The sequence below is a fragment of the Misgurnus anguillicaudatus genome, chromosome 11, assembly GCF_027580225.2.
Source record: "Misgurnus anguillicaudatus chromosome 11, ASM2758022v2, whole genome shotgun sequence".
Lineage (NCBI taxonomy): Eukaryota > Metazoa > Chordata > Actinopteri > Cypriniformes > Cobitidae > Misgurnus > Misgurnus anguillicaudatus.
In genome coordinates, this window is record NC_073347.2 from 1,160,410 (window position 1) to 1,294,679 (window position 134,270).

Sequence of the window (134,270 nt, forward strand, 5' to 3'; positions counted from 1 at the left end):
CGTACAAGTTTCACAAAGTTTTTTTGATTACAGGTCCAGCTGACGTTTCAGGGGTTTCTATACGTATCACTTCTTTTTATGGGCACTTCTATTTTCCCCAGGAAAACCCCGCCACCCGTCAATCAGCGAGAGACGCTAGAACTTGCAAACATCATATCATGCGACACAGCTTTGTTTAATTTCAAAACTCAACAATGGCACGAAAGAAGAAGTGTGTTTTTGGATGTAAGGAGAAGAAAGTCAGCCTTATGGAAACAATGGATATAGTTTATTATCCAGGGTAGCAGCGGAGTTTTGTGTGTGTGTTTGATATGCTGGATTTTCCCAACGAGGTCATGAGTTGCATGCGGTAAGTAAGACTTCTGTGTTATGTTGGAAAAAGGTGCGTGCATATTATATAAATGACACAAACATGTAGTGAATCATAAGTTAAAGTTGTTGTACATTGTTGCATGACTCATACTCGCTCCACCCGTGTGTGAGGCTCTGAGGGACAGATGAACCTAAACGCAAACAATGTCGTGAGAAAACAGAAAACACTTTATTTTGACAAAAAACTAAAACCCACAAGGGGGTACAAAACATGAAAACATATAACACTAAACTTAGACTGGATAACAAGACTTGATCGTAACACGAACACGAGAACAATACAAAATGATCCTGCACAGAACTAAGGACACAATAACATTAAATAGAAAAAAACCAAAGAGCTTCTCTGTGTGGACTCTCGGATCTTCAAGGGAAGATTGAGTGACGCTGAATGACGAGTGACGCTGAGTCGCAAACCCGGAGCTCCGTTGAGCTTATCAGCTAAATCCTGTTTTTTTCTTATTCCTATCTATATAATATAACTTATAAGTTTATCTTAGGAATACTTTACCTTGACGATTACTGAATTGTATTACTAAGCGAAACAATTTTATCACTAGTAACACCCAGTGTTAGCATATAGCCTGCTAGCATCACCATTCGGTGCCGGCAGAACTAGAAGCGTACATCTGAACGCTAGTTGAGGACAGTAAGACCGCTAATGTTAATGTTACAAACACTGTTTCCGGTGCACCTTGTGTTAAGCGTAATACACATGGTTCGGTTCCGACTTCAGAGTCAAGGCGGCTGACTAACTGGGTGACTGTCAGGCGGCCTAGTCACATTCGGCACCCAAATCACGCTCCTGTTTTAATATCAAACAGATTTTCTCCACTCAGAAATACACCGGCTGAGACGTCTGTTAAAAGTGCCCTGGTTATTGGAGATTGTATACTTAGGAATGTTAACATTGAGGCACCAGCCACCAGTCGATTTATACCGGGAGCCAGAGCGTCTGACATTAGATCCAAACTTAAAGTGCTGGCTAATGCTAAACGTAAGTTTTCTAAGATTGTTATTCACGCCGGCACGAATGACACCAGACTCCGCCAGTCGGAGATCACCAAAGATACTATTAAAGAGGTGTGTGAAATTGCAAAAACAATGTCAGACAATGTAATTTGCTCTGGTCCTCTCCCCGCCTACCGGGGGGATAAAACTTACAGTAGATTAGTGTCTCTTCATGGCTGGATGTCAAAGTGGTGCCCTCAGCATAACGTAGGGTTTATAGACAATTGGAAGCATTTATGGGGAAGACCTGACCTGCTAAAGAGAGATGGCCTCCATCCGTCTCCGGTAGGAAGTGCTATTCTCTTTAGAAATCTGACCAATAGTCTTACTTTTGATATTGTCTGACTATCCAGGGCCCAGGTCAGGAAACAGACAGATCAGCTTTCCCATCCGTCTGTTAGCTGCCTTGACATGTCAAGATCACATATATCCCAGCACATAGAGCCTTTTTTACCAGAGTACCAACACATCTCTACTGTGTCTGTTCCTCGAACAAATAAATACAGAGCACCATTTACCTCATCTCGTACAAATCTTATTAACATAAAATTAGAACACAATACATTAACAGATGAAACTCAACTGTTAAAATTCAGCCGCCTTCACATTAGATCGCTTACCAATAAAGAACATATTATCAATGAAATAATTACAGACCAAAACTTAGATGCACTCTGTTTAACAGAGACCTGGCCTAAAGCAGACGATTACATCTGTTTGAATGAACCCACCCCACAAGACTATTATTTTAAACACGTTCCTCGTCTAAAAGGGAGAGGGGGTGGTGTAGCTACAATATACAACAAAATATTTAAAGTAAACCATAAATCCGAACTAAAATTGAATTAGTTTGAAATAATACTGTTAAATATGGAAATAACTGATCGTAACAACAAACAGCTTTCGTTCGGTTTAGCTACCATCTACAGGCCTCCGGGCCACCACACGTATTTTCTTAAAGAAATAGCAGATTTCCTATCTGAGCTTACAGTCACAGCAGATAAAGCTCTTATCGTTGGTGATTTTAATATCCATGTGGATAACCCAAAAGATGCATTAGGACGTGCGTTTATGGATGCTCTAAATTCTCTCGGCATTAAACAAAACGTGTCAGGGCCCATGCATACTCGCAAACACACATTAGACTTAATTCTGTTACTCTGACTCAATATTAATGACAGAGCGATGCAGTGTCAGACCTTTGCCTTGTGTCATACACTGTACTTCTAGATAGGATCCCTCAGTCTACTCTACAACATGCTACAGATTAGCCAGAACAATAATTTCCACCACTAAAGATAGCTTTATTAGCACTCTTCCAGACCTGTCTCAAATGAAACATGTAGCAGATAACCGTGAAGATCTGGATATTATAATAGAAAACCTTAGCAACGTTTGTTCTAGCACATTGGATGCCGTTGCTCCCATTCGAAAAAGAGAATCAAAGAAAAAATTCCAGCTCCATGGAATGACCATCATACTGCAACCCCCTAAAAAAGAAGCTAGAAAAATGGAAGAAACTACCGAAGCACAAAGTTAGAGGTACGGCGTTCAGCATGGAAAGAGAGTGTTCAACACTACAGACAGGCTATAAAAACTGCCAGATCTACCTATCTCAGTACGCTTATTAAAGAAAATCATAACAACCCTCGTTTCCTCTTTAGCACAGTTGCAAAACTGACTAGAAACAATAGTACACGACTTCATGAACTTCTTTACTAACAAAATTATGGTTATTAGGGAAAACATAGAAACTACGCAAGCAGCCACCACTCTACCCAATAGTACATTTAATACTAGATTAGCATGCGAACATCTTAAGTCATTTAAACCAACTACAATAGAAGAGCTCTCTAAATTAGTAACGTCATTCAAATCGTCTTCCTGTATATTAGACTCTGTTCCCATAAAACTACTTAAAGAGGTATTTCATGTACTGCCTGACACGGTACTTAATATCTTTAACTCATCTCTAGAAGATACGTTCCAACAGCTTTCAAACTAGCAGTTATTAGACCGCTTATTTACAAACCAAACCTTGACCAGGGAGATCTTAATAACTTTAGACCAATCTCAAATCTACCTTTTCTTTCTAAAATATTAGAAAAAGTAGTGGCAAGTTAGCTTCGCACATTCATAGCGAATAATAATACATATGAAAAGTTCCAATCAGGATTCAGGCCCCACCATAGCACAGAGACAGCGCTGCTTAGAGTTACAAATGACCTTCTTTTAACAAACTATGTTGGCATCAGTGGTCAGGCATTAGCCTGGTTTAGATCGTATCTAACCAATCGATATCACTTTGTTCATGTAAATGAGGAAGAATCATATCACTCCCCCGTTAAATACGGCGTACCACAGGGATCAGTTTTAGGCCCTATCCTATTCTCGTTATATATGTTACCTCAAGTAGACATTATCAGGAAACATAACATAAGTTTTTACTGCTATGCGGATGATACCCAGCTTTACATCTTGTCACATCCTAGCGAAACCCACCAGTTTGCTAAGCTAACAGACTGCATTAGTGATATTAGGGACTGGATGGCACATAACTTTCTTATGCAATACTCCAATAAGACAGAGATACTTATTATTGAACCAAATCAGTCCAAACATAATATGTCAGATTACAAGTTTCCCATAGATGGCTGCACGGTGGTGCCATCTTCCACAGTTAAGAATTTAGGCGTAATGTTCGACAGCAATCTATCTTTCGCTAGTCATATCTCCAACGTCTGCCGCACAGCATTCTTCCATCTTAGAAATATCTCAAAACCCCAAATGCTGTCTGCATCAGATGCAGAAAAACTTATCCATGCTTTTATGACCTCTAGAATAGACTATTGTAACTCGTTACTCGGGGGATGTCACGCAAATCAGATAAATGAGCTACAGCTGGTTCAAAACGCCGCCGCAAGAGTGCTTACTCGATCTAAAAAGTATGACCACATTAGTCCAATTCTGGCATCTTTACACTGGCTACCAGTTAAATATCGCATACAATTTAAAATACTACTAATCACCTACAAAGCCTACAAATGGCCTAGCGCCCTCATATATTCAAGAATTACTATCAGAATACAATCCACCACGTAAACTGTGATCACAAAATTCTGGTAACTTAATTATCCCTAGAATATCAAAAGTGTCTAAAGGTGGTAGATCCTTTTCCTACTTAGCCCCCAATCTTGAATGATTTACCAAATAATGTTCGAGTATCTGACACAGTCGATCAATTTCAATCTAAACTTAAGACATTCTTCTTTAACAAAGCATTCACATAAAATATGTCCAGTAAATGTAATTATCCCGCAATAGTTATTTTGACTTGAACAAAGCACTCACATACCTCATATGGGTAATATGCTATTGCCGCAATAGGTAGCCTGTCTGGAACCGAGCGAATATTAAACCAGAATACTGTATGACACTTGCATTACATGCGAACGGCCCCTACGCTAATAGAATTCTGTTTTTCTCTCCCTGTCTTGTCCTCGACCCCGAGGACAATGAGACAAACAGACCCAGTTCCTCTTGCTGTGAAGGTCATCACACCCCTGATCTACTGATGCCCAGCCGATGCACGTCCAACGACCACCGGCTGAACCAGTTTAATCCGCTTACCCGCTTCCTATCCCTAATTTGTCCCAAGGTTTTTTTCCTTCTAGGAGTTTTTCCCACTGAGTTTTCTCCTAGGGGGGTTTTCGTCCCCGGAAGGGTCAGCCAACTTTGGCTTAACTTCGTACTTTACTGTATACGTTACATTATTACTACGCTCGCTTGTTTATCCTTAGCCGCAATATTCTATTTCTTATATTATCTATTGATTTTCTGTGTTCTCTGCTACATTTACTTGTGTAAAGCTGCTTTGCAACAATTAACAATTGTGAAAAGCGCTATATAAATAAAATTAAATTGAAATGATAACGAGCGGGAACAGGTGATGGGAGAAAACAAGACAAAAGACAAGACACTGGAGGCTCATGCCACAATAAACAAGGCATGAGCCTCCACATAAAGCCTGGGACTGCCAGAACCCTGCCACCATGACAAAATACAAATACAACATAAGACTTCAAGGCAGAGTCCTGACACCGTGGTAGTAATTCCTCCTTCTTAATTTTTTCATACGTCAATGACGTCATACGTTTTATTTATTTCGATTGTCCCCTTTGACATTTGGTTGACTATAAGGAATCTTGAACCTAGATGTTGAACTATCATTACTAACACTCATCTTCAAACACATTATTGTGATGTTCTCCCAAAAGACCCTCTACTGACTGTAAGTAACTTATTCTACTAACCCAAACTCTTTCTTATCCCTAACAGTCTGCTAATATTCCAATGAGAGTATGCTGGCATGTAGGTATAGCTTTACTCCACAGTAGTCAACAGATTGTGAAATGGGAAACATCAAAATAAAATGATACCAAAATCTGTAACAATTCCAGAAGATAATCTTTTAGTCATCACAGATGATTCTGGATTGGTTGTTGTTGCTGCTATGGGCGCTCACCGGGCTGCCGGCTGTCTGAAGTCTATTTGTGTCTCTTTGGCTCTATTAATAGACATCTACAGCACTTCAAAGTTATCCCAGCTCTAAACGCTTTCACTCGTGTGAAGACGTCTAAAGCAGCAGGTGGGAGAATGGCAGCATAGGAGCCTCTACACAAACGTACAAAACAAACACAAACATGGCCTTGGAACAGCCACATGGGATCTTTGGAAAGGTAAAAGCTATGTATGCTTATAGGGTGAAATGGATTTGTGCTTAAGTGTCTTTTTAGATTGATGTGTTTATCTTGCTTTTTTAAAGAGTGTGGTTAGTTTGAATTTGGGATTTTAATTGTGCAAGGTTTGAGGGAGTGAAAGGTTTTTGTCATCAGAAAAGCTCATTTTAAAGCAGTTACAGAATGATGGTTGCACACTGGTCTGTTATTGTGAAGACAAAAACATGCAAAACATGAATGGTTGCTTTACATCTCAATCATATGGACTCTTGGGCCATTCCAAGCGGCCATGGTTCCCAGACCTAAAATAAAAAACTAATTTTAAAATAGTTTTCTGTTAGAAAGTTCAGCTACTGTATAAAATATTTTTCAATTGAGTCTTATTGTGAGTGGTGTATAATTTATATCTTGTGTTGGCTGGGTTTTATTAGCGGACTTTAGACTACAGGTATCTAGGAAGTGTTGGGAAAGGCGTGCTGCTTTTATATACACACACATCTTATCTAACTGTCAGCTTGAGCTTTGCACACACAGCTTGCACTGCAAGTGTTTCCTATAGCATTAACGCAGTCTTTTATCTAATGGGAAAATCCCACAGGGCCCTTACAGCCGTTGGACACTTTGAGGTCTGGGTTGAGGCGAACGGGCGACTTACTTCTGAAATGCGGGGACACACCCACATGGGCAGTTTCAAACTTATGCCGACATGCATGCCAAATGTACTCCCTCGAATTTGTTGCTTCAAAGTGGGTCTGGAAGAATTTTGTGTGTCCACAGTCAGACTTTAGCAAACGGCCTGCTCCTTATTTTAGTTATTCTGAGTAAGAATTTAGGTGGGTTAGTATTATTTATAGTGCAAACTGATATGAGTTATTAGCTTCGAAAGGTCAACACAGTAGTACATAACAACAACAACAACAAATACAGACTGTAAGTAAGAAGAACAGACTCATCAGTACAGCTAAGACTGGCAGCCGCAGTACTGAATGTTTTGCTACCCTGTTCTTTAAAAAAAGCTGTGTGCTGTGTACCATACAAAGAGACCACCTCAAGTTTTTGAACCTCTTCCTGGGCAACAAAGCAGATGTAATGTGCTCTGTGTATAGCTCAGTGCTACAGCATTAGCAGCGCAAAAAGTCATGGCTGGGTTCGAACCGAGGAAACACACATAATGTGAAGAAACATAATGTTGACTGCTTTCTGCAGGAAAATGAATATTTCCCAACCCCTCATGCTTATATCAGAACAAACATGTTTACTGTTAAATGCTATACATTTCATTTCTGAATCATTGTAAATTTGCATTTTTAAAATAGATATACTTTATTAAAATAAAAACAGGATTAGAAAGTTTTTGACAGCTTAATGTAATACGGTAAACAAGTGTTTATATTTGTATCTCTTGTAATACATTGGGGATTTTAGCAGCGCTGGAAAGCTGCATTGACAAATCAGTATCCAGCAACAAAACGACGTGTTTCATTTACATTATTATTTACAGGCCCATTTAATGCTTTATTTCAGCCTTTAGGTGTTCTGGATAATTGTTTCAGGTTATTGTGTTTTCTGCAGAGAGGCGATAGTGAAGTAGATCAAAACAAACAGACAAGCTACATCTGTCTCGCAGTTTCTTGCCGTCAGCTGCCAAATAAATCTGGTTTGGGAAATTAAATTTGGTTGATTGGCCCAGTATGAAAATAAACCTGAAGGCAAAGGCAGAGTTATTGTTGATGCGGTCAAATCTTAGCTTTACAACATAAACCAGTACAGCAGAACTGTAGCTTCAAAAGCTTTTCAATATGTAACAGCCCGTGAGCACACAGCATGTTTTCTTCCTTTTCTCCTGCAATTATAAGCATAGGAATAAGATTTTTAAGGTGAACACCTCCCAGCGTTTGGATCATGACGTTTCGTGGTTAATTTTTTTCATTGAGGAGATGTTGGATCTGACTTTGGTGTTCTGGATGTAATGCTATGCTGGGACAAATGCATTCCCTGCTTGGCTATAGAACTGGAAATTTGAGCTATAAGGAACGGTATGATCCACATAACATTGCAGGTTGGACAGTTTTTATTGGCAGATAGGAAATGCCTGCTGTGACCTTTGACTGCTTCTGTTTGTTTGTGGCTTACTGTGGTTACACTACAGGGGTGCATTAAACTCTTGTGAGGGGTGTATGCAAGATTCGGTCCCCATCTGAGCTTTGTCATCAAAGGCATGCTTTATACGCAAAGGCAAAAGGCATTATTTAACATTCTCTCTCCATACATATTTCAATCGAGACTGTACGGCTCGTGATTGAGTAAATCTAAAAGACACTCCATTTATAATTAATAAAGCTCTCTACACAAAAACTTTACATTCTGGTGGATGGGTAAAGAGAAATTATCATCTGAGAATTGCATATTAATAAAAAAGAAATGTATTAAAGGGCACTTATGGTCTGATTCACAATTTTACATTTCCCCTGTTGTGTACTGTAAGTGTGTATTAGTACATGTTAATGATATGCAAAAGGTAAAAAAATCCCAAAGTAATCGATGACGCAAGTTATCGTTTCCAATGTAAATCTCTTTTCTTGGACTACAACAAACACGGATTGTAGGCAACAGTTTACTTCCTGGGATTGGTGATGTAGACAAGACAGATTTCATCATAAATCCTCCTGTTTCAGACTCACAGCGAAGTTAACTCCTGTCAGCATTGCATTTTGACCAAATCTTCTAAACATGGTAAGGAGCGTCACATTTCCGGCTAACGTCCGAGGAATTTAGGCTAATCACAACATACAGATTAACTGGCCAATCAGGGACACAGTGCTTTTCAAATTAATGAGTTTTGTACAAAATCTGTGCGTTTCAGGAGGAAAGTGAAATCTGGAGTTACAAAAATGTACAGTATGTGGCAAATAATGTGTTTTTTGAAACATAAACCACGCAAACACATTGTATTATACCAAATACACAAAATAACGTTGTTTTTTGCAATGAAAAAGGTGCCCTTTAAACTTGAGGATCTATCAATAACATTTTTAATAAGCCAGAATTTTCACCACAGGAATGCAGTTGTAAAACTCTATCAGTGGAAGAGAACAGATGTCAGTGGAAAACTAGGTTTATACTTTTATGTTATTTTATACTATAGGGGTTATTCGATCTACGTCATCAATGTTCGCGGCGGCCATATTGTTGACATAGAACTGTCAGTCTGTCAATTGACAAGCGAGGCAGCGTGGGTATTATCCATGGTATTATTGATGTATTTTTTTTAAAACCACGCGATGGTGTGTGGTGTAATACACGGCTGTTCTAACAACAGCAAAAAGAACCCCGGAATTAGTTTGTATGCGACACCGACTGTCAGAAAACATGAAAGGAAGGAGGAGTTGAACCAGCGAAGGAGAGACTCCCAACAGCAAAGTCTGTCCCCATCATTTTACCACAGGTTACGTTAGGGATATATGCCTCACAGCAAAGTCTGTCCCCATAATTTGATCACATATGGTTAGCTGGAAGCAGTGGCTGAAACTGCTCTTTCAAATAAGCTGCCATAAATTGAGACAGTTATTAAATGAGTATTAATAACTATATGAACATAATAGGTCTGGCATTGATACTAGGTAGGGAATTAAGGACCGTTCACATTATAACGATAACTATAAAAAATATAGTTTTGAGAATCGTTTTATATTAAAGAAAATACCAGATCTCACACCAAAACTATAACGATACAGATACAATGAACGACATCATTGGGATCACTTTCTGAGCGATTTTTCCCACCTGATGGATAAACCATTGATAGCCAATCAAATCTATTTGAACTTCAAGTGCACTTAAAATGACAGTGAAGCTCATTGCTGAGGTCTACAACATAAGATTACCTGCAGTTGCTGTGAAAATTGACTATGTAATGCTTTTGATTCTATTACATTAACTAACTGTTATGGCAAAAGGTAAGAGATTCACTGTTTAGAGTTACGCGAAACGCAGCGTGTTGAGGACATCTGCAAAACTGTTTATTACAAGCAATATTAAAGGCAAGTGATTTGCGCGAGTGCCGTGAGCGAATTAGCATAATTGTTTGGTGATGTGGACGATAATATAGTTATCATTATAATGTTGATATTGTATGAACGATATAGTTATAAATATCCAGATAAGTTACGGCTGGCAATAAGGACGGATCTTTACTTAAGGCTATTGGGTCTATTTGATATTGTTCCACACCAATCAAGCTCATCTTCTCTTAATACAGACGAGATGAAGCCATTAGGCTACTGCTCCCCTCAACTCCAATCTACGTGCGGCTAGGGGCAGGACAGATGTCATGTCAACAATATGGCTGCGGTTAGCTACTTCCGGTGTTTGCGAATAAGCCCTATAGTATGGTATTGACTTTTAAATGTGTGGCATGGACTTCCTGACCATCACTAAATGTTTATATCTAGTTGTCTATAAGTATCTTGGTTGTTCTTAATGTAAAAAGATGAATGTCAACATCATACAGTCACTGGTGAACAGGGTTTAAATATGCAGAAGAAAAACCAAAGATTCTGCAGGATTTTTCTGAAGATCAGTGAACAGTTTAATGCAGGACAAACAAGAAACCAAAAACACAAAATCAGTCATTAATTGTCAAGATAACATTGAATGTTTCCTATAGCTTTGATGCAGTCTTTTATCTAATGGGAAAAACCCACAGCCATTCGACACTTTGAAGTCTGGTTTGAGGTGAGGTGAGGGGAAGCTGAACTGGTGACTTCCAAAGGCCCATAATTACTTCTGAAATGCGGGGACACACCCACATGTGTAGTTTTAAGCCTATGCCAACATGCTGGCATGTATGCGAAATGTTTTTTTTTTTTGCCTGTCCACAGTCAGACTTTAGGGAACAGCCTGCTACTTATTTTAAGAGTTTAGGTGGGTTAGTGTTATTTATAGTGCAAATGCAAACGGAGACGAGTTATTAGCTTCAAAAGGTCAGCACAGTAGTATATGACAACAACAAATACGGAAGAAGACTGCAGTACACGCTAAGAATAGATTTTTTTTACAATTTTGTTTGTGTTATGCTATTTAACACATTGTGTGTCATTTTGTGTTGATTTTGTGTTACTGAATGACAGTACGGAATGACTGACAGTTGTTTTGGTGCCATGTTCTGTAAAAAAAAGCTGTGTACTTTTGTGTAAAGTATTAAAGGTGCCAAAGAATGCCTTGAGAAATATGTTAAATTGTTCTTTGATATTTACATAGAATGGTATGAAACTTTATTAAGTGCAAAAATGATCCAGAAACGTTTTTACATGTCCATTTACAACCCTATGATTTGTCATTTGAATTAAATGGCCTATTTGGAGGGGTCATGCATGATAATGTTGAGCTCTGCTCTGAGGCTCATAGCTCACATTAGTAAACAGATCTTATGTTTGAGCCTGTATCAGATGAAAATACAGATTTAGAGGAACAATGAATTGCTTGGAGATAGGGATGCATATCAATTAATCGCGATTAATCTATAGCAGAATAAAAGTTTTTGTTTACATCATATATGTGTTTGAACTGTGTATAATAATTATGTATATATAAATATGCACACATGCATGTATAATTTTAAGAAAAAAATATATTTATATATTAAGTATTTATATTTATATATAATATAAATTATACATAAATATACAAATGTATATACACATGTAAACATTGCTTAAATATATACATGCATGTGTGTGCATTTAACTATACAAAGTTATTATACACAGTACACACACATATATGATGTAAACAAAAACTTTTATTCTGCTATAGATTAATCGCGATTAATTGATATGCATCCCTACTTGGAGATTGTTAATAGAGGTAATTTTTTTGTTTTGTTTTTTCAGTATGGACCTTCAAAACGTAACTGTAACGTCAATAGTAGAACTTCATCCTAAACGCTAGCATATAGCATTACCCACACTGTAAAAAATTAGCTGTAATTATGCAGCTGGTTGCCAATAACTTACTGTAGACAATAAAGACGGAAAATTTGTAATGTTTATTTAACTTTAAACAAACTGTTGCCAGTAAATAACATAAATGTAAAATCTACAGTAAGTTACTGGCAGCTAGTTGCCAGTCATACCCAGTAATACTGTAATTTCTACAGAAATTTTTTACAGTGTAGCATATAGCAGTCAGCAGTCACAACATTGTTTTTAGCATTTCAACAACTTTGTAATTAATTTATTGTGTAATTTAATGTTGGGGTGTACATCTTGACTGTGACATCACTGTCAGTGTTATGTTGAGATTTCTTTTTTCCATTTTGCGTGCACAAGGTTTACATAAGAATGAGAAAACAAGCGCGTTTGAGACTCACAATAGTCTATGTCATTACCCTGTACAGAGCTCTTATTATTCATCTATGCCTAGATAAATACAGTTTATATCTATGGTACCTTAAATAATCAGGTGTATGTAAACTTTTAAATTAGGTTATTTATTGTGTGTTTTGAACTTTCTATAAACATTTCTCATGTGAAATACATTTTCCAGATTAGGACTAAATAAAAAACCTTGATTTTTTTCTTAAGATTTACTCTATTTGCCTCACTCAAACAGAAAATATATAATTCATATTCAGTGTCTTATTAATGTCGACAAACACAGAGGGAAATAAAGGCTATAAAAGACTTTTCCTGAAAATATTTTGCAGAAATCCAGTTGCGCTTGGCCAAATGATAAAAGTTTTTAATGTCAACATTGTATAGATGTGATAATGTGGCGATGTGACGTCAACTCACCTAATCTTACTACCTTGAGGTGACAGTCCCATATTAATACCGGACCCTATCATACATGCAGCTGCAGCAACCATGCTCAAATATCACAACAAAGAACCACGATTTAAATAATCTATTGATGAGAACATCATTGAAGCAATTAAAAAAATTGACAAGCATGACAAATTCGTCAAAAGGTTATCCTGTTTGCCAAGAGAAACCAGACAAGACAAAAGCCCTAAAATATTGAAAGTTTAAGAGTCCAAAGATGAATCACACTGCTTTGTTCATAACACATATATCTTAAAGATGTTTGTTTTACTTTTTGATTCACTTCTAAATATTCTGTTGATTGTATTTTGTTCTAATATTAATTAATATTTTGTTCAGTGTTAAAAAACTAAAACAGGAGATGCTTCTGGACCAGTGGTCTATATGATGTAACATTATAAAACACCAAGTTTACCTTATGATGACCTTACGGAGTAAAAGCTCCTTTAAAATCTGTGGATTTTGCGTGTGAAGTTTTTCCAAAACGTGAGCTGCATGAGCTGACAATAATGAGAAAACTGCCAAAATTTGATTTTAAAATTGCATGCAATATGCAGCTGCTACAACACTGTGTATGTACTGTATAACCATCTTATATCATTTATATCTACTATATATATATCATGCTACAACCAAGCTGCATATTCTAAATTTAATAAACAGAACTACATCTACAGTAAATCAAACATATTGAAAGCTGCTGGAGACTTGCCATTGACTGTTTTATTTGAATAAATAATTAGGTGAGTCTAAGAAAGGATTAGGGGCTATTTTGAAGATGTTTTACTATTAATATATTAATTTCCTATTAATATGTTTTGTGTTATTAGGCTACATTTATTTATTAATGAATTGCATTTTTTATGATACATATTTTAAAGATGCTTTTCTTTAAAGGGATAGCTCACCCAAAAAATGAAAATTGTTTTATCTTTTACTCCCATGTTGTTACCAACCTGTATACATTTATTTTTTCTAATGAACAAGAAGGAAGATATTTTGAGGAATGTTTGTAATCAAACCGTCCACGAGCCCCCTTTACTTCTATAGTAATCTTTTTTCCTAAATTCAAACCCAGCCATGCCAGCTGATTAAAATCATGCACCCCAATTAGCAAACAGGTGCACCATTAAAAGAGCACCTATTTCATTGCTAAAAACAATGCTCTTTTGTGTATTTGGTATAAAATACAATGTGTTCACGTGGTTTATGGTTAAAACACATTATTTTCCACATCCCATACATTCTTGTTGCTCCAGATTTCACTCTCTTCCTGAAACACACAGATTTGAAAAGCTCTGTGTCCCTGATTGGCCAGCTAATCTGTACGTTGTGATTGGAAATTGAAAAAAAAATGAATTTGGTTGCTAACAAGAGTTAACTTACAGGCTGTGAGTCCTAAGCGGGAGGAATTATGATAATGTTGGTCTGTACTACATCACCAATCCCAGGAAGTAAACTGTTGCCTACAATCCGTGTGTTTGTTGTAGTCCAGAAAAAGAGATTTACATTGGTAAATGATAGCCAGGGCCGGTTAGATATTTGGAGGCCCTAGGCAAAATTTATGTTGGAGGCCCCTCAAACCCCTCTAATTTTCAGAATAATCTGAGAAAGTGTTTTTCTACCCTGTAAGAAATCAAAACAACTGTAAACCTCCATCACCACAACGAAGGCCCGCCTCTCCCCATATTCGATTGGACAATGGAAAGACGTTATTGACGTTGGGTGCTTTTCCGCCAGTGCTCCTTTAAAAGCGCGTGCTGCGGCCGGTGGCAAAAACCACAAGGCATTCGGCACGCAAAAACAGCGCGCAAACGCACCCTGCCCATAGAATATCATTCAAAAAAGGCGCCTATAACATAAACGCGTGTGGTGTGATCGCCCCCTTACTGAACCAATATACAGTCTAAAGTTATCTATTAGACTATGGATATATTCATATGTTTTTCAATACTTTTTTATACTTTAAATATCCATAATAATGCCAGTTTTGTTTGACTTTAAATACAAACTTTTTTAACTTGACTATTTAGTCAGCTCCCCACGTGATGCTATCGTGCACACACATTCAAAGTGTCTAAACAGAGTCGGCAGCGCTCAAGTTTGATCTGAAATGACGTTGATAAACAGAACAAAGCTAAGATTATTTTTTTTAAATAGATTATTTTAAAATACCTGCATCATGTGCTGAACTGTCTTTGCATGCCGCTTTTGCTAAGCAGGAAAAGGACGTGAAAGCCGCTTTTAGCCTCACTCAAAGTGGGTCAGCTGCAGAGATTTGAATGCTGTTCATGTAGACTTCTTTAACTTCATGAGGCGCTGCAAGAACCGACAGGTAGATGACATCAAAGCCCCGCGAGAGCGAATCGAGAAATCATACAGAGGAGTTTGCTTATCAATCGTTCTCACGTTACTTTGATGTCAAACGCCTGCGGTTCTTACGGCGGCGGTGCCGCATAAAGTCGGACTCACCTTAAAACTGTATTTATTGCTGTCGGACTAGCGCACATGGATTTAGCAGTTATGGAGGCCCCCCTCCAAGCTTGAGGGCCTAGGCATTTGCCTACTCTGCCTATAGCTAGCGCCGGCCCTGACGATAGCTCGCATCATTGTTTACTTATATGGTAGGCTATGTACCTTTGCATAATGTTAACATGTACTAATACACACTTGCACAACAAAGGAAATTTAAAAACATGAATCGGACAATAGGTGCTCTTTAAATACAGCGTTAGAATAGTCTACCTTGCTGCTGCCACTGCATGCTGCTTGGCAACCCACATCCTCTACAACACCTCCTTTAACTTAATCAAGTCATTCTGTCATTATTGACCGTTTCTTAAAAGGAAGGCTTGCGTCCTTCAAAGATCGCATTTGTAGGGTGCATACGTCATAAAGACTTATTTCTCATTTTGTAATATTAACAATAAAGGTGACTCTAATCGTAAATTGTTGTAATATGCTAATGACTTGTCAATATGCTCAGTTAACTGAAATAAACCAGGCTTGATGACATGTATACAGTCTGCATATTCGACATCTGGAGGAAGCAGCCTTCCATTTGAGAAATGGCCATTGTTGCATGCAGGCTCTGTTCTCAAGGGGGATGTATCTTCTGCTGCTCTTCCAGTCTTAAAGGCAGGGTATCTGATTTTGAAAAATGCTAACTTTAGCCTCCTTGCACTGAAATTACTGTCCACCCTCCATTCAAATCGTCATCCAAAGCCACGTCTCCTCCAAAATACATGAACGTGCACAGACCAGAAGCCCATTCATGTCTCATTTAACAGTGAGAAAACTTAAAAAGTACAAAGTGAATAACATTCCCAAAATAACCAACATAAACTAGGGTGACCATATGTGCCATTTTTCCCGGACGCGTCCTGGCCAGGATTTCAGTGCGTCTTCCGGAAGTCATATTTGTTGACTGCGGAATTCAGTTAAAAACATAAGACATACAATCGTAGTTTCATTCTTACCTTAAATGTACTGGTTGCTTTAATAATAATAATAATCCTCTTACGTTTTCCGGAAGACGCACCCGAAATCCTGGACAGGACGCGTCGGGGAAGAATGGCGCGCATGGTCACCCTAACATAAACAATTGTTTTACATCGGAATTAGATACAGCACGTTTTTAATTGTGTGGCGTTCGATGTGGTAGTTTGCTTGTAGTTTTGAAAACATAAATACTGTTACACTGATAAACAATTAACAATTGTGAAAAGCGCTATATAAATAAAATTGAATTGAATTAATAAGGTTACAGAAACTAGATAAGCAACACAATGTTTCATTAAAATAGAGTATCTGAATCCATCTAAATAAAATCATACCACATGCCTACCTTTCCAAAATAAACACTGCAACGACCCTTTTATACCCGTTGCCTAACACACAGCTGTTTCCATCTTGTGGAAAAACAGTAAATGTTCATTTAGGTTTTTTGCTCTTTGCTGATCCAGATGGCTTTTGTCTTTCATTTTGAGGCTCCTGTGCAGGTTGACAATTCCGCAGGAAAGTTTGTTTGCCTCTTTTATGTGACGCTCCTTAGCATCAGGGATGGACTGGGGCTAAAAAACAGCCCTGGACTTTCTCCCAAATAGGCCCATCATCCACTAGCAGTGCGCAACAGACACAAGGATGTCCTGATACTATGCCACAATACTGTCAGACTATCAGACAATGTTATTTAATATTTTGTCAATGTCATATTACACTTTGATGTATAATAATGCTGTGATATTATGCAAATGGCTAGGCCCTATATTAATTTGGTCTGTAAAGCTTTCACAAACCACCACCAGGTCTTTGTCAATTCCACAATACTAAACACAAAATGAATTTTTATTTTATTTTTGAGTGATCTATCCCTTTACTTTAATTGAATGTTATTTTTTGTTAACAGACAACACAGTTTCACCTATAGGCCTAGCTATTGGTGTTTGTAAATACTTGTTTACATTTTTATTTCAGTTAACGGAAATTGTTTTTTCACACATTGTTTTCGACACACCTAGACATCCTGCTTTCACATCCATACTTTTGCGCTCAATCAGCTGTTTTTGTCCAACTCACTGTATGCTTACATCTAACACAATAACAGTCTGGTAATTCAGCAGATAGTAAAGAGACAGCTGTACAGAAAGACACAATCTGATTTTACAGTCTGTGTGAATAAAGCTGCTACTTCTAACCCACAGTCATTATCTATGGCTATGTTTTCTCTTCTAAGTCCCTATAGGAGTTATTTGATCTACGTCATCAATGTTCGCGGCGGCCATGTTGTTGACATAAAAACCACGACAACTGGCAGTCTGTCACTTGACAAACGAGGCAGCGTCGGTATTATCTGTGATATTATCGATGTCATTTTTTAAACAGCGCAATGGTGTGTGTATGGTGCAATACACGTCTGTTTTAACAACAGCAAAAAGAACCTCGGATTTAGTTTTTATGCGATACCAACTGTCAGAAAACATGAAAGGAAGGAGACAGAGGAGTTGAGCGCATGAGAGACTTGTGGCTAGCTAGGATAAATAGGCTAAACTTTCAGCCAACTCCCCACAGCAAAGTCTGTCCCCATCATTTTACCACAGGTAACGTAAGGAATATATGCCTCACAGCAAAGTCTGTTCCCATCATTTGATCACATATGTTAGCTGTAAGCAGTGGCTGAAACTGCTCTTTCAAATAAGCTGCCATAAATTGAGACAGTTATTAAATTAGTATATTAATAACTATATGAACATAATAGGTCTGGCATTGATACTAGGTAGGGAATTAAGGGCCCTTCACATTATAACGATAACTATAAAAAATATAGTTTTGAAAATCGTTTTATATTAAAGAGAATAGCGGAGCTCACACCAAAACTATAACAATACAGATACAATGAACGACATCGTTGGGATCACTTTCTGAGCGATTTTTCCCACCTGATGAAAGATAAACCATTGATAGCCAATCAAATCTATTTGAACTTTAAGTGCACGAGCACTTAAAATGACAGTGAAGCTCATTTCTGAGGTCTGTAACATAAACCTGCAGTTGCTCTGAAAATTGACTACGTAATGCTTTTGATTCTATTACAGTAACTAACTGTTATGGCCGCGGTTACACTGTAAAAAATAAAAAGTTGACTTAACTTACATTTTCAAGGCAACTTGCTGCACAGCTTTTTTGAGTTTACTCAACTTTTGGATGATGAAGTTAACCTAACTCAATTCACTGAGCAATGACAACTTACACCAAAAGTTGAACCAACTTAAACTGATTAGGCTATTAGCAAATTTCTAAGTTTACTCAACTAGTGACTTAAGTCCTCTCAACTATTACAACTGTATTCCAGCATCTATCCATAAAGTTAATACACATACAAGTTGGGTAAAGGACAGTTCTTGTGTTCCTGTTTAGCTCAGTGGTAGAACATTGTGTTTGCAGCGCAAAAGGTCATGGGTTCAAACCCAGGGAACACAAGTACTGATAAAAATGTCTAGCTTTTAATTCAGTGAAAGTCGCTTTGGATAAAAGCATCTGCGTGTTTTGGACTGTGGGAGTGAACCCACAATGTCACAGAGAGAACATGCATACTCCACAAAGAAAGGTCTCCTTAACAAAGTCTTGGTCTGACTTAGTCCTTTTTTGAAACAGAGACCTTTTTTTGCTGTGAGGCAACAATGATGCGCGCTAACTCATTGTGCTGCCCTCTACACTGAACACACACTTCTCAATCATGGTAACAATGAACAAACATAATTCTTTAAAAATTACTCTAAATACAACATATAACTAACATTAACAACATAAATAAATCCAGCAAACATTAAAACAGTCATCTTTTTTAGTAAATATTAACCAAAGAAGTGAACCATTCCGACCATTGTTTTTTTTTAAATTGCTTGTTCAGATTACTCAGGTTGGCAAGTTGGGTGAACGAATTGGACAAAAACTTTTTCATCTAAGTCCAGTCAACAAAATAATATTTGTTAGCTGAATGATTATGCTCTTTTCATTCAGTGAACACAAAATAATCAACTGACGCCCTTCATCAAAGAAATCTTTGTTCAAGTTACTTAATGTTCTTTGTTACTTAACTAGTTCCTGTGTTTGCGAATAAGCCCTATCATTCTTGTTTCTGTTTCTGTATTGTGACATCATAAATAAACCACATGTCTTACTGTAGCCTACCATCTATCAAAACAACCAATTTCTTTCTAAATTACAGATATCAATCATCGCTATCAAACTTGTTTGTCAATGTTCAGACACTGTTTGGATGATGTTTATGTTTTATTGCTATGCCAAACATGTCCTTTCAGATGGAGACTCAGAGAACTTCAACCTCAGTTTTTGAACAAACAAGACAAACTGAGCACTACAGTCAATCTATGTACATTTGGTGCCACAAATACAAAATTTCTTGTTTTTTTGTTTGAGCCATGAAACCCTTTAATGAGAAGGTTACGGGTCATCTTTAAAATTATTTTTATCCACATCCTGTGGCAAAGTGAATGTTTGTTTTTAAGCAGAAAAACACACATTACTTGACGCTAAACATTTATAGATATTTAATAGCATTTATGATGTAAATCCACAAATATTGTGTAAATATAAACATATAATATTATGCATCAGCCAGAAGCTTTTTTTACGTTTGTGCAAATGTATTTTCACTAAAACTGAATATGTACAGTAATTGAATTAAACTGATCATAAATACTGGCATTGCTAGCACCACACACTACTTTTTTGAGCTATATACACATATGATTGTAATATAAAAAACAGCTTTGAAACCTGATGTCGTCATCAGCACTGCCACAAGCGTAACTATTTTTATCAGTAAATAAAAACAGCAGCATCACAAGGCATGCTAAAAGTTGTATTATCAGTAAAGCACAGAACTGTCCGCTGTTTTAATTGTATTAAAGATGATTGATCAAGGATTTGAGATTTAAAGTTTTCTAACCTGCTTTATTGGATCATGTTTATTTCTGTATTTTATCCACTATGACTAATTCAGGGCTAGAGGCTTGAAAATCTCCCACTAAGCTTTATTAATGAACCCTCATCATGGCCCTTATGAAAAAGAAGTATACTTCAAGTTCAATTTATTAAGTGTACTTAAGTAATGTTGGAGTATAGTTTTAAGTATACTTTATGTAGTCCTAAGTGTCCTAACATCTATGTTCTAGTAGTATACTTGTTAGTGTACTACTTGAATACCACTTGGGACTAAATTGGCACTTTTTAGTAAAAATATACTTCTAAGTGTACTATAAGTGTTAGAGTAGTTAACTTTAAGGGGTGGTTTCCCGGATCAGGATTAGCTTAATCCAGGACTACGCCTTAGTTTAATTAGGAAATATAACTAGTTTTAACAAACATGCCTTACTAAAAACATTACCTGTGTGCATTTTGAGGTAAAACAAAGGGCACTGATATATTTTAAGATATGTAAGTGCAAGTTGTTTTCAGTTTGGAGAGCTCTAAAAAGTGTTTAAGTCTAGGACTAGTCTAATCCCTGTCCGGGAAACCGCCCCTAAGTGTACTAACTAGTAAGTTACTATTTGTGTGTTGCAGGTATACTTGCCAGTATTCTTTTCCTATACTTTCAGTTACCAAGTAGTTCATTACTAAACTTTACTTTTAGTGATCTTAACATCATGCTATATATATATGGTGATGTACTATTGCAAAGTTAAATATACTTGAAACACAATAAAGTATATTTATTTTTCACCAGGGCTGTTCATATGGCTTTTTTTGCAGCTTTCTTGATGTAGCTTTCGGTGTTGCTTTTTTACTTTATACTTTTAAGTATATGTCAGTAAACAAGTATAGGACAAATATACTTAGACATTTCTCTCAGCATAGGTCAAGTATACTTTAGTACAATTTAAGTATATTTCTGAGAATTACCTAGAGTACATTTTAGAGAAGTACTTAAAATGTAAACTGAAAGTATACTTTCTTATATTTTAGTTTAAAAGAAGTATAATTATAGCACACTTGAATAAACATATTTTTTGTAAGGGAAGTAGTAAGTTTGTGTAGGACAATATGGGATGGTACATTGAAAAACTGCTGTAAAACTGGGATATAATGTATAATCATATATAGGGCCCAGTGGCGGCTGGTGACTTCTTTTTTTGAAGCTCACGATGCGAAGTTCGTCACAACATGTATGTAGCTTGTCATGTATGTGGTTCGTCATTTCAAAATATGTGTTCGTGTGTGCATCACGTGTCATGCCAAAATAAGTGCCTGCTGCCTTGAACTTGAACTTGAAAGGAGACTCTCGCGTGTGGCAGATATTCGCACAATCTCATGCGTAATCAGAGTTTACTGTTAAGGAAGTGTGTTGCGTGTATTTAGGGAACGCGAGCGTCTCTTTTATCATTGACACGTCTCCAGCAGGCACTTATTTTGACAAAACACGTGATGCACACAGGATCTCTCCACACGCATGACACATATTTTGGAAGTGCAGTCACGAGCCACCACTGATAGGGCCCTAGATGATTACCACAATGCGGTAAACGCAGACGGAAATCATGGAATTCAAGCATAAAACGGATTTTACTGTATAAAACGGGATTGTTATTGAATGTGGGAAATTTTGGATTCAGTCATTTTTAAAACCCATAATATTGCATTTTTTCCTGGTTTAATTAATCGTCAAATAAAATGACAGAAATGCATGGAAACATATTTACTTTGTGTAATGTTGGATATTAAGAAAGGTATGTCCGTTTTTCGTCATGCATTGCAAAAAATGACAAGCATTTCCACATCAGAGCACAAGCAGGTTTTTTCTTACTTATTCATTTAGCTGACGCTTTTATCCGAAGCGACCTACAATTGCTATATATGTCAGAGGTTGCACGCCTCTGGAGCAACTATGGGTTAAGTGTCTTGCTCAGGGACACAATGGTGTGTCACAGTGGATTCGAACCCAGGTCTGCGTTCAGCCACGACAAAATGTTGCACAAAGTTTATTAAACAGAAACGGTGATGTGTTGAACACCCTGTTGTGATGACGCAAGAGTTGCAACTACGGTAGCTGAGAGGCCATTCTTTGTGTTCTTTTTTAAATGTTTCTGAAGCCTGATGAAATCGTTATGTGTGTGTTTAATACTGTAAAACAGTGGTTCTCAAACTTTTTCAGTGTGCGGCCCCCCTTGTGTATGGCACATTCCTTTGCCCCCCCCAAAGAAAATTTATGACACATTTTTTTTCTAAAACTCAACTTTTAATTAAGCAAAACATATTAAATGATACAAAGTAGTTCTGTTGGTTAGTAGCCTTATGTTTTTAGGTTTAATTGCACAGAATTCTTGATAAATTGTTTTTACTTTATAAAATGTCAAAAAAAAACTGGGGCCCCCCGTTTGAGAACCACTGCTGTAAAAATACCCTTGATGTTACAGACACTGACCTTGCCGTCCAGAATGAAAGACAACATTCCAACTTGTACCCATTGAGCGAGCTGTCTTTTAGTACAACGTGGTTTATATATACGTCTTGCTGCTGATTGGGCCGACATTTCTGACATAACCACCAAACAAGAGCAAACGCATCTAAAACCTGTTCCACACCGTATCCAGGAAACATGTCGTTCAACCCGGAAAACGTTGCAAAAGGTCGTCAGGTCACAGCAGACTAAGTATATTATACTTTTTTTCTGCATTCGCCTTGCACACACACATCTGCACAATGCAATGGTCTTCACATCTATTTACCAGCGTGTATAGCTTGTATATGTTCCTCAGAAATAAGGGCTTACATCCAAAGCGCACACACAAGAGTATCGCCATTGGCAGTCAACACACTTTTGATCTAAGTTTTCTGTTGTTTAAGTAAACATAAACAGCTAGATTTTTATCAGTATATTGAAACTGTGAAGTCCTAAAGCTGCTTTTGATCATTACAAACAGTAGCCACCCGAGCCATGTACTTAATTTCCAAACATATTAATTTCACTTCATGACTTAAAATAGTCTAGAAACACCATGTCATGGTTCTGCCAGCTTATCTTGTGTTTAATCTAGTCTTGTGGCAGAATCATGACATGCCCATGTTTTGTGTGAAAGCACTGGCTTGCCATGTGCTTTCTGTCTTGTCTCCTGACCCCGCCCCCTTGTTTCCTCATTAATTATCCCATTATTGTTTGATTAATGTCACCTGTTCCCCTCTTGATTTGCTCCCCTATTTAATGCCCGTGTGTTTGTTGTCATGTGCTCGATCGTCTGTTTATGTGGAGTTTGTATTTCTCCAGTTAAAAAGTCTAGTCAAGTGTTAAGTCAAGTCTTGTTCATTGTAGAGATTCTTTTACGTTTGTTGTCTTGTTCTCTGTTGGTTTTCAGTCCAGTCAAGTTTATTATCTAGTTTGGTGTTTAGTCTGTCATTAGTCGTATCTTGTTTTTGCCCCCTCGTGGGTTTTGTTTTCAGTTTTATTTAATAAAGTGTTCATTGTTCCCCCATTCTGTCTGCGCTTGGGTTCTGTCTTCTGCCACTCTTGACACACCAACAATATTTGTTGAAAAATATTAGACAAATTTACGAGTTAACAGTTTAGATTTAATAAAATGTATATAGTTTAATATTTTCAGATGGGCTGTGCCTGTTAGAGCAGTTAAAACCTGCGTCCTGTGTGGCAGTGTCAACATCAAATGCTTCAAGAAGCCCCTGAGTGAAGTCACATTTAAAAACCACCTCACATCTTTCAATGAACTTGAATGTAACAGATACTGAAGAATCTGACCAAAAATGGTTTGTATTGGAAGATTATATGCATGTGCTCAATTACCAAGGGTTTATAGTAGTTTTAGGGCATTCAAGTTCGAGGACAGTTTTACAGTTCATAAACAAGAAAGACAACACATGCTATCTTTGATAAAAAGAGGTGCAGACAATGAAACGGCTGAACAGGGAAAGAAAGAAAGAAAGAAGTATCTTTCATATCTATTTTGTTGAATCATGGCATTAGGGGCAGAGCCACTGTATTAAAATTACAAAAGATAATATCTTACTTAGATTACATGTTGCCCATATGACAATTGTGGCCTGCTGGTCACTTCTTCTTTTGTTGGAAGACGCTTTGAGTACAGTGGGGTAGCGTAGAATGGGAAGGAAATTGATTAGAGCTCAACAGGAAATGCATAATGAGTGGTGATTACTAAAGCAAGAATCACTATTATTGCTTAAACTTAAAGGCCAGGGATTTCATCATGTAGTGTGCTGCATAAATATACAAAATAACCTAAAATTAATATTGTTAAGGAAATGTGTTCTATTATTATCTGATCAAGCCTATAATTCACACAAAAATCCATTAAATTTACTTTAAATACAGGATTTAAGCCATGTCTAGGGATTATCGCTGGAATTGGATATGCCATCCTTTAACCACCCAGTTAGTCTACATCTATGTAAAGATGAGCACTCATCCGTTTTCTAAAAAAAAGGAATCTATTCTTTTGGTCCCAGTTCAATTTAGGTGTCTTTAACTACTGTGTAAAAAAGTATTTAATACATTATACTTACTGGGTATATGTGTTGTTCAGAGTAGGTTTGGGGCAGTGCTTTAAGTGGGCCGGAACGCGCCGGTACTCAGTACCGCCACTTCTAAATATAGCTCTTGAGCGTACCACCACCTCTCCCTGAGCCCAGAACGTGCTTTTAGCGTACCGGAACGCTCATTTGCACCTCTGTTTAAATCAGAGGTTTTAATCCTTTGGCTGCGCTTCCGCTTTTCAGAGCGATCTTCACAATGTACACTTCCTAATTCGTCCCACCGAGAGCAGAGACTACATTACCCATACACCCTTGAGTTTACAAGTTAAAAGCGCATGCATCGCCTTTGCTGTCAGTCAGCCTCAACGTGGTGTGGAGAGGTGTGACTCACCATACCCGTCAAGTATCCCGTTTTGGCGGGGAAAGTCCCGTATTTTACCCTTCTTTCCCGCCGTCCTCCCGTATTAGTATTTTCCCTTAAATGTCCCGTATTTTATCCTCCGTAATTTCGCACGCAAAGGTTGGGATCTATAAAAAGATCCTAAAGATCGCTAAAGATCCACTGATTCCGCTACTCCACTTCGTGTTTTCCTGCCCGCTCCGCAGCATCTCTGTGTGCACTCTCTGCCTGGACGACAGTTTCTGAAGTTCGTTGCATTAACAGGTAGATTTATTACATTATATCAGCTGTTAAACCGCAGAATAACTCATTTGGAAGTTTGTTTATGTATTTGTAAAATGTAAAAGTGCTAACAACTTAGCAAACAACAACAAAATATCCACATTCTTACTATTATCGCTTGTCTAATGGATTTAATGTTCCCTATCAGATCTAAGTAAATATAAACACTACATTTGCTGTTGTTGGCACACTTTGTAGGCAAAAAAGACAAATGCCTTCACAAAATAAAGACAGAGAACGGAAAGGGAGGCTGCTTCTAAAGGCAGTTCAACATTGCAAACATGGATTCAAAGATCCATCAAGCCAGCAGGTAAATCATATTGAATATTTTTTGTCACACTTTAATTCTTGTTATTATATTTCCCATTATAATCACTTGTCTAAGTTGATGCTAGTAATATAACACATCATATTTATAATAGTTATTAAAACCATACTAATAGTACCATCCCCCTTAGTGCCCTTTTTGGTTTGGGACACTGCCCAACGAAATTTCAATGAATTTGAACGAAGCGCACAGTAGTTTTACCACCCGCAAAATGGAAAACAATGGGAAAAAATAAAGTGACGACTTTCTAGTTTTAAATTGCCAGTATTTTGTTATTCTTGAACCCATAGACATGGTCTTGGTGTCATTTTAAAGTTTTTGTTTTTAAGCTCTTTCAATCTGAACAACTAGTTTTAGCATTTGGCCATGCTGAAAATTGTACTTATATATCTACCTTTTGCACACTTTATGTATGTTCAATAGCTATTTCTAGCTCAAGCAAATCCACAAACTTATATAAGGATTTAATATTTTTTACAAGGTCGTCTGTTGACTGCTGAATATAAAACCCCTTCAATATAGAAGCAAAAAAAAAAAAAAGAAAAAAAGAGAAAAAAATAGTACCGGCACTTTTTTTGGGCCACTTAAAGCACTGGTTTGGGGAATGCAAATGTTTTAAATGCTAGTATAATGAATGTATTAATGTAAAAAGTTACATTGTATGCATTTAGTTATATACAATAGTTATATTGTATTCATTTACATGCCACACAGAAGTGGCTTAAATGAAAAAAAAAAGAATATTCTCTGTCAAGAACAATCTATTATGAGACAGTTCACTGAAAACTGAACATTCTGTCATTGTTTATTTCCCCTTAACTTCTTTAACTCTGGGACCCTGTACCGGGTCCAGAATTATCTTATTTTGACTTAGTATAAAATATTCCTGTAATTTGTAATGGTCTGTCATGGACCCAGTACCACAAATGAGATACTGTTTGAAAGCTTAGACTCTCTACTTTCTGCAGATGTGCATCACTTTGAGATATGTTTAACTGTAAGAAAGTTATTTACACTTAATTTACACTATCAACCCCCTCCACAATTTTTTATATGATTTAATATTCACATATTTCATATTTTTCAAGTATTTTATATTTCATAAGAATTATATATATTTTTAATTTAAAGGAAGCGGTTGTTGCATGCTGGGAAGACATCGGCTGGGTATCACGATAATGGGAGGCCTCGGGTTTGAGGACGAGAGCATAGGGGCCACTCATAATAATTCAAGTGTCAGGGATTGTGTCAGGATCATGGGACCTATGCAAAGATATGGTGCGGGGGCCCCACAGTACACCACTTCTTTAAATGATAATATAAAATGAATAGTAATTAGTATATTACATTTTTACATATGTATTGAATAGAATAACAAAGTGTTATTTTACTTCATGTCAGTGCAGTAGCACTGCAAACCAATAATATTAAATGGATGCGTGTCAAAGGAGCGGAGAACAAATTGCACAGATATAAATTAATAATATTAACAATAATTATAAAATGATCGTCGAGGGCCCATCACATGCCAGGGACCTATGTACTCAGTTGTAGCCTAGTGGTTGGGAAATTGAGCTTGTGACCCGAAAGTTGCTGGTTTGAGGCTGGCGGGTTGCAACTGTGGTGCCGTTGAGAAAGGCAACTTACCCTAATTGCTCCCCACATGCTGGGATAGCTGCCCACTACTCTGGGTGTGTGTGTTCACCACTCACTGGGATGGGTTAAATGCAGAGGTCACATTTCGAGTATGTGACTTTCACTACTCAGTAACCCTTTTTTCACCCCTGGCAGGTGTCATACAGTAGAATGGATAAATGTCTGCTCGATTCCAGACAAGCTAACTATTGCAGCATACGTATATTTACTAGACGAATTATGTGAATGCTTTGTTAAAGAGATATGTCTTTAGTTTAGACTTAAATTGATCAACTGTGTCTGATCTTGAACATTGTTGGGTAAATCATTCCAGAGCTTGGGAGCTAAGTAGGATCTACCACCTTTAGACACTTTTGATATTCTAGGGATAATTAAGTGACTAGAATTTCGCGACCGTAATGTATGCAATGGATTATATTTTGATATTAATTCCTAAAGATACAAAGGCGCTAGGCCATTTAAGGCTTTATAGGTGATTACCGTTTTTTTTTTCGGTCTATAAGCCAAATTTTTTTCATAACTTGACTGGTGCTGCGTCTTACAGTCAGGTGCGCCTTGTAAGTCAGTATGAATTAATTTGGACATTTATGAGGCAAGAGACAACATTACCGTCCACAGCCGCGAGAGTCCGCCAAATGCTGCTTCTGTAATTATGTAATTCAGTGGATTCTGTAATGTGGAATGACGAGTATGCGAACTTCACGCTAGTTGTCTTGTTTGGTTAATTTAGACTATTCAACCTTGCAGGTAAGTTCTGGTTTAAATAACTGATAATATTTCTTTCAACGTACAGACATCTATTCAGCCATCTGTTCTGTCTGCTATTGTTTAGTTAAAAGACTTTCCAGATTAAATGTCTGTTTTTCGGCTTGGATTTTGTGAAATAATTTTCTAAATAAACGTGATGTGTGACTTATATATGTTATTTTGTCTTAATGAGACATTTTTGAATGATGCGGCTTATACTCCGGTGCGGTTTATAGTCTGAAAAGTACAGTAGCAATTTTAAAATAAATGTGATACTTAACTAGTAGCCAGTGTAAAAATGCCAGAATTGGGCTTGTTTACCTGACTTGCATGACACTCCCCTAGTAACGAGTTACAATAGTAAATTCTTGAGGTCATAAAATCTTGGATAAGCTTCTCTGCATCTGAGGCAGACAGCATATGACATATGACTATTGATAGATAGACTGCTGTAGAACATCACACCTAGGCTCTTGACTGTAAAAGATGACACAAGAGTGAAACGTCTATGGAAAAATTATAATCTTACATATTTTGTTTGGAGCTATTTGGTTCAATAATAAACATCTCTGTCTTATTGGAGTATAGCTGTCACGATCCGCACACACACAAAGAATAAGATCCAATTGCAGTTTTATTAGGGTAATCTGTAATCATAATCCTTCCATGCAAAAGGTCATACAAGACAAGAACTCCAAAACACGCACAGAACTCCAAAAGGCAGTGTGACATTAAACAAGGACTCCGTGACAAGAACTGACAGGGTATATATACACAAACACTAACAAGGTGATTGGGAACAGCTGAGTGCAATGATACATAATGACACAGACAGGATTATGGGAATTGCAGTTCTAGAAGACTGTGACCATGTGGGGAAAAACATCTGGTGGCCACCCAGGGAACAACACTAAACACCAAACACACATACACAAAACACAGTTTAACCACTGTGACAGTAGCCCCTGAAGGAGTGGCTTCCAGACACTCCAAGAAACCAAAGTTCAGGTGGTGGTGCAGGTGGTCTCAGAAACCCAGGAGAAACCAGAAACCGGAGATTTTTTAGGAGGCAGACATGCTTGAAAGGAATTCCAATACCTAAGGCTGGTGACACACTGGATGCATGGCCTTTCTGTTGAGTGTCAGTTGTGTGGCATACAATGTATTTGTGTACAGAATGCCATATAAACATATTTTCCTATTCTATTTTGCCTGGAAACGCTTCCAACACACTTGCGTGTCGTGTGAAAAATAGGCGTAGGTTCTATTTCTAGCATGCATGCGTTTTCCGCACGTCTCACCCAGGCAGTCTGCAAACTCTAACCTGTTAACATGGGAGCCAAATTAAAAACGAAAACGCCACGCAACTGAGACGCTTACACCATGCATCCAGTGTGTCACCAGCAACTGTCCAGTTCCTGATGTTGTCCTAGGGACTGGGAGACACACAGCAAGAGCTCAGAGGTTGGCTATTGGAATTGAGTGCTGTGAAGGCGGCTGGCGGATAGAACTATGGAGCCTGTTTCTGTGTCTATTGTGAGCATGGCAATCTCAGTGCGTTGAGTTCGAGGGGGGCTGAGAACAAGTCGGAGATGAGTTAACTAGCTAACTAGCATTTGTGCAAAGAATCACTATTGTCATTCGTCATTCTTCTTTTTATGTTGAACAAAACTTTGGCACATAACTTGTGAATAAGACGATAAAATCGACCGGTGTATTGAGGAGATGCATTGTTTTGTAGTTACTACATTTGAAGAGGTTGTTGCTTTAAGGTTCTATAACAACATATCTTAAAACGGGACATAAGTTAGTAACCCAGATGAATTTATTTGCATTACAGTGTCATAGAGGCAAGGGGGCTCATTTTACTCGTGCATCTACTCAATCTCTCAGGATCGTCACAGAGCTATTAAGCCATACCCTAGCAACCATTATTAAGCCACCAAAACCCAAACACTTATATTTTTTAAATCTAAATGTCACAAAGACATGGGGGTTTATATAATTCATACTGGCAAGCAGCCCATACACAGTATAATCACTGGCAGCTCCCTAGCACTCCCTAACAACCAAAGTATGTACACTAGCCACGGCTTAACAAAACCTATATCTCTGCATCAGAATATCGTAGAGATGTGGGCTTTGGTTTATATCACAAGCAACCTTTGGGGTATGATCACCTTAGCAGTATCATGCTAACATCATGCTAGCTTCATATTAAATCATGGCCAAAACCTAAGGCAGCTGCCTCTGGGAAAATGCATTCGGACAGCCTTCATAGTCAGTGTAATAGAATAATTTTTAATTATACTAATTTCTCTCTAGAAATGTAATCAAAAGTTATACAAAGTAAAACTTTATTTACACTAAATTTGATATCCAGACGCTTTCTGGAGGCTCAACAAATCACATTCCTCGTGCACCCCTTACGAAAAAGAAGTTTATTCAAGTGTGCTATAAGTATACTTCTTTTAAACTTAAAATAAGAAAGTATACTTTCAGTTTACTTTTTATGTACTTCTCTAAAATGTACTTTAGGTACTTTTTACTTGACCTATACTGACAGAAATGTCTAAGTATATTTGCCTGCCCTACATTGTTAAATATGTTTGCTCTTGTTTAACCTTGCCTGTTGGAATATGAGTGTGTTTAATAAAAGCCTGCAAATGTATCCCCAGTGTCAAAGTGCTTCGTTACACAAGCAGTACACAATTAGTAACCTACTAGTTTACTGAGAGTACACTAACAGAACATTTGCATGTACACTTTCGATATGACTAGTAAACTACCAGTTAACTAAAAGTATAGTAAAAGAATACTTGCAAGTACACCTGCAGCACACAATTAATAGCCTACTAGTTTACTAAGAGTACACTAAAAAACATTTGCATGTACACTTGAAGTATAAGTCTAGCAAACTACTAGTATTCTCATGAGTTCACTTGCAGTACAAATGAAGAACGTACTTGTGCACTAGTTGTGCACTTAAAGTTGACTACTCTTACACGTATAGTACACTTAGAAGTATACTTTTATATACTAAAAAGTGGGACAATTTAGTCCCAAGCGGTATTCAATTAGTACACTTACAAGTATACTACTAGAACATAGATGTTAGTACACTTACTACTAAAAGTATACTTAAAACTATACTCCAACATTACTTAAGTATACTTAATAAAATGAACTTGAAGTATACTTATTTTTTGTACGGACACCCATGCGTAGAATTGTGGGACAAGACGATGATGGTAAGGAGTCAGGAAGTAAAGCAAACATTGGATTCAGAGGTGCATTGATGCCTACCTGCCGTGGAATGCTGCCTGCGAAGGCAGCATTTTATTGATTTCGGATGGAAACCATGTTAGCAACATGGTAAATTACGTTAGCATCATGGTAATCATGCTAGCTTCATGCTAAGGTGTGCTTACATCAAGCTAAATTATGTTAGCTTCATGCTAAATCATGCTAGCATCATGTTTAATCATGCTAGGTTTTTGTTAAATCCTGCTAGCTTCATCCTAAATGATACTAGCCCTTACGAAAAAGAAGTATACTTCAAGTTCATTTTATTAAGTATACTTAAGTAATGTTGGCGTATAGTTTTAAGTATACTTTATGTAGTAAGTGTACTAACATTTATGTTCTAGTAGTATACTTGTAAGTGTACTGCTTGAATACCGCTTGGGACTAAATTGGCCCACTTTTAGTATATAAAAGTATACTTCTAAGTGTTCTATAAGTGTAAGAGTAGTCAACTTTAAGTGTACAACTAGTGCACAATTAGTTCTTCATTTGTACTGCAAGTGAACTCATGAGTATACTAGTAGTTTTCTAGACTTATACTTCAAGTGTACATGCAAATGTTCTAGTGTACTCTTAGTAAACTAGTAGGTTACTAATTTTGTGCTGCAGGTATACTTCCAAGTGTTCTTTTAATTTATTTTTAGTTAACTAGTAGTTTACTAGTCATATACTTCAAGTGTACATGCAAGTGTTCTGTTAGTGTACTCTTAGTAAACTAGTAGGTTACTAATTTTGTGCTGCAGGTATACTTCCAAGTGTTCTTTTAATATACTTTGTTATCTAGTAGTTTAGTAGTCATATACTGAAAGTGTACATGCAAGTGTTCTGTTAGTGTACTCTTAGTAAATTAGTAGGTTACTAATTTTGTGCTGCAGGTATACTTCCAAGTGTTCTTTTAATATACTTTGTTATCTAGTAGTTTAGTAGTCATATACTGAAAGTGTACATGCAAGTGTTCTGTTAGTGTACTCTTAGTAAACTAGTAGGTTACTTATTGTATACTGCTTGTGTAACAAAGCACTTTGACACTGAGGATCCATCTGCAGGTTTTTATTAAACACACTCATATTTCAACAGGCAAAGTCAAACAACAACAAACACACCAATGTAGGCCAGGCAAATCTCGTAGTCATGAAACAGCCAAAATGTCAGAGCAGTCAACAAACATACTCATAAAACCAGGTAAAACAGATAAAGATCAATAAATACAGATCGGTATGCAGGCATGCAAACCGCTCAGCAATGACAGCCGGTACAAATCAAGATTTGCACTGACTGAATGTTTCCAGAGAGTTTATATAGGTTGTCCAATGAGCTTCAGGTGGCAGAGTAATCAGTCCAGGTATGAGGGATTATGGGAAATGGAGTCCAGAACGAAAGTTAATTTTCAGGGGATTCAGCCATATATATAGATACATATACAACCTCAAATCAGAAAAAGTTGGGACACTGTAGAAATTTTGAATAAAAAAGGAATGGAATAATTTATAAATCTCATAAACTTATATTTTATTCACAATAGAATATAGATAACATATCAAATGTTGAAAGTGAGACATTTTGAAATGTCATGCCAAATATTGGCTCAATTTGGATTTTATGAGAGCTACACATTCCAAAAAAGTTGGGACAGGTAGCAATAAGAGGCCGGAAAAGTTAAATGTACATATAAGGAACAGCTGGAGGAGGACCAATGTTTAGGAATAGGAATGTTGTCCCATTCTTGCCTAATACAGGCTTCTAGTTGCTCCACTGTCTTAGGTCTTCTTTGTCGCATCTTCCTCTTTATGATGCACCAAATATTTTCTATGGGTGAAAGATCTGGACTGCAGGCTGGCCATTTCAGTACTCAGATCCTTCTTCTACGCAGTCTTGATGTTGTAATTGATGCAGTATGTGGTCTGGCATTGTCATGTTGGAAAATGCAAGGTCTTCCCTGAAAGAGACGACGTCTGAATGGGAGCATATGCGGTTATAGAACTTGGATAAACCTTTCAGCACTGAAGGTGCCTTTCCAGATGTGTAAGCTGCCCATGACACACGCATTCATACAGCCCCAAACCATCAGAGATGCAGGTTTCTGAAAAGAGCGCTAATAACAACTTGGGTTGTCATTGTCCTCTTTAGTCCGGATGAAATGGCATCCCAGTTTTTCAAAAAGAACTTCGAATTTTGATTCGTCTGACCACAGAACAGTTTTTCACTTTGCCAAAGTCCATTTTAAATTAGCCTTGCCCAGGGAAAATGCCTGTGCTTCTGTATCATGTATAGATATGGTTTCTTTTTTGACCTATAGCGTTTTAGCTGGCAACGGTGAATGGCACAGTGGATTGTGTCCACTGACAATGTTTTCTGGAGCCCATGTTATGATTTCCATTACAGTAGCATTCCTGTATGTGATGCAGTGCCGTCCCGAAGATCCAAAATGATCCAATATTTGGCATTTTTTTATTTATTAATTTTGTTTGATTAGCTCACTGATAGCATACGAAAGACTTAGCTTCAAATTGAAAGTACAATTAAAAGGTATATGTCAAGTATAAAAATTAATACACAGGAACATTGTATTGTACTTTAAGTGCAATGTATATATATTTATAGTATGTTAAGTTCACTTAAAGTAGTGGACTACTGGTTAACTAAAAGTATAGTAGGGGAATACTTGCAAGTGTACCTGCGGCGCACAATTAGTAACTTGCTAGTTTGGTAGGAGTACACTGACAGAGCACTTGCATGTACACTTTCAGTGTGACTGGTACACTGCTAGTTAACTAAAAGTATAGTAAAAGAATACTTGCAAGTATACCTGCAGCACACAATTAGTAACTTACTAGTTTAATAAGAGTACACTAACAGAACAATTGCATGTACACTTTCAGTATGACTAGTACACTACTAGTTAACTAAAAGTATAGTAAAAGAATACTTGCAAGTATACCTGCAGCACACAATTAGTAACTTACTAGTTTAAAAAGAGTACACTAACAGAACAATTGCATGTTCACTTTCAGTATGAGTACTAGTTAACTAAAAGTATAGTAAAAGAATACTTGCAAGTATACCTGCAGCACTAAATTAATAACCTACTAGTTTACTAACACTTAAGATTCTCCATAAAGATAATATACATTTGTACACTACATATACTTTCAAAATGTACTTAAAATATACTGTTTCTAAAGGATGCTAAATAATGTATTTTATAAATATGCTGTTAGTGCATTATTATAATGATAACTTTAACAGATAAAGTATACCTAAAGTAAACTTTAAAATAAGTTCAAATTATTATACTTTAAAAATTGCACAGAACTTTATCTCCAAGTATATTTTTTTAAGTATACTTTTAGAAAATATACTAAATAATAATTATTTTGAAATATGTTAAAAGTTTAATTGTAAGCAAATATGTTGTAAGCATAGTACTTTCAATATATTCAAATATGATACATTTCTTTCTAAGTATATTTGTAACGTACTATTGCAAAGTTAAATATACTTGAAATACAATAAAGTATATGTATTTTTCACCAGGGCTATTCATATGGCTTTTTGCAGCTTTCTTGATGTACTTTCGTTGTTGCATTTTTACTTTATAATTTTAAGTATATGTCAGTAAACAAGTATAGGCCAAATATAATTAGACATTTCAGTCAGTATAGGTCAAGTATACTTTAGTACAATTTAAGTGTATTTCTGAGAAGTACCTAAAGAACATTTTAGAGAAGTACATAAAAAGTAAACTGAAAGTATACTTTCTTATTTTAAGTTTAAAAGAAGAATACTTATAGCACACTTCAATAAACTTCTTTTTCGTAAGGGAGCTTCATGCTTAATAAGGTTAAAATATGTTAGCTTGCTATTTATCCTTTATTAACCTTCAAACTTCAAACTTTAAAAATCACAGCAAATTAAATAAAGGGCGCCTATTATGCAAAATCAAATTTTACAAGGTGTTTGGACATAATGTGTGTTGGCAGTGTGTAAACACAACCACCCTTCGATGAAAAAAATCCACCCGCTCTTTGTTTTTTTAATCCTCATTAAACCAAAGCAGTCTCATTAGACATGCCATTTTGATTCTCTTATCAATGTGAGATCACATTGATAAAGCCCCACCCACTAACAGTCCTGCATTACCATAGTTTCCACACTCATTTAGATTCAGGACTTCTTTCGATTCTCATTTGTTGCAGCTGAGAGATGACTCTTTGTTCCCTGCTGAAAAAACAATAAAATCATTAAAGAAAATTCTAATGGTTTCCATTAACATACCAATAGGAACCATTAGCTTTTACCAATAAAACCACTACACTGTAGTGTGTTTTGTGCCATATTCCATTAGAACCAATACATAGAACCAATACATACGATTAGAGACCACCAAAGACCAATACAGTGTAGTGTGTTTTTGGCCATATTCCATTAGAGACAATATAATTCCCAATAAAACCAATAGAATTTCTGTGATGGTGTCTATTGTTTTTTTAGCAGGGTTGTTTATTTTCCATGTGCTTTGTTGCTTTGTGTGTAATAATACTTTATTTGTCTATTTCACAGGTCACTACTGTATTTGCAACAAAGCTTAAGTCTTTTTCCTTTGTGCCGCTTCTGAAAAGATTGCCTGTTGAGAACCGAGTAATACCAACCTGGACGAAGGAACCAAAGGTGTGGACTTCAGAAGCATTCAGCTCCTGTTATTTATTTAATTTTGGCACCCAGTTAGATGGAAATGAAAATGCCATCAGATCTAAAAGAAAATGATTTATGAATCACTTCACTATTCACTCAAAATTACCAGCAAGCCGTCATTTCACCATATAGGTTAAAAATAAAGCCAATATAGTCTGGCTAAGCAACCCACTTTTAGCCAATGTAAATGTTAATTTGGTTACGTGTCGTTTTTTCCAAAATAATGTATTACATTTCTTATGTAAACAAAGTCTGGTTTGGTTCAATCTATGCATTTATGTTTTTTTATTTAATTTTGAGCTATGGTTAGACGTCTATTTTAATTTTCACTGACAGACCACATTTGGCCTTGTTTTAGCCTAGGCAATGTTTGGACGGCTATTAGACTTTTTTTAAAAGCTTAACATCTTAACATCAAAATAGCTTTGAATAAAGTAATTAACAGGAAAATGTAATCATAAAATTTGCATTGGCTTCTTAAATGGCACAACATCAGGCGCAATATCATTACTGGCAAAACACCATTGGTTACACCATGTGTAATACCCACAGTGCCGTCTGTTGCTCAAAAAAAGCTCCTAAGCTTCAGAAGACAGAATGACAGATTTTTCATTTTTTGTGTGTGTCAGTCCACTTGCACAAACCTAAAAGGCGAGAAAATTACCCATGTGACTGCGTACTACTCACATGCGAAAGGCATACTGAAGGGCATAAACAGTCTGCATGAGCCATGTGTACTTCTGTGTGAGTGATAGATCCCTCATGTGAATGGTCTTCTGGTTAAAAGACATGCAGGATGAAACATTCTGTGCACATCCACATACTGTATAAATGCAGTCACCAGTTCTGTCATAGTCGGGATGCTTAGGATCTGGCAATAGCCATTGTTGAGGCATGCTGTGGGACAGCTGGGGCCTCATGTATAAAACTGTGCGTAGGATTCTTACTAAAAGTCTACGTACGCACAAAAGTCAAAAATGGCATACACCAAAAATTATGAAGACTTATAAAACAAAGCAATGTTCCCTTTATAAATCACAGATCACCTGCAAGTGTCTGTACATGAATCATCCTAATATCCCACCCTGCAAGCCCATTCTCCCATCAAGTTTGTTTTTTTTATAAATCACAACCTTTGCGTGGGAACTGGCGTACGCGCGTTTCCAGCTCTGTTTTGTGCGTACGCATGCTTTATACATGAGGCCCCAGATGTTTTAGATTTGTTGTAGCTTAGTAACATTTCTTGTTTCATTGTCAGATCTCACAAGAGCCAGGGGATTCTGAATTAAGCAAGACTGATACAGGCATCTACAAAACTGAAGTTTACAACCAAGACCATGAGGAGGAGGAGGAGCTTGGAGAAACGTTTACGATGACGATTCAAAGTGAGGTGAATATTTTTGGTTTATACTGTCAGTGCAAGAACTGGTCAACTATTGTCTGTGAATTCACTGCTTAAGTTTTTCAAGAGTGTCACAATTGCAATGAGGGAGGAAGGACTGTTTGTAAAGAGCTAGCTTAAAAACCCATGGCTCATTCCTAATTTAATTAGTATGTTGGTTGTGCTGCAATGACTACTTAATAACTTTTAAATTGCTTTAATGGGATTCATCATGGTAATGGGTCTCCTTTGTTCATCAAAAGAGTTTGTGGTCCCCGTTAGTAAAACAAAAACATTAGGGCCATCACACTAGAAAACAGCTTTGAAAGAGCTTTGGATGGGAATGTTTATTGCATGTCATTTCTGTGCCGCCAGTGACACCACACAACATGTTTTCTTCTGTGGCACAGATATAACACATTAAACTTTTAACATCCATTTCATGGTGTAAGGCTTGAATCCATTTAAAATCAAGCTGAAAAACAGTGAATTTGATATTGTATCTACTTTGTATGAGCTACTTTCCCATTAACACTGCATGATGAACAGTGTTGGTCAAGTTACTTGGAAATAGTAATTAGTTACTGATTACTTCCCTAAGAAAGTAATCCCGTTACTTTACTGATTACTTATTTTCAAAAGTAATTGGTTACTTTACTAATTACTTTTCAAAAACATGATGCACGACCTGAATATGCTACAGTATAAAGCAACAGGGCCCGGTTGCATAAAGCACCTTAAGTGTAATTTTCTCTTAAGTTCACCCTTATGTTTAATTTAAACTTAAGGGTGTTGCAAAAAAACTTAAGTTTTTTCTGTTGCATCTCCACGGCAACAATAGTATTTTATAACAACAAACCTGGGTCGCTGTCGTGAAACATTTAACGACTACCAGGGTTCTAAATTAACTTTTTTGACCACCAGCCAAAGTGGCTGGTAACTTTCTAAAGTTACTAGCCAATCAGCATTTCCACCAGCCAAATTTTTTCAGGTGAAAATAAGAGAAATTATGAGTGCCACTGAATGCAACAATGATTCGTATTTTCTTTCGCGTGCATGCGACAATCCTGACAAAACATGACAACATTTTTGTAATGAAACATAAGCTTTCTTTATTTCTCTGTTGATAGACATAAAGCCTAACTGGGGCACAGGCCCCCCATTTTTTGCTGACTTTTTTGAAAGCCTGCTGTGTTCTATACAATGTCCTTTGCTTAACCCACTATTCTACAGTGCAACAGGTACTGCAAAAGATAAATATGTATTTAAAAATATTTAAGTATAATCTTCATCATACCTTACATTATTAACATGTTTGGAGGCATTAATGGCATAAAATGTTTGGTAATGTCTACATTATACAATGATAGCAATGATTAATAACTTATTTTTACAAGAATATTTTAAGAAACCAGACTTTTTATGACTGCTATACTAAATAATCTCAGTCACAGTTACTGCTAACTGTTTATGTAGTGTCCTAGAGTTAAATATTAGTAAACAAAATATTAATTTCATATCTGTAAATACAGTATAGTATAACACATACATCTGTTGATTTTCTCAGCAACAATGCAGTCCTAAAGACTTGACAAGAGGTTTTCCTGAGATTTTTCGTCTAATACTTGAGAACTGACTGAGTGAGGATGTAGTTTGTCTTACCTCCCTTAAACCCATCTCTCCTTTCTGCTTCCCTTTCCCTGCTTTGCACAAAACATTTCTGATGTCCATCTACAGAAGCCAATAATGATCGAGTCAAAATAAGATTATCATTTAGAAACATACTTCTCGTCATGTTTTCATAATTACTCATTCGCGTGGCGTCCCCTTTTGGATGCAGTTGCGCGCGCGGATAAACGCAAAGACGCGCGTGGACATGGATACATGCGTGCACGCGTCAGTGCGACTGCTTTGTCGCTTTACAGGCGTACATTGGGTAAATACATTGCATATAGATCTGAATATACTAGTTAACTGCTAAAATTTAAACTTGAGATTTACACCTGGGCACAAAAGATTTACACTGGGGCACGTGCCTCAGTAAAGGGGTGTGGCGACACCGCTGTCTTTTAGTCTATCCTCCCTGCTCTGCCCGTTCATTCTCCTTCTTCCTTTTGTTTTCTGGTAGACGCTCCATTCGTTTCCATAGTTTCTCGCGCTGGTTTCGCTGCAAACTGCGCGCAGCCAATTGCCGTATGAAACATTATCACGTAGCATTACGGCACAGTGTTTATGGGAAATGTAGGAAGTACTGCCAGAGGGATAAATGACCGAGAACGAAGTTTTATGTATCATGCTTGCAATGCCTCATGCCTCACCGGCCAAACTGGCTAGTAAGTTTTTATTAATACCCGCCAAAATGAATTTTAACCCGCATTTGGCGGGTTGGCGGGTGTTAATTTAGAACCCTGACTACCCTTAACTAAGAGAACCATTTAAGGGATTATATTGTATGCAACACCCTTAAATTATTATCTTACAGTAGAGGGGAATTTACCTCTTAAGTGTCATACTTAAGGGAAAACTTAAGGTGCTTTATACAACCGGGCTAAGACCTTTCAGCCTAATTCTATTCTTTCTGCATATTCCATCATCTAAAATTGAATCAAATGAAACATTCTCTGTTTTAACATCTGGACGCGCACTAATTCGTGGGCGTGATAACGTCGTTTTTTACGCTGCTAACAATATCTAACGTATAGCCTACTGTCTACAAACATTATATAATATTAATAATAACATTGTACATCGTTTAAAAGGTCTACGGGTTTAGCATCAGTGTATGGTCTCTATTTTGAGATACAGATGCTCTAGCATGATAAATGTAGTATTTTGTTACAGAAGTCCAGATGACAACATGCAGAATATGAACGGGACTTCTTACCTTGGTGTTAATATAAAGATCGCGAGTCGAATCCAGTCTGTTTCAGATGTGTGAATAACCCATGAAATCAATCTAATAGAATTCATCAAATTACCATTTTTGTCCACAAATGCGTATAATCCATGAAATACAGATTTATAGTCTGTTGTTTACATCAGATTTCGCGTGAACGTGTATGAGATGGAGCCGCAGCGGTCATGTCAACTTGTCCACAAATGCGTATAATCCATGAAATATAGATATATTGTCTGTTGTTTTACATCAGATTTCACGTGAACGTGTATGAGATGGAGCCGCAGCGGTCATGTCAACTTGTCCACAAATGCGTATAATCCATGAAATATAGATATATTGTCTGTTGTTTTACATCAGATTTCACGTGAACGTGTATGAGATGGAACCGCAGCGGTCATGTCAGCTGGGGGTTCAGAGATTTTTTCAGTAAGTTTCACATTCCTGTGCCGGGCTTGCCAGGTGTTTGCTCAGATTTGAGGTGAAAGTTTTCGCTGTAGATAAAAGTTTTATCTTCACGCAGAGTGTACAGCGGACGCTGATGTTTTTGTCACCTTTAACTGGGTTAAACTCAAAGTAATGTCGGTTCTTCCAAGCATTAAACGCTGCATAGTCTTGTTCTCTTACGCGCTCCATGTTGTCTTTTCACGTTCAACACTACACTGACTGACGGCGCGCTGCGCTCATACGTCACTGTCAATCGACTCGCGTCACGACACGAGACAGTCTCACGAAACAAAATCAAGGTTAAAAAATAATGCAGTAACGCAGCCTGCTTACGGGGAAGTAACAGTAATCTAATTACTGTTTTTGTAATAGTAATCCCTTACTTTACTTGTTACTTGAAAAAAGTAGTCGGATTACATGATGACATGATGATGAATCAATGATGAGACATAGTGGAATTGTTACTCCAGTAATGTTAATTCTTCTTTCATTGTTTTCTTTTTTCTCAGATACAGTCAACTGACTATTTACAACCTAACTCACCCACCAAGCTAGCTGGGCCTTATGTTGAATCTGATAGCATAACTCCCAAGCCTAGCCCTGTCCCCATGGAAACCATTGATAACAAACACCATGGTATTTCTCATCTAGGCTTTCACAACACTTCAGTGGGTGCTGAGTTCAGGCCTGGTCTGGTTTTAAATAGCCCATCCCAAAGAGAGGAGGTCCTTAGCCCTGTCAGCTCTATTGACTTCTTCACATCCCCTACTTCCTCTAAGGAGTCCATTCTCTCTGAGGGCTGGGACAAGGAGAGGAGTTGGTCAGCACTTCACATGTTGTCACGCGATGCTTCTCCTGCCCTTCTTAGTCGAACCCTCTCCCCATGTTCTTCTATAAGATCTGGGGCCTTCACACCCTCAGTGGTGAGAATTAAGCGGCATGCCTTGGCTCCGGGTTCCAGCCTGCTGCAGATGTCACCCACTTGCGGAACACCTTCTTGTGACAGTCGAACAACCTCACCTTGTCCATTGTCGCCCCGTGCCAGACACAGGCCCCCACCGTCCCAGCTCTCCCTGCTGACGGCCATCCTCCGGAAAGGTCGACTGCCTGTCCTGTCCTCTGCTTTTGAGAGACCCTACACTCCATGCTGGCCTATTACTTCAGTTAGCATGTCATCCTGTTTAGCGTGTTCAGCTGCTTCTGCTGTCGCACCCATAAACGTGTCCAAAGCAAAGACTTGTTCCTCTGTAGATAGACCCTGTAGAGAGTCTCGCCAGAATCTGCCTGACCACAGTTCTCTGACAATAACGTCATTAGCCAGTGCACCTGACAAAGGGCCACCGAAATTACCAGAAAGACTTATCTCTTGCCAACATGTTGCCGGGAGTAGTAGCATCGCCTTACCCACAGAATGCAGTCATTTGACTTCAAGAAAACCAGGTCACAAGGACAATTGTTTACCTACAGCTCCTGGCCCTCTCTCTTGTACCTCCTTTTCCCACATAAGGTCCTTGTCTCCTAAATCAAACACTTTATACTGTTGCAGCTCTGACAAGCCTCCATCAACTTCATGGGATCGCATTGCTTCTGTGGATCCTAATAAGTCTTTTGCCTCGTTCATTTTAAGCGATGACCTAAAATCACACACTTTGTCTGAAAAAGATTTGTTAACACTAAACCAGGGACAGCAGTCATCTGATCTGTCTGCTGAGCTATCTCTAAAAGACAAAGGAAGTTCATCTGACCATTTTGTTACCTATTCATCAAAACCTGCTCGTAGCTTATGTGAAACTTCCTTCTTTCCAACTCCGAAATCACGTGAATCACATGATAACTCTTCACCCATGGATTTAAGCCACACAATGAACAAACCAGATACCCTCCACCAAAATGGCCACAAAAGTGATGTTGAAAGAGTATGCCTGTCATCCCCAGCATTTAGGCAGTCTCCCTCTTCCAGACCTGTAGGTCTCACCTGTCTGTCCTATACCCCTCCAACTTCTCCTGCTTATCCCTCTGCCCAACTGTACTCCTCCACCCCTGAGCGCTGCACCCGTTCCCCAGGAGTCCCAAGCCGTCCGTTTTCCACTTCACCCTCATACTCTCTCTGTTCATCACCCTCTCCTTCCTTATGGAGTAGCTCATCAGACTGCACAGACGGTAAAAATAGAAAGGTACAGTGCATGCCCTTTTGGAAATACCTGCACGCTACTTGCATCCCCACCACTCTGAGTGCAATGGCATTCGCTGTTTTGCTTCAGTTTAAATGACATGTATTCCCAATGCCCTTGCACACCACTGTAAAAAATTATATGCATCTTACTCACGCAAGAGCAGTAGATTTTTTTGAAAAGGGCAAGTTTGTCATGTTGCATGTTGGTTTGTAATTTGATTTGGACAATATGTGCATGTTTGGACAGTGTAACAAAGTCTTTTTTAGACATTTTGCTAGGTTGTTTAGACAGATCTTGTCATTGAGAAGTGTTGACAAGCATAACAGAAAGCAAGTTAAATTGTTAATGGTTGGAGAACTGCAATAGTTGAACACATTTCCATTCAATTCACAACATCTTTAAATGTGGCTCATCTAAATGCATATAATTAAGTTGTTTTAGCTGCTTTTGTTTTAATATAAAGTGCTAAAGCAGATAAGACTGAATGTGAAATAAAATAATCAACTTAAATAAAGCCATGCTCATTTGTACATGATCCAAAACTATGCATGTTAGTGCATTGTGCAGCTGTTGTGTTATTCAGTTCCACTTTTGACTCCAATGAAACTAACTTATCAAGCACTCTTTCCCGTTATAGACATACAAGATCAAATCCACTTATAAGGCACTCGCCGCTATTCCTACAAATACGCTACTTCAGGAACAGCAGGTAATTATTCTTAACAATGGCTCTTATTTAGGGTACAAAATGAATCCTGTTCACTCAATTTCAGCCATTATATAGCCATTACATTACAATTCTTTAGATTCAATTTACTTTTATTGTCGCTAAAAAGGGTCATGTGGTTCTAATGAAAGAGGGTTAAATTGAACCATTGATTTCTTCCTTGACGGACAGCAGAATGGAATTGCTTGTAAGTGGTCGCTTTTTAGTAGGCGAATGAATGACCTTTAGATAGGCATTAGAAGAGTTTACAATATAGTGGACAAAGACGAAATAATGTGAAAAAACTGAGGTCTAAATTGAACTGATTCAAGAGGATTCAAAATTTGGTTGACCTGTCCAGCCACCTCACATGTTAAGGTTGTGACTTTGTAGAGTATGTCAAGAAAATATTCATCTGTCATTTTTCTTCTGAAGGCCATAGATGATGATGTCAACAAAAATGAGGCTTCCTTCAGTGTAGCGAACAGCTATGCGTGGGAGGACCCGCATTCAGAGGTAATTGAGACCACAGTATATAGCAACAGGGTTGTCACCAAAACATACAGAAGGGGGGCTTTTTGTTTTCATGCGGGGGCACACTTCATAAAGTGAGAAACAGACTGAACAAACTCATTTGAAATAGTCCAATACAAGTCTACAATGACAACAAAACACAAAAGTTATCTCACGCCTGTACACAATGTAACAAGAGTCTAGACTGCTTACAATAGCCAGATGCGCTGAAGGAATAACAAGTGATATAACCACAGTTGCCAACTCTCGCGAGACAAATAAGAAACTGCAGCTTCAAAAACAAGCCCAATATTATAATATTATTTAGTTTCAGCATTATAATGTATTATTTATTACCAATAAATGAGCCTGCAACATATTAGAACCCCAAAGTCGCGTATTATAAGTGGACTTGGCAACTCTGGATATAACCTACAATACTATATGCTTACTGTATACCCATCTTATATCATTTATATCTACTACTATGTACCATAAGTTACTACAACCAAACTCTTTCATTAACTGAACGTTTAAAACAAAATGTTAATGTATTGAAAGCGTTTGTATTTAAGTGTGTTGAATGGCTGTTGTATTTAGATAAATAATGAGGCTACACAGTCTCACGTAGATGTGTATAAATAGCACGAAGTGTAAAACTCGTGCAATACATACGCCAAATTCCACTTCGGCGTGCATATGATACACTAGTCCTTCCCATTCACTTAAACGGTGCATCTTTTTTTGACGTTTTATTTATTGGTTTCGCAATTTTTTTCTGTTTTTTAAACCATTTTCGCTTGGGTTTAGGGTTAGATTTTAGATTTGCTTAATGACGTTATTTAATATACAGGTTTCTCCATGTTTTTGTCCATATTTAAGCCATGGATGCTTGGAGTTGGGGTTAGGATGTCATTTTTATACAACATATAACAAAAAGTTGTTCTAACCCTAACCCCAAGCGAAAATGGTAAAAAATAGTAAATAAATTGAGCAACCAATAAATAAAACGACAAAAAAGATGCACCGTTTAAGTGAATGGGAAGGACTGGCGTATCTTGGCGTATGTATTGCATGATTTTTATACTTTTATATACTTTTATACGCAACTCCGTGAGACTGGGCTGAATGAGGTGAGTCTAAGAAAGGTTTATCGGGGCTATTTTGGGGATGTTTTACTATAAAAAAATATTTTCTTTTATATTATTACATTTAATGTAATAATATGTTAATTATTTGACTAAAGATTTAAAGATACTTTTTCCAAGTTACCGTTGTAGAGATCAATAGTTCCTTTTCTGTGGTTAAATAATGTTGAAGAGAGCATCTGATGAAATTAAAATGCTCAAGTTCACATAGTTTAAAAAAAATAATAATACGTTTGATCATACGATTAGGAAAGCACTGCCCCCTAATGCCCCCCTTGGTGATGGGCCTGTATAACAATATCATTCATATACATTGTACGAGTAAACATGTGTCAACCAAGGGAATTTGCTACATAACTTATACAGTAGGGCATATGTGCTTTGTACAATGACAGTGACTATGAAATGTCATAGGAAATGTGAAAATACAGAGTAGAATGTGTCCCAAATACCTGCTTAAATCCAATCACAATGAAAAATGCCCTTTCGACATATTAATCCTTTAAAATATTAATAATGTTATGTTATATAAAATGACCACCAACATATGAACTGGCCATCTCTCTATGCAGATGTGTTCCCCAGCACAACTGCGTCAGCAGTCTGCAGAACTGTATGCCACCATTGACCAAGTTCTAGAAGACCCAATTCAAGAAGTAAGCTGCCACCGTAACACGCTATGCTTAGAGTCATTATTTTCCATGATTGCAAAAAAATGTCATCCTTTAATCAAATCTCTTCCAGCATCAATCACACCATGTGAAAAAAGCCACTGAGTGGTCTACGGCAGCAGAGGCACCATGGGTACGTAATTACTAAGCCTGAGCGGAAGCTGTGGTTTCTCTCAGCGTTAGTGTGATTTTCTACAACTGCATCGTTTTCAATCAAGACATCATTTATATCGTTTGTCTAGAAAATAATATTCCTTTTTTTGTATGTATTATCTAATCAGTGTTATCATCTTCAAATGGATTGCACATAACAGTTGTTCATAGATGATAGATCGCAACAAATGGTTATCTCTTTTGCCACAAACTTAAGGACTTTGAGAAGCAAACAAAACTTTATTCATATTCCTACAATACTGTTATTACAAACGGTGCACAATAGCAGTTAAATGAATTCACCTGCCTATCTAGTCTTGACAGATATCATTAAAAATGAAGTTGGCTCGCTTGGCATAAGCTCTGAGGTTACATAGGTAGCACAAAAGTGACATGATTTCAGTCATTTACTCTGGCTAATAGAGATGAACTTTAGCCAAGTCCCACTGCGAATTAAGCCCCTGCTGTTCAAATCCGGCCCGCAATTGCGTCATCTTAGAATTGTTTGATTACATTCACTGCTGCTTTGAAATTGGGCAGGTTTCTCATTCTTGCCTCACTTATTCTTACTCTTTTATTCTGAATTTCTAAAGCCACAGACATCATCGCCATCTCCAAAACCGTTGGGAAGGGAAACAAAATATGTGAGTGTTCTGCTGATTATTTGTCTTTGTTCATATTTTATGCTCACAGAAGTGAAGTGTCCCTGAAGATAAGTAGAACATAACATCTTAATAACTTCCTGCAGGCACCCTAACACTGCACATTTTAGTCGTTTCCTTGACTGGATAACTTCTATTCTCCAAACCGCTTATCCTCTGCAATGTCACGAAAGGGTTGATGCCGATCCAAGCATTTCAGACAGCAGGCAGGATACTCAAGTGCCCAGTCAATCACAGAAGAGCTCTACATTTTGAATCAAATCAGATTTCTTAGATTAGTGAAACATCCAAAATGTGTATGGTTGCAGTGTCTCCAGGAACAAATACTGGTCCAGTTAATCATTAGATTTACTGAAGTTTAACTTGCATAATATTACAACCAATGACATTTTTGTTTTTTGATTTTGAAAACTATATCTACTGCTATTTGGTCAATAACAAAGACTTGTTACATCCTTCTGCTTTGCATTGTGTTTATGCCATGACTATATTCACAATTTCTCATATCTTTTCATAGCTTTTCTGACCTCTTCTGAAGAATTTACTTATTTTAATGATAGTTCAGACATTGTTTACATTCTGAGATCCGAGCTGAAATGGATTTTTACGCTTGGACAATTGTAGCAAATTTTCTTGTCACACAAATCACAGATGTGGAAAAGGCACTTGTTTTTAGATTTTCCATTTAATTCAGAAAAAGTAATTTAACAGAATATCAGCACTGACGTATGCAATGTTAATTGTGCAAATGAAAGGTCTGATGAATTATTTTTATAAGTAAGAGACAAATAAATAAACAATATTTGCTGATACTTATTCTTACCTATAGGCAAACCTATACACTTTAGTCATTTAAAGCTGCCGTCGGCAACTCTGGAGGATTGAGCAGTTTCCAAATGTTTACAATTTCATGTCCCTCCCCCACTACCTCCGAGCAACCTCCCACGAGCACGTTCTCGTCACACGTGTGCACCAGTATTATTGTGAACGCATACTTAGCAAGAGCACTTAGATTACTTACATAACACTCAATGGAAATACAATCAATGGTTGATAAAGCACAATTACCTGTTGAGAAGAAATGTGGCAAGCTCTGCATCCAGCTTGAACCCTTTAAAATCTCGTAGATCTCTCCACCTTTCAAATGCCGGTCCGATGTTGATCCTAGTTTTATTACGGGCACGGTCACCTTCTTTCTTTGTGTTCTTGTTTTCCTTGGTTATTCTCCTAGCTCTGGTTGTTAACCGAGGAATCGGAAGTTTGTTAGTGAATGTTCTCTCCGCCATCACGCTGCATTCAAAGCAAAACACCTATGAACTTCAGGCGGATGCACGTGATATTGTAACGCGCGCGAGTGGGAGGGGGATCTGTGGCGCGTGCAGGTACTGTGATTGACAGGCAGATTTTAAACAGCCCTGCGCTGATTGGACCTAATGAACCGGCCTGCGCTGATTGGACCAAATGAACCGGGAGCGGTGGATTTTTGCAAAACAAATAACAGGCTCTAGGTGGAGCTAGAAGCGCGGGTTTTTTCTTAAACAGTCTAATTTATGTTGTTCTATCGGAGAATAGTGTTGGTTTCAGTGAATATAATCAAAAATATGATCAAATAAGTTGCCGACCGCAGCTTTAATCTAATGCTGCAGAAAGTATTCAGTTTTATATATTTATATGCATTTAATTTTTGATGACTTATTAATATGTTGCCTAAAGCAACCTATTTGTTCTCCTAGGCAAAGCCTCACCTTCAAAACTCTGCATTGACTGCTAAAACTCTGGTAGGTAGTTTGTTTTTTACTTAATATGCAAACATTCAAAAATGTTGATTTGGCAATGTATTTATGTTTGCCATCTTATAAATAATACACAGCAAAATCCCCAGTGTTAATCTAACACCGCCTCTGTGTTTATATGGGTACGACCAGCAGGGTGTTAAAAGTAACACTGAAGCAGTGTTAGAGTTAAATAGAAAATTAAGTGATCATTTGAGGGATCCACCCTGTTGATGGTACCCATATAAACACAAGGGATTTTGCTGTGTAGCTTTGGTGTGAGGTTCATACAGTAGGCAGCACTTTCTGAAGATGTAGGTGGGGTTCTGATGTGCAGGGTTTCCTGTAAAAACTGCCAGCTGTGGTTGCCAGAAAACATCCATAAAAACACAGCAAACATTTCTACAGTTTAAAACAGTGAGAAATCCTCTAACACAATATAGCCTATTTTATGTTTTTTAACTGTATATCTTACAGCAAAGTATAGGTATATTGTTTGGTTTACATTTGTAACCCGTTCACGGGCAGGGTCACATAATAATAATAATAATTTCAATAAAATATCACCAAATGTAATGAGTCACACAGGAAATATTGGAACATCTGTTTACCATTTATCACCATAAATTTAACTGTGACTTGTGATTTTAACAATATTTTACTGTATAAGTATAATCTTATTTTCATAATGAGATGTATCTTTAAAACCGTAAATTTTTTGTGGATGCCAAATGCATAAATATGTATGTGTGTTAAATGTGTATATATGTGTTTTACCATAGTTATTACATTTAACTGCTAGTCATTAATGAAGGTATTAGCATTAGCAAATGACAGTTTGACAGAATCAGAAATATGCAATGTGTGAAGGAGATTCTGTGAAATGCACAACCCTCATCATAAGTGCATTTTCTGTTTTTCAGACAAAGCCTGGAGTTATTAAACCTGTCACTGTAATATGCAGATTAACGGACAATAAGGATGTTGAAGAATTACACCCAAAACCCTTCATAAGCTCTCAAGAGAGCTCTCCCTCTCAGTATCAATACAGGGTAGGTGTTTCTGAAAGGTTGTAACCTATAAACAACACAGTATCTCAAAGACAATTTAAAAGGACAGTGTTGGGATTACTCCAGGGCTGGGTTTACCAATAATGATTGAACATAGAACTTAAGAGTGCTTTCTACGAGCTACTTAACGAACATTCGTTGATCATTTACATGCGTTTCCCAAAGATGCACGTAAAACGATCATTCGCAGCTGGGTTTTAAGTGCTACTTACGAGTCGCTATCCATTTGTCAAGTGCTGAAATGTCGCCAATAGAATGACTCGAATTTGTAGCAGAAGCTTGTTTAGGCTAATGATCTTCAGCCGATGTGCACTAATATTTTTAATAATATATTTTCATTATTGTTCAATGACTTTTTAAATGTTTTAATAATTTATTAAATATTATTTTCCGTATTTAGTTAGGACTCGTCCCACTACGAAATGCCTTCTGTGTTTCTATTGTAGTTTAGATTATTATTATTATTTGTTGTTTATTATCTATGTTTATTTATTATTATGGATTATTGCATTGTACCGTAAATATTTTTTTGGTTTCTTTAATTAGATGCAATTTCCTTTCAAAACAATGTTTAGATGAATTATAGCAGCAATCGGTATGAACCATTTATCAATTTGCTATACCAACTTTTACCAAAATACAAAAAAACTTTTACCAACTTGTACAAAATACGTTTTCCTTCTTTATTAATTTATGTTTAGTCATTTAAATTTCTCATTTTAATTTTAAATATTTTATATTAAAGTAATTTAAACAAATAAACAAAGAAGAACCCAATAAATAAATATACATTTAAAGCATTACATTATCGTCATTCCAGGAGTGCAATTTGCTGGTTGTCCTGCAGGTGACCTTGTAACTGTTGTCTTACGATGCACTTATGAATGAACGATTACTCCAGACCACTCGTAGATCTACGATGATTTTCAAGTGCAACTTAAGTTACGAAGCTTTTGGGAAACGGCCCGTAATTTTAAGATGATTCGTACGATCGTTTTTACGATCAACTTAGCCTTACGATGCTTTTGGGAAACCCGGCCCAGGACTAGGACTTAGTTTAGTTTTTACAAACATATCTTTTAAAAACAATCATGTGCATCTTGAGACAAAACAATTACACTGATATATGTTAAGATATGTTCGTGCAAAATGTTTTTAAATTAAGGCAGCTCCAGCATGCAAAGTCTGGGACTAGGACAAGCCCTGTCCAAGGAAACTGTCCTATAATGATATACAGATCCAGTGTTGGTTATTTTCCTCTTATTTTAACGGAGGAATAAATCTGACCGCTGAAAGAGAAAGGACTTAATTTGAACTATAAACAATTATAATACAAGTTAAACTTTATTAAATTGAACATATGTGGAGTCGGTTTCTTTAGTGGAGCACTAGGGCTGTGTCGCAAAACCTGATCTGAAAAGTGAAATCTGTAAAACAGATTTTGCCGATAGCATGTTGCTTTGCTAATGACACATATGTTTAATTATGCTGCCTACCTTTGTAAACAGACTGTGGGCAGCTCACTACACTGTAAAAAGTCATTCTGCAGGCTTTCTGTCACTTAAAATGAGTTACAGCTGGACCACCAATCACAGGCTGTTTCTGAGTCCGAAGGGTGCAGACTGTGGAGGTCACATATGCAGACTGCATACGCCATTAAGCCTGGTTTGTTTAAGTTAACTAAGTATTACATTCGCAAGTCATACGCATATTACAACAATTTACGATTAACTAAGAATAAGTGTCAACTTGTTAATATGCTGAAATAAGTCTTGATGACGAATGCATCCTAGATATGCGACCTCCTAAGGTCCTAAAGCTGAAGTTACGTCCAAACCCAGTTCGTATTAATCCTTATTGTAATTAATATTTACGAATTACAAACAAATTATACAAAGAAACACTGCTTATATACTTATAAGACCAAAGATTGCCCGTTAAATTTACCCAAAATGAATTTTATCCACAGTTTAAACACTACATTGACGTCACAGCCAGTGGTGATTTTCAGCAAGACTGGCCGTGGTGAGGCGCCGTTGTCCGGTATATGTAAGTGCGGAGCGCCCGCTGATTATCTGGAGCTCCCATCGCCAAAAACTCGAAGGAAATGTTTAAATAGGCGATATCTTTATGAACCTACTGCAGATTCTTGTTTAAAAAACATACATTCTCCACTGAAATACTTTCAAAACTTTGAATTTTGGCACAATAACAGAAATATTTCCTACATCCGTCTGCTCAGCGCGCTCTCGACCTGCATATCAACCTGAACTGGTTTTTAATTTAAAACGGCTGATTCGTATTACGTTGGATCTATTCAGTATTCGCTACATTCGCAGATACACAATAAGAATAGCTAAATCCTTCACAAAAACAATAAGTTGTTTTTATTCCAGTCCTTTTTAAAGAATTTTAACACAAAAAAAATTGCCAAACTACATGAAATTAATTTTATTAAATAAAGTTTACATATTCAATTTCATCAAATCCACAAGCCCGCAGAATGACTTTTTACAGTGTAGTTGTTGCTTGGACAACCGACTCATTTTGTTATCTATCTGCAGTGCCATGAACAAAGGACATTTGTCCCTTCATAATGTTTTTCGTTATTGCCTATTTAATACACGATTGATTATTTTCATAATGAAAATGCAATATTGCACAAAAAATTTAGCTGTATTCATCTATTACGTTTAATATTTTGCCTTTCTTCATCATTTTAGTATTACTTTCTCCAGAAAAAAGAATCATCAAAATCAAAAATTAGAAACAGGTGTGGAGGAGGGGAATTGCGATCAAATGCGCATGCTCAATAGAATGCCGTCTTGGATATTTTGTGTCATTTTACTTAAATTGCTTCAGTTGTGTGAACTTTATATTTTAACATATTATTTTATATTTTTATATTTATATTTAAAAAACAATTAGCAATTTTAAGTAAACTCAACATTTTAGTTAAAAATAAGTAAACATACTAGCATTTTCATAGAAAAAATTTGATTTTACAGTGTGCAAAAAATCTTCTTCATGTCATGATTGTGAAGGTGTCATGTCGGTATGCACACCCCTTCAACTAAAGTGTTACCAAATTGAAAAGGTAGCAAAACAAAAATTAAGCTCTATTCGGACGGTACATTTTTCTTGTGGGGTTTTAAGGTATTTTCATAATTTACAGGAAGTAGACAGGGATTTTATTGCCGTCCCAATCCAGAGTTTCTGTGTTTCGGCTGAGTTTATAAAAGGGGATCAATACAAAAGTAATTCTCCACATCCTTTTAGACCACTGAAAAACACTGTATGGTCACACGCTTTGTGTTTATTCTGCATGAGTGAAGCGCCTTATATGTGCATTTTAAACACTGACACCCTCAGAAGTTTATGGGATCAAAGTTTTATCATCACTCCACTAAAGTGGGAGTGGGATCTGATATAAATACAAAAAAATCACGAAACTGTATAAATGTCTAATAGCAGCATCAAGTGCTAAATACAATTTTAAAATGTATCCATTTAAACAAATACCATATACATATTAACCAAGTATCAAGGTCATGTGAATGATCATGTAAATAACCACATAAGCAGTGCATTTCCAGGTGTTTTGCACTGCAAATTTATTTTCATCCTTACGCATGAGTTTTATCGTGGAGGAGGCATTCAAATATACTTTTTACAGACATCCTCATGAGAAACATTTACTGTACGAAGAAGGTTACATTTTAGACTCAAATTTTAAATAGACTTAAATCTTAAATAATTTCTGTCAAAATGTAGATGTTAAGGTTTGAGTTAACAGGATATCTGATTAAAACACTAGCAAAAATCACAACTAAATATCACTCTTGAAGTACATCAGACTGGCTCATCTTTGTGGAAAGATTTTGGCATACTCGTTTTGTCGAAGCACAGAAATCTCTGTGAAACTAATGGGTTCAGATATGAACTGCTTTAAGGTTCTGCTCGATCTTCCCTCAGAATTTTTCTTTTTATTTCAGCTATATTCAGATGTGGAATTGCTATTATTCAGTAATTGTCTTGTATTTGGCAGAATTGATGTTTTCTTCAATGATAGCTAAACATCACCAATCTCCAGGCTACCATTCTGTTTCACTGTAGATTAAGTAAATTGCTTTTACAGTATCATATATATCATATATAGGAGCTTGCTCATCCAAAATTGATATTGATTTCTTGTTCTTCATGGTCAGCAGTTGTTTCTGCCTTGCAATTTATCCACTGTCTCAGGGTCATCAACCGTGTCCATGAGCTTAGCTAAAGCTAGAGATACCTGCAGGTTCTTCTGATATCTTTTAAAATTACCCAGACGTGATGTTACTGTATCAGTTTTGGCACAGTTGACCACATATTGGAATAAAGTACCACCACAAAAGCAAACAGGGTTTTTTTCAGTTACTTAACTGGGAAATGTGGGTAACGTTGACCTATTTCTTTTAAATAATGAGACGGATTTTAAAAGAATGATTTATATTTTCTCAGACTCATCTATTACATTTTATGTGGAAACCAGTCAATAAAAGAGATTTAGAGGTAATTAAATAGGAAGGTGGCAAGTGCATTTTTAAGTCTGTTTATGTCTAAATGGAGATTTTGCAGAATTGCTTAGTGAAAAATCAATGTCTTCCTTGCATAAACTGTTGGGGGTTTTGGCACATAATGCCGAGGGTCAATCAAACGGTATAAGGGAACTTGAAATGTCACTAGATCTGATTTCCCACAAGAGCTGTAATATGTCCTGCTGGGTTGTAGGAATTCTCAGCTGGATCAGGAAGTGCACGCATCACTAGAATTTGATGTGCCTATATCATTATAGCTCAAAGGAGCATGGGATCATGCTGACAGATCTCACTATCCCTATGGAACCTGCCGAAATCCTTTCTAATTTTCCTCCCAATCCTAAGAGAAACCCTGTAGGTTAGTCACAGAGAAAATAGTGAGTAGTACACTGTTGCCTAGAGATTGATATGACTTGTGTATGGTACAAGGCCATGCCATTGATCGTGTGAGTGGAATTATTGATTGAAATGACTCTTGGGTGTTGTACCTGTAATAAGCAATGCTTTCTAACAGCTTCCAGTGTTCAAATAATCATCATATTTAAAGCTTATATTTAACTATAATATCATAACTCGATTATTTTTCAGAGTTTTAACTTGCACTGTCATTGTAAGATTTGGAGAGCAAATGTTGGTCACAGCCAGGCTTTCTAAACATTGCCTCAGTTGACAGCGCTGTGAAAGATCTCTATACCCTGATGCGGGCAGTGCATCACTTTTATGCCATGGATTTGCCACTCAGAACCACCAAAAAAATAGGCTGCTGTTCAGGCTTTTAAAAGTTAATGGGGGCTGGTACAGAGGCATCTCTAGCTGAAGTTGTCTGATATATGTTATAGGGACAAGGTGTTTTTTTTTTATTCCAATTAGCCAAAATAAACTGTTCTTTGCAAACAAGTACAACTGGCTTTTGTTAGCCCCGTTAAGATCTGTGTGTACACGTTGTGTTATCTGATGTTAGCACATCTACTGTATTGGTGCTTAGAGTTATCTACATGAAAAGTGTTCTGGTGCCCAGTCAGCTTTGTGGAAATAGAAGTTGATTGAGTTGCTAATGACAACTTGTGTGTCAGATACTTGTATTCAATTCACCAAAGTCTGCCTTGTTTCATCCTGGATCTCCTTACTGCTAAAGGTTCAGTTAATGTTGAAAAGCAGCCAACTGAGGCCTCTTAAGTGCTAAGTCGAATCAAGTGTAACAGAAGCAGTTGTCATAGAAAGCCAGAGCTGTTCTGGTGATTTGGAAAAGTCTCTTCAATCAGAAAACATTTGCCATGGGTAAAGTGTGATGGGTGCCTTGTTTGGCACCTCTGTCTCTGTTTTAACAACCTCAGGAAGACCACACTAGTTGATGATTGAAGGTAGCTGGAGGCTGTTTTTTTATTTTATTTAAGAATGATGTGGGTTTACCAGGATGCAACACATCTCTGTAAAGTAACAAACCAGTAACAAAGTACAGGGTTACTACAAAGTCGAAGCCTAGTGGTCAGAGAGCTGGGCTTGTAACCCGACGACTCAAGTCTCAGTGTAGGCAGATTGCGACTGTGCTGCTTTTAAGGAAGGCACCTTAACCCCAATTTCTGGAATGGTGCATCCTGCAGGGATATCTGCCCACTGCTCCATGTGTGTGTGGTGATGTCTTGCACTGCAGGGGTTCACTACTCACTCACAGCAAAATCCCCAGAGTTAAATCAACTCTGCTGGGTGTACATATGTGACCCGCTCTGGCGAAATGAGTCGGAAGTCGCAACGTTCCATTTGAAAATATTAGCCGATAATGTGGAAAAACAATGAAATTATCAAAAAAAATATTTTTAGCTAATTTCAATAGAAACACACACACACGCGCGAACACTCACGCGCACGCACACACACACACACACACACACACACACACACACATTCTGGTTTCCATGTTTTGTGGGGACATTCCATAGACGTAATGTTCTATTCCCTTCCCCTAACTCAAACCCCAACCATCACAGAACCTTTCAGTTACTTCACATTTTCAATAAACATCATTCTGTTTGATTTATAAGCTTGTTTCCTGGTTTACTGTAATAGCATTTATATTAATGTCTTTGTTCAAATAAGTTAAGTTTTATAGTGGTGGCTAATACATGAAGTCTAAAGGGGTCGCACACTGGGCGAAAAGCGCTGACAACTCGCAGGAATCACACACCACACGTGCACGTTAAAAAGCGTGAACTTAGTCAGAGTCTATTTCAAGATCCAGAATATGCGTTAGCAGCTTATGTTAATCTTTAACGATAAAAGACAAATATGATGTTATATAATGTTAAACTATGTGAGTGGCGCGCTGTGGCACGGCAGGGATTTCAGTAGCGTCCAGAGTCAGTGTGTCACCTCCATGCTGCCTTTTGTTTTAATGACACATGCAGCCGTGAAACACTGGTGGCTGGTGTTGCCAGATTGTTTTTTTTCTCTGCTACACATTAAGGCCTGTTTACAGTGTGTTTTAGCCGAGTTTAGCCTGGAAGACTATATAGAAATATGGCACTCTATTGAACGACGTTAAAATGATCGTCAGTCACAAACACCAGAATGAACGAGTTCACAGTAACGTTCATCAGCCAGTAATACAGTACGTTCAGTTCACGTTCACCCACTTTCGTTCAATGAACTCGTCCAGGCACAACCCTGGTAGGCTGCATACGCTAGAAGTGGCAACACTCAGCCTGAACAAGACGCGATGTGCATGATTATGAAGGCAGGCTACCGATAAGTAAGTGAAGAAGAAAGCATTCATATATTTACAGTTTTATTCACAAAATATGGGACACGTTGTTACACATTATGATTCAGGGACAGTGTTTTCCATAGCAATCCCAAAGAGAAAGCCGTAGTACTGTGCATAATATCTGGGTGTGATGGCTACAGCGTCACACAGGAATTTTTTAAATACCTTGTTTATTTTCGCACCAGGAATACTCTTAAATTTAAAAAGAAAACAAACCTAAACGAATGGTTTGACAAGTTTAAAGGGATAGTTCGGCCAAAAATGATATTAAACCCATAATTTACTCGCCCCCAAGCTGTCCGAGTTGCATATGTCCATAGTTTTTCAGACAAACACATTTTTGGATATTTTAGAAAATGTTTTAGATCTTTCAGTTAATTAAATGTAAAGTTATGAGGTCCACGACCTTCAAGTAAAAAAAAGTGCATCCATCCTTCACAAAATAAATCCAAACGGCTCCACGATGATAAACAAAGGTCTTCTGAGGGTAATACGCGCCGCGTATTAAATATATCCATATTTAAAACGTTATAAACAAAAATAAATACCTTCCGGTAGCGCTGCCATCTTAGTCGCGTCCGCATTCAAGATCAGAGCTTCACGCAACTTACGGAGGTTACACTGCTGCTGCTCTGTGCCCCCGCCCTTCGAATTTGTCATACGTCACTAAGAAAAGTGCGTACACTACGTTAATACTCTCTCCTGAATACAGAGGAGTGATGGCAGCGCTACCGGAAGGTAGTTATTTTCATTTATAAAGTTTTAAATATGGATATTTCTACAACACCACTACGCGGATTACCCTCAGAAGACCTTTGTTTATCATTCTTGAGCCGTTTGGATTTTTTTTGTGAAAGATGGACGCACATTTTTTGGACTTGAAGGTTGTGGACCCCTTAACTTCACATTTAATTAACTGAAAGATCTAATACATTTTCTAAAATATCCGAAAATGTGTTTGTCTGAAAAACAATGGACATATGCAACTCGGACAGTGTGGGGGTGAGTAAATCATGGGTTTAATATCGTTTGTGGCTGAACTATCCCTTTAATATGCATTTTTAAAGAGCAAATGCACACATTTAATTAATCACATAGAAATAAATTCACTTGCAATGTAAAATGTACACGGGTCCGGATCAAATTCCCTTCGGATCCGTATACTGACCGGAGTCCAAATTTGAGAACCCCTGCACTATAGGCTTCATGAAATTAATAATAGGACCAGAGAGATGTATGGAATTATAATTGTGTCATCAAGACATCAAAATATGCAACAAACACAAAACTAAACACCATTCATAAGCTGCAAGCTCACATCATGCATTTATCCCCCCCCCCTCTCTCTCTCTTTTACTTTTGATTAATTTGTCTGTCTTTTGTCAGACTTATCAATTTTTAATTGCTTGGAAAAACGGTGGCACCGAATGGTCCCATAACAGATGTAATCTAACTCCAAACTTTTGGTAAAATTTGAGAGCCCTGAATGCTTTGGATAAAAGCATCTCCCAAATGAGTGAATATGAAGTACTCAAGAGCAGGAAGTGAGCTCTTCTTCTTTTTAGTTTAATTAACATTAATGCCATTATAGGCATGTGTATATGGACATTCACACTGCTCAAGTTAGTCTAACATTTTGACTAGGGCTGTGAATCGATTAAAATTTTTAATCTAATTAATTACATACTCTGTGATTAATTAATCTAAATTAATCGCCTACATAATTTTGCTGTGAAAGTATTAAATATTTATGTAATATGCTAAGGAAATAAAGTGCCTCAGGAAGATTATTTAACAAAAGTTTAACAGTGCAATATCAATTGCAGGGCTTTTTTGTGCAATTGAACATAAACCTTAAATAAAGAACCCGACAGGTGGATGACATCAAAGTACCGCGAGAGCATTTAGGAAGCAGTCTTCTGTTATGATTTCTCGAACTGCTCTCACGGGATTTGGATGTCATCTGCTTCTTGGTTCTTGTGGCACCAGATAAAGTGTACTCACTCGTTTAAAAAACCCGTTTTATCAGCCACTGGTTAGATCAACGTAGCAGTCAAAAACGGGACGCGAGTAATCACGTACTAGAGAAATCATTTACCCACAAAGTACAGGACACCTATACTGTGCAAAGACACACGTTAATTGGCTGTTTGGTTTTCTGATCCCAATCTTCATCATTCCGCTAAGCCAAGTCAATCTCCATTGGTCCATACACCTTTATCGATCTCCAAAACATCGGAGCCTTCCTGCATTATAAGTATGTCCTTGCTAGCTGAAATAAAGTTTTACCTCATCTTACGCGCTACAGCCAGAAAACCCGGAGTGGATCCGGTGCGTAGTGATTACAGAAAGCTTACAGTGGAGAGAGGAACGTGAGTTTGCTCCACTCCAGGCTTTGATCACATCCCACTTAAAAAGATGAATACACGTCGTCTTTATGAAAAGTGAATTTAATAATTTTGCAATTCCGTGTAACGACGGGGAACTTTACTCCATGTGCTTTGTATGATGTGGTACTTCAGAGTGGACGAACTCTATGATATGCTAATTATTTGCTGCAGACGTTGCATACTTTATTTTTATCATCACTTCCATCAGGCCGTTTTTTTTTTATAAGTAAATGTTCCAGTCAATGATCCAGTCACCGCCAGCGCGTTCTCGTCTACCTCCTTTATTTTACAATCAAATGGTGGCTAGAATGTATCCAGGTTCAAAGGTCAATACGGAATGGATTAATCTGCGTTATTTTTTTTAACACGTTATTTTTTCTCAGATTAATTAATCGAATTAATGCGTTATTTTCACAGCCCTAATTTTGACAAATATCTGATGTACTGTTTACATTTTATTAAATGATAACACTTCAGACATAGCCAGCTGGGGAAAAAAGGAGTCCCTAAGGCATTTTGAAGGCGCATTCAACGGTTTAGACGTATACCAGGTTTACTTTGAGCATGTGTGAACAGTAATCACACCGCCTGTCCTTCAGATGTTTAGTGTGGTAGTTTATACATTGAAATATTTAAATATGCTTTCAGTGCAGTACATCAGCCATCAGAGTGGCCGTCAAGAATGAAAGAGTTAGACAGCACTTCTGCTTTTTACCTGCATTTAACACAAATTACATTTAAAAGATTATTCAATTGCTGTGTCCGAAAACTTAGGCAGCTGATTTGTTGCAGCACCCCCCCTTTTGTACTATTGCCTCCTTGTGACACATCGCGGTAACACTTTAGAATACGGATCCATTGTTAATGAATAACTACACAGGAACAAATCAGTAATGCAGTATTAACAATCTAGTAACTACTGTTAACTAACAAGAAACTCTGATTAACAAACTGGTAAGTAATAGCACACAGATGAATGTGGTAGTTCACTATTAACTAATCAATAGCTACAATTTTTTCATACTTCCCAAAGAACTACTGAGAAGTTTTATAATTCATGCAAACTAAACGACAACTAATGGAGGACCAATGACTATACGTTAACACGTTTAATACTGTAAACAAATACATAAGACTGTTTACATAATCAATAGGTAATAGCAGACTTGTTCTCATTTAAAGACTACTGGAACTTATAGATTTGTCAACCATCTAAATGCCATACATACAGTGTGTGCAAAAGACTACCCAGTCTCACAAAGTTTCGTGATATAGTCACATATTTTTTTATTCTGTTTTTGTGATATTATCACGAATTTCCGTGTTTTTTCGTAATCCTATAACGAATTCCTGTTTTTGTGTGATTCCTATTTTTAATCCATTGTCGCTTCGGTATTGGTTGCGCATAGTAGGCGTGGTTATGCGGAAGTATCGAGACTCGCGCGTTCGGAAAGAAATAACGCGAGATCCGCTGTGGCAATGGAGGAAGGTACATGTGCTGTCTTTCTAAAGTTTGTAATATCACAGATTGATGGCATAACCGGTGAATAAATAACAGAGTGATACGCGAAGAGAAGTTTTCGCGTTGGATTGACTACAGGTGGTGTATGATTGCATCGGAGTTCGCAGATATATGACGAGTCTCAATGATGTGCCTCAATAAAGATTGTAAGTCACTCTTGCTTATTATTCGGTCTTATCTTATTATCTGAAGTATTGTCGGGTATATTGTTGTAAGTATTTATACAGATTGGATAACATAGCTACAATGTTTTATATATTTATACATCAGATGCGTGTCTCACATGTTTAACCTTTTAAGAGCAATATTATAAAGTAACGATTTTCTTACAAATGGCGCTTTATTTGTTTTATTCTAGAACAGAGGTTTTCAATAGGTGAGGCGCGCCTCCCCAGGGGGGCGCCAAAGAGCCACAAGGGAGGCGCGACACGCGAAGAAAAAATAATGGCACACATCTGTATGCAGCTCTATTGATATCTGTAATTGTGCGTGCGTGTATTATATTTAAAATGCATCATTTCCTTGTCCCAATTCAACAGAAGTCAGCATTAAGGGAGGAGACAGGACCCAGCAAAAAACGTAGGAAATATGATCCTGAATACTTAAAGTTAGGTTTTACCTGGTTGGGGTCTGAGGCTGCACCGCTGCCGCAGTGTGTGGTCTGCAAGGAGGTGCTAGCGAATGATAGCATGAGACCATGCAAACTTAGGCGTCACATTGAAACTAAGCACACAAATCTAGTGAACAAGCCAGTTGAGTTTTTTGAGAGGAAGCAGTTCCGTATTTTATGAAAATTAATTTAGTGCAAATACATGACAGACACATAGCTTCTAATATGTCAGCCACGAACGAAGACCGCGTCATTTGTATAAGAAAACCCTGACGGTGCGTTAATTTCTCCCTCTGTTTGTCTATGATCAGCGTAGCGTTTTTTACATCTTGAAGCGCCATCAGGGAATGCCCTTTTAATTGGTTGTTTCAGTCATTGTGATGTCACGTATCATAGCAACGATGACGACAAGTGACAACAGCGGGAAATGTAAAAATGACTGCATCCGAGCAGCCGGCGAAAAAGAAACGAGCACAAAAACATAGAATTGATTGGGAAAATGACTATCCGTGGCTGGAATGCGTGAGGGACAATGAATACAAGGCCAATTGTATCATATGCCGTCGCGTTTTTTTCTGTTTGTCACGCCGGAGTGTGTGATATTAAGCAGCACTCATGAGGAGATAACCACAAGAGGAGCGAGAGGCTGCGGGCACAGGATGGAGCAATGTCAAGGTTCATTGTCCGTCAGTCGTCTCCAGAGGCTCATATGGTATGTAATTATGTGGATTTTTAAAACTCAAATATAGTTGATAAGAAAGTGATTATATTAAAAGAGATAGTACAGGTTTAGACTAACAATCCACATCTCTCCAGTGCTCCCTCCCGTCTCATAATGTGTTAATCATTTCTGATGGGTTTCTTATTAAATAATTATGGATTTAGATAGCTCAAGCGTTAAAAAGGGGTGGGGTCTTTGAAGAGGGCGTATTATAAACTTAACAAAACCATGGTTCATTGCTGGCAAAATGATCATGATAGCCTTTATATTTCACATCTATGTGGTTCAGTCTTGTATACTTATTAGGCATACTTTGCTATTCATTAAATATTTAGGCCTAAGAAGTTGTATGAAATATATTTATATTTTCACCAGAAGTCTTCATTTCAGGGGTTATTTTTTTTTTCAAAATTCTCTTCTGTGGGATCATGTCACCGGACCAAGGCATTGAATGCATAAATTGGTTGGGCCATGGGGTTGATGCCGCTCGTAGCACACATTATGTGAATGGCATTTTGTTTGTTTTTTAAGGTGTTATGTGGCTGAAATCGTTAAAAAAATGTGATGAAAATATGTTAATCTGTTCGATCTGATATACCTGCAATGCAGTTAACTGTTAGATGTTATGTGTTCCGTGAACAAACAGCGTTGTTTTTTATTGATCAGAGAGCTGTCCATTGTGCTGATTTTGTTTGAGACGATCTACTTCAAATATGCGCAGAAACACGCACCGACTGCAGCCGTGGAGTGTCGTTAGTTGTATTTTTGGCGCTTGTTGTATTGTTGTATTTTTAAGCATGTTTTGTTGACTTGTCAACTGATTGTCAAGTGATTTTAAGCCTCAATTAGGCCTGCATGAAGTTGGAAATTATTTGCTGTTGCAAAGAATCATTTATGAATGCACTTTTGAAAAAGTTGTGGAAATAAAATGTTTTCAATCAGATATTTAAAGTCATCATATCCTGGAACACACAAAAGATGGCATTACTGCAGAGGCGTGTGCACTCAAAAAAATAACTCATTGGATGAGTTATGTCAAAGAGTTACCCATTTATGTCAGTATTATGCGCTGCAATTGTGTTTGAACAAAAAACTAAAACAAACGTGTAGCATTAAACTAAACTGCTTACACAAAACAACCAACATTTAAAAATCTTTTTTTTTAATGTGTGGGTTAGGGCAGGCGGACGGTATTTTGGGGAGGGGGGGCTTGGCTGTCCTTACCTACTCTAAGGGGAGGCTCACATTCACCCAATTTGAAAACCCCTGCTTTAGGATACTGATCCCAAAAAATAGTAATTAATTTAGAATGATGTAGTAACAATTGAGTCATTACTAGCGGGTTACCATGATCTTCACTTTAGAATACTGATCCCAAAAAATAGTAATTAATTTAGAATGATGTAGTAACAATTGAGTCATTACTAGCGGGTTACCATGATCTTCACTTTAGAATACTGATCCCAAAAAATAGTAATTAATTTAGAATGATGTAGTAACAATTGAGTCATTACTAGCGGGTTACCATGATCTTCACTTTAGAATACTGATCCCAAAAAATAGTAATTAATTTAGAATGATGTAGTAACAATTGAGTCATTACTAGCGGGTTACCATGATCTTCACTTTAGAATACTGATCCCAAAAAATAGTAATTAATTTAGAATGATGTAGTAACAATTGAGTCATTACTAGCGGGTTACCATGATCTTCACTTTAGAATACTGATCCCAAAAAATAGTAATTAATTTAGAATGATGTAGTAACAATTGAGTCATTACTAGCGGGTTACCATGATCTTCACTTTAGAATACTGATCCCAAAAAATAGTAATTAATTTAGAATGATGTAGTAACAATTGAGTCATTACTAGCGGGTTACCATGATCTTCACTTTAGAATACTGATCCCAAAAAATAGTAATTAATTTAGAATGATGTAGTAACAATTGAGTCATTACTAGCGGGTTACCATGATCTTCACTTTAGAATACTGATTCCAAAAAATAGTAATTAATTTAGAATGATGTAGTAACAATTGAGTCATTACTAGCGGGTTACCATGATCTTCACTTTAGAATACTGATCCCAAAAAATAGTAATTAATTTAGAATGATGTAGTAACACTTGAGTCATTACTAGCGGGTTACCATGATCTTCACTTTAGAATACTGATCCCAAAAAATAGTAATTAATTTAGAATGATGTAGTAACAATTGAGTCATTACTAGCGGGTTACCATGATCTTCACTTTAGAATACTGATCCCAAAAAATAGTAATTAATTTAGAATGATGTAGTAACAATTGAGTCATTACTAGCGGGTTACCATGATCTTCACTTTAGAATACTGATCCCAAAAAATAGTAATTAATTTAGAATGATGTAGTAACAATTGAGTCATTACTAGCGGGTTACCATGATCTTCACTTTAGAATACTGATTCCAAAAAATAGTAATTAATTTAGAATGATGTAGTAACAATTGAGTCATTACTAGCGGGTTACCATGATCTTCACTTTAGAATACTGATCCCAAAAAATAGTAATTAATTTAGAATGATGTAGTAACAATTGAGTCATTACTAGCGGGTTACCATGATCTTCACTTTAGAATACTGATCCCAAAAAATAGTAATTAATTTAGAATGATGTAGTAACAATTGAGTCATTACTAGCGGGTTACCATGATCTTCACTTTAGAATACTGATCCCAAAAAATAGTAATTAATTTAGAATGATGTAGTAACAATTGAGTCATTACTAGCGGGTTACCATGATCTTCACTTTAGAATACTGATCCCAAAAAATAGTAATTAATTTAGAATGATGTAGTAACAATTGAGTCATTACTAGCGGGTTACCATGATCTTCACTTTAGAATACTGATCCCAAAAAATAGTAATTAATTTAGAATGATGTAGTAACAATTGAGTCATTACTAGCGGGTTACCATGATCTTCACTTTAGAATACTGATTCCAAAAAATAGTAATTAATTTAGAATGATGTAGTAACAATTGAGTCATTACTAGCGGGTTACCATGATCTTCACTTTAGAATACTGATCCCAAAAAATAGTAATTAATTTAGAATGATGTAGTAACAATTGAGTCATTACTAGCGGGTTACCATGATCTTCACTTTAGAATACTGATCCCAAAAAATAGTAATTAATTTAGAATGATGTAGTAACAATTGAGTCATTACTAGCGGGTTACCATGATCTTCACTTTAGAATACTGATCCCAAAAAATAGTAATTAATTTAGAATGATGTAGTAACAATTGAGTCATTACTAGCGGGTTACCATGATCTTCACTTTAGAATACTGATCCCAAAAAATAGTAATTAATTTAGAATGATGTAGTAACACTTAAGTCATTACTAGCGGGTTACCGTTATTCATATAGTAGTTAATGGAAAGCTAATCTTAAAGGGGATAATCTTAACCATTTACAGACTATTCACATATGAGCTTAAAGCCATACATAAAAACATATTTTTTGACAGGTAAGAAAAAAATCACTGTACAGGCATTTGGATGGTTGAGGAATCTATAAGTTCCATATTAGTTTACAGTAGTAAATGTGTTAATGTAGTGTTAGTCATTTGTCCTATATTAGTTATCGTTTAGTTTTGCATGAATTATGAAACTTCTCAGTAGTTCTTTTGGGAAGTATGAAAAAAATAGTAGTTACTGATACGTTAATAGTGAACTACCACATTCATCTGTGTGCTATTACTTACGAGTTTGTTAATCAGAGTTTTGTGCTAGTTAACAGTAGTTACTAGATTAATATTGTTTAATTACTCATTTGTTCCTGTGTAGTTATTTATTTATAATGGATCCGTATTCTAAAGTGTTACCCACATCGCTTTTATTGTTTCCTAATCTAAGTCGCTTTAGATAAAAGTGTCTGATAAATGTAAATGTTGCTTTGCTGCCTTTTGAGGCAATGACTTCAGAGGCAGCATTTGTACGCATTCGAAAAGCCTTCAGAAGCAGCGTAGCAGAATTTTGTTTGAAATATAAACAGAGAGCACCTTTGTGATACAGTTGTGGACACAATCATCCTTGGTAAAAATGAGCAAAGAACGCTGTGAGAATAAATCTACTATGTTTCTCATTTTGAGCTTTAATTAAAATATGATGTTTCGTTGAAGCAAAACTATTAAACGTGTCTGTTTACACTATATGTAAACAAATGTTTTTCTCTAATACACACTGGACGCAATTATTGCCCCCCCCTAGAATTTTTATGAGTAATATTCCCATTGATATTAACATTTTCTAAGAACACCAAGGTGACTAGAAACATGATGTTGTCAAGTCATGACTTCTAGTTTCACTGTAGAATAAATATGAAGTGACACAAAGCCCAAATCCCCTTATTCTCATCACAATGGGGTAAAACTAAAGACTATAGTTCTGATCTGCAGCAAAAGATTGTTGAGCTACACAAAGAAAGTGGCTTTAAAGAAATAGTTAAACCATAAAAACATCTCTGTCCACAATCAAGGAAATAATGAACATGTTTTAACTGACTGGAGATGTTGCAAATCTGCCTGAAAGAGGAGGTGCGTCTATATCATCTTAATGCTCAGCAAGGAGAATAATTTGAGTGGACAAAGACTCCAGGATCACATATGATCAGTCACAAATCAGTTAAATCTTGGGGTCAGAAAGCTTAAAAAAAACTATAATAAAGGAAAATGTCTTGGTTACGTATGTAACCCACGTTCCCTGAAGGAAGGGAACGAAGACGTCACGTCGTGACCGACAAATTGGGAACTCGCTGAGAGAGACCAATCTGCTCCGTATACTACTAAAACGGCAATGAACTTGGCATTGAGATATTTGCATAATGCTGGCGCCGCCCCGCCAGGTGCGTATATAAGCCACAGGTGCAAATATGGAAATTAGCTTCGTTTCGCTGAGAAAGCCGGAAAGTGTGACCGGCCAATAAACAGCAGGGAGCAGCCCTGTGGCGACGGGACGTGACGTCTCCGTTCCCTTCCTTCAGGGAACGTGGGTTACATACGTAACCGAGACGTTCCCTTTCAGTCGGTCACTACGACGTCACGTCGTGACCGACGAATTGGGAATCCCTACCAAAACGCCACTGAGGGCTGACCTCTTCCAGTGTCTGCGTAAAGCCCTCCGGTTCAATTTAAGGAGAAGAAGAATTAGGTTTTAAGGCAGAAGGCAGGGCACTAGATGTTCCTTTAACCCCACAGTAGTGCCACCTGAGCGGGATAGGAACGCTGCGGAAGCCACCGCCCCGTTAAGGGCTGATGGTGGGCGAAAGTCAACCGTAGTTGAGGTAAAAAGACAGCCATGGCTGTGTAAGCAAAGCGGTGCTCTGCTGAGGGAAACGGGGGCTAGTAGGATTAACCCCACAGAAAAATACTCACAAAGGAACCCGGTGGGACGCAATGTGGATGCCCGAGCCAAACACATAGGTTCGGGAGGATGCAGGTAGTGAGAGGCTGGCAGCGGATGCTCCGCAACATCAGGCTGCCAAGGCAGCGGAGGAAAGACAAATCAAACCATTACGCATTTTTGTCTTAATGGCCTTCCATACTGACACTTATTTTGGAGCACCTGTCGGTGGCTGCAAGCCGGCATTCAATTCAATTCAATTTTATTTATATAGCGCTTTGCACGATAATTAATTGTTTCAAAGCAGCTTTACATTAATAGAAGCAGTAAAAGCACAGAAAAACGACAGATAGCACAACATAATACACAATAGCATAAGCAGTCAAATTTGCTGCGGCTATGACTCGACATTATAAGCGAGCGTATTACTAATGTAACGTCTAGAAGAGGAAGCTAAGTTAAGCCCAAGAAGTCTGCCTCCCCCGGGTAAAAAAACCCCTAGGACTCCGGGCTGTTTAGCAGAGGAAATAAAAAAGTCCTAGGAGGGAAAAATCCTTGGGAGATATATATGTATACACACATATAAACGGATAAGGAGATTAAGCGGAGATTAAGCTGGTTCTGTCGGTGATCGTTGGTCAGGCATCAGCTGGGCATCACGTTGAAGGACAACCAGTAGATCAGAGGTGTTCCGACTTTCACATCTACCGGAACTGGGTCTGTTTGTCCCATTGTCCTCGAGGACGAGATAGGGAGAGAAAAACAAAATTCTGTGCTCCGTGCTTCTCCTGATGAGGAAAGAACACGAGAGGTGACAGACTCGATACGAACACTGTAAAATCTAATGAATGTATTAGGTGCCTCCCAACCAGCAGCTCTGCAGATGTCTGTTAGTGAGGAACCACGAGCGAGTGCCCAAGATGAGGCAACACTTCTAGTAGAGTGAGCTCTCAATTTAAATGGACAAGGAATGCCCTGCAGATTATAAGCAAGGGCGATAGTATCAACTATCCAATGAGACATCCTCTGCTTAGTGACAGCTTTCCCTCTCTTCTGACCACCGTAACAAACAAAGAGCTGATCTGAGGTCCTGAGGCTTTGTGTGCGATCCATGTAGAGTGCGTACGGGACATAATAAAGCCATGGTTGGGTCTGCCTCCTCCGGGGAGCAGCGCTTGCAAGCTCACCACCTGATCTCTGAAGGGAGTGGTGGGAACTTTGGGCACGGTTCAGGCTGAGGGGGGTTAACCCACTCTAACCCTACGGTCTCCGCCTACGGCCACCGTCTCCGGACAAAAAGCCATCCTGAAAAGGACGCTGATCTCCGGATATATGAGAGAGTGGCTGTCTTTAACAAGACACAGAGCTCTCTCGTATCACTCTTTTAGGGAAATTCACTCTAGATGATCAGTTGATGATGCGCACAGGGATCAGCAATGCACTCACTTAAACTCAAAACAAAAAAGATGCAGAGTAGTGGAGAAACTGCGGCGTCCGCTGTGGTACTGCTTGTCCAACCAACTTCAGCAATCGTTTCCCACCAGAGCAGAAAGTAGCTTCTCAGTAGCAGATACTGCCGGCTTTCGAAGCGAAAAAGCTAATTTCCATATTTGCACCTGTGGCTTATATACGCACCTGGCGGGGCGGCGGCAGCATTATGCAAATATCTCAATGCCAAGTTTATTGGTGTTTTAGTAGTATACGAAGCAGATTGGTCTCTCTAAGCGAGTTCCCAATTCGTCGGTCACAACGTGACGTGGTAGTGACCGACTGAAAGGGAACAGCATCTCCATAAACAAAATAAAGTTGTTTGGGACAAAGTTTGATCCTCTGCTCTCATGCAAAATCAAACTTCAGTATATTCATTTGCCATACTGAAACTTCAAACAGGACTGAGTTCTGCGGCCATATGAAACATGAAAGAGGTTTTTGGCAGCAGGAACACAAGAAGGCTTTGGTGCACACAGGGATTTAAAAGTGCTCTATGTTTACAGTTAAATATATCACCGGAACTGCCATTATATTTATACAGAACTGTGTGAAGGTATCTCAGGAAACAGGAAGTAAAACAACCATTGGATTTAGACATGCTTTAATGCCTTCCTGCCTTGGAATGTTGCCACTGAAGGCAGCATTTTAGACTTTCGGACGCAGCCGATATATTTTGTCTTTTTGACTGACTCTTCATTATGGGAGAATGTGGGGCTCATTCAACCAGGAGCATAGCATTGATTTGCTGGTTTACAGACTAAACGCATCTCTGAGATTGAAATTCATAAACATAATGGCTGAGGCTAGTATATGTGCACTTTGATGCATACCGGAGGGGGAGAGAGCCCTAAAGCTCTGTCTGCCAATATATGTTTAAGATTCTGTACACCTCTGGGAAAAGTGCCCAATAGCATCAACCACTGACACAGTATCTTAAAAAAATCAGGGTTGTGTACATAACTGAGAGGCTAAACCTGACATTTCATTACTCCACACATCATTGAATGTCTTGTACTGTAACATTTTCTCTATTGGCTTGGTGTTTGTTACTGTGTGCATGATCGATTATGAAAGTATGAAAATTATGAACATTTAAATAGTGCATGCCTTCTTTATTTGCACAAGCTTTTAAAACAGGTTTTTAATAACTAGGTTATGCAAAACATGTGGCATTTACAAGTACTTGTACACACAAACTGCATGCCTTCAACTGTACATGGTCTACCTCAGCTCCAGGAACAACGCACATGAGCAAAAATGGAAACTTGTGGAAACTCTCTCATATAGACTTTTGCTATCTGCTTGAACAGGCCAATCTATTCAACATTTGATAAATAACAATTCTATATGCTTTCTTTCACAAGTCAGGTTCAACCAACTGCAACTGCAATGTTTTGTTTTTATCTCAGTATGTTAGATTTTCAGGGATAGAAATCCAGAGTGCTACAGTACTGTCAGAGCTTCCTGTGCAGCGTAATACATTCAACTCCTCTCTATCTAAAAGTCTGCTTACATTTTACAATCTGCTCTTAGCCTGTTGTTACCATCCAGTGTCTTCCTTCTGCACTGCTTTTATTTAAACCCTCAATTTTTACAGCTTCCTCCATTCAATAGGGCTGACGTGGTCTGGAGAATAGAGTTTAGGGCTGGAAAGCACATAGTTGCAGATTCAGTAGCTGAGAAGTGGTTCCTTTAGAAACATGTTTTTGAGGTTCCGTTTAAAACGTTAGTAAACACAATACTGTACAAGTGGTAAAACAAGTAAACAGCACATTACTAAGACAATAAATAATAAAACAAATATTAAAGGGGAAATGTCATGAATTTCCATGCTTAAGTGCTATAATTGGATCCCTAGTGCATTTATCAACCTAGAAAATGTAAAAAAAAGAACAACCCAGTACATTTTTATCACACCTAAGAAGTGGCAATTTTAGCATGCTAAGAAATTACATGATACATGGTATTTCGATCTATAACTTCACATACGTACTCTGGGGACACCAAATATTTATTTTACATCTTAAAAAGTCTTGTGAAATGTCCCCTATAATATTATTACAATTGAACAATATGGGGGTGCCTACGAAAGCAAAACGTGTCCTAAGTTGTTTGCTGTCAGAGCATTTCTAGAACAAGAAAGAACTTATTTGGTCCTTGAAGCTTACAGTGTTCCAGACACATAATAATATTAAAGAATAAAATGATAATTTTAGACATATGAGAAAGTTGTAGAGAACAAATGTACATTAACAGATACTATGTGTACACCTGTGCAAGGGGTGAATTAAACAGGGATGATTTTACATTGGACATAACATTATTATATTAAGAGTAGGGATAGCTTTCAACAGTATTGCACTAGGACAAGCCTTGTGAGGCAGTTTACTGTTCATGAGAGAGATATTTCTTAAGGTGCACTCAGTGGTTTTTAACATATCATTGTGTGGTTGCTAGGGAATTCTGAGTGGTTGCCAGGGCACTGCTAAAGTGCAGTTACTTAAGTGTTCTTATAGGTTTTATACTGGAACAAAAGAACACAACCCTAAGTTTCTTCCTTAGATACTGTATGGCTCAGGTACATTGATCAGTATAAGCCAGGGTTTTCTCGTACCGCTCTCCCAGAATGTTTTAGTTTAGTCTCAATATATATAAACACCAAATTCAGCTAAACAGACCTCTTTCATAAAAGGCTTGAAGGATCAGCATGTGACAACACAGAATGAAAATTAACCATGGTTTTACTACAGGTAAAAAAAACATGGTTACTGTATTAAAACCATGGTTACCACAAAATAACCATGGTTTTGACAACCATGGTTTTCAAAAACCATAGTTACACAATGGTTACTGTAGTAAAGCCATGGGTTTGCTGATAGTAATCAATACACCAAAAAACCATACACTCTAAAAAAATCCGTAAAAAAACAGACAAAGTACTGTGTAAATATGAAGGAATTTTCCGTATTTATGTTTTACAGGCATTTATCTGTTTTTTTTATAACATGTTGCATTATGGGTGCAATAACCCCTGCTGCAATCTTTCACTTTTGGCTCTCTATCACCATCTCTGTTTGAAACCTAAAATTACAACTTGCTTGCAGAGTTATTTTCTAACATGGATGATGTTTAAAGGGGACATATTATGAGGTTTTTTTTAAGATGTAAACTAAGTCTAATATAGGTCTGAGCAAAAGTGTGCCATTTTGGGTGTGTCATTTAAAATGCAAATGAGCGGATGAAGTGCAACCACTGATCACAATGATGGTGGTTTGTTGCAATTGAAACTCTATTGTGCTGTGAAATATTTTATCTCTCTCTTTCTCTCCATACTAAATGGTTGTGCTGTGGTTGGATAGTGCAGATTAAGAGGGCGGTATTACCTTATTCTGACATCACAATAAGGGCCAAATTACAATGACCTATTTTTTCACATGCTTGCAGAAAATGGTTTACCAAAACTAAGTTATTGGGTTGATCTTTTTAACGTTTTCTAGGTTGATAGAAGCACTGGGGACACAATTATAGCACTTAAACATGGAAAAAGTCAGATTTTCATAATATGTCCCCTTTAACTTCTAAACAAATGCTGTCAGAACAAGATACAAGTGTTAAACTATTCCAGCATCGACACATGTGATTTAGTAGACAAATCTTCTTTCTGACGTGACGTGTATTTACCAAAATATTTTTCATATTAAATCTCCAGTTTGTGTTTCTTTTAGATTCCTTTGAAGTCACCACTATGGAAATTAGTGTTCCCTTTAGTTAGGCTTTTGTCCCTTGACCTTGCAGAACTGACTCTGCTCTTTTAGCATTGCAACAGTGTTTTTGCTTGTAGCAATTACAACTTGTTTGTTGCTTGAGGAAAGAGATTTGTTTCTGTTGTCATATAAGCTTAGTTGTTATGTTATGCTCTCTAACATTTAAATATGAAACGATAAAATAAGAATAATGGACTGAGATGTATAAGAGTGACACTCTATGCTGATCTAAAAACACACTGTATTGAATGAGATGGCTGAAAATGTGTCAGCTGTGGTTTTTGCTTCAGAGACATCAACACTTTGGATACAAATCTCAACAATGGTGAGAGTAAATGTTAAGAAAGAGTTTTCTACAATCCTGGTACCCAGCATGCATTGTGGCATGAAGCTTTTTTGTTGATTGTCACCATTGTTGCGTTTCATAGGCAGATTGAAGTGTCCCTAAAGGTTACGAAAAATGTTCTGTAAATCTACGGACAGTGTTCTATAAATCTACAGAATGTTCAGTTTTTGAATAAACGGAAATTCTGTAAACATAAAGGAAAAAGTGCCGGTAATTTTCTGCCAGTACATTATCCGTTTTTTTACGGATTTTTTTAGAGTGTATGTTTTGTTTATTCTTGTAATTGTATGAGTCTCTCAGCTGTTCTTAGTGTGATGAGTTGTTCTCAGATGAATCTAAACACTGACCATGTTTACATGCACCCTTATAATGTGATTATAATGGGATTTCTGCAATATTGGGATTATACTTTACCTCATGTAAACACAATACTTCAATAAAAAGTGATTAAGCTTTAATCTTGACATTAGGAAGTTTTCCCTGAACTCTGTCAACATGACTCGCTGTCAGCAGTCTGTCTTCATTGAGAAACAGCACAAATAATGTGACAACAGCATATAAAACCACTGTCATTACAGGCACTGTCATAATAATTATCATCACGCCACTAACACTAGCAATTTTGGGCCCTCTTCCCATTTCGCACCAAACATACAATCCAACCTAGCTATTTAAAATTTTTAATAATTTAATTTAATAGCAATTTAATAATACAGACTTTTTGGCTATTGTTTGGACTATTATTTTCAGTATTTAGTATTTTGAGACCTACAATGTCTGCAGCTATAAGACCATTTATTGTGCAAATGTAAATTTTATAGTAAAATACAGTACAGTAATTAAATATTCCGAGTAAATGCAACATTCTTAAACAAAGATTAAACATACATTATACTGCTGACTAAGACTAAGACTTTTATTATGTAACAGAAACACCCTCGAGGGGGTAAACCAGACAAGAATATAAATGATGACATAAAACAAGACAGTGTAAAACAAGACAGGACCCATGACGGTGTCAAACAAGACACATACAATGATCCGACACAAGACATCAAACACAATGGCTTTAAATAGGGAAGAAAGAGGACACACAGGTGAAGGGTGTAAACTAATAATGAATAATTAACAGGATACAAGACTGGGGACAGGAGAGCATGAGGTACACAACAATACAAGCCACTTGACTCTCCACACGAAAACAAGACTGAGGGCTGCCATGACCCTGTCACACAAAACAAGTAAAAATACATACAAAGCTGACAGGATCATGACAATCACACAATAAGATTTGAGACTTAAGTCTAGTTATCACAGACAGAATCTCAGTGACATACTGTATACTTGAGCTGTTAAAATTCTAATAATAAAATTCTAACATTTAAACAACAACAATAGGCCTACATCTTTTCTAGAAATGGACCTTCTGCCTTAAATAAGACTGCGTCAAAAATGCTTGATCAAAGCTTGTATAGCTTTTACTATTATTATTAGCATCATGTACAAGGTGAATAACAGGTTTCACACAGCAGTAGCAAAAATAACAACAGATCATTGAAACCATGAACTCGAGAAAACAGCTATATCTTCTTCAGACTGTTTTTTTTAACGGGATTCTAAAATGAAATGAAAAGGACAACTATAGCAGATTTCAGCATACATTTCCATTGATTCCGTAAAGCTGATGCAAGGTGAGAAGCTTTAATATACATTACTGGGCTAGTTTAGCCTTCGGTGGATTTCTGTGTCATCACAATCAACGATTCTTGAATGGATAAAAATACTTCCTTGGCATATTTTGTTACAAAACATCGGGTTGTGTAACAGATTTTCTAGTTTAGGTTAATTAGCTTATACGGGCTATGTTAATTAAAATAATTATAAGGGCTGACATCAGAATCAAAACACAAAATAGGGAACTTAAATCACTTTTTAAAATAAACTGGGATGAATAGAGCGAAGACTTTACAGTGGAAAGAAAACTGCATTGAATTGCTCCAGAGTCACATTATGTAAACTGTATTTATTAGGCAAGTGCAAATATGCAGATGTTATAGCAAATAGCAGTAAATACACACACCGCACTGTTAGCCGTGGATTGAAGAAGGCGCTAAAAACGCAAAGACGGGGAAGAGCTAAGAGTGCCCAGCTAAGGGGGTTGCGCATGCAACACAGTCCTTAGCTGGGGACCCCACAAGTTCATGGACCCTTAAGGCTGCGGTATACTTTTTTCCGCGTCCGTGTCCGGCTAGCGCGTGCACGTGTCAGCGCGGCTTTAAAGTGTGGTCATCGCGGCTACGCACAGATGACCATGTTCGACATGTATGCAATACAAATGATTCTTTACTCAAAATATTACTCTACCAGGCCTTCAGGGCAGAACTGATTTTGTGACATTTACAGTACATTAAAACATTTAGGATAGGTGAAGAAATGTAGCCTATCCACCATTGCACACACAGTTTAGAACAAACAAGAAGAAAAAAAAGAACAGGAATCAAACATTATGTTGACGAAAATGCTCTACAGTTTCTGTTCTTGGAAAAAGTAAGAATTAGTGAAGAGGGAATTGTGGTTTGTGTGCAGGTGATGACAATTTCCTTTGTGTGGTTGTTTGTGGTGGAGTGTCTTGTCTCGGTATTTTCGTGCGCGTGCGCTGTTGTATGCAGACTGTACGCACGCTGTCAGCGCGGTCTCAAATTTTGGGCAGCACGCGGACAGACGCGCACCCTCCTGATGACAACGGACATGCATACGGGGACGTCCCTAGTGTACCCTTACGACACCCCTCCCAGGATGTTTTAGATTTCTCCTTATATGAAACACCCGACTAAACCCCCCGAATTAACATGCTAACAAGTTGATGAGTTAAATCAGATGTTTTATATAGGGAGACATGATCGTGTTTTATTACAAACAAAATCCTAGATTGGTTTGTTATTACCTTAAATCTATTTGAAGCTGTTAATGTATCCAAGGAATTAACTGCATAAAAGCTGAAAGTGAACCTTTGTGCCAAAGACAATGTGAAATTCTCAGAATAGCAGTGAGTCACCAATCCCCATTGACAAAAAAACAAGACAATATTGTCAAAGTCAGAATAATAGAGGTCTTAGAAGAAGATCATGCATACTTTACTTCTACTAAACGCAAGCTTTTAAACTCTATCCACGGTTGAGCAGCACCCATGTTTTGACATCTTAACCACGGTATTTAGCTCTTAACAGGCTTTTTATACAATCCCCCAGCAAAGTCATTTCTCACTAAATCTGAGACACATAGACTGAGACATTACATTTATTCGATTCTGTGATGTGTAAACATGTTCAGGCTCTCCTTTATGATGTTTAACGTCATCCGAGATGTTTGACATTTGTGCTTCATTTCATTCCCATTGAACAGGTGTATTCATGCCTCACACAGCCTTGCCTGCTGTGAGGTTTATTCAGGTGCAATTCTTTGGTGAATTCCAAACAACTTGTAAACAATTCCCTGGAGGTAAACTTTAGCCACCTAATTACTTAGAATTGGTTTTAAGGCTTTCAGGAGTTGGTCTTAGTTAAATTAGGAAACTTAAGTAGCCTTTATATAGTGCAAGTTACTTGAACATGCATTTTAGGAGTATAAATTATATAATTCATTTTATTGACTATTGCTTTTCACAGGCTGAAAAATGCCTTAAATGGTGTCATTTATATATGTTAATAAAGCTCCCTATATACAGTAAGAGACCAATTTGACATATAGTGGAGCTGAACCCCCTGTGAGGATCTCATCATAACTAATTGATGGCTTGGATGACATGAGGCATGTGGGAGATTAATAAACAGGAAGTAAATTGCTAGCTGTGATAAGTGATAAGATGGACAGCTCAGAGGAAAAGTGATTTATGGCCTACCTGATTGCTGAAAGCCCCATTTCAATCTAGACAATACAATGACTTGAGACAAGAATAGCTACAACAATTAAACATTTCATCTTTCTAGCTTGATTTATGGTTTCCATGTACTTTTTTAAACCAATATATATTTGATTTTATTCGGGCTATAAATAAATCTACAGTATGAGACAGCATCTTATCATTTCAGATCTCGACATATGTAATCCATTATCTAATTTACTAAGATTATATATAGGTTATAAATAATTTTGATAATTTTAGAAAATAAATCTGACTTGCCTTCCAAGCGAAATTAAAACTTAAACATTTAAATAAAATTATAATAATTATTTAAAAATCTGCTTCTTAGGAAATTTATTTATACCCCTTATTTATATATAAATCTGAAAATAAAATCACAGTATAGAAGTGTTGACACTGGTGACACAGAAATTACTCAGCATCTTTTACAGTGTTTCTTAAAGCAAGTGTTATAAACCTTAAAAAATTGTCAAAATATACCCCAGCTGTCACTGGGGCTGTACCCTTTCAACATGTGCGGCTCTGCAACTAAAGAGTTTATATCAGAAGTACTGTACATATTAGTATCTCAAATGTACATATCAGTATCAAATGTTTAACATATCTGTACTTAATGGTACACATTATAGGACCTTTTTAAAGGGGACATATTTTAACAATTTTTGTGGAGAATAATATTTTTTATTTAGAATAGGTTTATCATATTATTTTAAACTTCTATTCTGACTCATCATCATATAGACTCATGCCATATAATTACGATGAATAGATATTATCATTAAGATTAACAAATTTTATAGAAGTTTTGCAAATTTTTCATGCTCAATTGATGCTGTTTTAATGTTAACATATTATTGTACTAACTTACTGTGCATTCACACCAGACGAGGTAGAGGCAAAAACGTGTTATTCGCACGTAGTTGAACGCTTGAGACATTTGAGACATTCACGTGGAAATTCGCGTCATGGGAGGGGCTTCTGCAACTCTGCTCACTTCCTGTAATCACGTCACTACTAGAGCAAGCTCCTGATTGGTTAATGCAGAGCAAATATCCGCCTATATATTAAACTCGTGTGTTTCACGCGGCAACGCTCAATTCACGCGGAGTGCCTCTTTCGCGTCTGGTGTGAACGCAGAGTTATTTTAAAGCAAAGCTTCTCAACTCTGGCCCTCGAGAGTCACTTTCTTGCAGAGTTTGGCTTCAACCCTGATCAAGCAATTTTTGGGTATTCCTGAAGACCTTGATTACCTTGCTTAGGTGTGCTTGGTCGGGGCTGGAGCTGGGCTCTGCACGGGGGTGGATCTCGAGGGCCAGAGTTGAGAACCTCTGCTATTAACTATTGCCCACTTAATTGTATGTCATGTATTGTGCAGTGTCAAATAGAGTGATGCACTATTGTACTGATGTTCTCAGAGCTCTTTCAGCAGACACAAATCTCACTCAGATTGTATTGTAAACTGATTAAGTGTTTTTGGATTGGCTTATGTGACTGATTGAAAGATGGCCTCAGTGCCACCATCCACTGATTAAGGTATCTTTCTTTTATTGACTTCCTCCCTCAAACCAGTTAATTTAAAATGTTATTTTAATGTTTACTAAAATTTTTGAATTCTTCTTCTTTACTATAACGTAGGCCGAGGACAAAAATGATAGGAGAATGCAGTCAGAAAAAAAGCTCAGCGTAGGGGACTATAGGCTAGAGACTATTTAATAAAAAAATGAATATGTCTCAAATCTCTGCATTGTAACATTTTTTATGACAAATGAGCATCACACCTCCCAATTATCTTAATAGAAATGCCAAGGTGTAAAGAGCTGTAATGCATGCAGGCATTTTCCTGTTTTTGTTTTTCCGACAATGGTGTTTCTCGGTTGATTTTATTAGTTGTGAACTTACAGTGATCTTTTTATGTTTTTATTTCAATCTGCATGAATGCAATACAACAGAACACTACCATAAACTATTCTTACAAGTTAATGTAATTTTTTGTTTGAAATACAAAAAGAAAGAAATTTTAATGCATTCAATAAAATATATTAAAAGGGGCTTAATTCCCATCAAAATGCAAGACAAAACATACCTATAGATTAAAATAGAATTTTTTTGGACACACAGTTACATAGACAATGTAATATTCTCCACAGTTGCCTAAATACATAATTGACATAATACACAATGGGCCAATTTCCCAGACAGGGTTTAGATTAATCAAAGACTAGGCTGTAGTTATATTAGGACATTTAAATACAAAATTAGGTATATTTAACTAAGTTCTGGAAGAGCATGGTTATGTAATTCAACCATTCAGCGGGAAGAGGTGCATAGCCATCCCTCACCCAGTGGCATAGCGCACATCTGTGAGGCCCCCTGCAAAGCACAAGTTAGGCCCCTCCCACCAAAAGTGATGTCATGTCCAGCACCTGCTGCAATAACAGAGTCCATCTGTCTATTTACATCAATCTTTTAACGGTCTAAATAGCTAGTAAATTAAAGCAGAGACAATGAGTAACTATGATGTGTGTTAGAGGGAATGAATGAGTCTAATGAATTACCATGGCAACAAACAAGTGGGCAGAGCAAACAATCACAAACACAGGGCAAACACAGACAGACTCATTACAGCCCCCCCCCCCCCAAAGAGCGGCTTCCAGACGCTCCCAGGACCGCAGCGAAATAGTCCAGGAGGGTGGAGTAAAGGCATAACCAGGGTGGAAGGGGGGATTAACTTCATGTTGTGGTGAAGAACGGAGTGAGGCCGGCAGAGCAGACGGCCAGGGTGCAGCCGAGGGCGAGACCAGAGACCAAAGTAGAGCTGGAAGGAATAACAATATATAAAATGTGCATAGAGTATGGTTATAGCCCTAGCCATTAACACTGATCCTCGCATAGTTAATCAAAATGTGTCTTAATGCACCTTGCACGCTTTGGAGTAAATGAAGAGCAAATGCCTAATGCCTTAAAAAGTCATAAAAAACTAATTTGATTGGACAGCAGCACACATGGGTACGTGCATAGGGGGAGTAAAATCGGTTTATATATTAATTAACTGAGAATTTCCCTCACTGCCAAAATACAAAATTTGAGTTCAGTTAAAATCCAAATAAATATTATTTTAATGTAAGTCGGGGCACATCAATTGGGCTCCTACGCACTGTGGGGATTTCCCATATGCCAGTGCCCTCACCTCTGTCCTGTGACAGTTTTTTGAAGCAGCATCCCTTCTCCACCCCATCACCTCATGCTTAGCAAGTACATCTATCCCAGTTAAATAGGGGGGAGTACTCTGGGTTCGGGCTAAAATTGTGAACTCGGAGCCCTTCCTTCGGACAGCATGCCAAATATGCTTTATCTTATTCCCTATTGATTACATGTTAATGTGAACTCGTGAACATACCTTAAGAAAAACAACACTGGTGTGCGTTGTGAGACAAAACAATATCACAGATATATTTTAAGATATTTGAGATGTTTTTGAACTAAGGCAGCTCAACCATTAATTTTAATTTGAGACTAGGATAAGCCTTGGGTATGTACTGGTTGGATGAACTACAGGTTAATACCAGTTTGTGTGTTTTCAGTTTGTCAGAAACACAGTCTTTGGTGCAGAAAGCAGAAGTTCATCAGACCAGCAGTCAGATGGCAGAGCGGGACCCTCTCCCGAAAGACAAGAAGACTCAAAGACAATCCTTGCTCCTCTGATCACGCAGAGAAAGAGCTCCCCGAACAATGTTCAGACCTCCATCAACACCCTTGAGAGACATTTGAAGCTTTATAAGAACACCTGATCTGAAAGTAACTGTGACTACACCTCAAATCATTAACTCACAACTTACAGTACATTTAATCTATACATTTTCTGTTGTTTAGTGGTGTGTGTATGTGTGTTCACCATGAAACAACCATTGACCTCTGCACTGCTAGCACAATGTTCTACCAACCAAGCTACAGGAACTTTAATGGCAAATGCCTAAATCTCGAAAGACTTGTACAGAAGTCTTCTGAACCTGTGCGATAGCTTTGTGTGGAATTGTATTATGCAGATTTAGGGGCGGTTCACATTTTGCATCTAAAACTGTGCGGAAATCGGTTGGTTCTTGTCACATGACCTGCGCGGTGCGCCTGCGGCATTCTGAAAACTTGGAATGTTTTTAACTCGATGCATTGCGGACGCACCTGTAAAAAACACACCTAGCGACCGCGTCGCTTCCATTATGAGCGTGCATACAGCGCGCCTACATTTGAAATAACACACTTGAGCGCGCAAAAGACGTGAAATGTGAATAGCCCCTTAGGCATTATAATATGTTATGAGAGACATGCTAATTACGAGCCCCATTAAACCTGTCACAAGACATGCTGACAAATCATATTTAAATTTAGGTAAATGCACGTTATTTCCAGGTTATAAACTGAAGGTTTTGTTGGGTGAAAAGCACAAAACTTGTGAAGAACATGTCTAGATCATATTTCACCCTAAAATCAAATGGGGGAAAAAAGAAATATAAGCACATGTCATGGCCTCAAGACCACACAAGTGGTCTTCTAGGCTGTCAGTGGCATCCCATACACTATTGTTTTCAATAGTGTCTTGTGAAGAAAAGTTAAGTACCAACTATACATTGATATAGTGATTTTACTGATTTTAACACAGTACTGAAACAGTATCTGTTGAGAAATACTTTTGAAATAAATGAAAGAAACGAGAGTGGGAAAAATGTGGATGCATTACAGTAATGTAATATTTGGGGGCTAATATGTGACCTGTTTTGGTACGATTTACCCAATAAGAACCAGTGAAAAACATGTATAATGAGCATCAGAATGAGGAAGAAAGGGTATTTACTGTAAGTGACTTTGAACGTGGCAAGGTCGTTGGTGCCAGATGGGTTTGTCTGAGTATTTAAAAAACGTTCGATCTACAGGGATTTTCACACACAACCATTTCAAGGATTTACTGGAAAATATCCAGTGAGCGTAAGTTATGTGGAAGAAAGTGCCTTGTTGATGTCAGAGGAGAATAGGCAGACTGATTCGAGATGATAGAAAGACAACTCAAAGAACCACACGTTACAACCAAGGTAGGCAAAATATTATCTCTGAATGCACAACACTGAACCTTGAAGCAAATGGGCTACATCAGCAGAAGACCACACCGGGTGCCACTCCTGTCAGCTTAAAACAAGAAACTGAGGCTACAATCGACACCGGCTCACCAAAATTGTACTATAAAAGATTGAAAAAAATGTTGCCTGGTCTGATGAGCCTCGATTTCAGTTGCGACATTCAGATGGTAGAGCCAGAAATTACCATAAACAACATGAAAGCATGGATCCATCCTGCCATGTATCAACGGTTCAAGCTGATGGTGGTCATCTAAGGGGGTAGGGGGATATTTTCTTGGCACACTTTGGGTCCCTTAGTACCATCTGAGCATTGTTTAAATGCCACGGTCAGTGCAGGTTGATGTAAGTTTTTGAGTAATGGACTTATGTTACGTTATCATGACAAAAATATGATATATTGGTGGTTTCATAGGATGCACGAGCATTGTTGTGATTACGCGCCTGGCACAAAGGTAACTTCTGGTCTGTGTTTGTTTATCAGTTTGGCTAGCGAGTAAACTTACTTTTGAAACAAATACCTTGTGAAAAAGTTTTGGTTACCTCAAGACAATGGGAGACAGTGGGCATAGATCACTGCTGTGTGTTTTTGGCAACTAGGCAAAATGTAAGGATCTGTAGCCAACATTATATCCACTTATTTTACACAGTAACGTTAGCTCAGTGTAATTGCTGATATGCTTTAGCTATGTTTTGAATAAGGTCATTTACTTCATATTTTTTCTTGTTCTACTAATGTTAATGTTTCTTTGTGGAAGTTTACCGGAAGTTAAGTCTGGGAAGTTAAGCACGGTCTGTTTGTCATATAAATTGTTGGTATTCATACAGGTAACTGAATACAACTCATGACGCATAAATAACTTTTTGTAGCTTGTAAGTTTTCATCACTATTACACTATAAATTCTGTTTTCTATTTCGACTAAAGATCAATCAGAAGTCATGAAAGCATCAGTTCTATATAAAGAAATGGTCCAGATTTACAAAAAGGCATCACAGTGGTCTTTTCACATTCTCATTTAGGGGTAACTAAGAATTAAATCCTAGAACCTTCTCCAAATGTACCTTCAAAACACAGACTGGATAGTGCAAAATTGCTGTGTCATTTTTTATTCAAATAAATGTCTGTCATGTCTGATTCTTTTGACAGTGTTTTTATTTGGTGAAGATATTCCACGTGTTCTTTGTTAAACTTCACAATAATCTTTTTCAAGCTGCAATCTGTTACGTTTAACGATAACAAAAATCAGCTATTGAATTTACTGTCAAACATATGCATTTAAAGTACACTGGGCCAAGTTGTTTCTTAAATGAGCTGATGGTTTAAATTAAATGATTGAATTGCTATCCATCTGTAATTTGTCTCTGAGGAATTTACACTTAATCTTTTCATGCTCACAAGTCAAGCTATCTGATCAATAATAACACATTAGTGTAAATACCTGCTAAAGTCAGACATATGGAGCACAGGGAATCTGCTATTAAAGGACTGGCCAAGGTTTATTTACTGTAGTGGATCTTGTATTCTTCTTCCAGGGCCAAACCTAACTAGTTTCATAAAGTCCTGAGTGTTTACAGAGCTTATGCTGTGAGGTAGAAGCTGATCCGACTCATGATTGCTCACTGACGCAACGTTAATACGGACGGTGTGAAAATCGCACACCTGCCAGGCCTGCTTAAAGAGTAATGCTTACTGGAACCACATCAGTGCACACGCTCAGCTGCAACACGTTCTCACATTTATAGTGTCTGAAATAAGACTTTATGCCCTTATTAATGAACTGCAGTACTGACTGATGCCAGACCTATAATCCCTTCACTGCCTTATCTAACAATTAAAGTGGGTTAATGCTAATTACAGATTTGGCAACTGTAGTCCAAAAATCAGTTAAAGATCTCTCCCGAGATTGTTCAGAAGTGGTGCAGTTTTTGTGAATTACATGTTTTTTGGTGTAGAACACTGAGCTCTAAACATAATAGGTAAATCATCATAATAGTGTATGTAATGGGTTGTTGTATTTATAAGCTGGTAAATTGAGTTTAAGACATCAGGTGTGTTCAAGTCACTTTCGTCGGCACATGATGGCGGTGAAATGAATTATACAAAATGCAGCAAGGTTTGTTTAATATAATTACTGAAAACATAAAGAACAATAAATAAAGTGCATCAGGCGTGTTTTGCTTTTTTATGTTTTTAATTGCGTTGCTTCAATTGATTCTGCCATGTTTGTCACTGACACGCCCACAACTCATAAACTCTGGGCTTAAAGAACATCTTGAGACTCCCACTGGTATTTAAGATGTTGTGGAGGCATTCATGAACTTTAAAGGAATAGTCTACTCATTTTCAATATTAAAATATGTTATTACCTTAACTAAGAACTGTTGAATCATCCCTCTGTCATCTGTGTGTGTGCACGTAAGCACTGGAGCGCGCTGCGACGCTACGATAGCATTTAGCTTAGCCCCATTCATTCAATGGTACCATTTAGAGATAAAGTTAGAAGTGACCAAACACATCAACGTTTTTCCTATTTAAGACGAGTAGTTATACGAGCAAGTTTGGTGGTACAAAATAAAACATAGCGCTTTTCTAAGCGGATTTAAAAGAGTAACTATATTGTATGGCGTAATAGCACTTTTGGGAGTACTTCGACTCGGCGCAGTAACACCCTCCCTCTCCCATTATGAGAGTGAGAAGGGGAGCAGACTTTTCAGGCGAGTCGAAGTACTCCCAAAAGTGCTATTACGCCATAAAATATAGTTCCTCTTTTAAATCCGCTTAGAAAAGCGCTACGTTTTATTTTGTACCACCAAACTTGCTCGTATAACTACTCGTCTTAAATAGGAAAACGTTGATGTGTTTGGTCACTTCTAACTTTATCTCTAAATGGTACCATTGAATGAATGGGGCTAAGCTAAATGCTATCGTAGCGTCGCAGCGCGCTCCAGTGCTTACGTGCACACACACAGATGACAGAGGGATGATTCAACAGTTCTTAGTTAAGGTAATAACATATTTTAATATTGAAAATGAGTAGACTATTCCTTTAAATCTATAATTGCACTATGTGGCTGCATCTCATTAGACATAATAGCAGTTTCTTAGTATTACTGTTTCAGGGTCACAAAGTGTAGTTTTAAGATTAGTTTAAGCAAGAACATATATAGGCTATGTAATCTTCAAATCTGCAGTCAATTTGAAAAAATACTGTTTATTTAAAAATGTATTATACAAATTCAGAGATCGAAGTTCCAGGCACGACCAGCAGGCAGTCAGTGCTCATGAACCCAGCTGAGCACAGCCGTGGCCAGTGGCCACTTCTGAATTTTTTCGCTGGCTCTGTTGTATCTGTGTCTAGTGGTAATAATTTTTTTTGGGGGGCGGGTATTTCTAACCAAAAGTTTTTGGTCCCATGAATCTCTTATTTTTTCTTATTGTTTTGGTGGAGGTAAAACTTAAGTTCCATAACTTATATATTTATATATTAAATAGATTTTCTATTTAATCTTAAAGCTGTACTAGAACGTTGTCTTTTTTAATGGGCTTTGTACTTTAACCAGTTTTTGAAAAATTAACTCAAGAGATATTGTTTCTGTGCACTGTAAACCCGAATAAGTTGGGAAAACTAAAAAAAAATGATCCTGATTTTAATTATGCAGAACTTATAAGTTTTGAGTTTCTGGATCTCATTGGACCTAACTGAAAGTACTAAGTTAACACAAACATTTTAATTACTACTGAGTTATATTTTGAGTTCTTGCATATCAAACATTTTAATTACTACAGTTATATTTTGAGTTCTTGCAAATCAAACATTTAATTATCTAAACTTGTGTATTTTGAGTTCTTGCAAATCAAATGTGTCATTTACTATACTTTTCTATTGGAATTCTTGCTAAGCAAATTATTTATTTTCTATATGAAGTTAAATCAACTTCTAAAATCTTTATCAAAATGCTTCAGCAATTTCACAGAAACACATGACACGTGTAATAAAATTTTGGCAATTTATTTCACAAAAGGATTGCTCCACAGCAAATTTCATACATTTAAACTAGCATGGGACAGTTGCATTAAACATCTCTCTTAAATTTACAAATGCGATACAATCTGCAGTCAAAAATTAAAGTCTGTTTAGCAACCCACATAAGTAAAGTTACCATTTTAATGGGTTCGAGGTAACATAACTGTTTAACAGCATTTCATATTTTTCAGTCAAAAATTAAATTCTCTTAGCAACACAACATAACAGGCTCAAATTGTTTAACAGCATTTTATAAAATGAGAAATGAACAAGGAATGCTTAACAGCCAACTTCATATATTAACACCACACAGTTGCATTAAACATGACAATTTCTTAAACTGAACCGGTTTGTTAATACAATAACTTGCATCTACTTCTTATTAAAAGTAACATCAGTTAGATAACATTTAAGTAACTCTTTTTGTCTTTCGTGTGTGCTGAGGTAGTACAAGTTATGCTAAACACAATTACATACATGAAAAGTAAACATAATGGCCTTTAGAATTGATACATTGAGTTTAAAGGTGATACTTACAGCACCGGATGAAGCGACCGATCCATCATCTTGAGGAGAACAACTCAACGCGAGCAGCTTACGTGAACACGGATGACGTCAGACGCAAAATCTCTAAACTGAGGAATTTTAAGTTGGAGTACATTTAAAGAGACAGTTAGGGCAAATTAAAAAACAACATGTATTCATCTAACTTAAAAAGTTTCATTTTTACAAACTCATAAATATCTGAAAGTTCTAAATACTCAACAAGGTTAATTAATTTGAACTAATTGTAATGATTTAAGTTAACAGTACTAAATACAATTAATTACTTTGGGCATTCGGGTTTACAGTGCTTATACTGTAGATATCAGTGTGGATGTCTCACAACTTATTTTAATAGTTATGTCACTAGAAAATAAGTAAAAGTGTCCCAATGTACAAGCCAGTGTCCTTGCCAGTGCCCGAGTACATTATTTACTGCAGGGCCACAGACATTTTGAACCAAAAAAGGGCACTAAGATGGGTAGTGCAATTTACTATTTTAAAATGAGTGAACTGCAAACCTCTGAAAACGTTTATTAACCTATAGGTTTTACCCGTGTTCAAATATTTCACTGCTTTGAGTTCCACAAACTTAAATAAAAGTAAAAAAAACGAACTAAATGGTTTTTATTTATAACTTTGAAACAGGGTCATTTCAATACCACAGCCTCATTTTAACAACACTGTAAACCCCAATAAGTTGAGACTACTCAAATGATTTGAGAAAAGTGATTCTCTCAGTTTTATTGAGTAATGGGGAAAATAAGTTGTCCTAATGTGGTCTTTTCATTTAATTATCTTAAACATTAGAGTACAGATAAGTTACATTTCCCATTTGTACAGTATATTTATTTTCTTAATAGTTAATACTTAAAAATAAATAATTTAAACAAGGTGTTTTTTACTTCAGCAGCTTTATTTGTGTATATTTAACACAAGTTAAAATTAACATTTCATTTAATTATAAAATGCAAGAAAATTACTTTTATTAAAACAACCAAATACCAAATTAGAAATTAGAAATTTGCCATTTAAAAGTGAAATTGACCAAATGATAACAATTCTATAAGAATTACAGAGGAACTTCATAAGGAACAACAACAGACATGTTTGTCATCCAACGTTGCTTAGGCCTCTATGGGACGGTTTCCCAGACAGGGTTAAGATTAATCCAGGACTAGGCATTAGTTATTTTAGGGCATTTAAAGGGCCATTTCATCGATAGGAACATTAATCTTTGTTGAAAGTGGGTCATATTTGTAGTCGAAATGTAACATAAATTTAGAATTTTGTGCCTATTTTACAGAGAAAAGACAGAACGTGACTTTAGAGCACATTTGTATGAAAAACTACAACTTCCACAATGCACCACAATGCACAGCTCTGCAAGCCACTCCCATTAATCGGCACATGGCTCAGATATGCTATTGTGTACATAAATGCCACGTTAGCATAACAAAGAAAATAGAAACACTCACTTTAGTCAGATGTCCGTTTATCCCTGCATCCTGCACACAAACGCGTCCACCGCACAATATCTCCGCAGACAAAAACAAACAAAAAAAATCTCCACAGACGCGCTGCCTCAGCTCTTGGAGCTTGTGCTCGTAAGCGAAACACGTCTTTGAAATAAGCATGCGCAAAGTGCCCCGAAACAGTCACAAGAACAAACGTTTATATCCTTATCTGATGGAGAAATGTTAAACTGAAAGCACACAGCGAGAGTCCGTTCAAGCTCATATACTCCGCAGCGCGTTTGCTCGTAATGTCCAAACGCGCACAAAGTTGCTCTCTTTCCTGGAAACCTTCACCAAACAAACGTCCATATCCTTATCTGATGCAGAAATGTTATAAAGAAGGCACACAGCGAGAGTAGAGGCACTATCAGTCCGGGCTTCTCTACGCAGCAGAGGCCGATGGTTGCGGCGTCTTCCCCGGACTCCTCTACTCAGCTAAAGCCCAGGCTCCGGCCTACCTCGGGCTTCTGTTCCTCCATCTGCCTCAGCTCTTTGCTGTATTGTGCCTCATAAAGGTGCAATGAACAGCAGATTAGAGCACCACGCTTGCGAAATCACCCTCTTCTATATTATATTGATTAACTTCCGCTGATATTGTAACACGAAGTCTGGCTCGCTCCACAACGTCTGTTTAGCTTAGCTTAGCATAAAGATGGCGTCTGATCATTTTTTTTCGTCTGTGTTCGTATATTTCAACACATTCTCACTTCCCAAGGCGTCAAAATCTGAAGCATGTTCAAACGCCTTCAGCGTCAGTATGAAGACGCGAAGGGTGCCCCTATGCGTCACTATAATGACGAAATGGGAACTCCGTTGCTTTCATGCTAATCCCTCAGCGTCGGATATATAGACGAAAGGGAATCCCGGAAGGTGATGCCGTCACGTTATGCGACGATCGGCAGGATCATGCCGCTTCTGGACGGTAACTACTCAATTTTTTTCCAATTTTTAAACCATTGTCGCTTGGGGTTGGGTTTAGACTTGGGGTTTGGATGTCAGTTTGTTTATACTTTTTGTCTTCTGTTTTTTAAGCCACTGTTGCTTGGGGTTAGAGTTCGGTTTTGGGTTAGGATGTCTGTATTGGTTTATAGTTTTTGTCTTCTGATTTTTAAACCATTGTCGCTTGGGGTTAGGGTTAGAGTTGGGTTTGGGTTAGGATGTAATTTTATGTAACAGAAAGTCATTCTAACCCCAACCCCAAGCGACAATGGTAAAACATTTGGAAAAAAAATTTTGTAGTTACCGTCCAGAAGCGGCATGATCCTGCCGATCGTCACATAACGTGACGGCATCACCTTTCGGGATTCCCTTTCGTCTATATCCGACGCTGAGAGATTAGCATGAAAGCAACGGAGTTCCCATTTCGTCGATATAGTGACCAGAGGTGTAAAGTACTTGAGTAAATGTACTTCGTTACTGTACTTAAGTATTTTTTGGGCTACTTTGTACTTGTACTGAGTATCAAAAATATAGGCAACTTTTACTCTCTACTCAATTACATTTTTGATTGGGTATTTGTACTCTTTACTCCACTACATTTGAAATGACACTTAACGTTACTCGCTACATTGTTTATTCGTCAAATAAAAACGAGACGAAAGTGTCAGAGGGTGATGATGGATAGAATCTGTGGTCGCGAGGTTACACGCACACACACAACTGAGGGACTTCATTTGGCGCTGCGCAGAGCAATCGTATGAAATCAAAGTACTGCGAGATTGAATCAAATGCATATGGAGAAGTCTGGTCTCGCGGTACTTTGATGTCAAACGCTGAATGGCTTGCGTTGAGGCACCATAGCGGGACATCTGCGTGCCGTGTATGTCATAAACTGTAGAGAAAAGTTAGCGTCTGGTCTGAGAGAAGAGATAAAGAGCAAACATATGGATGCATATCACATTTGCTTCAGTCAAGGGACCCTTTGTTAAACATGTGATGCTACAATCAAAACAAAAGTGAAGCGCGATCGCAGGATCGGGTCATCACGCAACTCAAAGGCAAGCACAAATGTTTATATACTCTGATGCTATTTCATCAGCTAACCTGAGCTGGTAAGTTACATAACTTGATATAACTTACTATATAAGCCAAAATAAACAAGCGAGGTCCTGTACTGATTGCCCGAGTAACTTAAGTACATTATAAGATAGATAATAAGTGTACAATTTCACTTTCCTCACATTTAATCAAGTATGCTGTAATGTATTTACTGTAAAGAGGGATGCATGACGGAAGAAATGTAGTGCACTTAATGTGAGATAGTGGTGTTACGTCTACTACATGTGTTTACAATTAATCTTTTAAATGAACAACTTCACGTTTTTAATATGCATTATCATATTTTTGTTAGTGTAATTTTAGTTTACTGGAATTTTTTAAATATTAAAATGATATCTTTTTTAGGATAGGCCTATATAAGAATATTTGGTAACACTTTACAATAAGGTTCATTAGTTAACAGTAGTTAATGTATTAACTAACTTGAACAAACCATGAGCAATACATTTGTTACATTATTTATTCATCTTTGTTAATGTTAGTTAATAAAAATGTAAGCTTTAATTGTTTGTTCATGTTAGTTCAGAGTGCATTAACTAATGTTAACAAGATTTTAATGAAGTATTAGTAATTGTTCAAATTAACATTAACAAAGATGAATAAATGCTGTATAAGTGCAGTTCATTATTAGTTCATGTTAACTTATGTAGCTAACTAATGTTAACTAATGAACCTTATTGTAAAGTGTTACCATATATTTATATCACAATTAAATGGGTTTAAATTAAATTAAATGTAGATTTCTAGACTAAAATCTCATGGCATTTAGTTGAATGAAATTAGACTAAAACTAAATCAATTCAGATGACAAAAATATGACTAAAACCTAATTAAATTTAAGTCAAAAGACTATGACTATGTTTGTTCTGCCAGGTCAAAATTTTGAGGGGTTTGATTTCTTTTCTATATTAGGAAATAAAACCTCATAAATAAACTTTCTTGTTTTTCACTGACCTACAATGTCTCTTTGTGTTGAGGACTAGTGCATCTTTGAGCCAACATTCAGTACGAGTAAAAATACTTGAGAACTTTTAAATTGGGTTACTTTAATACTTTTACTCAAGTTGTATTTAAATTGGTAACTTGTAACTTGTAGTGGAGTAATTTTTACAGTAAGGAATTTGTACTTTTACTCAAGTATGGCTTTCAGCTACTCTTTACACCTCTGATAGTGATGCATAGGGGCACCCTTCGCGTCTTCGTGCTGGCGCTGGGGGCGTTTGAGCATGCTTCGGATTTTGGCGCCTTGGGGAGTGAGAATGGGTTGTATATTTTCGTAAGTCCCACCCACTGATCTGTAATTGGTCTGTAGGGTGAGTGGGTCCCACCCATAGCCCCCACCTTGGAAAAATGAGGAATGAGTGTTTGTATTCTTTCACCCTCAACAAAGATACAGGACTTCCTTCTTTCAGTGACGCAAAATGACGATTTTTGCATCATTGAAAGAAGGAAGTGCCTCACTGAAATGAGTATTTCTCCCGTCTCAGGGAATGATGCACGACCATTTAAAAACATGACTGGGGTTCTAATGATACAAAGCTTAATGCAAATGGGTGAAGTTTCCCTTTAAGATGTTTTTACAAACAAATCTTACAAAAAACTATACTGGTGTGCATCTTGAGACAAAGCAATGGCACTGATATATGTTAAAATAGGTCAGTACAAGGTGTTTTGGAAGTAATTTAAACATGCATTTTAATCTGGGGCTAGGATAAGCCCTGTCCGGAAAACCACCACATAACAGTAAACTCATATGTTTGTCACATTTTCAACAGATACACTTATTATAGTCACCAAAATGTGAATCTGTATGGAGAGTAGAAATGCTGTACATGTTGGAATTAAACACAAACATGTTTGTCTTCTACAATAACAAAAACGCTCTTTACAATAAGCTCATATTTGTAACTTTTTAAAAGACACATGAACAACCAGACATTTCTTATCTAAATTAAAGGGATAGTATACCCAAACATTAAAGTTCTGTCATCATTTACTTGCTCTGTATATATTTCTTTGTTCTGATGAACATGAAGGAAGATATTTTCAGAAATGTTTGTAACCAAACCATTTGTGAGCCCCATTCACTTCAACAGTAGGAATAAAGAATACTGTGGAGGTCAGTGGGGCTCATGAACCGTTTGGTTACGGGCATTCATCAGAGTCTCTTCCTTCGTTTTATTCAGGACAAATAATTTTATACAGGTGAGAGTCTGTAAATCATGACAGAATTTTCATTTTTTTGGTGAAGTATCACTTTAAATTTAACAGAAACCATGCTCACTACAGTAAGCTCATATTTTCAGCAGTCACATTTTAAGAAGACACATTAACAATCCTTAACATGTAAATTACATTTAACCAAAGTTTGCCAAGGTTTGTATTTTAGGGTGCAGGTCTTTTTGTCCCATGGAAAGTAGAATGCACTGAATAAATTCAACTGTGTACTTCAGTGACTTTGGGCAATTCAGATCATGAAAAGCATAAATAAGTCTGTACAGAAGGCACACTTAAGGCAAACTTGAAATCTGGCTCCTGGTGAGCTAGCAGCCAGTGGATTAAAAGTTTGCCAAAGAAACTCAAGTCAGTATTCACGCAGCATCAAATTTAAAACCTTAACCGATAATATTTCACAAATCACATATATGGACATTTCAGTAGATATGAGATGTGGTTCTTATTGATGGTAGAGCTGCAATATCATGTTTACTGTAAATTAACATCATCTTGGAAAGGTTTGGCGTTTCAAGAAACTTGTTATTAACTTACACCCGTTTATGCCTGGTTCATCAGTATGAAACAAAACTTTAAACAGTCAATAAAGTAAAACGTACAAGTGTGTTAAACATGTACATACCTGTGTACTTCAGGGGAATTTATCGTAGGGTGGCCATTCACGCCAGTTCTGCTGGACACGTCCCGAATATGTTTTTGGGTCCGTTCTCCGGAAGTCGCGTTGCTCTTAAACTAGTATCATTTAGTAACCTACCAGCGTTCCCCTGTCTCTCCACTGAATCTCAACTTGACGGAAAGTTAGCAACTTGAACTTGTCTATAACATGCCACTTTAAAATAAAACTAAAAATAATTTACACAAGTATTATTTAGCAACCTACCAGCATAACGTTACTGTTTCTCTTAACGAATTTCTTGAATGACTGCGTTACAACGACTTGTCTTTAGTGCTACTGCCGACGATAAACAGTGAATGTGTTTATACATTGCTAATAACATAAAAATAAACCATGTAAAAGCAGTTAAGAAAAGTTTATATCTGGGTTTTAGTCTCTGTACTTACCCAGTTTCACTCCAGGCTCTTCTTTTGGTTCTCACTGCCAGTGCCTTAGTCAGGCTTGCTGCTGCATCAGGAATGGACCAATCAACGCTGAATGCAGATTTTCACAGCCAGTTGTATTACACAGCGACAGCGAATAATTTGAACAAATTAATAATTTGAGTTTATAGCACTTAAAATTTTAATTAAAATCATTTTTGCTGCTAAATGAGTACATTAAACACATCTGTTTAAGTTTTGATGCTAAAATTTGATATTTTATGTAATATCAAGTTGTGATAACTTAATTTAACTAGTAAGGACAAAATTGGGGTTAACAGTAAAACACTGCAAATAATTGCAAGCTTTTGGTGGTTGTGATGAGGTTTATGGCATTCAATTAGCCAGATAAGCTAAGGGCACACTCACACTATCCAAACCAAACCCCGCCTGGGCGCATCTGACTCCCAAAGCCTGGTTTGTTTGATTAGTCACTAGTGTGACTTTGTACCGTGCCCGGGTGCGTTTGGTTAATCACGCCCTTACATGCAGCAGGCTTATGAATCTTTATGATCGCATCCTAATGACGAAAGCACGCCCAGGCTCAGATTGATAAAAGTACAGTGTAAGTGCGTGCTTCTGGAGGAGTAGTGAGAGGGTATCAGGGAAAACTCCGAGTCGAGTCTCATGCGAAAAAGGAAGTTTATTCAGAAAAGGAGAAACAGAAAAATAGAAAACACAATGATCCTCAGTCCACTGGAGATGACGAAGACCTCACACGGCGACCAACGATAATCCTTACTGACGGTAGAAAATCTGATGGAGAGGTAATCCACACAATCAGCACGAAACTCCCCAAAAACCCGGAAAGGCTGGTGTACTGCCTAAAAGCGAGGCAACCCAGCTGCACCGGAGAAGGAAAAAGTTCAGGTGAAGAAATCAACGCAGTCACACACCGGCTAAGGATTCCGAGCTGATGCTAGCCTCCAAATGTCGGCGACTGGATCTGAGACAGAGCAGAGAAGAGCAACAAAACAACCAAACGACTGACTGGACTGGACGCGTGACTAGGATCAACCTTGACAATGAGCGCGTGACAAGAAACAGAACAGAGGAACATAAATAGAGATAGGAAACGAGACAGAGCTGGCAAATGATTACAGAAACGAGCGGGAGGGGCAAGTGCACACGTGAGGAACCGTCACCAACCGGTAAACAACAAACGCACACATACACACCACAGATCACCCAGGAGTCGTGACAGTACCCCCCCCCTCCATGACCGGCACATGACGGACCAGAGGGGGGCTCACCTTGTCGCCGACGAAAGTCCTCGATCAGACCGGGGTCCAGTATATCCCGAGCCGGAACCCAACACCTCTCCTCTGATCCATAGCCCTCCCAGTCCACTAAATACTGAAAACCTCTGCCCCTGCGGCGAACATCTAGTAACCTCCTAACCGTATAGACAGGGGCACCATCCACTAGACGAGGGGCGGGGGGTTTGGGGGCAGAGACAGGAGAATTATTGCGGGCAAAGATCACAGGTTTAACCTTGGATACATGGAAAACAGGGTGAACCCGACCAAGAGTAAGTGGTAACTTAAGCTTAACCGCTACCGGACTAATGACCTTAATAATGGTGTATGGCCCAATGAAACGAGGAGCCAGCTTACGAGAAGGCTCACGGAGAGACAAATCTTTGGTGGAAAGCCATACCTTCTGTCCACACACATAACGGGGTGGCGGTCGCCGGTGACGGTCAGCCGCAGCTTTGGTTCGTCTGGAGGTCTGTACTAACAAGTCTTTGGCTCTCTTCCAGGTGCGTCTGCACCTGCGAACGAAAGCTAAGGCAGACGGAACCGCTGCATCGGGTTCCTGTGATGGAAAAAGGGGAGGTTAATAACCAATGGATAATTCAAAAGGAGACAAATTAGTGGATGCGACAGGAAGGGAATTGTGTGAATATTCGACCCACGGAAGCTGTTGGCACCAAGAGTTCGGATGTTGCGACGACAGACAGCGAAGCGTTCGGCCGAGATCCTGATTAGCCCGTTCACATTGCCCGTTGGTCTGCGGGTGATAACCAGAAGACAAGCTGGCCGTGGCGCCAATCTGCTTACAAAACTCCTGCCAAAACCGAGAGACAAACTGAGGACCCCTATCTGAAACCACATCAGACGGAAGACCATGCAACCGAAAAACGCGGTTAATCAGAACCTGAGCCATCTCTTTGGCAGAAGGGAGCTTAGGTAAGGGAATGAAATGAACCGCTTTAGAGAAACGATCCACCACAGTCAAAACGACAGTGTTACCATCAGACGCCTGTAGCCCGGTGACAAAATCAAGGGCTATGTGTGACCAGGGGCGGGAGGGGACGGGCAAAGATCTAAGCAGACCAGCGGGGGGTTGATTGGATGCTTTATTATGAGCACAGACTGAACAGGCTAATACAAACTGTCTGACATCCATGGCCATAGAAGGCCACCAAAAACGTTGACGAATGGCAGCCAACGTCCTCCGAATTCCCGGATGGCCGACAAACCTGGATTCATGACCCCACCGGATGACATCGGAACGCAAACACTCAGGAACCCATAGACGACCCGCTGGACACTCCTCCGGCACTTCCCCCTCTCGGCCGGCCTCCCTCACCCGCTGCTCGATTCCCCAGATGAGAGCACCGACCATCCTCCCCCTCGGGAGGATGGTTTCGGTCCGCTCACACTCGGAGTGATCGAACAGACGAGAGAGGGCATCAGGTTTAGTGTTCTTAGAGCCAGGCCGGTACGAGAGGGAAAAGTTAAAACGGTCAAAGAAAAGTGCCCAGCGAGCCTGTCTAGCTGTTAATCTTCTGGCCGAACGGATATATTCAAGATTCTTATGATCCGTCCAGACCAGAAAGGGTTCTGAGGTTCCCTCCAACCAGTGACGCCACTCACCCAGAGCGAGTCTAACCGCCAGCAGCTCCCTATTACCTATGTCGTAATTACGTTCCGCTGGGTTTAACCGGTGAGAGAAAAAAGCACACGGGTGCACCTTCCCATCAATGGACGACCGCTGAGATAAAACGGCGCCTACTCCGACATCAGAAGCATCTACTTCCACAATAAATTGATTAGCCGGATCAGGAATGGAGAGAACCGGTGCAGAGATAAAACAGGACTTTAACTTATCAAAGGCTTCCTGAGCCTCTCCATCCCATCGGAAATGCAGCTTAGTGGAAGTGAGAGCAGTAAGGGGTTTAGCGATCTGACCAAAGTTCCGGATGAAACGCCGGTAAAAATTGGCGAAACCTAAAAATCGCTGAAGCTCCTTACGAGAGTCGGGTACTGGCCAATCGGCGACCGCTTTAACTTTCGCGGAATCGGGACGAATCTCTCCCTCGGCAATAACAAAACCCAGGAACGAAACCGACTGTTTGTGGAACTCGCACTTCTCCGCCTTAACAAAGAGCTGGTTCTCTAAAAGCCGTTGTAAAACTAGGCGAACATGCTGGGTGTGTATCTTCATGGAGGGAGAAAAGATGAGAATGTCATCAAGATACACAAACACAAACTTATTAATCATGTCTCCCAGCACCTCATTTACCATAGTTTGGAAGACAGCCGGTGCGTTACAAAGCCCAAATGGTAAAACGCAGTATTCCCAGTGTCCTGATGGTGTATTAAAGGCTGTCTTCCACTCATCGCCCTCTTTGATGCGTACCAAATGATAAGCATTGCGCAGATCCAACTTGGTAAACACGCGTGCTCCCTGTAATAACTCGAAAGCCGAAGACATTAACGGTAAGGGGTACTTATTCTTAACAGTAATGTCATTAAGCCCTCTATAGTCAATGCACGGACGAAGAGACCCGTCTTTCTTCTTAACAAAGAAAAATCCAGCACCCGCTGGAGACGAGGAGCGACGAATGAGACCGGCATTAAGTGCTTCATTAATGTATTTATCCATAGCCTCTCTCTCTGGTTTAGCAAGGGAAAAAATTCGACCCTTAGGCGGAAAGTACCTGGGAGGAGATTGATGGAACAATCATATGACCGGTGAGGAGGTAGGGATGTGGCCCGAGCCTTACTGAACACCCGATGCAGATCAGAGTACTCCGCCGGGACCCCCGAGAGATCGGCAGCAGGAATCTGAAAAGTAGAACACAAAGAAGCAGAAGGAGCCGGACCAAGACATGAAACATGACATGAAGACTTCCAAGACAAGACAACACTGTACTGCCAATCAACGTGAGGATTATGTTTGGACAACCAGTCATGCCCTAAAATGACTGGTGATTGGGATGAATCCAACAAATACAATTCAATTTCCTCACGATGATTGCCAGAAACAAACAAACTCACAGGGGGTGTGCGATGGGTGATCATAGCCATGTGCTGTCCCTTTAACGTCCAGGCAGAGAGAGGGGATGACAAAGGGATAGCAGGAATATCCCAGGATCCAGCCAACCCGGCATCTAGGAAACTGGCCTCCGCCCCGGAATCCAACAAGGCCTGCGACTGGAAGTTAGACTGATTAAAAATCACAATGACAGGTAGAACAGTGCGGCTTACGGGAGTTTTGAGAGATGACACGCCCACCGAAACTCCCGAGCTCATCGGCGGGCGGTACCTTTTACCGGACATGAAGCGGCGATGTGCCCCGCCTTACCGCAGTATAGACACAATCCACTCGACAGGCGACGTTGTTTCTCCGCGGCGGTAAGGCGGAGCTTACCCAGTTGCATAGGTTCCTCTGCATCAAGCGATGGTGACGAAGCCAACTCCTCTGATGAAAAAGCGATTTGGCGAAACGACCGGCGGAGCTCTCGCTGATGGTGTCGTGTTTCGATTCTTAGCGCCAGGTCGATCGCCGCCTCTAGAGATGTAGGAGGGTCCCGTGCAGCGACTTCGTCCTGGATGGAGGGGTTGAGACCCTCGAGGAACTGAGCCCGAAGCGCCGTATCATTCCACCCGCTGGTGATGGCTAGCGTCTTAAATGAAATGGCGTAATCCGTAACGGACGATCTTCGTTGTTGTAGCCTCACCAGCTCGGCTGCCGCCATGTCGCCTCGGAGTGATCGATCAAAAAGGCTCAGCATCTCTCCCTCGAGAGCCTCAAACGAAGCCGTGCACGGGGCCTTGGCCCCCCAAGCAGCCATTCCCCATTCCCTCGCCCTCCCGGTGAGTAAAGTCAAAACAAATGCTACCTTGGATGTAGCGCTGGCAAATCTCCGGGGTTGGAGGGCGAAAACTAGGGAACACTGCTGCATGAAGGCCTGGCAGGTGTTGGGGTCGCCGTCGAAAGGTGGGAGGAGTCGCCGCGTGTGGCTCACGATCAACGTTGGGCGGAGCTCCACCAGACGTAGGAAGATGGCCCTCCGATCGGCTTGGTGATTTGGTCCAATCGGATACTTAACTCCGAAAAGCGTTCTGACAAAGTACGGAAGTCTCTGGCTGCCGCAGTAAGCAGCGATGAGTGCTGAGCGATAACCGCTCCTTGTTGATTAAGAGCAGACTGCACCGGATCTGAATCCTCTGAATTCGCAGACTCCATCTCTGACGCGCTCATTCTATCAGGGAAAACTCCGAGTCGAGTCTCATGCGAAAAAGGAAGTTTATTTAGAAAAGGAGAAACAGAAAAATAGAAAACACAATGATCCTCAGTCCACTGGAGATGACGAAGACCTCACGCGGCGACCAACGATAATCCTTACTGACGGTAGAAAATCTGATGGAAAGGTAATCCACATAATCAGCATGAAACTCCCCAAAAACCCGGAAAGGCTGGTGTACTGCCTAAAAGCGAGGCAACCCAGCTGCACCGGAGAAGGAAAAAGTTCAGGTGAAGAAATCAACGCAGTCACACACCGGCTAAGGATTCCGAGCTGATGCTAGCCTCCAAATGTCGGCGACTGGATCTGAGACCGAGCAGAGAAGAGCAACAAAACAACCAAACGACTGACTGGACTGGACTGGACGCGTGACTAGGATCAACCTTGACAATGAGCGCGTGACAAGAAACAGAACAGAGGAACAGAAATAGAGATAGGAAACGAGACAGAGCTGGCAAATGATTACAGAAACGAGCGGGAGGGGCAAGTGCACACGTGAGGAACCGTCACCAACCGGTAAACAACAAACGCACACATACACACCACAGATCACCCAGGAGTCGTGACAGAGGGCACAGAGGCGCTGGGGCACAGTTTGGTTTGGATAATGCGAGTGCGCCCTAAGAAAGAGTCTGGGACTGCAAATTTACTTCAGTTTAAAGTTAAATCAACACAATGTGATTTTTAGTAAAGAGAAAGATTCATTAATTAAGTGTTAAACATTAATTTTGGAGATTTAGAAGAGTTTTATATTTTTTATTTTTGTGCTTACCATTGTTCAAAAGTGCAGTGCCTGTGCTGGGCTATAAGTTGGATAGGAGTCACATGATCTGTTCTGGAATTTAATGGTTGATGTGTTTCTATTGCAAAGTAAAATAGAAATTACTGTATTTTACACCCCAATGAATAAGTCAAATTTGATTTTATTAAAAAAGACACTACAAAATTAGAGCCAGCAAATATTATAAAGAAACCCATTTAAAAATGAAGACAAACTTTTTTATGCTAAAGAAATCGCATAAATGGTTCTTGAAATTGCTTACCAAGTGTTTTTAATGATCAAAATCTATTTGCAATAATGTCTATAATGCAAAGAGTTTTTCAAAGGTTTACTGTTAAAAAGGTGATACTCACAAAAAGTTTACAAATATTATTTGCTTACTAAATAAAATGCCTTTAACTCACCAAATTAGCCTGTGGATTATTTGGAAACAAAATACCTCATCCTTTTCTTTCCTCAAGAAGAGTTCAATCACTCTGTTGTACAACAATATGTCATTTTCTATTGCCATAGAGCTGTCACGGTTGTGGTGTGGTACAGACAAAGGAGAACGAGGAAGGTAGTTTTAACTGCATTCACTTTAATAACACAATAAACAGACGAAAGACTAGAATCCACATCAACACAACAGTAAATACTCCACACTGGTTAATACACAGCATAATATCACAAGTAGATCGGACCAGGAACATTATCTTCTTCATCACCATCTTGTTCATATTCTTCTTCATCATCTTCTTCTTCACAAAACATTCACATAAAATGTCCAGTAAATGTACTTATCTCGCAATAGTTAGTTTGTCTAGAACAAAGCACTCACATTGGGATGGAAAAATGGACCAGAAACTGAAGACTGGCAGGGCATTTATACCAAACACAGGTAATTAACTCAAACAAGACACAGGTGAAGACAGTGGAATCTAACGAGAACTGAAATAGAATAATTAACAAGATGATGACTAAGGCTATGTCCACACAAAGCCGGTGCATTCCCTATCCGATAATTTTTTTTCCTTGCTCTAAAAAAATAATCCGTAAACACGAAACCACTGAAACCGACTGAAGCCGGACCAGTATGGGGTGCTGTAATTCTGCCACAGATATACACTATACACGGAGAAGAAGACTTTGAGCATGCGCATAACCAACGTATGATGTTGTCCATTATCGCTTGTTGGTCACCACAATTGCATAGAAGCAATAGATTTTGCTGTAATAAAGCTAGTAGGCTTTAGTAACTTCTGTAGCACGAACACAATCACGTAGTCCGCCGTTATTGTTGTTACTGTTACGTGTGACGCTTCCGACACGTGATGTGATGACGTTTTCGCTTCACAAAATATACGGATTGGCTGTACAGACGAAACCGCAAGGGTGTCGGTTTCAGATTTATCCACTTTAGGACCCGGTTTCAAAAAATTGCGGATTCAATCTCCCAAAACGCCGGATCCGTGTGGATGAAACGCCAATACGCTAACAAATTTATACGTATGATACGCGTCTCCGTGTGGACAGCCCCTAAATGAACATGAGGATAAACATAAGGAAAACATACCAAAAATACTAACAAACCAAGATGATATTGTGACCCTAAGACCCTAATGCTGAAAGTCGAGACTGTCCAGGGGCCCGTTTTAGTAAAAAGGTTCAACCAAGTTTAAATTTGAACTATGGGTTGACTTACTCTGAGATGTACCTGCTGACTTGCTGGAGCTTTGAATCCATGTTTACAATGTTGAACTGCCTTTAGCATCCCTCTGTTGGTCTACTTTTTAGTGAAGCCATTGTTTTTGTCTACATGTGCCAACACCAGCATATTTGGTGTTATATATGTTATATAACACCAAATGTTATGTTATGTTTTATATATAAAAAAAATTAATCACATACTTAAGTTAGAGATGATAGCATTACTACTACATTAAAATAAAGACTATTAAAAGTGCAAAGTTTAAACTACACTGTCTTTAAAAGACATTTCTGATTAACAAAGGATTTACATCTTAACCACTCATCTTGTAAATATACTTACAGTATTCCACAATAGTTAGCTTGTCCGAAACCGATCAGATATTCAACCACTATACTTTATGACACCTGCATTACATGCGAGTGGCCCCTACGCTAATAGGATTTTGTTTCTCTTTCCCAGTTTTTTTTTTGTTTTGTTTTAATTCCCATAAAATTTTATAAAATAGTATCTAATATATAGTGGACCTATATCATCTATTAAATCTGCTAATGTCTGGCTCTCTCAAGGTTTTATTTCCAAAGGACTTTTTACCCCTAAAAATTTAATAAAGAGTTTTTTCTCCTTGAAAAGGAGGGAAGTCAACTGACATTAGACTTGCTTGAGACATGGCTCGCCTCGACTAAAATGTTTACATGAAGATGAAGTGTTCATTATTGGAAAATAATCCAGCCATTATACAAAAGTTTAAAGCAATTCATAAATATATATATATATATATATATATATATATATATATATATATATATATATATATATATATATATATATATATATATATATACATAATAAGTCATTAACAAGTTAAAAAATATATAAAAATTACTACAGTGGAGTTTTTAGAACTAAGATGTCATCAGCTGACATTACCGGGCCAATGAGTTTTTCCCATCAAAACTTTTCGTCAACCAGTCAGTGGAGAGCAACTGCACCTGCCTGCAAAATTCGACGAGCTGCCTTGCCATCACAAGTTTTTTTTTCGGCACAAGCCAGCGTGACTTAAGAGCAATTTGGACATACCTCTGACACTTTTCTAACAGCATGCATCTTGTGGCGATCACCGGTGATCTATTCTGCGCAGAATTTGCTAATCTCAAACGAGCCTTCCCTGCTTAATTTACAAATCTCTTCTATAGAGGGTATGCATGTGATGTCACCTTTGATGAAAGTGACTGCGGTCACACCCATTGAGTGGCAAAATGTCTGAGTGACAGCATTAGCATAGCTTGAAAAACACATTTAAAATGGGAAAAGTAGTTGTGTGATCGACTGTGTTAGCAGATTCAACAAAACATCGGTGCTGTCTTTTTCCAGACTGCAAAAAACACTCAAAGCAAATCAGTAGCAGTAGCAATATGTCAGGTATGTACAACTTTGGGATAAAAAATCCTATAAAAATACACCAATGAATACTCTTATTCTGTGTGTGGAAAGCAGGACGGGTGAGAGCTGTGGGAGCGGCGCAAGACCGGTGATACGATTGCTAATGAGCATCACCTGTGAAGCACACTGTTCTTGTATCCCAAGGTTTTTTTTCCTCCTAGGACTTTTTGTTCTTCCCAGGCTAAAAAAGTCAGGATGTTTTTCTCCTAGGGGGTTTTTCAACCCTGGGGAGTCAGCTGACATTGGCTTAACTTAGCACCCTCTTGTATAAGATACATTATTAATACGTTTGCTTATACTATAGCACTATATAAATAAATTTGAATTGAATTGTAAATTGTTGTTCTAATTATGACTTGCGAATGTAATGCTCAGTTAACTGAAATAAACCAGGCTTGATGACGTATGTAGCCTGCATATGCGAACTTCAGGGGCTGCAGCTTTCGGATTGAGAAACGGTCCATATCACGTCAACCTGAGCTGGCTGCACGGCAGGCCAGAACGACCGCCAGGCCATCAGGAAATGTCCCGGTGCTCCAGATGGCGAGTCCGCCTCTGGCAGCCTTCGTCATTGTTTGCAATGTTTGGACAAAGGAAACGTCGGGCAGCTGCTAGAAGATCTGGCCTTTGGAGAAGACTGTTCTTTTTATACTTGAACGATACTTACTCTATGGCAGAATTGCATTGCTAGGCCAGCTCACCAGTTATGGACAATAATAATGAGAAATGCTGACCATCATTTCATTATATTACACATTTTCTTAATGGGAGAAATTAGCAAAACAAGCAAACTGTAGTTAAATATGTATTGTCAGATGACAGGTACTCAGGGGTATAACTATATGGCACGCAAGGCAGGCAATTGCCTGGGGCCCTTAATTTAAAGGGGCACCTGAGGGCTGATAATTGAAACAATTCAAAATTTTAATATTAATAATACAAACGCAACCAGCATATCTGCATCCTAATTAGTGGCTCATTATGCTTGTATGCTCTTGACGATTCACCACCTGTTTCAAACCGGCATAGGCATAGCACATAGCATGTTGCAGTCTAGTAGAAGGTGCATGATTTAAAACATGAAGAGGACTTATCCGTCTGGCAGCCTAAAACGAAGGAAGAAGACAGAAGAGGAGTAAAAAGGAAACAGTACAGAGGGAAGTTATGGCAAGGTAATGATGATTGACTTACTGTAAGGACAATTAATGAAACATACTTAAGGTGTCAATTTCATACTAACTTCACCATGCATAATTATTAGGGCACAAGCATTGAGGAGCAGAAAAGGTGCGAAGCCCTATTGTTTTCCTTAGAATTTATTTTTTTCCTTTTTTTAACACTTTTGGGCACTTAACATACTCAAAAACTCTTAAAATTTGGCACAGACGTCAGAGTCATCCATCATTGCAACCGGGCAAAGACTGGAATGCGGGTGTGGCAGGGGGCTCTGTAGCGCCCCCTGTAATTAAAGAAACATTGGTGCACAGATCGTGCAAACATGTACGCACATGTACTAGAGTTTGTATTTATATAGATCTCATCGATCTGAACAATTTCCCAATCAAACCTATTAGCTCAGCACCAAAGGAAGTTTTAAATACTCCTCCTAGGGAATCATGCAATTGGCATCAAATGTGGTGAACATGATGCTGAGACATTGATAAATTGCAAATAGGCGACAAATTTATGGCGAAATCAGAGAAACATGAAGTGCCCAATATCTGAGGTAAAAATCGTCTTATTGTGATGACACGCGGGGTGTATGTTCAGCCAAAGATTCCGCTTGAATCGATGTGCCTATTGTGATTCTCAAGCATAGCACCACCAACAGGCGAACAGGCCAAGAAGTATATCAGTCATAAAGGCGGATATTTTGGCAGTCACATGTGGTAACCTTTTAAATCCTCCTCCTAGGAGATTCATGTTATTAAGACCAGACTTTGCCAACATGATGCCAAGACATTGGATATGCTAAATTGTGACTGGATTTTTGATATCTCAAACGCTGTTGCCATGGCACTCTGTCAAAATGTACTTTTATTTTGAGGCATATTTAGGGCTCATAGCATGCTTAGATTAACTTAAAATTTGGCACACACATCACAATTGTCGGCTGTTAAGTGTGGACAAACAAGTCAGACATAGGTGTGCCTCTTAAGTCGCTGACTAGCGCCCCGGTTGTCTAAAATGTGGGGTTTATTTTATCTACCGTCCCCAAATGGGTCAGTAACAACATTAAATAGCCCACCGTGCATCATTTTCTCGGAGGGATAAATAAATGTGCAAGGGGCCGCCATCGCTGCTTGCAGCTATATTTTGCTAGATGAAATACTGGTAAAAGGATAACTGGTTAGCTAGGATTAGCAGCAACATGGATTATGTAGTGACAGCTTATTATAAATATGAAGATTATATTTTAACTCAAAGGTTATGTTCTATTGTGTCTTCTATTAAGATGAATACTGACATTATTTTGATTCAAATAAAATTTTCTGTTAGATGTGTTTTGACTATTTATTGTATGTTGTATAATTATATGTCTGCGTAACGAAGGTATATTAAGAAAAAAATCTTTTTATAGGGCCTCATTGATTCATTTTGCCTGAACCCCCCACTTAATGTTGCTTGCCTTTGGAACTACTTGTATTAAACAAATACAGCCAATGTGAATACTTCAATTTTCAGTCAAGCAATGATCAATGCATGATTTAATGAAATTATTATATTTTATTTACTTAAAACAATAGGAAGCATGATGGCAATGAATGAAAGATAAATAAATTAATTAATAAAACCATTTCAATAAATGAAGACCTATAGAAGTCCATACCATATGAAACAAAGCTTTATTCAAATGTATTTTTCTTACAAACTATCACATATTTACTACCATCTCAACACAGCTCTGCTAATTCTGCAGCTTATTTTGATGAAGAAGCTGAGCACGTTGTGGGATATCCTGGGTCTGTGCATGTTTCCAAGGTGCTGAGAAACAACTCTCTGTATGCTGGCAGCCTATATCCACCTGCAGTGCATTCTGGCGGATGGTGGCTATCCTTGTTTAAGTACACCTATCTCTCTCATCACTCCATACACTCATCACCCCACAGTATTGCTCTTCTTAATTGGGGAATGGTTCATCCAGAGGAAAAGGAGGATAAAGACCATGATAATGGCCCCCTGAACCCTACAACCTTGAAGCAAGAGTGGGAGAACATGTGCAGGACAATCTGGCTGCTGCTTTGTCTGCTCCAAGCATTCTTGTGCCTGCTCTCCGTGAGCATGATTACCAGTAGAAAACAAATTAAAACATTTCACAAATTATGTTGTCAGCAATTGAAATACTCAATAAAGCTGCTTATTTCTTTTTAAGTGGCTGGCTGCTGCTTTTAATCAAGCTACCCCCCTTTAACTTCCACCTCGAGGAGGTCCCCAAAGCCAACCCATTGACCAGACAACACAAGTGCACGTAAGTATAAAAGCATAAACTTTATTTAAATTAATTAAAATGGATTTGGGAAATGGGGAGGGGGAAGGGATTTAAAACTAGACTTTGTTCTGCCCTCCAGGTGGGCCGTGGTCGGAAGAGTAAGGGGGGGGGGGGAGATGGGGCCAAGTGTCCGGAATCCAGGACACTGCGGGGAATGTGGGACTCAGGCTCCTCCGCCTGGTTTTAGGTTCCCGTGGCGCCCTCCTCTTCCTCCTGGAGGCAGAATGAACAACAGATAAGAGTTGGGCTTGTAAAACTTCCTTCTTTACGTACGCCTTTTTCGAATGACACCTTGTCTCTTCAGTACGTGGTGCTGGGAGATGGTTGTTGTGAGCGTTCCTTTGACTCACGTGTATGTCTCTTCTCTCCCTCTTTGCAGACTGCCGCTAGAACACAGAGATTGGTTAGTTATACTGCGATGGACTCCCTCTCACCTTTCCAGCTTGAGACGACGTACAGTAAGTACGGTGCAGGTAAGTTTTCCTCGTTCTCTTTCTCTCTTTCTCTCCACAGGCTGCGGGCTGGGATACAAAGATCAGTTATTCAGACTGCTGTTTTCACTCACCTTTCCAGCTTGAGACGACGTACAGTAAGTACGGTGCAGGTAAGTTTTCCTCGTTCTCTCTCTTCTCTCCACAGGCTGTGGGCTGGGACACAAAGATCGATTATTCAGACTGCTGGTTTCTCTCACCTTTCCAGCTTGAGACGACGTACAATAAGTACGGTGCAGATAAGTTTTCCTCGTTCTCTTTCTCTCTCTTTCTCTCCACAGGCTGCGGGCTGGGACACAAAGATCGGTTATTCAGACTGCTGTTTTCTCTCACCTTTCCAGCTTGAGACCACGTACAGTAAGTACGGTGCAGGTAAGTTTTCCTCGTTCTCTTCCCTTGTTCTACTCCACACAGTAACACTCGCGGTCAGATGACAGTCACTCTATATAGACATTGTATTTGGATGAAATGTGGTGGACTTACAGTGACCGGGCTCTCTCGATTTGCCAGATATTTCGAGACCGTTTAGTGATGAAGCGTCTGGGGCAAAACCTCCCAACTGCTGCTGCGGTTGCAGAGGGGAAAATTCTACGCTGTCTCACCGAGCCGAGCGCTAGCCTCTCCTCTCCACTTCCTAGACTGTAGAGCACTGGACAGGGGCGCCCCTTTGAAGAGGCCTCGGGACAGACGGGATCTACTCCACCTCACTCTGCAACAATAGGCGTTTTGTAGATATATGTACAAGCAGCATTAATCCTTAGTTGTACTCACACAGCCTATAGCGGTCCAACTCTTCACCACCACTCTGCGGAACAACCCCAATACAAAGGATGACTGCTGACGAACACCACCGTAAAACTGCACATCCAGAGCTCACTCACAACATATGCCAGGTAAAAACAACTGAAACCGGCAGCCTTTTTGTTCTCCCACGGCGAGGTTAGCGAAGGCGGGGGTTTTCTGACAATACACACACAGCAGTACACAGCACCACGTCAAAGTGAAATTTCCACAACAACACAGACTCACCCGCCGCACTCAAAGTGAACATTTAGGGCGCCCCGTCTTCCTCCACTTCGCCGGAGTCCGTTAGACGGTGTTTAGCACGGCCCAGTCAGCGTTCACGTCGCTGTGATAGCCCCAGTTTGTCCTCCTCCGGCTCACCCACCACACTGTTCAGGGGTAGGGCCGTTCTCCTTTTCCCGGAGTCGTTCGCTACAAAACAGGTTAGTATACAGTGTGTCCCAAACTCAATGTTTCATACTCACAATCACTGTAAGATCTTCTCTAATGTTCTCCTCTTTGATACACACAGGCGATTATTTCCAGCCACACAGAACGAGGCGTCCCTTCCTCCAACAAGGTTGCACAGCGATTTCACTTATGTCACAATATCCTCAGTATAGCAAACACTCACGCTAAACTCCGCTTCTCCTTTTGTTTCGTTTCAGTTTCCAGTAGTCTCCAATCGTCTTCCAGCCACTATGGTTTACTTCGTCTCACACAACCGTGCCTGAGAGGAAAAACAGCCCAACAACAACGCACCAAAACAGCACCAAACGAGCCCAACAACTCAACACCAAACTGTGGTTTTAGATGATCCTTTATACTGCCCTGCTTGTCATTTACTCCAATCATCAGCCGCTAGTGTTAACTAGACACACCTGTGTTCAATTCGCTGATTTTCCGTCTCGCGGCGCTTACCGGAAGTTCTGGTGTTCGTCTTTTCCCGTCCGGGCGGAAACACTTCCGGGCGGAACCAAACTCTCCTAATTTCGGTTCCGCCCCTGGAAAGACCGTCACCGTGTGACAACTATACCATAGCATCAATTGACACCCCACAGCTCTGCAGTCTTAAAATGCATTCATGAGCTTTATTCGGCTTCACACTTCAGTCGAATAAGGTAAGCAAAATGATGTTCTACCCGCAATTATATAGAGCGTAAGTCCCACCTTTTCGCGGGTTCGAAAAGCATTGGTCTGTAAATTGGACGATAACCTAAACGTTATGTTGTATCTATGGATGTTACTGGCTCACTTGTCCTCGTGGCTCCTGTTGTTTGTATTCCTGCTGTTCATATGGATTCATTTAAAGCTCACATATTGTCAAAACTGAAATTTTGTGGGGGTTTTTTTTCATGATAACTGAGGTCTAGGGGCTATGCAAGTACCATAATAGTTTCAAAACAGTCATTTAATATAAGGTGACCAGATTTTTCAAATGACAAGTAGGAACATGTCCCAGTTCAATGATTAAAATATTCTTGAAATATTATTTGTTATTGTCTATAAATTTAGAAAAAAAAGTATAAATTTAGGGACAAAACCTTTTGGAATGTTTTTATCTTTTTATTGTTGCAAGTTTAAGTAAAACTGAACACCAAAAATGTGTCCATGGAAAAAGAGGACATCTGGTCACCTTAATTTAAGAGTCAAATGCACACAGCCTGCTTGAAGTAGCTGTGAGTTAAAACGGTTTGATTGTACCTCCGTAAAATCGCCACCAATGTCACCAATACACAGTCACCGCATTCAGTCTCCGCCCAGAGCACTGTCCACCATCCACCGCCCCATCCCCTTCTTGCCAAACAAACCCCTAAGGAATTTTTGATTTTTTTCATATATGAGATCAACGGCTAATGTTCAATTATTCAGAAATACCTCAATTAGTTTGACTTTAGCCGTCTGTTCTAAACATTTCACAAGTGACTGATTCAATGTGACAGAGTTCAATGCTGGTTTCTTCAAGAATCTACTTATCAAAGATTTTGCAGTCCTTACTTTGTTGTGTCCGACCTCAAATCCACATTTTAAGTAAAATTGCACGTGATTGTCATGCACATCTTGTTGATTAGTAGCAAAGCAGCATTACCTGCTTTCAGAACCGGCTGCCGGTTGCCGCTTCTAAAAGCAGGTGATGATGATTTACTACTAATCAATTAACTGGCTGACGATGTGCGTGAGACAATCGCATGGGATTTATCATGCAGCCCTAATGCTGGGTACACACCAAAAGATAATCGGGCTGATTTTGGGCCGATTTCCGACAATCCTAGCTATGTTCGATTATCGTAATGGTTTTACAGAATATCTTATCAGATTTTCCCTTGGTGTGAGGTGTGTTAAGAGTGTCCAAACCTGCTCGGAAGAACGTCGGAGCCATGCTGATCGCGAATCGTAAATATTCAACATGTTAAATATTTACGATCAGAATGTGTGTGGGGAATCCCGAGGACAAACGCCAGGAAGCTCTAGAGATTATCGCGTGAAACGAAACGACATCCAATCAGAAAGCAAGATGACGGAAGCAGTCATGGCGCAGCACAAAGTGAAGTTGATGCAAAGTAAACTTCTAAAGACCATGTTCTCACTGTCTCCACGACTTTACCCAAACCCTTTTCTTTTTCTTCCTTGACTGTTCTGTGAAAATCATTCCAAACACTATCATTGAAATGTCTTCCTGCATATCGTCCGCCATACTTATTCTGAAGTCTTGCAAGACTTTGTAGGATTTCTTGTGTTCACAGTCAAGACTCTGGTTAAAAATCTGTTTGTTTGTGTGTTGTGTGCTGTCTTTGACACATCATGGCACACCACACACTATAGGAGCAAAACGGTTAAAAATCTAGGACTTTTTATCCTCATGTTTGTGGTATATCACATTTTGACAATCTTATAAGATGTAAAAAATCTTCTGGTGTGTACCCAGCATTACTTTCAGTTGCATTACAGAGCCAGAAAAAACTGAAATGATATATTGTAAACAGTTATGCAACGCTAAGGTGATGCTAACTGGATGCTTACGTGTTGTTTTGTAATGTTAAAGTGTTTGGTAGCCACAAGTTTTGACACCGGCCCTGTTTGTGTCTGTTTATTGAGTTAAACATGGTAAGGTTAAAATCTCATAGGCCTAGTCTCTGTGTCTTTCTGTCCCTAAACCTTACATTTAGTGTACTTCCATGGGTTAAGTTATTTCAACTGCCTATTTCACTCATAAAACAACAGGCCTATCAGAAGAGAGGCTTATGAATATTAATTATTACAGGCAAAATCTACCTGTTTTTAGCAAAGCTCCTGAAAGAAGAGCTGTAATATATATAGAGAGATGTTTTTGGTACTTAAACTGAAAATATATATTCTTAAGGACATCATAACCTAACATAAAACTCTAGAAAGCCTAGAAATATGTGACCTTTAATATAGTTGCATTTGGATCATTCCTCCTCACCTCATCATTACAGAACATCAGACCACAATAATGGAGATTTTATCTTCACCATGGGAGTGGCTCTACTGAGTTTTACACATCCCTTTTTTGCATGGTGTTTAAATGAAGTGACATTTGAAGTGATGTGGCACAGAAGGACATTTTCACAAGGGTTGGCGCAAACACGATAAATAAATGAATAAATAAAATCATGTATTCTTGCCAGCAACTGTAAACATAGCTCAATTCAGTTTATTGACTGTTCCCTATAATGGCCACAGCAGGGTCCCCAAGATCCCTGTGCCCCCTCTGCTCTCTGTTATGGTTCTTTGAATTTTCTCTGCCTGAAACTTTGCTTTTGCCACCAGCCCCATCCTGGCCTCCATCATCCCGGATTCCTCCAACTCTGCTGGTGTCCCTGTGGTCTCCAAATAACTTATTTTATAAATGGATTTTTATAAAAGGACAACAAAAAGGGTGAACAGGGGCATTCTTCAAATTGTGTCATTATATTATATATGATTTTAATATAAATCTGGCACAATAGAGACTATACATCTGTAGTGTAGACATTTCTGACTGTGATAAGATGTTTTTTTCTAGACTTAAAGATGACTTTTCACAACATGATTGGATTAACTTCTGCTTAATTTAAAAAAATGGAAATGTTTTTTTTAAATGGCAGGTAAAATTGTGAGCATATTTACAAATGAAAGAATAGTAATCAAATTGTGAAGGTTCCACGATGGTCTGGAAACATTTTTACATAAAAGCCATTATTGCTGTGTTACTCAATTTTAAATGAAAACAAACGTAATGATGTTTTCCACTTACATTAGCTAAAGGCGCGGGAGTCTTCAAAGCGAAGTAGAAGAGTCTAATGACAGCTACACAGTTCCCATTGCTTGCAGTTCAGTCTGCTTACTGGAAGTGTTCATTGGACATCTCTGGTGCTTTTGTCAACCCTTAATGTCTCGACCTGCCTGTGTCAAAACAAACCCTTCAAATCTAGACAATGCTAACCGACTGAAGCACTCAAATTAACAACATAAAAGTCTCCATAGTGCAGAAAGAAAATATCTCGATTTACAACATCACAAGTACATCTGTTGAGTCTTTCAAGCAACAAGAGCTTTTAATGAGCTTGTATTCAAGTTCATCTCAGAAGAAATTTTGAATAGGGGAGAACCGGGGCGAAATAAACACAGGATGAAAGTAGGGAACTGATTTTCTCGGAGCCGTGACTACATTTGCATTCCAAACTATGACAGCGTCTTCTGCACGCAACCCTTGACAGAGCTGACAAATATCGTGTTATTTCGTCATCGTTTTACACGTGTAGGTCCAGAAAGCTGTTTCGACTATGATAAGTAAATTCCTGAAGCGGTTATTTTTGCATATAATACGTCGTGTTTATTGTTTCATGTGTTACAGTACTGATAAACTACAGGTTATGTAATTCTCTAACACATCCTGAAGTTTGCCTTCTCAGAGTTTTTCTAAATAATATTAAATCTGGATTAAATGTCAGGAGTTCCTGTCAGGAACTTTTAACACTTGCTACTTGTGTCTTGCTGCTAATACTGGGGTGGTAAGACACTTGCCTTTGGTGTGAGAGACCCGGGTTCGAATCCACTTTGTTGCTCCATAGGCGTGCGACCTATGACATTTGTAACAATTGTAAGTTGCTTTGGAAATTTATTTAATTTTCATAGTATGTATACTGTTGAAACGTGTTTTATTCTCAACAATTCAAGTCGGGTTGCTTTTAAAACATTTTAACTGAAAATTTAAAAAAGTAATTAATTTTTTTTTTTTTTGCAAAGATAAACGACAAAATATGTTTGCAGTTACATGTTAACGAGGTCATAGTCATGTATATTTACTAAAAACAAGTGTAACACAAAAATCTGTCTTGTTCTCTTGTGTTACTTTTGATCTACCTGTGTGTTACTTTCGTCCCTGCTGACAGGGTAACAATGCACTACTTATGTTCAAAGTGAAATTATACTGAAGTCGTTTTACATTTGTTCAAAAATCCACCTGGTATTGATAGACCACACTTCTGAGTTATTTACCATAGCTAAAAATACATTTCTTAGATGTTAACAGAGTTAGTTGTGTTGCACATCTTAGAAGACAATGTTAGTATCTGTTAATTTTAACATTAGGAGAAAACTAATTCATTTGTAGCTTTTTTGTGATATTTTTGTCTTCCGGGTTTAAACTCCATCATGTAAACATCACGGGCTGTGATGTGGCAAATCACTGCAGTACATCATGACTGTCGGTGTCTCATTATTATTTATACGATAGTGTGTTCTTATCCAATATGAAGACGTTTCGCTTTTGTGTGCGCATGCGTGCATGTGCATGTGCTCCGTGCGGCCAGGTCAGCCGGATACGCACATGGATACAGTTCTGTATAGTAAAGTAAATGTGACTGCGCCATTACAAACACTCTGTAAATATGTTGGATGATTTTCCCCGCGATGCTGTCAGGACTAGACTTACCATCAACTCAATTTGTTCGGGAAAGCTATGGGAGGCAGGTGGACTTTGATCTGTCCTGAGGTGCCATGTCCTGAGGACTTTTCATTATCTTCAAACACACTATTATTTCACCTATAACAATTTCACTTGACCTTTGTTTAAAGTAAATATTATATTCAGTTTAATTATTTCTGTAATACTGCTAATCTTAGTAAATCTTAAACTCCTTAAAGTTCAATGCTGTATGAGTTTCCAAATGTTTTTTTGTGGACGAAAAACACACAGAAAATGGATTCACAACATTCGACGCTAGCGATTTTACACTAAACTTTCAACTAAAAATTTAAAACAGTAAATTGAAATGACTTGTAAAGCTAACGTGATATTCTTAAGTGTAGAGACCGTCTAAGTGACTAAAATGCTTTAATAGATGATCCTGTAGATGATGATGCTACATTCATTTGTAGAAAGTTACATTTATGTTGCTAGAGGATTTTGAGACCCCAAGTGGATTTGTCATATCCACTTGCATTTATTATTTTTTTTATTTTAAATTTTATTTATATAGCGCTTTTCGCAAAGCACAGAAAAACGACAGATAGCACAACATAATACACGATAGCATAAGCAGTTAAATTTGCTGCGGCTATGACTCAACATTATAAGTGAGCATATTACTAATGTAACGTCTAGAAGAGGAAGCTAAGTTAACCCCAAGAAGGCTACCTCCCCGGGTTAAAAAAACCCCTAGGAGAAAAAAACCCAGGCTTTTTAGCCAAGGAAATAAAAAAAAGTCCTAGGAGGGAAAAACCCTTGGGAGATATATATCTGTTTGTCTCATTGTCCTCGGGGTCGAGGACGAGACAGGGAGAGAAAAACAAAATCATATTAGTGTAGGGGCCGTTCACATGTAATGCAAGTGTCACACAGTGATGTGGTTTAAATCAACTTAGTTCCAGACAGACTAACGGACTGCAGCATAATTATGTTATCCACAGTTGAGGATTTTGCAAATTGGAGGCCCATTGCGACGGTATATATGGTAACTAAGGGTCACCTTCTGATCTTTATGAGAAAATGAAACCTGTCGACCCGTTTGACTAAGGCCTGAAGCCCCACTGTCGTCGTTAATGCAGGTTCAGTGGCAAACGGGTCTATATTGCATACTATTTACAAGACCACGAGAAAACGCCAACATCACAACCTGACCATATGTGTCAACCCGTTTGACTAAGGCTGGATGCCCCACTGTCGTCGTTAATGCAGATTCAGTGGCAAACGGGTCTGTATGGCATACTATTCACAAGACACACAAAAGCGCCAAAATTGCAACCCGACCATACGTGTCAACCCGTGTGACTAAGGCCGGAAGCCCCACTGTCGTCGTTAATGCAGGTTAGTGGCAAACAGGTCTGTATGGCATACTATTCGCAAGACACACGAATGTGCCAAAATCGCAACCCGACCATACGTGCCAGCCCGTTTACTAAGGCCAGAGGCCCCACTGTCGTCGTTAATGCAGGTTCAGTGGCAAATGGTGGCAAACTATTTAATGCAATTCATTTTGAAGTGTTTATGCAGATAAGGTTTTTATTTACTTATTTGGTTGGCCTGTTATGACCGTGAGTGCTTTGTTCCGTAAAAATAACTATTGCTAGTTTAATACCTTTACTAGACAAATTATGCAAATGCTTTGTTGAAGAGAAAAGTTTTAAGTATAGATTTAAAGTTATCGACTGTGTCTGATTCTCGGACATCGGTTGGTAAATCATTCCAGAGCTTAGGGGCTAAGTAGGAAAAGGATCTTCCACTTTAAGACACTTTTGATAGTCTAGGGCAGTGGTTCCCAACTCCAGTCCTCAGGGCCCTCCCAGAAGATTTTAGATGTCTCCATATATAAAACACCTGATTAAGTTCATCAGCTTGTTAGTGTGTTAATTAAGGAACCGTTTCAAACATTCTGGAAGGAGCCTGGGCTGCGTTCAGCCCCGACAAAACGTTGCACAACGTTTATTAAACAGAAACGGTGATGCATTGAACACACTGTTGTGATGACGCAAGAGTTGCAACTACGGTAGCTGAGAGGCCATTCTTTGTGTTCTTTTTTAAATGTTTCTGGGGCCTGATGAAATCGTAAATACCCTAAAATACCCTCGATGTTACAGTCACTGACCTGGCCGTCCAGAATGGGGGACGGCATTCCAGCTTGGACCCATTGGGGGAGCTGTCTCTTTACTACCGCGTGGTTTTATACATCTTGCCGCTGATTGGGCCGGCATTTCTGACACACCCACCAAACAAGAGAAAGCGCTTCTAAAACCTGTTGCACTCCGTTGCACACCGTTTCTAGGAAACATGTCGTTCAACCCGGAAACCGTAGCAAAACGTTGCGCACCGGTGTGAGATTGAACGTGCCCCTGAAGAATGGAATCAAGATTTTGGGAGGGGGGCCCTGAGGACTGGAGTTGGGAACTACTGGTCTAGGGATAATCAAGAGACCAGAATTTTGCGATCGTAGTGTGCGTGATGGATTGTATTCTGATAGTAATTCTCTAAGATATGAGGGTGCTAGGCCATTTAAAGCTTTGTAGGTGATTAGTGATATTTTAAATTGTATGCGATATTTAACTGGTAGCCAGTGTAAAGATGCCAGAATTGGGCTTATGTGGTCATACTTCTTTATGTGAGCAGTATTATTTTTCTTTACAGTAATTTTAGATATATAAATATCCTTAAGTGACTAATATCAGCCTTTGTGGCTGTGCTCTTAGAGCTGATCAGTTGCCTTTACATTTTTTATGAACCGCTGGTCTAGTGGGTAGTGCTGTCCGCAGTGGTTTGGGCAGATGTACTATTGGGGACATGAGTTCGAATACCGGCTTTATTAATGACAAGCATTTGTAAAGTTTGTAGCCTTTTATGCCAAAGTCTTATGATTAAATTTAATTTTTAGCTTTGATGCTTCTATATTTTTTTTGTCCATGGGATTGCATCTGCATGAGAATAAATGTGTAATAATGTACATTCCTCGTTTTACTTCTGATATTTACCGTGATGAAAAATTAAATGTAAACATTTACTACATTAGCAATTTCCAACAATAACTATTTACTTTAAAGGGAAACCAGGCAGGTCTGCGTAATATTTCTCTACGAACTGCCCCTAGTGTCTGAAAGTAAATGCTTTCAAACACACTGTCGTAAAAACTAACTGTTGTCCCTCCCCCCTCGGAACCAAGTTTATCAGCTTATTTCTAATCCAGTTATGTTTCCCTTCCGTCAAAAGTTTTCGATGCTTCTTCCCCGGCTCTGCCATTTGCAACAATCGCTAGCCGTGTTTAGCTCGCCTGCCTCTGTGTTGTTTGCTGTAAAGTGATAATGCTTCTCGCGATATCTGAGACTTTGCGAGACTGAAGGACACCGGGTCGGATACAGCAAAGTTGCAAGTGGGGTATTCTTCCTACAGACGGTAGGGGCGGGCGAGAGAGACTTAATTTGTCCTGTAATGAGTCATTTAACCATATACCGACTTACGAAGATGATTTATTAACATAAAAATGCTGCCTTGTGTCCCTTTAAAATATATGTTCGCAGTTGTTGTACACTTGCAGCAACACTTTCATTTTTAGTAGTTACTCTTTACATGCTGTTGTCATGGTGAATCATAACATCGGAGCTCCATTGATGATGGCTTTTCATAGTAGTTGTGCACGCGCTTAACTCAAGCTGTTTCTCAATGTCAAGGAAGGATCCTCCGAAGCCAGAATTTCGAGGATGCTACGTCATCGACGTCCGTCGAAGGACTGTTCCAATATCGAGGATCCTCGAAATTTCAGCTAAGGACTGAGTACTTCGTTCGAGAAATATCCCATATACAGGAAAGGATGCATATGTGTATCCTTCGCGATCTTCACGCGCTGAAATCACCCACAATCCTACGCGCGCAGCACCGAAAGCACACCTTTCAATCACGCAATGACGTGCACTTGCTAGCCTGTTCCATTTAACGTGTTCTCCGATTGCTTAAGAGGAGCCTCGCCTAGCCTCTGAAGAAAGTGACTTGTAAGGACTAGGCCTGCCAAGGAAGTATCCTTGACATTGAGAAACGAATTCAGTCTCAACCTATTCAGAGTCGATTGAACCAACTCGGATCAGCTGTTCTGAAACCAAAAACTCAGAAGTTGACCACAGTGCTTAACAGATAAATAAATAAAATACATAAACAGAAGATAATTATAATACTAATAATAAGTGACATTAAAAGGAAGACTAAAAAGGCAAAGAGAAAAAGAATGGAGCTTAAGATTTGATTTAAACTCATGTACAGTAAACAGGGATTGTAGAGATAGTGGGTGTCAGGAACAGGACATGAACCCAGGCGCAGACAGTTCAACAGAAACTTTATTAAAGACAAAGGAGAAAACCCACAAAACACACACGGGGCAAAACAACATATAGGTGATAAACAAAACACTAAACAGACTAGATTTAAATTGACTGCGCACAAGACTAGATAAGAGCAGACGTTACTACTCAAAAGGCACAAAACGATTGAGCCCAGGGGCCGTTTCTATAAGGAGGTTCAACCAACTCTGAGTTTAAACTTGAACTCTGAGTTGACTTACTCTGAGATAGGAAACTCTGAGCTTTTGGTTACAGAACAGATCAGGGGCCTGTTTCAGAAAGGTGGTTAAGTGCAAACTCTGAGTTTGTTAACCCTGAAATAAGGGAAACTCTGAGTTTTCCGTTTCAAAATGTGAGGTAGGTTAAACCTGAGACAGCGGGGTAAGTCAAGGCTGTTTCAGAAGGAGAGGTAACTTATACTCAGAGTCGGTTTCCGGAGTAACATACTCTCTAAACCTAACCTGGTCGGGAGCAGGTTTTATCCTGTAAACTCTTAGTTTCTTGTGCTCTCCTCCCCATTTTTAATTTTTCACCACAGTTAAAATATCAGAATTAAATAAACTGAGGACTGTACGTTATTATATCCATTTTCATGCAGATGCAACCCATGGACAAAAATGACAGCAGCTCAGCTAAAAATGAAATTAAGCATAATACTTTGGCAAATAAGGCTACGAACTTCACAAATATTTGTCATGAATAAAACAGAATTCACCGAGCCGGGATTCGAACTCAGATCGCCAACAGTACATCTGCCCTAACCACTGCGCACACCACTAAACCAGCAATAATGATGAGTGAGTACATAAGAAATGTCAAGGCAACGGTTTATATGCAAGAGCACCACAAAGACTGATATTAGTGACTTAAGTATATTTATTTCTAAAATGACTGCAAAAAAATAATTCAGCTCACATAAATGCAAGTGGATATGACAAAAATCCACTCGGGGTCTCAAAATCATTTTGCGACATAAATGTAACTTCCTACAATTGAATGCAACATCATCATCTACTCCAGGATCCTCTATAAAAATCACTTAAAATTTTAGTCACTTTGACGTCTCAGCACCTAAGTATACCAAATTGGCTTTACTAGTCCTTTCAATATACTGTTTAATTTTTTTGTTTGAATTTTAGTGTAATTTAAAAGCACTAAGGTAAAATTATTTGCACTTGCAATTTGATTATACCTTAAAGACAGCTAAACATATTTTACAGTCTATGTAATAAAAATGTGCGCAATGAATGAATGTACTAAAGCAACTAACAAGATTGAACACCGCTACTGCTTTAAAAATGGGGAGGAGACCACAAGAAACTAAGAGTTTACAGGATAAAACCTGCTCCCGACCAGGTTAGGTTCAGAGAGTACGTTACTCCGGAAACAGACTCTGAGTATAAGTTACCTTTCCTTCTGAAACAGGCTTGACTTCTTCTTCTTCTTCTTCTTCTTCTAGGGTTTTATGGCGGTTGGCAAACCAACTTAAAAGGTGCATTCCCGCCACCTACTGGAAAGGAGTGTGAAGCGCATCAGGCTTGACTTACCCCGCTGTCTCAGGTTTAACCTACCTCCCTCCCTTTTTGAAACGGAAAACTCAAGAGTTTCCCTCATTAACATACATTTTCACTTAACCACCTTTCTGAAACAGGCCCCAGGACAGCAAAACATGGGCATTAAATAAGGGAGAAAAACAAGAGGGGAACAGGTGACATGAATCAAACAATAATGAAGTTATTAACGAGGGGGCGGAGTCAGGAGATGGGACAGAAAACACATGGCCTAAATAAACAAGCCAGTGCTTTCACACAAATTATGGTACTGCCAGAACCCTGTCACAAGGAGCTAGAAACTATGACAAGACAGGATCCTGACAGTGGGAGGCTACTCAATAATCTCAGTCCAATCACCACTTGTTTGTAATTGTATTTGAAGCTGTGACAGACTGTAACTGTTTGCAGATCGTAGGCTCCTGTCTGAGTTGTTCAGTTTAAAAAGATCAATAAGAGGGCGCAAAACACATTTTTCCATTTAAAAACAAAAAGCAAAATCTTGAAATCTACTCTATAATGCATCATACTTCATTAAGCCAACAAATCTTGATAACGGCATCCTAGGCTTTCTTTCCCCATTGATTCTATAGATCATGCTTAGTGGTTCATTTAAGCTAAAATAAATGAAATCTGTGAATACAGTATACCACATCTTCATCATGTGGAAATATACCCTACACACAAACAAGTTATTAAAAAGCATTTATTTCCTCTCTTTTTACGTGAAACTTCTTTACACTCTTTCCACACCGGGAGCTATCTGATTCACTATTAATGGAATACAGGACCGGATTGGCCATAGGGAGGACCGGGAGAATTCCCAGTGGGATGTTTTGTTTTTGTCTACGAGGGCCGGTGTTGTCATGCCAGTACTTCACTGCACTGCATTTTATTTTATTTTTTTAACTCAACCAGACTTGACTAATCAAATTCCCAGCACACGCCCACACATGGAATTGTGGGACAAGACGATAAAGGTATCTCAGGAGACAGGAACTAAACCAAACATTGGATCCGGACATGCTTTGATGCCTTATGCCTTCAAATGCAGCATTTTAGAGATTTTGGACGCAGCCAATGAATTTCTCCATTGAATCACAAACAAAATTTCTCATCACTCTGACTTTCATCATAAAGAACTTGTAACATTAGCAAACCTCATAAATCCACAAGGCAATAGACCCAAACATTTAAAACATACAATTTCAAATATAAACAGAAAGTACCTTTGTGATAACTTATCCCATATGAAATTTGCAATACTAATTTCTCCCTAGAAAGTGTATAAAGTGAAAATATAACCTTATTTACTGTACACCAAATTTGTGCTTCAGCCTTGGCCCCCATTTTATTTTTATTTTTTCAATTTTTTAATTTTTTCAAATTTGACCAGGCTCGACCAATCACTTTCTATGTGAACGACCATGCATAGAATTGTCTACAGTCAGGGCCGGATTAACCATACGGGCAACTGGGCAATTGCCCAGGGGCCCAAGACCTCCAAAGGGCCCCGGGCAGCAAGGGCACGAGCAAAATACTGTATCTGGTAATCTCCCGCTGGCCGCTTTATATTAAACAAACTGTCAACACGGGGTTTTGCGCTCAATGCGCTGCAAAGAGAGACGCTGCGCTGCCTGACTTTGAACGTGAGTTGAGAGCGGTTGAGAGTCAGTCTCATGCGGACTGACCAGTGAAGAGAGGGCCTCAAGTTAAGACCCTCTTCTCATTGGTCAGTCCGCATGATGTGGGCAGAGCCATAGGTGGGTAAGGTTCGCCAAGCGTTATGTGACGCAAGGCGTTGCTACAACAGAAAAAAACGAGGCATGGAGAAGCTAAGTGGGAGCGCGAAGCGGAAATTATAAAAGGAAAAGGACATCAGAAACGCAGAAAATGTAAAGTATAAACAGTGGTGTAGTTGTCACAAGGTGACGATCTTTTTAAGGGCGGAACTAAAGTTAAGGAAGTTTGGTTCTGCCCGGAAGGTTTCCCACCGGGCCGCATTCGAAGACGGACCTGCTCACTTCCTGGTTTCCAGGGCAACGCAACCAGGGCTTACGAGCCACAGGTGTTAAACATTTAAGAAGCGGATGGTGATTGGAGGCCATGGAAGGATGAGCCACATAAAAGGCTCTGCAGAAACATGAACGAGAGGCACGTCAGACACGAGAAGCGATCGACACGGGGAAAGCTCCTTTGCCAAAGGCAGAGTGAAAGACACGCACCTTTTGAAGAGCCGTAGGCTCTGTTGACCCGGGCTGCGCTAGGAAGCGCGCGGGAAGAAGATGGAGCCACAGGAGGCGAAAGAAAGGTGCACCCCGAAAAGTGCTTTTTGTGACTGTTGGGCGTGTGACTGTTTGCATTGTGCAGGTTCACTCGACGCGCTCCTGGTGGCGGTCGGACTCTCTCTCTCTAGTTTAAACAGACGTTTGAAGTAAGTGTAAACCTTAAAGGTTGAAAGACGAATGTAAACAATGAAATTGAAGACACATTAAGAGGAGAAGCAACGGAGTTGTGTGAGTACTCAGTGTGGAGAAGATGTAGAAGTGTTTTGAAGAGATGTACTGTTGCAGTATTGATGTTGCTGATCGAAGGGAACGGAGAAAAAGGAGGGAGAGAAACACTTTGAATTGACGAGTGAGTAACCGTATTGCTGTACAGCCACTGTGTATTTACTAACCTGTCTTCTAGCAAATACCTCCGGGAAAACCAAGGAGAGCGGCCCTACCCCTAGGGAAGCGTGGTGGGTGAGCCGAGGAGATTCTTTGGTCGAAGCCAGCCACAGTGACGAGACCACCACTAAGGCCGCGAGATTCATCGCCAATCGGACTCGGGCAAAGTGGGCGAAGACGGGCGTCCTTTATGTGCACACGATTGTGGTGGGTGAGTCTTTGTGCCGTGGAAAATTTCACTTTAGCGTGGTGCTGTGTATTCTGCTGTGTATTGCTGTGTGTGTCTTGCTAGACAAACCCCCGCCTTCATACATTTTGTCTGGGAGAACGAAGAGGCTGTCGGCCCTGGTGGAAACCTATTATACTGTACGTGTGAGTGTGCTTCTAGCTACGAGTAACGGAGTGGTGCCCGGAAACGAGTCCTGTCGAGACATTTGGGTGTTGTGGAGAGCGGTGGCGAAGAGCTGGGAAACCAGCGGATACGTGAGTACAACAAAGGAATGCTATTGCGGATATTTTGATACTACGAAATACTTACTGTTGCAGAGAACGTGGTGTAGGAAATCCCGCCCGTCCCGAGGTCCCTACAAAAGGGCGCCCCTGTCCGGTGGAAGATCGCCTAACGGTGACGTGAGAGGGCAGCGCTCGGCCTTGGTGTGACGGTGCGACGAGTACACCCCTCTGTGACCAACGCGCTCGTCGAGAGGGTCCGCCCCCGACGTTACATGGAAAACTGCATGCCCCCCCCTGACCCATTGAGAGAAAGAGAGAAAGTGAACGCCAGAGAAACCGAACCGAACAAAACCTCATACTTACCGTAGGCTGTGTGCAGCGAAGAGGTGAGAGAGCCAAGTTGAATTAACTGTGCCTTGTGTCCCAGCTGCTGTCTGTGGAGAGGGAAAGAGAGAAAGTGAACCCCAGAGAAAACGAACAGAGCAAACCTCACACTTACCGTAGGTTGTGTGCAGCGAAGAGGTGAGAAAGTCAAGTTGAACTAACTGTGTCTTGTGTCCCAGCTGCTGCCTGTGAAGAAAGAGAGAGGATGAGCGATATGAGAACAAACTGTGTGGAAGCCCAGCCTGTGAAAAACGATAACCTGAAGAGGCTGTTATTTTAAGTTCCCCCTCTCCCCTCCCCTATTTATTATTTTAAGTAAATTAAATAAAGTACATTTTAATATTATGCTTACCTTGTGTGTCTGGTCATTGGGGTGGCTTTGGGAATCTCCTCGAGGTGGAGAAAGGGGGGTGACCTCATTAACATCTGGGTCCACCCCTACCTGTGACATAGTCTACGTGATACGCAGGTATCTGCGCGATCCGATCGGCGTATGAAATCGAATTACTATAGGGGCGCGAAAGAACCCACAGCCGAGTGACAGCAAAGTACCGCGAGAGCGATTCCAGTTATCACATGGAGAAATCTGCTTTGAATCGCTCTCGCTGTACTTTGACATCACCAAGAGGTCTGCTTAGCGCCAAATGAAGTTGAACCTACAGTGTAGCTGCTCACGCAAAACTGTAAACAAACCGACCATGTGGAGAGTTGAACGAGTGGAGCATTGCAGAACATAAAATCCAGAGAGTTCACAACACACATGTGAGTAAACAACATTTAAATCATCAATCCAGTTTATTACTTTATCTGGAGGTCAGGCTCCAATAAAATAAAATAAGCCGGTGTTTATGTATTGATGGTTTTTAGCTGCCTTCCAGCATGTTTGCTTGTGCTTAAAGTGTTAAACTTACTCTCTCTGTGTTCATTTATACATACGTTCAAGATGTAGCCTATATGTTCTTAAACTTCTGTGAGGAAATTCATGTCTGCGTTGATGTTCAGTTCAGACTTGCAAATTAAAGATCATTTTCTTCACTTTGGTTTGGGTGTTTAATATTAGGCTATATGATGGTCTTGTAATAATAATTAAGTAAAAGCCTATTTTCATTTTTAGACACTGCTTGTATATGCAAAAAATAAGCTTTTTATATCAATGACTATGCAAATTAGAGTTAATCCATGGTCATCTTAAATGTGTATTAAAAAGTTCTGTTAAGTCATATTCCGTCAACGACGAGGACAACTCAGCTAAGTTAGCCAGGACTTTTCTACACCGCCAGGTTACTTTTACAGCCCGGAGATTATACAGATGCTGATGTGTTTTGTTTTCATAGCATCATATGTGAGTGAATGTCTTTGATAGGGGACATAGTAGTGCATTTGTATGAGCATTTAAATATTTGTAAATCAAAATACACCTGATGACAGTTAGAATTTAAAGTATTGAGTATATTTACTGTAAATTACAGTAATTTATTCTTTATATGACCATATTATGGTGATCCTGGGGTCGTGAGGATGGGGCCCTTGAATATTGCCCAGGGTATAACAAAGTGTTAATCTGGCCCTGTCTACAGTGGGGCTTTAAGTTCCAATTTTTTCAAAAAATGGCTTCATTTTGCACAGGATTAACCATGTTCTCATTCAGAAAATACAAACACTTAATGAAACTGACTTTTGCCATCACAAGCTGAACACAATTAACACACAATTATGCACGTGCTAACACTACCTAACAAAATTGATGACACATCCATCAGAATTTTAAGTAATAATTTTGCTTGGAAAATGGACCCTAACAATGGCTAAAGAGCTGAAAAAGGTGGGAAACAATGAAGAAGGGACCAAAGAAGACTTGTTTCGGATGAAATACTGTACAAGCAACACTAGTTGATCATGCGCTTGTGCATGGGATGACCATGAGGTGAAGCTGCCAACGAGTTCAGCCACTGTGAGCCGTTTCACCGTCACGTCATTCAAACGTTTAGAAAAACTACAGGTAGGTACCTGAAATTATAAACAGTATAATTCAGTACTTAGACATACAGTTGAAATTTAGATGAGGACCTTCATTCTTTCTATGTAAAGACAAAACTTTTGTCAAGTTTGTTTGCGTAGTCCAGTGATTTTACTGTAATAAAGAGTTTGATTGAACACTTTATGGGTCTTCTGTGTACAGTACTCTGTTATATGCCTTAGACCATTTTCCTTACAGTATATGTGCTGTATTTTTGCCAGAACTGAGAGGTGACTAGATGACTAGACATCATTTGACAGAGGTACAAAATATTGCTATTGTAAAAATGTCCATTGCTTATACAGTAATGCTGTCAAGATCTCTGCCCCCTGCACCAGAGATCCCCATCTCCAGAATATTATAACTAACTCAATTACCCACATATCTTAACGATTGTACCCTCATTTGTTACCCATTTCACCTGCTCTATAAAAGCCACATGGATGTTGTACTCAGCGCAAATTATTGTTTTTCCTCGGCTGCATACTGAGCGTTTACTATTATCCTGATTCTGTTTGACTGTTATTGACCTTGGACTGTCTACCATTTATTTCTGCCTGTGTTTGACCTGATCTAAGCCTGGTAATACTGACCTGTGTATCTTTGGTGCCTGCCCTGGCCTTTGCCTGTGTATACAGTTTTCTTGATTGCTTAAACACAAAAACTGGTTTCTGTAGCACAAATGACCCTTGTGTCATTTACACACACACACACACACACACACACACACACACACACACACCAGTGTGGAACGGGGTTTGAGATACGTTTTCTCTTGTTTGATGGGTGTGTCAGAACTGCTGTCCAATCAGCAGCAACATGTAAATAAACCAAGCGGTACTAAAGAGACAGCTTGCACAGTGCACTGTTAATGATTTCCCTGTATTTTTACAGTACGGCAGCACGGTTGCAAGTTACTGTATTTTGGTTTTACAGTACTGTACTGTAATACAGTTTTACAGTACACAAACAAGTACTGTATAGTCACAAAGCAGTACTTTAGTGTATTTTTACAATATTTTTATGGTAATTTACTGTAATTTCTATATTGACCCATAAATACTATTTATAACTTATACAGTTAATACGATAATATTATATATTATAGCTAGATATAGGTTTAAATCTATAGTTATTAATATGGTAAAAATGCTATCCTTGACACGACATTATGAATTAAAAGGCAATACAAGCTATGTTTGTATCAAAAATTGTATTTAAGAAAAAATTAATTGTAATAAAACATATTTAAAACAATATTTTAAACAATAATAAACCTATAAACAAGTTAAATAAAATAAAATCAACAAGTATAAACACGTTTGGAGGCCCCTGCTGTAACATTTAACTCTGACAAATAGAACACTGGTCCATAGTTTGAAGTTTAAAGTCCATCAACGTCTAAAAGGTAACATTTCACTGTGGTAAAAAGAACCATAGTTTTAAATATTCTATTTGAATTTCATTGAACACTAAAAATAAATGCATTAAACTGTGGCAGAAAGACCACACTGGCCTTTAGTTTGAAGTTGTCCAATTCAAACTCCTTCAGGGACTGCAGGAAGCTGTTCACATGGGGGTTAATGGCCACCACTTTTCTCTGCACCAACTTCCTTGTCTTTTTGCTTGCTCTTTGTCTGTATGTGCACTTCTTTCCATCTTTGGAATTAATTCTGTCCAGAAACATGTTAGAAATATCATAAACATTAAGTCAACAAATATAAGATAGAAAGCCTGAATTTACTCCTATTTTGAAACCTTTTGCTCTTATTCTACTGTTCCACACTTGATTACATTAAAATACAGAAGATTCACTTACCTCTGAACAAACTCTTTCCTCACTGGACAGCATCCACCTGGATCCTGTTATGATTGAATCAGTGGCGAACCGTGAGTACTACAGCTGGGCCTTCAAAAGATGCAATTAAGTGCAAATGCCTCTCCATGCGCAATTACGCATGGCGCAATAAATTAAAGTCACAAGTTTAATGAATAGGTTCTACTACACAGCCTTAATTCTTAAAAACAGGGAAATAGAGACAAGTGAGCATGGGAGGAATAAAAATCCAAATAAATTGAGAGTATTTTGTTTTTCGTAAATTTTTCTATTCAGAATATACTAGGCTATTCGTATTTCATTAAATCATACAGTGAATGTGTAAAAATTCTGAGCATGCAAAGTTAACCAGAGTAACCGCTTAAGTCATTTCGTTTTTACCTCAGCCCTATCAAGCTAGCCACAACGTCAATTACGTCTTCCGCCATTTACTCAACCACTCTCACCGCAAAGATTCGGACCATTAGACTGTATTAATAATAACGGCCTATGATTAGGACTTTATGAAGGCTTACAATGTTTTGTTTTTTACCCGCCCACTTGAAATCAAAGCGTGATTGGTCGATTTGCCCGTCACTCTCCACACCAAAACACATAGCTTGACCTTCCCTGGGATTCGTGAAGTCCTAACCAATGAATGAACCAGCAAACCGGGCCTTAATAGAGACAGACGATTCTGATTGGATAACATGTTTTCATGACATGAACCTGACAGTAAGCTTAACGTTAGAACATAGATGAGAGGAAATATATTACATGTATTATATTAAATTTAATTTAATAAATAAAAAACAAATTTTTATTGAAAACATTATTATTTATTATTATTATTATTATTATTAATTTTTATTAATAATTTTGTAAGCCTTCTTTGAAGGCTTAGAAGGCCCTGAAGGTTCCCCACTGGATTGAATGTCCTGAACAGAAAGAACAACTGTTACTGATTTGGATACAATCTTTCATTCTGTGCGGGCGTGTGATAGTGTTGTGTGTGGGAATTGTGTATGAGTGTATACATAAGTATTTAAAGAAACTGTAGTGGTAAAGTACAAACCTATTGAACATAATATGCTTGGGTGTGTCTGGTATCCCCCAATGTGCCTCCACATCTGCCCTAACTCCTGAAAAGTGCAAGGACACTCAGGTAAACTACAAATAAAAAGTGATTAGCCACATTCCTGTGTATGTAACGTGAAAGCATTTAATATTGCAGTCGAAAAAAATACATGACTTGTAACTTGTCAAAATTTGTTAATGCCTTAGCTAACAATGAACAATATATTTTACAACATTAATATTATTTGATAATGTTCATTGTGCATTAACTAATGTGAACAGAGACAAATTGATTGATTTAAAAATGTATTAAGCGTTTAAATACACACATACATACATACATACATACATACATACATACATACATACATACATACATATATATATATATATATATATACAGTCGAGCTCAAAATTATTCATACCCTTTGTACATTTGACCAAAGAAGGCAGTGAAAATAAATCTGCATTGATAATACTTTTGATTTTGATTTCTTTTTACTTTTTGCAACCTCCTTTTTCCAAAAGAGCAGCTCTGAGTCTTCACCTATAATGCCTGATGAGTTTGGAGAACACCTGACAAGAGTTTAGAGACCATTCCTTCATGCAGAATCTCTCTAGATCCTTCAGATTTCAGCTCCATGTTGGTGCTTCTTCTCTTCAGTTCAACCCACTCATTTTCTTTAGGGTTCAGGTGAAGGGACTGGGATTGTCATGGCAGAAGCTTCGTTTTGTGCTCAGTGACTCTTTTTTGTGTTAGTTTTGATGTTTGTTTTGGATCATTGCCCTGAAGGAATATCCAACCATGGCCCATTCTATTATTTTTAACTGGGACAGTCAGGTTTTTTATCTGTCGGTATTTCATAGAATCCATGATGCCATGTATCTGATCAAGATGTCTATGACCTCCAGCAGAAAAATAGGCCCACAACATTAAAGATACAGCAGTATATTTCACTCTACACATGGGGTACATTTTACCCCTGTGTGCAACAAACTAATGTTTAGTGTTTGCTGCAAAAAAGCAATTTTTTTGTTTAATCTGACCATAACCCATCCCATTTGAAGTTCAAGTAGTGTCAGTTACTTTTCCAATGTTCTATGGTCAGATGAAGCAAAAAAACAGCTTTTTAGCAGAAAACACTGCCCAGGGCCCGTACGTATAAAGCCAAATTTCACTGTATAAAGTGTCAAAATTCTAAGAATGACGTCATTTTACTCTTATTCCTAGACTTAAGAATAAGTGTGATTTATAAAGTTAAGGTCTCAGTTCCTAAATTATTTAAGGAGCTGGAGAGGTCTCCTAACCTTCAACATGAATTTATATATGTGTATGAAGCTGAATTTAACCTTGCGAAAACAAGAAGAAGAGGGAGAAATGTAATTGGACACAGGGCAATCACCAAAGTGCCAGGGCAGCGAGGGGGTAAAATCACCCTTTGCGTTGCTATTACACAAAATAGGGGTCCTCCACCACCATGCAAATCTAGGACCCTATAATGCAAATCTAATATACTCTTTCAAGAAATACATTTGGAGGAGGTTGAGTCATCCTGCAGCCAGCCCCCGTCGGCTGCTCATTGGCTGCAGCATCTTGTTTGTTTTTTATATATGCATACAGTAGTAGGCACGCATTAAGATATGCACCTATAAGGCACGGGAGTGCTGGCAGCAGTTAACATCTCACATGCTGACGTTGAGCCTCCACAACCTCAGTAGGCTATAGCTCAAGTATGAATTTAAAGTTGTATTGTTTCTATTCATTTGTCTAATTCATCTATATGCACAAAGACAATAGGACCGTTTGGTCCCCTTTTTGTGTTATAGAGTAGATTCAGAGAGCGAAATTTGCAGCAGCCGCGAGGACAGTTGAAAGTGCAGGCAGTGACAGTCTGGAATTACTTTTTTACTAAGATTTTTTTTGACAAAGTCATAGCTTAAGACTATTCTTAAGACTGTTCATTTCTAAGAAGTTTTATACATACGGGCCCGGGTAATTCAGAGGAACTAAATAAGGACAAAGCAGCTGTTTCATGTGGCTTTTGAAAGTAATTTAAACGGAAATAAGGAACAATGGTTACAATATGTAAGAAATAATTGACGACAAGCCGTTGAGTTATTAGAAAATAATGCACACCTAAGGTGGTAAAGCGGCATGACGCCGTGCATTAAAATTCAAAGGATCAAAGTCAATCCACTTAAACCATGGCTACCACAAACATTCTCTGGTGGCTATTTTAAGACATTTGACAGGTCAGGTGTGTTTTACAGAAAAATAATCAACACCCGTGGAACATTTCTCAACCAATCAGAGTAACGGTGCATTCAACACGGGGCACCAGCGTTAACGCTTCTCATTTACTTTGAATGAATGACGTCATGTGTTGCCGAACTGAATTGTGGATCTGTCGGCGTCAAATCACCGTCGTTGCTCATGGTAGATGTTGAACATTTCTCAACTTTTTAAGCACCAACGTGTGCATTGTCCAAATCAGATCACCTTATGCAAATAACCTAGTGCAGAGCCAGCCAATTACATTGCGGCCACTGTGTGGAGCTGTTGGGAACACTTCAGACACGGCTTCCATCAAACGTTAGCGCTTACGCCCCGTGTGAATGTACCGTAAAGCATTTAACAGCCCCAGTGTATAAATACAGGTACTGTAACTTGACCCCCTTTCGCCTTCAGAACTGCCTTAATTCTATGTGGCATTGATTCAATGAGGTGCTGAAAGCATTCTTTAGAAATGTTGGCCCATATTGATAGGATAGCATCTTGCAGTTGATGGAGATTTGTGGGATGCACATCCAGGGCACGAAGCTCCTGTTACACCACATCCCAAAGATGCTCTATTGAGTTGAGATCTGGTGACTGTGTGGGCCATTTTAGTACAGTGAACTCATTGTCATGTTCAAGAAACCAATTTGAAATGATTCCAGCTTTGCGACATGGTGCATTATCTTGCTAGAAGTAGCCATCAGAGGATGGGTACATGGTGGTCATAAAGGGATGGACATGGTCAGAAACAATACTCAGGTAGGCCGTGGCATTTAAACAATGCCCAATTGGCTCTAAGGGCCCTAAAGTGTGCCAAGAAAACATCCCCCACACCATTACACCACCACCACCAGCCTGCACAGTGGTAACAAGGCATAATAGATCCATGTTCTCATTTTGTTTACGCCACATTCTGACTCTACCATCTGAATGTCTCAACAGAAATTCAGACTCATCAGACCTGTCAACATTTTCCAGTCTTCAACTGTCCAAGTTTGGTGAGCTTGTGCAAATTGTAGCCTCTTTTCCTATTTGTAGTGGAGATGAGTGGTACCCGGTGGGATCTTCTAATGTTGTAGCCCATCCGCCTCAAGGTTGTGCATGTTGTGGCTTCACAAATGCTTTGCTGCATACCTCAGTTTTAATGAGTGGTTATTTCAGTTAAAGTTTTTCTTCTATCATCTTGAATTGGTTGGCCCATTCTCCTCTGACCTCTAGCATCAACAAGGCATTTTCGCCCACATGACTGCCGCAAACTGGACGTTTTTCAGTTTTCACACCATTCTTTGTAAACCCTAGAAATAGTAACTGAGCAGATTGTGAAATTCTCAGACCGGCCCGTCTGGCACCAACAACCATGCCACGCTCGAAATTGCTTAAATTACCTTTCTTTCCCTATTTTGACATTCAGTTTGGAGTTCAGGAAATGGAACCAGAATCGGAACCGGGAATCGTTAGGCAGAACTGGAAATTACTTACGATACCCAACCCTAAATGTAACTGATATACACTCCAGAATATTTACAATGTTGACATAAACTTTTCATTGTCTCCTTGCGGTTTTTGCCGCCGGCCGCAGCACGCGCCTTTGAAGGAGTGCTGAGAGCGGAGAAGCGCCCGACGTCATTTGCGTCTTTTCATTGTCCAATCGAATGAGGGGAGAGGCGGGCCTTATGTTGTGGTAAGGCAAGTTTACAGTTGCTTTGAAGAACCGGACTCCACTCGCTCACTCTCTCCTGTGTCTGATAAGGTCAGAGCAAGCGCCCTCTTTTTAAAGTTTCTGCTAATATGACAGTTAACAGCAAAAGAGCGCTCACGCTTCAATATTTGATTGACAAGACAGCTGACTCGGTGGTTGCCTAGCAATATAAAAAGCCACGTCGCACTACTCTTTTTTTTCTTTTTTTTACCAGGATGCGCATTCTTGCCTTCATCAGGAGCGGATCCATGCGCACGGTGTGTGTGTGTGTGTGTGTGTGTGTTTGTGTGTGTGTGCGTGAGAGAGCAAATGAACGAGAGAGAGAGAGAGAGAGAGAGAGAGAGAGAGAGAGAGATGCTTCTGATACTGTTGTCTTTTTCTAGTTTGTTTTACTAAACTGCATTTCCACTATTTTAAGCAGTACTTGACATGTACTCAACTCAAGGACTTTTTTAACTCCTCAAAAAGAATGGAGTAGCCTAATGGGGACAGCCTTAAATTTAATGTAGAGATATGCAGTATAGTCCTAATACGCTTTTAAATTATCATTAAAAATGTAACTGTGTTTTTTAGCAGGTACATCTTGTCGGCTTTATCATTATAAAAGTAGATTACCACACAAAAAAATCTGGACACCCCTGCAGTAGAGGAACGTTATAAACAGATTGTAAATGAGGCATAATGTTAACGATTGCAGCTATAACACTTCACTGCTGTTAAAGAATAGCTATATAATAGTTTTATCATAATTTACTGGGATAGAAGTTTACACACAGAAATCTGAGTTAACAAGGTAGATATGATGGCAAACTACTGTTCACAGACTGTGAAGAAATTAAAGACAACTTTTCTCTGGGTACATGGGGTTTTACGTCTTTTTAAAGATAACATTTCGCCAGTGTGTTTCTGGATGCGGCAAATATATGGGACCCGTGGATGGCTTTCTCTCGTGCCTGGACATTCAGAACACTGAGGCGGCATTCATGGAGAAGTCATGTTATCAATTATCTTCAACTTAACAGTAAAAAAACAAAGCTACTGCTCATTGACACTCTCAAAATCTAATACTACATAAGATGATTGGTTTCTGGGAGTGGCTCGCGCTGGTCCTCAGCGTGCACCTCCATTGCCTTGTGTACTCTCCTCCAAGGTACATGAAGGGCTGACAAGTGGAGGTTTCCTTTCTCCCTCCGTAACCGACCTTGTACGCCTTCACCCCTCGCCTCTCTCAATGGTGGGGTCGCTAAGGGCTATACGGCTCCCCAAGTGTGGAGCGGCTGGTTGCTATGCAACTGTGTCCAACCACCGCTGCCTCCTGGAGAGCTCTCCCTTGCTTGTGTGTCAGCTTGCAGCACCATTATGGTGCATTTTGTTCTGCCTCCGAAGCCCTTTGCAGTCAGACGTAGCAGAGCATCTGCTGTCAGCCTTTCATCAGCTGAATTCTTGAAAACCTGTGTTAGGCTCGGCGTCTATATGAGCAACCCCATCAGGAGGATCCTATGTGTAACGTCTGTGGAGTAAAAACTAAGCCCACATTTTTCCCTCAGCAGAGTTGCCTTTGTGGTCTCTGTATTGGTGTAGTCTCATTAGAAAGCCACCCTAGCCAGACCTAGTAAAACCCTCTGCGGTTATTTCATATTGTAAAACCTAAGGGATGTGGCTTTTGCAGCATTCCCAGCTACTGCCAAGTGTGTATGCTTTCCAGTGTTATTTAAGGTTACTCTAGTGGGTTAA

General features: G+C 38.6%; 1 protein-coding gene across 6 annotated transcripts; it reads left to right on the forward strand.

Moving 5' to 3' along the window:
• Nucleotides 1-5,965: 5,965 nt before the first annotated feature.
• Nucleotides 5,966-83,712, forward strand: mlip (muscular LMNA-interacting protein). 6 transcript variants are annotated; one of them, XR_012371956.1, is made up of 12 exons: nucleotides 5,966-6,122; nucleotides 36,247-36,354; nucleotides 37,637-37,768; nucleotides 41,612-43,276; nucleotides 43,914-43,985; nucleotides 44,418-44,498; nucleotides 46,216-46,299; nucleotides 46,388-46,447; nucleotides 47,061-47,111; nucleotides 48,863-48,907; nucleotides 49,825-50,043; nucleotides 51,021-51,251. XR_012371956.1 is itself a non-coding variant. In XM_055169692.2 (12 exons), the coding sequence occupies exons 1-12, from the start codon at nucleotides 6,087-6,089 to the stop codon at nucleotides 81,239-81,241; spliced, it is 2,670 nt and encodes an 889-aa protein (XP_055025667.2). In that variant the 5' UTR covers nucleotides 5,966-6,086; the 3' UTR covers nucleotides 81,242-83,712. The 6 variants fall into 6 exon arrangements, 5 of the variants coding, with proteins under 5 accessions (XP_055025667.2, XP_073728898.1, XP_073728900.1 ...); XM_055169692.2 differs by lacking the exon at nucleotides 51,021-51,251 and adding an exon at nucleotides 81,035-83,712 and having other exon boundaries at nucleotides 49,825-49,953; XM_073872797.1 differs by lacking the exon at nucleotides 51,021-51,251 and adding an exon at nucleotides 81,035-83,712 and having other exon boundaries at nucleotides 47,067-47,111; nucleotides 49,825-49,953.
• The last annotated feature ends 50,558 nt before the right edge of the window (nucleotides 83,713-134,270 follow it).

What these genes read in the sequence shown, in the direction of transcription:
- mlip (XM_055169692.2), top strand. Translation starts at nt 6,087, where the DNA reads ATGGCCTTGGAACAGCCACATGGGATCTTTGGAAAG. An exon ending in TAGAAGACCCAATTCAAGAA is followed by an intron (nt 46,300 to 46,387) that starts GTAAGCTGCCAC and finishes AATCTCTTCCAG; the next exon opens with CATCAATCACACCATGTGAA. An exon ending in CGGCAGCAGAGGCACCATGG is followed by an intron (nt 46,448 to 47,060) that starts GTACGTAATTAC and finishes GAATTTCTAAAG; the next exon opens with CCACAGACATCATCGCCATC.